The 144179-nt window shown below is 40.3% G+C and overlaps 1 non-coding gene and 3 pseudogenes across 2 annotated transcripts in view; 1 reads left to right on the top strand and 3 right to left on the bottom strand.

Moving 5' to 3' along the window:
- The first annotated feature begins 53955 nt into the window (after positions 1-53955).
- On the top strand, positions 53956-89198 carry LOC148800608 (uncharacterized; annotated as a pseudogene).
- Positions 89199-89513: 315 nt separating this feature from the next.
- Positions 89514-89620, bottom strand: LOC148800607 (small nucleolar RNA R71). The gene has a single exon (XR_016071046.1). It is a non-coding gene; the product is annotated as a small nucleolar RNA R71 (small nucleolar RNA).
- Positions 89621-104081: 14461 nt separating this feature from the next.
- LOC104590852 (L-type lectin-domain containing receptor kinase IX.1 pseudogene) lies at positions 104082-106067 on the bottom strand (annotated as a pseudogene).
- Positions 106068-142374: 36307 nt separating this feature from the next.
- Positions 142375-144179, bottom strand: part of LOC148800606 (L-type lectin-domain containing receptor kinase IX.1 pseudogene) — a 2299-nt pseudogene continuing 494 nt past the window's right edge. Inside the window, exon 1 of the transcript XR_016085891.1 lies at positions 142375-144179. This exon is cut by the window's right edge and continues 494 nt beyond it. The product of XR_016085891.1 is annotated as an L-type lectin-domain containing receptor kinase IX.1 pseudogene (transcript).

Raw genomic sequence — 144179 nt, 5'->3', positions numbered from 1 at the left:
GCATGTAACCATGGATCTCCATCATCCCAACATTATTTGACCAATCAAACTTCACCACAATATTCAAAAACCCAAAAAACCCCTTGTACTTCAAATTTAATAGCCTAATCCATCCATTTAACCGTTAAACTAAATAGATTCCATTTCAATGTATTAGATTAAATCAATATATCTGTTGTCCCAACCTAAGAACTCAAAGAGGTTTGAGGTTGATATCAGCCCATTAATAGACTTATTAAAACAGTTGGACTAATAAAATTAATCCAATTAGGCTTAAAAAACCCAAAGATACCTCCACTTAAAGATAAGAAAAGACAAAATTGTTATTGTTAAATTGTCAAATTTACATTTTATGCTGCTAACTGCCTTAAATACAAAACGACAATGATATACAAGCCCCAAAACCTCAATGGATGTACAAAACATATGAAAATCAACCCCAAATCAAGGAGAATCATTTCACCAAAGAGGAAAGCTTGATTGAGCACCTTTTTCTAACAAAATCTTTGGCCATTTTCATGAAAAAACTCTCTTAAAGCTTACACTTTGTGATTGGGTGAGAGTTAGGGGTGTAAATAGATTGAATTCGAAATGAATAAAGAAATATACGAATTTGAATCAGATTAGAAAATTTGATATTTGAATTTGATTTGATATACGATAGATATTGAAAATTAATATGCGAATTTGATTTGATTTTAACTGGACCATTTAATTATTTTAGGTAATTAATAAAAATTTTATTTATATAAAGTATATACATATATAAATTATTTATATAATTTAATTATATATAAATTATATAAAATAATTAAACGTTTTATATATAATATATAAGAATTAATTAATTGGTCTAATTCAGATATTTATTGAATCGAATCAGGTCATATCCGAATTCGAATATGATTAGTTATTCGGTATGAATAGGATACTTGAATTCGACCAATTAGATATTCAAATTATCCGAATTCAATTTGATTATGTCAAATCTTGAATTTGAAACCGGATTTTCGAATACTGTTGACACCCCTAGCAAGAGTAAGACGTATTTTCCTTCATTTTCTATATAAATAAAGACCCAACTCGAGCCTTAAATTTTAAATTTGCTTCCCCGGTTTCTTGATTGAAGATTAGCAACCAGAAGCACTCCCAACTCAACATTTCATCCAAGCTCCACTCCAACTTATTCTAATTGTTGAAACCTCAGTAACAAGATTACACATGAGAGGTAAGCCTCTCATTGCATCTTTAGCTCAAATTTGTAATTTTTAGGTGATGATTGCTAAAAGTTTTAGGATCTTGGAGAACTAGTGTTCACAACTTCTTTTGGACTAAGATAAATGGACAAAGAGGCGAGAGTCCTAGGGAAATTAGTACAAAAGACCTAATAACATCACCCCAAAATCAATTTTAGGAGAAGGTGGGAATGCTTTTCTCCAGATTTAAAATATTCTAATAATAATCATTTTGTCAGTTATTTTGTCATAAATTGAGCCTAAATAACTCCTGTATTGGGTTGATACAATAGCTTAGAGAGGGGTGTCTAACACCTTCCCTCTCCCAATCCTTAAAATTTAAAATTTCTTAGTTAAATGCTTTTCCCATAGAGAATGGAGTCACTATCAAAGAAACAAAATAAACTTCCAAAGCTGAAAATAATGGCCCATTTCCTCTAAAAAATGGGTGGCGACTCTTTTTGTTTGAGGTGGCCATGATCTTCTCGGAGCACACACTGGTCTACAACAATGAGTGTTGTGAGCTCTGGGAAGCTCATGGCTAGCTCAAAAAGATGGAGTTGCCACATATTTTTAGAGTAAATGGGCCTTCATTTTCAGATTTGAAAAAAATTGATTTGCCTTCAATAGTGATTCCGTTCTCCATGGGAAAAGGCACAAAATTGAGAGATTTCGGGTCCCCAAGAATTGGGAGAGGGAAAGTATTAGGCACCCCTCTCTCCAAACTGCTGTAGCAACCCAATATGAGAGTTGTTTAAGCTCAATTTTAAATGAAGAAAAAGAAAAAAAGAAATGGTTGTAGGAATTTCTTAGATATGGGGGAACATGCTTTCAACTTCTCCTAAGACCGATTTTGAGGAGATGTTATCGGGTCTTAGGCACTGATTTCCCTAAGGCCCTCGCCTCCCTGCCTCTATTCTTAGTCAGGAAGAAATTGCAAATGATAGTTTTCCAACATTTTAAAACCTCAAGCAATCTAGAAAAGCTAAAAAAGAAATAGAGATATGAAATCATGTTTAAAAGCTAAAATGAAAGACTTACCTTTCATATGTACCTTGACTAGAGTTTTCTAGCAATGAGAACAAGTTCAAAGAATCCTGAATGAGATACTTGGATGGATGGTACGCTTTTCAGTTTCAAGTCTTGTAGTTAAAAGCAAATGGATGGATTTGAAGTTTGATCTTCCAAGGACTTTGGGAATATAGAGGTTGGGAAAAATGCTCTTTTCTCATTTTCTTCTCTTTTAGATCTCTTTCTTTCTAGTTTCTCTCCCTTCTCTTTCTTTCTCTCTCTCTCTCTCTCTTTCTCTCTCTAGGGGTCTCCCTTCGGTTTCCTCCTTTCTCAAAGCTTGAGTTGGGTTTGTATTTATAGAGGAAATGAGTGGAAGAGGTCTAAAATTCATCCAATCACAAAGCTTGGGCTTCAAGAAAACTTTTACAAGAGAATATGCAAGGATTTTTCAAAGAAAATGGTGATCAGTAAACTTTTCCTCTTTGGTGAAAGATTGTCTTTGATTTGGGGGTGGTTTTTATAGGTTTTGTGCATCCAATGGGAGCTTGGGGCGTACCTATCACGACAATCTCGTATTTGGGGCTGTCAGTGGTAGAAAATGTAAATTTGATAAACTTTTTAATGTGATTTTGTCTTTTTTATTTTTGTTTTAAGTGGGGGTATCTTTGGGTTTTTTGGCATTTTTGGCATTTTTGGGTCTATTAGGCTCAAATTCATTGGTCCAGGTGTTCTAATGAGTCAAGAATGGGTCTGACATCAGATCACCCTTTTGAGGCTTTAAGTTGGAACGAATAGCGCGGCAATTTAATTTGGTATGTCAAAATGGTATCTTTATAGTTTAATGGTCAAACTGATGAATCTGATTAGACCTGTTCATGGGTCGGGTTGGTCCGGGCTTTCAATCTGCATTAACAGATTTTTTTAAGGCCCGAGCTCGAGCCCAGCCCGACCATCGGGCCTATAACTTGGGCCCAAGCCCGGCCCTCATAAAAAGCCTAAAGCCCGGGCTTGGGCCCAAGCTCGAAGTATATAGCTCATGCCACTACTAAAGCGGCTGAATAGGTTGGGCTTTTTTGACAAATCCCAAGCCTGGCTCGACATATAATCATGATTGGTGTTTTGGGCTTGTGGTCAGGCCCGCGGGCCTAATTACATGTTCAAGCCCGACTGGGGTGCGGACTGGGCTGGGTCAGGCCGCCAGGCTACCTAGTCCATGAACATGTCTAAATCTGATCATGAAACTTGGCATGTTGGATTTTTTTGCATCTCTAAACACAATGGTGAGGTCTAAATGGACAAATAGGGTCATGATGATTAAGATCTATGGTTGACAAGTTCGGATCAACAATATTTATTGAAATAGAATCTTTATTTGATGAAGGGTCAAACTGAAGGGATGAGAGATCCATCCTATGGACGCCCAAAAGATTGCGGAATAAGGGGCGAATTTCAAAAATTTTTCTCTCCCTTCAACTGGGAATCGTATTCCCCATTTAGAAAATCATATTTTCAAGGATCAATTCTGAACCATAAACTGAACCAGATCTGAACCAAAAAGGAGTGGGAAGGATTATACCTGATACGGAGAAGTAATATCTCCCAACGAAGGTGTTCACGCCCAAGGAAGGATCCAAAGACTGCTCCCACTGAAGATGGCGCAGTGCAGGTGGAGCAGAATCAGCAGTGTTCTTCTCCAAGAACTCTGTCCTTCGCAAGAATCAGCAAGATGGTACGTGAGCACAGCTTCCTTTCAATCCTTTCTCAAAGGACTGATGTCAAGATCCAATCTTGACTTCTCCCACAAGTGGAGATCAAACTGGCAAACAAGGCGGCAAGAACAGGGAGGCGGCAAGAGAGTATTTGCAGGGAGCAGAATTCTCTCTTCTTGATTTCAGCACTAAAGAAAACCTAATGATCTGTGTGTGTTTTAGGCTGCCGCCCCCCTTCTTCTTTTATAATCTTAAAGGGATCAGCTCCTAATCAGATTAGGAGTTGCTAATCCAAATCACATTTGGGTTAGAAGTCCCTTTAAGTGATAAGGGATAATCCTTATCTTATCTGGAGATCAGATCAGCCATCTCCTAATCTGATTAGGAGGTTTCCAGATCTAAATCTTATTTAGATCTTGGACTCTCTAAGTGGATAGGGTCTAAGCCCAATCCTATTAGCTGATCCACTTCAGATTTCGCCCCTTTATTAACTAAATAAACAGCCCAGTTCGAAATGGGCTTTAGGCCCATTAAGCTTATGTGCTCACTTAACCCTCTTAACTGCTACCCCAGTTGGATTTCCTTGTATGGCGTGGGACCCAAGCATTGATCTACACATCAGCCACATGGGTTCGGCCCAGCCTTTGTTACAAGGCCTGGCCGAATACACTATTAAAGACAGTGCACCCCCTGAAACCCATCAAATGGGCTCTACGGGCCCAACACTTACCCTAAGAGGTCCCTGGGCCAAGCCACCTTGTAACACCCAGGGACTGTGGGCAGATGCAAGATTAGCTCATCAGGTATTATCCTCAATGGTCTTACACTTAACCTCTCAGCCCATAATGATCATACACTGCCCGACAAGAGAGGACCTCTCCCTCGGCTGCAAGGAACAGTGTTGCACTCTCCACTCATATGGATCCCGGGAATTAAAACCTTCTTGCAAACATTTTAGAAACCATATATATTCTTTTATATCTTATATAAAATATATTTTGCAAAACAAATCTCAATGGTTGAAATCGGCTGCCGGCAGTCTTGGTTTCCATCAGTGAGAGTGCATCCCCGATCATTACCTTTGTCCGACAAAGGGGCTGATCCTGTCACTATGATCACCCACTCAGATGAATTCTCGGACTGTCCCAACATACCCAGGTTTTGACCCCCGCTAAGGATCTCACTGATTGGTACATCAAAGATAGCCCAATCCGACACCTAGTGCAGTATCATAATCGAGTCTAGGGGTCGGGTGTAACTTTCCAGTTTTGCCCATCAATCTCCAAGGTCCAGGGCAATACTGGAAATCTGGTCCAGTTCAAAGATTCAATTAATCCTACACTGTATGTGCCTAGGGTTTCACCCTGGTAGCTGAGACAGGCCACCCCAACCGACTTGGTGGCACTACAGTGTCAGCCTTGTCAGGATAGGTCTCCCCAGACCGACCCACTGGCTGTGAACATTCTAAACTAACACGAGTCTCATTAAGTGTCCAGTTTAAGGGTATTACACAGAAACATACCAAGGGGACATGAATCAAATATGTATCTTTATTCATTTACAATAAACTCATAAAGTACATCATTCTGATTGAAGCTAAGGGCATACAAAACTGTCTAACACAAACGGGGGAATTTTGGGATGAAATTTGGTGGGTAGGCAATTTTTATCATCTTGAATTCGATGAAAGTGATGAATCTTTGAATAGAGGTGTATATTGATTAATTTAGTTCAGATTATGGTTTTAACTTACGGTTTTCCAATTAACGAGAGAGCCCAAAATGAAATCTTATTTTCTCAAGAGTCAAATGGAGGTGTTTGGTCCTGAAATTTGATGTGTTGGGGTTTTATTGGTCTTTGAATAAGGTCTGATTAATCATGAAATTGGGATGACGGATGGTAAGTTCTAATTAATGAGATTTGCTAAAATAGAATCTTGGAATGGATTAGGGTGAGGAGTCAAGTGGATAGTTCTGATTTGAGAAAGATATGGTCGATCTTAGAAATCATTTAGGGCCATCAAAATGGGATGTTGGTGTTTTTATGGTTGATCTTCGTAGATTTGTGGTGGGATTTGTTGGTTGATTGATTCCTGGTGATCTTGAGATGATGGGTGTATTGGATTTGATTTTGAGGAGTTGGAGTTTGAATATCGCATAGATCGGGGACATTAGAAAGGAAGTTGGTGTAATGAACGGTAGATCTTTGCAGTTTAGTCATGAAAGCAAATGTGTAACTAAGTTATAGGTTTCCAAGTCTATGGATGATGTCTGATCGGATGTTGATATTTATCTCAAGATTATTTTGAGTTTTGAAAAGTCTCAAGTTGATCTGATTATGTTTCCAAGTTTCTGGGGTCTAAGAGGAAGGTACGAAAAAGGTAAGGTAAAAGGACCGAGAAAAATTGGTGCTGATAAATGTGATAGGATTGTTTATTGTTGATTACATTAGGGAGTTAGCTAAATATACAAGTGTTGGTTTCATGGAGCCATTATCGGCACATTGGTACCATAGAACTTATATGTTTTCTAGTGCCTTTGGTGAATATAGGGTTTTGGTCGAGGATGTTTCTTCTTTGCTCTCTCTAAGGGTAAAAGGGACTTTTAGCCCTTCAAATCTAATGAATATTAATTGTTTGTGACTAGAAAATGAGTAATATTGCATAATCCAACTGGACAGAAATCATTTACCACTTCCGGAGCTTCTTTCTTATGAATTAAAGAAATATATATAGCATTGACAACATAAGACATCTTCTTCTATTTGAACACAGGTTGGATAAAATCCACCAACTCATTACCAATTACCTCCTAAGATTTTTGGTAAAAAGTAGCTAATAAGCCAGTCTTGGGGCTTTTAATGGAACTAGATTAAATATGCTCTTTTTTTTTTTTTACTTCCTTGTAGCCTGGAACCATTGAAACTAATTTATTTTCCCCCTGTGTAACCACATGGGAAAGGAAAAAGGTTATCCATATCTGAAGTAACAAGATAATAAGAGGATAATATGATCTCTTTATAAAATTCACCAGTGAATTCTGGATCACCAAGGGATCTAAGCTCCACTCTCCATCTTTACACCTAAGCCAGTTAATTTTGGGCACCCTTCGGTCTCTGTCTCCAATAAAGTTTCGCATTGGGTAAACAATCTTTATATTTAGCTACCAATCTTCTCTCTTCTTCAAAGGTATTCTTAGTAGGAGAATTAAGGACTAACTATTCAACTCTTTCAGTATTGGTTTTCAATTTCTACACCCAATTTCCTGTGGTGGATCTCCCCCAATTTGTGAACTGAAACTTGCATTCCTTGTTGCACTTGGAATGTAAAGGACCCTAAGGAATAGAGCCCTAGTTGTGTTCTATTTCTTTGAGAAAACTTTCTTTCAACTAATAAACTTCTAGGTGAAGAAGTTTTAAGTCCTCTTGATAATTCTTGCCAAAATTAATAAGATGGGAGTGTGTTTTCTCCCCACAGAGGGGAGATGTTTCATCATAACATTTGGGAAAGAAAAACTCTCCAATAGTTTGAAGCCAAGGCTCTATTTAGTCTTTCTCTGATGAGCTAGGGTGGTTTCCTCTTGTTAGACCAAGTTTAGGCTGGTCTAACATAGTTAATTAACAATATCCATGAGTAGTCTAGTCTAGTGTATTCCAAAGAGCAAGTGACAACTTCATCTTTATATCTTTTGCAGTGCAAATGACATTTGAGTTCTCTGACCAAACAAACACCAAGGGGAAGAGATCGAGCTAGCAATCATTTTAAGATGTTTTCAAAAGTATTCTTTATTCATCATAGAAGGTTCATTATCTACACAAACAATATGCCAGACCTCTGTTAGAGGAAAAGAAGAAATTGAAGTTACGATGACATTATTAGAGGACAAGATGATCTCCAAGTTGACGAAAGGGCATCAAATTAGCCAAAGGTCACCAGATTTTCCATCTATGGGAATCACATCGCTTTTAACTAGACCCAATGATTCTATAATCTTGATAGATTTTGACTCTGAAGCCTTAGTCTTAGAGATAAAAGGTGATATTTGGACTGGAGACCCCATTGATGGCTTTTAGATGTTGAACTACCAAGTCTCCTCCTGGCAGTTCTACGATATGATGATCTTCATGATGAGGGGTGGGGTAGGGCTCCTCACCTTAAACCCTTTCAGAAAATTTTGGACAGTCCACAGGAGTATCGTTTTCATTAATAGGCACCAACAATGGTCGTTGTCTCAAATTATTAACATATAAATAATTTAGTATTTTTCTATAGTTTTTATGAAGGTTATATTATAAAAATTTAAGATTTGTTATTATTTAAATAAACAAATTATTAAAGTTTTTTTAATCTTATCAAATAAAATATAAAATCTCTTTCTTCATTACAAGGACTAAAGAAGAAAATTGACTAGAAATAGAAACCTAATGTCTCAAATTGCAGCCCTAAGTGTTGACAATTGTGACCAGGAATCATCAATGATAGTGCTAGAGGGAATAAAATTATCAAAAATAAAATGGGAAGTGATTTTTCCCTAAAAATTTCAAATCATGCATCGCAAAGGAAAATCTCCCATAATTGTTTTTTAAACATTATTTTTCTTTGTGTAAATTAGCTATTTCTAATTGATCTAACTCAATCCAACTTGGGATTGAATCAACAATTTTCTTCACTACTAAGTTATTGAAAGGGGGTGTTTGCCAAAAAGAACACTGTAGATATCTGAATTTTTAAGCCAAATAAATGGGTTTAATTTACATGACAACCTCTGAATTAATATGGGCCTCCTTGGGCCCAATGCCCAAGGCTACATAAATATGTCTTGGTGGCCTAAGGATCCAAGTATATTAAGTCCAATTTGGCCCATCTCCTATTGTACTAGGGTGGTCCCATTGGCAATACCACTAACTCCTACATCATGGTGCATGTATGAGAGTTAACCCTAACCCAACACCCCACTCACATGAGATTGGTTAGCAAAATGGGTTAAGGTGGCAGTCCTAACCCTTGGTTGTAAATAGCCTTAACTAAGAAGAGAAAGGGTCTTTTTCCTTTTTTCCAAAAACACACTGCAAGAAGCTCTCAGACATCAACATTGAAGATTGCAAACAACCACAAGTTCCTGCAAACTCCAACAACTACAAGATCAAGAGAGAAGAAAGAAGGAAAAAGCTTTTTTCATTCTCTACAACACATTTGGATTCATGCTCTCCCAAGAAGATCAAGCCACCACAAAAGGGCCCTTCTTAAAAAGCATCCTTCACAACCGATCAAGCGCGAAGCCCGAAGTGAAATCTACATCAAATCTCTAAAAACACCAAAATTAAGGAAATCCACATCAACACTTCAAGAAGTACGAAAAACATGCCAACGACCCTTGTGTTCACCAAATTCGACCGTGTTAATCAGAGGTTGCTCACATTATCGAACAGAAATCAAAGAGAGTTCATATCCATTGTATTTTCCTTTATTAGAAAATTTGTTTTTGTAATTAGACTCCATATTTTGTGTTAATTGAAAAACATAAAATTTGTGTCAAGAAATTTATGGCATGCCTGGTGGAACTCTCTCTTCCTCCCATCTTTTGAGTCAACAATTGCAACAACCATCCAATGGCGCTTTCGGTTCTTCCTACAACCATCCCGTCACATGTGCCATGGCAAAATCCAACAAAGTGCAGCTATCATCTCTAGTGGAGATCCCAACACGTAAAATCACCAAGTTGGCTACTCTGTAGAAGCAAAGCCTCTTCAACTCTTCACACTTTGATTTGAAGGGAAAAAACACCTTCTCTCAGATGACCAATCCAGCACTACGTCGAGGACAGAGTCATACTCTTCTCCATCATACAACTCCTACTCTACTTCTAGTAGCATCGTACCAGTGATGATGACAAAAGCTGCGATGATGGAAAAGCGACTCGAGAAGATGACTGTAGCCATTAAAAACCGCAAGAGCTCCAACACTAATAAAGATCTCCAGATTTCCTTCTTGATGAACAAAATGGAGATGCAAAACCGCCAAGCAGAGCCCAGTCAAGGACCTTCTCACCCTCTAGGATTCATTCCTTAATGACTCTTCACCTCCAAAAGTAGCAAAAGCAACAACAATAAGAGCATGATCATGTTACCGTGTAGAACATGATGCAAGACACCACCCAAGTTTCTATTGCTTTTCTAACAGTGCAACAATTCTAGTACATGATCGCTGACACCATAAGGACTCAGTATGGAGTTCCACAGACCTCTATATTGTATGCCAAACCATACACTCGCTGCATTGACGAGATGCACATGCCAGTTGGCTACCAACCTCCTAAGTTCCAATAGTTCAATGGCAAGGGTAATCTAAAGCAGCACATAGTCCACTTCATTGTGAGACTTACAACAATGCGGGAACCTACGACAACCAAATGCCAAAGAAATTTGTTCGCTCCCTCAAGTCTACAGCATTTGATTGGTATACGACCTCCAGCGAAGCTCCATTGACAGTTGGAACCAGCTTAAGAGAGAATTCCCCACTCGCTTCTACTGTATACGTCAAGCGGTTGGACTTCCAGAACTTTCTATTACAAGGCAAAGAAAGGATGAGTCTGTCATCGACTACATTGAGCGGCGGAGAAACCTCTTCCTTTAGTGCAAGGAACAAACCAGTCAATCCTCTGCCATAGACACATGCATCCAAGGGATGCATTAGGGACTACTCTACAGTCTTAAAGGGAACATGCCTACCACCTTTGAAGAATTAGCTACTCGAGCTCATGACTTGGAGATCAAGATAACCAAGCATGGAAATCCCCAACTAAGTGATCCTCGTGATAAGAAAGAAGGTAAGAAGGGAGTTAAGAAGGACCTTAAGACCTCCTCCTCTTCCAAAGAAGAAAGTTAAGAAGGACCTTAAGAAGGAAGTTAAGATCTCTGACAAGAAGATGAAGATGGAGTTTAAAATGAAATCTTTTGCAAACCAAGGGCAAGAGAAGTCTAGGCCTGCTATGAAGGATCTAGAAGAGAAGTAGTATCCATTCCTTGACTCTAACATTCCAGAAATGCTCAGCCAGCTGCTCCAATCAAAGTTGATTGAGCATCCATCGCCCAAGCGACCTGAAGAGCAAGGACGTGTGACCGACCCCAAGTATTACCAGTACCATCGGATGATAAATCATCCAACTAAAAAGGTTTTGTCTTGAAGGACAAAATACTCCTTGATCAAGAGGTGGCCACAGTTTATGCCTATCCTGACATGCCAAAGTTCAGGAATCCCAACATCTCAACTCTCTATAAGCTGATGACTGATGACTTGGACTATTGGGAAGAGCCATCTATTTCAGAAGATGAGATAGAAGATGGGTGGTCCACTTTCACCAGTAAGAAACCCAAGAAGAAGGTATGACACCAACCCAAAGGAATCATTTCAAATGGGGGCAAGACTATCTCCATCTACTCTAGTGACTCAGAGACATCTCCTCAAGATGAGATCGGATAGAACGTCCTCTCTCGGTGTAAGAACAAGGTTCCTCGTCCCGTTGTACCTGCATCAACCAGACCAAAGTAGATTAGAAGGCAACGAGTACACAATGCCTCCAAAAAAAAGAAAGTGCCAAAGAAGAAAGCACCTCGGGTACCACCAGCTAGTAAGGAGGAAATGCTTCAACAGCCTCATCCAACTCCAATAATCCTTTGGGAATTCATGCCTAGAGAACTTTTCCCAGAGGAGTGTGTAGCAGCATACTTGGTGATAGTTGACGAAGAGGAAACATTACCATCAACAGAAGAAGCTTTTCATCCGATGAGGACGAAGACATGACAAGGCTTCTTCAAGAGCACCCCATGTGTTATGAAGAAGTAACAAAGCAGTTGAGGGATGTGCCATCCCACTTAAGCCTCACCCAAGCACTTCAGTTACTGTAGAAGGTTTGTTTTGAAATGGTGAGGACCTTGATTTTCCCCAACAAGTACCAAAGCAAAGTACTTTCTTTATCACAATTTGAGGTTTATATGATGATCGGGCATAGACTTGGGCTTGAATAAGTTCTGTTGATATAAAGGCAAAGCCCGACCCGAACATGGCCCAACCAAAGAAATGGTTCCCTAAATATTAGGCTCGGGAGAGAGAGAGATAACTTATTAGTTAAATATTTCTCGAATAACATAGTAAATTTGGGTTGAATCAAATAAAAAAAAATTATACATAATAGTATATCAAATGTATTAAAATATATAAATTAATAATTAGTAAATTAAATAAATTAAATTTGATTTATTATTGGGACAGAACAGGTACATGCTTTTCCCACACCTGACTAAAATTAATTAATTAATTAATCAAAGAATTCAGTAAATTATGTAATTAGAAATCTATGGATAATACTTTTGTCAAGCAAGAGGCCATGAATGCGGGGGGGGGGGGGGGGGGGGGGTTACTTATTATTGGTGCAAGATTGGTCCAAGAATTCCGAAAGCAAACCCGAACCATTGACAACCATAAATATTGGTCACAGGTCGAATTAAATAAATAAAAATAATTTATTTATTATTGGGACAAGACAATCTGACACCAGAATTGTTCCATTGATAGCTTTAAAAAGGGAGAGAGAGAGAGAGAAATAATTTGTTCATAAATTAAATCATTAGTTTAGTTAAGTAAATAAATAAAATCTATGGATAATAATTTACTTTGACAAGAAAATAACACAAAATAGTTAGCGGTTTATTAATGGCATCATTATAAATAGTTACATGTTCAGCAACAAATATGTAGGAGAGATTACTAGAAAATGAGAGAGAAACAATTTCCTTATCACAATACGAGCTTTATATTATGGTCGGGCACAGGCTAAAAAATCTGGGCTTGATGGTTGGCCCGGGCTTAGACTTGGGCTTGAATAAGTTCTGTTGATATAAAGGCAAAGCCCAGCCCAAACGCGACCCGACCAATGGAAAGGTTTAATCCCAACCGATACCTATTCTATTGATAGCCCCATATAATGTAAAATAACATGTATACAGTATACACAAAATGTGTATGATTAAATATATGCGGGTCGGGCCAGGCTTGAAGTATTAAGCCCAAGCCCGACCCTAAAATTTGCGGGGCTGATGTGGGCCCGGTCTCGGGCCGAGCCTGAACACAAAACCCAGGCCCAAGCCTGGAATTTCTAGGCCAGGCTAGGCTGAAAATTGACAACCCTAAATATCTAACTTGAGCAAGGGGAGAGAGAGAGAGAGAGAGAGAGAGAGATTATAAAAGTAAATAAATTAGTAAATTCAATAATTTCTTTTTAACTTAATAACATAAAAATGGGAAAGAAACAAAGATCATGGATAATAATTTACTTAATTTTGTCATAAATAAATGAATAATTATCCAAGCTACCCCACCCGTTGAAAACCCTAAATATTGGACATGAAGTGGTAAGAAAGAGAAGGAGATAATTAAATAATCTAGTAAATTAAATCAACAAAATCTTATAACTTATTAAAATATGTATATAATTAGGCAACAAAATAAGAGAGAATTTATTAATGGTATCATTGTAAATATTTACATGTTTATTAAAAAGAGATTACTAGAAAATGGATCATTCTCTTGCGCTTCTTTCTTTAAATCAATTACCCAATCTAATCCCACTCGGCCTTACCCTTTTAAGGAAATCTGGTGTAGGCCTATTACCCCTAAGGTTATGGCTTTTTGTTGGGAAGTGCATTATGGGAAAATAAACACCTTAGACATTCTACAAAAGAGAAGACCTTATCTTTATCTTTCACCTTCTTGGTGTATCCTTTGCAAGTCATTTACTACAGAGTTATGGGAGTGGCTCTTCTCATTGTTTGGGTGCAGGTTGGTCAGGCCAGCGGATGCAAGCTTGATTTTTTATCCGGTTTTTCTTCCTTGGCAACACAGAAGAGGAAGAATTATGTGGAGTTGTGCAAGAGTAATGCTGCTCTGGTCCGTGTGGGAAGAAAGGAATACTGGAACTTTCTAAGAGAACGAGAGAAACTTAGAAGAGATGGAGTGCATACTAAATAGGGTGATCTTATGGCTAAAATCACTAGACTTATTTCATCATTTCTCATTTAGTGATATTTGGAGGAATTGGTTAGCAGTGGCTAATTGTTCATCTAGAAAGACTGAAGTGAGTCTGACTTGGGAACCCTCTCCTGAGAACTTTTTGAAGCTGAATTTCGATGGAAGTAGTCTTGGTAACCCAGGTCCGTCAAGGGTGAGAGGGGTATTGAGGAATGAGGCTAGGAATGTGGTTCTTATCTACTCGGGGCCCATAGGAGATGGAAACTCTGTTAGGGCAGAACTCGTAGCTGCTATCCAAGGAGTACAACTAGCTGTGCAGATAGGTGTGGAACATCTAATAATGGAAGGGGACTCCAAGGTGGTATTGGGATGGATACAAAACCCGGACTCTATAGTGTGGTGCTTTAAGAATGAAATTAAAAAATTCAACTGCCTGACAAGAAGTTTGACAGTGAGAATACAATGGGTGGGGAGATCTGCTCTATGGCTGATGACCTTGCAAAGCAAGGGATAAACAGGGAAAGCTTATATTGGGCTCAATTGTAGATTGAATCTGTTTCCCGTTTTCAGTTTTTTGGTTTCTGTTTTCTGTTATCTGTTCCCCTTTGTCTTTCTTCCTGCTATTTGGAGAGGACACAACTCGTGCCTCTCCATGGGAAGCTTGTAATTGCTTTAATTCTCTATTAATGAATCTTATCTCTTTACTCATAAAAAAAATAAAAAACTCTAGAAGGGCTTTACATTTTTCAAAGGGGGTTAACTTCAACAATTCAGCAATTCTTCTTGTAATCTTGCGGTGGTACTATCAAACTTACAATAAATTTCTCCTCCCAATCATTCTTGAGCATATTGCATATCATTCTCCAATCCTTTGCTGCTTTAGCCATAATTTTCATTTCTATTTCCTTCTGCTTTCCCACTTCAGAGTCTCCAGTAACCCCTGTGTTTCTTCTACATGTTCAGAGTTTCCACTTTTCTATCAAATTAAATAAATAAAATTTTTAACTTACTAAATTAAATATATAAATTAACTGGTGAGGAAATGAGAGAGTACTAAAGAATAACAAATTCCTTGCTGGGCTCGACTCAAGAGATAGACCTGATGGTTGGGTTGGGCTTGAAGTTGGGCTTCAATATATTCTATTGATATAAAGACAAAGCCCTTCCCGAACATGCCACTACCTGTGAATAGGTTTAATCCCAACTCAAACCCTAACCTGTTCATAAATTTTTAATTGATGGAATAAATTAGTAAATTAAATAAATAGAAATCTATGGATAATAATTTACATAATTATTAATTTAATAAAATAAATAAAATATCCAAGCTACGTAGAACAAACCCGGCCCATTGACAACTTTTAAATGTTGGACACAGAGCGGTAATAAAGGGAGAAATAATTAAATAATCTAGTAAATTAAATCAACAAAATCTTTTAACTTTTTAAAATAAGTATATAAATAATTAGGCAAGAAAATAAGAGAGAATAGTTAGCTCTTCATTAATGGATTCATTGTAAATAGTTACAAGTTAGCAACAAATATGGAAGAGAGATTTCTAGGAAATGAGAGAAACAAAGAATAAAACTTTCCTTATCGCAATCCGAGCATTATATGATCAGGCACACTCAAAATCCCATCTTGATGGTTGGCCTAGGCTTAGACTTGGGCTTTAATAAGTTATGTTATAAAGGCAGAGCCCAAACTAAACATGGCCCGACCAACCGAGATACCTATCCTATTGATAAACCTAAATATTAGGCTCACGTTGGGGGGAGAGAGAGAGAGAGAGAGAGAAAGAGAGAAATAACTTATTAGTTCAATGAATTATTAATTACTTGAATAGTTTAATAAATTAAATAAATAGGAATCTATGGATAACAATTTACTTAATTTTGTACAAAATTTAATGATTAATTTGTTTTAGTAAAATAAATTAATAAAATTTCATTTATTATTGGGATAGGACAGGTACAACCTATCACACACCTAACCAAAGATATTGATTGCCCTAAAAATAGGCTCCGGGATGAGAGAAAAATAAATTGTTAGGAAAATAATTCATTAATTAAGAATTTAGTAAATTAAGTAAATAGAAATCTATGGATATTAATTTACTTAATTTTGTAAAATAGATAAATCAATAATTAACTTTAGCAAAAGATAAATAAATATTCACTTGTGATTGGTGCAAGACTGGTCCAAGCTATCCAAATCCAAACCAGCACCATTGACAACCGTAAATATTGGTCACAGATTGAATTAAATAAAAAAATTTTGGAGATAAATTTATTTAATCTATTAAAACAAATAATGAATAATTTAACTTATTAAAATAAATAAATAAAATTTCAGTTATTATTGGGACAAGACATGTATAGCCTATCCGACACAAGAACTAATCCGTTGATAGTCTTAAAAAGGGAGAGAGAAAGAAAAATACTTTGTTCATAAATTTAATCATTAATTAGTTTAATAATTTATTTAAGTAAATAAATAAAATCTATGGATAATAATTTACTAACTTTTGGTAAAACAAAAAAAATATCCCAACTATCTAGATCTAAACCCAATCCATTGACAACCCTAAATATGTAACTCACAAAGGGAGAGAGAGAGAGAGAGAGAGGGAGAGAGAATTTGTTTATAAAGTAAATAATTTAGTAAATTCAATAAATAATTTTTTTAACTTAATAGAATAACAATATAAATAATTAGGTGACAAAATGAGAGAGAAACAAAGAATTTCCTCGCCGTGCTTTGGGCTCTATATGAACGTCGGGCTCATGCTCAAGATCTAGGCCCGAAGTTCGATCCGGACTCAAACTTGGATATAAATATGTTATATTGATATAAACACAAATCCCAATCCAACCCTAGCCCGACCAGTTAATAATTTTAATCCCAAATGAGACCTAACCTATTGAGAGCCCTAAATATTTGGCTTAGGGAGAGAGATTGAAATAACTTCATAGTTAAATAAATTATTAATTACATGAATAATTTGGTAAATTCAATAAATATAAATATATGGATAATACCTTACTTAATTTTGTAAAATAAACAAATCAATAATTGAATTTAATAAAATAACTAAATATTCATTTATTATTGGTGTCGGGTTGAATCAAATAAATAAAGTTTATACATAATAGTGTATCTAATGTATTAAAATATATAAATGAATAATTTGGTTTTGTAAAATAAATAAATAAATAAAAGTTCATTAATTATTGGGACGAGACAGGTACATGCTATACCACACTAGACCTAACTCGTTGATAACCCAAAAAATAAGGATCAAGAGAGAGAAAAATAAATTATTAATTATATTATTAAACTAAATAATAAAATCTATATATAATGACTCAATTCATTTAGTAAAATAATAAATAAATATCCAATCTATCTAAAACCACTTAACTTACGATTTTCCAATCAACGAGAGAGCCTAAAATGGAATCTTATTTTCTCAAGAGTCAAATGGAAGTGTTTGGTCATGAAATTTGATGTGTTGGGGTTTTATTGGTCTTTGAATAAGGTTTGATTAATCATGAAATTGGGATGACAGATGGTAAGCTCTAATTAATGAGATTTGCTAAAATAGAATCTAGGCTTGATGGGGGGGGGGGGTCAAACGGGGGAATTTTGAGCAACAATTTGGTGGTAGGCATGGATTAAGAGGGTGAGGAGTCAAGTGGATTGTTCTTATTTGAGAAAGATATGGTCGATCTTGGAAATACTGCTGTAATGGAACAATTACCTTTACATGGCAACAATTAATTAGAGGACTGTGCGAATTGCATGGCAACAATTACCTTTACAAATGAGGATTTACAACTTGGGTCACATCCACACAACAGACCCTTGTATGTTGCTAGATATGTTCGTGAACAGAAGATGTTACACATCCTCATTGATTCTGGATCTACCGTCAACATCATGCTAGTCTCCATTATGGAACGATTTGGGATTGACAAGACATCCTATCAACTACTTTTGGAATGTCCTTGGTTGCATGAAACAGGGGTAGTTCCTTCAACATGGCACTATTGCTTCAAATACTGCCGTAATGGAACACAAAGGAAATTAGTCATCGAGATAGAGCCTTTCAACAAAGCCGAAACATATTTTGTCAATGCTAATTTCTATGCTAACAATGTCATATCAGAAGTCTTCCGTTCTTTGTGCTGAAACCTTCTGCAATGAAGGTCTGGAAGGAAAGGAAGACACGGTCCACTAAGAAGAAAATACATCTTCAAGTAGTAACAAGAAGCCTCTACAAAACCAATATGCATCTACTACCTTGCCAACATCTCCATCATTGACTTCCTCTCTTTATAACCAATCATCCCCCATCCTTCATTACACACCAAAGTCGAGGAGAAGGGAAGGGCAACATCCTTTTGAGGTAATGGCTTCATCAATCACTACACCAATATCAAGGAGTGAAATTGAAATTCTTGAGAAGGATCTTGTGCTTCCAATCTCCATAGAATCAAAGTCGCTGGTCTTTAAACCACCTCTAAAGGGATTTGTTGGAGCTTCATCAACTAGTAAAGTAGGGCAACATCAACAAGGGTGTTGAGAAGCTCTTTAAGAAGGTAGAGTACAGAGAAAGTGAAAATCATCAGTTAAGGGACCTTGAGCCAGTATTTACAAAGTTGAGGCTCTCACATCACTTAGAAAAATGTTGCCTTAGGATACATCGTTAGGATATAGCTATGGAGAATCAAACACATTCATTCAAATCCCATGAAACTGAGTCTAGCCAAACCTAGGTTGAAGCAACTACAAATTATGCAAAACTCACCATGCCGTGGCAAACCAATCAACCATCAATCAAATCCATACCCACTAACAAAGCTTATTAGAACAATTAGCTCACCTAAATAATATAAACAAACTTGGCATACCTAGATAAAGTAGGAAATCAACTCAACTCTTTTATAAAATAAAACCTGACCTACTCACAGGAATATAAAACCAATAAGCATAAATCAATCCAAACAGACACGTCTAAACAATCTAAAATAAATCAAAACTGAAAATTGATTTAATCAGTTTAACCTACAAGAACTGATCCTAGTACAACTCCAATCAAACTATTCAATCTTAAACCAACCCATTATAACTTATATCACAAGCTGGATAATCTCATTGTTCTAATTTAAGCAAAACCAAGATATTTAGAGAAGTTGGGAAATCAACTCAACTCCATCAAAGCGTTAAAATTGACCTACACAAATCAAAACAAAGGCAATAAACAATGACGAATCCAAACAAACCCATATAAACAACCTATAAAAACTCAGGGAGATAACTTGACATAATAACATCAACTGACAAGAACCAAGTGTATTACACACATAATGTCTCTATTTTAAATTATTCGAACCCATTATATCAATCTCCATAAGCTAAAAGCCCTCACTTTAGACATATAAGTAACAAACTGAATCTACAGTAACAGATTCAAACTAATCCCCTAGTAAAAGATTCAAACTAATCCCCTAGTAAAAGATTCAAACTAATCCCCTCTGGCTACGTAAACATCCTTGTGCCAAACGAACTCATCTAGATTTGTCAAGATTAAAGAAGAGGTTTTCGAATTTCAAAGCCACAAATATTCATAGCACATTTCATAATCAGAAAAGTCTTCAAAAACCCTAACGAATAAAACATTATTAGTGCCAAACTATGAATTGTTATCACACTCAACATCTTAAAACAATCCACCCAATAGAATCTATTACTACAGAGCATTAACCAAACCCAACATGGCCAACCCAAATTCGAAACAACATAACAATGCAATGTCGGTCGAATCTGTCAATCCGTAACTGATATAACAGAAGCCTAGGACGAAATAATCTACTTTATTTAACAAATCCAATAAAATCTATCGAGACCTTTCCAGAAGGAAGCCATCATAGAAAAACGTAGCTGAAATCAGTCCAAACTATCCAAAATTATCCAGACCGAAATGAAATTAAAAAATTCAACTGCCTGACAAGAAGTTTGACAGTGAGAATACAATGGGTGGGGATTTCTGCTAACTCTATGGCTGATGGCCTTGCAAAGCAAGGGGTAAACAGGGAAAGCATATATTGGGCTCAATTATAGATTGAATCTGTTTCCCGTTTTCAGTTTTTTGGTTTATGTTTTCTGTTATCTGTCTCCCTTTGTCTTTCTCCCTGCTATTTTGGAGAGGACGCAACTCGTGCCTCTCCATGGGAAGCTTGTTGCTTTAATTCTCTATTAATGAATCTTATCTCTTTACTCGTCAAAAAAAAAAAAAAAAACTCTAGAAGGGCTTTACATTTTTCAAAGGGGGTTAACTTCAACAATTCAGCAATTCTTCTTGCAATCTTGCGGTGGTACTATCAAACTTACAATAAATTTCTACCATTCTGCAATCCTTTGCTGCTTTAGCCAAAATTTTCATTTCTATTTCTTTTTTGGGTTTCTCCTGCTTTCCCACTTCAGAGTCTCCAGTAACCCCCTGTGTTTCTTCTACAAGTTCAGAGTCTCCACTCTTCTATCTTCTCTAGTTTCCTCCTTCAAGCTTTTTCCTTCCCCAAAATACTCCCCTTCTTTCCACTACATACCTCCTCCCAGGAAATTCAAATGATTCTTAACATACAAGTTTCCTATCCTCCATGAAAGTCTGAAACCACCCCATAGCTTCTTCTCCAATCAGAAACACCTTCGCCATGTTGGCTTCCCTACTTTCAAACAGAAATCCTTTCACCCATAATAACTCCACTTCCCCTCCCTTGTTTATATTTTTTTATAAATAACAATTCAATATTTGATATTTCTTTAAACCTGACCCAAGAGGGTTGATATGATTCATTCTTCCTTAAAAGGGTAACAAATAGTCAATGACATTCTCAACATTACACTTATCATGCATTTCTAGAATAAGCCAAAAGTAACACTCCATCTCTCCCCCTTTACCTCACTTTTATTTTCTTATTTTTTCTTTACTTTCCATTTTTTCCTTTCCTTTTTTGATCTTTTTTCCTTTTGTTTTTTTTTGCCCAAGTAAATTCCAAACCTCTAGGACTCAAAATGAGTAATTGAGCACCCTTGCCCTAGTTTGGAAGGAAATGTCTTCATGCCCCTAGTGTACACACCTCCGGGAGGTCTTAGGTCAGGTTTCATCAAAGAAGGATAAATGGCACAAAACCCAAATAAATTGACCGCACCTGAATCACCTCCTCAAGCTAAGCCCCAAGAATCAGGCCATATGTAGTTCAAATGGACAACAACACTTGGGTTCCCCTACTTCAAGAGTCGTCAAATTCCATCGTCGCCAATTCGAAGAGTCTAGCCATGTTTTGGCCTCAAGAGGACTTTTATAGGTTATAAAGAAGTTCTTAGGTTTATGGATTCCAAAGAAAAGAATATTTGACTCAAAGCACATGTCTTGCCTTACTTAGGAAACTACTCTCCCAAAACGAAACTCTTGCCCTTGCTTGAAATTCTTTGTGGCTCTTTGCGTCAACCCCTTGTTGGCGGTGCTTTTTCATTTCTCCCCTTTGCTTGACATTATTCATCATTATTTTACTTTTTTTCTACCCCCTTGATTGTTGTGCATTTTGATTTTTCTACTGCTTGTCACTTTTCATTTTTATATCTTTTCTCTGCCCCTTGACTGTGATTTCTTTTGAATTTTTCCTTGCTAGGAACTCTTTATTTTTTTTTTTGCTTTTGCTTCTGCTTCTGTTTTTTTTTGCTCCTTGCTTGAAATCAGATAGCATTTCCTTCTAAACATTTAAATGACCAATGAAAATAAGAACCGATGAGAAAAAAATCCAAGCATCTAACAAGTCCTTAAACTATCTCAAACCTCTATTAATTATTGCAAAATACAAGCAACAACTGTTCTTTGTCTAACTAAGACAAAAAAAGACTTGGGAAAAGCACATCAATGTGAACCAACACAGACTAAAATCACTAATCTCTAAAACAATTGCAGCATTACCTGGTTACCTGATTCCATCATCACCAACAATATAGGTTGCCATTCCCGCAGAAAGCCCAGCATTGTAAGATTAAAGTTGTACATAATCATCAAAAAGGTATGGACCCAATACTGGCTCACTGTTGTTATATACACATTTGGGGTATTTTGGGGAGTTTGGGGTATCAACAGAGGATGTGGGGCACCACCAGCCAAGCATAGTTAGCCAATGCAGAGTGTCTTCCATAAAGCGATGGTGCCCTTGTATGATGAGATGAAGGTAGGCATTGCAACCTTCAGTAAAACATTGGCAGGGACTGGGCATAGGGGAAAGGTACCCCTTCACAAGTGGATTAAGTTCTGGTACTCAAAAAACAAAAATAACAAGCACTTCACCCGATGAGAGAGAGGAGAGAGATTGCACGATTGAACCACAACTCTAAAGGAAAATAGAATAAAAACCACAAAATCCAAGCATTTAACAAGTCCCTAAAACTATCTTAAACCTCTATAATTTATTGCAAACTACCACAAACAATTGTTCTTAGTGTAACTAGGTAAAAAGACTAAAAATTGTATTATAAATGAGTTAGAAAACTTAGGCAAAGCACATCATTCTGAACCAACTCGGACTAAAATCACTAATCTCTAGAACAACCGAAAAATAAAGAAAGAGAGTACTTGCCTATCACATTTTTTGGGCCTTTTGAGGAGTTTTGGATATCAGCAGAGGATGTGTCCTCTCTGTTTCATAGGAGTTGGAAGAATAGGTTTCATTAATCTTAGCTATATTCGATTCCTAACAGATGGTTTTCTCTATGTTGAGTTTGATTCATTTGCATCAAAGTTGGTTGGTTAGAAAGGAAATAATTTAAAATTGTTCGCATCTTATTTCGTGTGGGTTGACTCTATTTTAGTTTTTAACTTGATAAATTAGGTCGGTTTGGATAGTATTGGATTGTTTGGACCGATTTTAGCAACGATTTTCTTGGATGGCATCATTCTGGGATGCTATCGATAGCTTTGGTTGGATTTTTTAAATAAAGTGGATAATTTTTCCTATGCTTTTGCTTTATCAGTTACGGAATGATCGTTTTGGCCGACATGAAATGGTTGTGTGGGTTCCAATTTGGGTTGGCGAGGTTGGATTTTGTTAGAGCTCTGTTCTAACAAACTCCATTGGGCGGATTGTTGTAAGATTCTGAGAGTGATCGTTGTTTGTAGTTTGGCCCTAATAGTTTAATGCGTTATTCGTTAGGGTTTTCGAAGTCTTTTCTGGCTATGAAATTGTTAGTGTTTTGAAATTTTTGGCAATGAAATACCAAAACATCTTTTTTGATCCTTAGAAGCCCAAGTTAGTTGGTTTAACCCAAGGATGTTTACATCGCCAGAGTGGATTAGCTTGAATCGGATTCTATAGGTTCTGTTTTGCACTTATAAGTCTGAGTGAGTGGATTTAGCTTATTTCGGAGATATATAGGATATAAGAGAAAATGATGCCTTTAGGGGGTAATGAGCTCGGTACTTGTTGGTTGATGTGATATATGTCAAGTTATATCTCTATGTTTTTTTACGTTGTTTAAATGGGGTTTTGGGTTGGTCGTTGTTTATTTGCATTGTTTTGATTTTAGTAGGTAAGGTTTCAACTTTTGATGGAGTGCAGTTAATTTCCCAACTTCTCTAAATATGTTGGTTTTGTTTAATTTAGATTTGGGAGATTATGCAGCATGTGGTATAAGTTATAATGGGTTTGTTTAATTAAGAATAGTATGATTAGAGTTGTAACATATAATCATGCTTGGTATTTTTGGGCCGTGGTCAGGTCCGCGGGCCTAATTACATGTCCAAGCCCGACTGGGGTGTGAACTGGGCTGGGTCGGGCCGCTAGGCTACCCAGTACATGAACTGGTCTAAATCTGATCATGAAACTTGGCATGTTGAATTTTTTTGCATCTCTAAACACAGTGGTGAAGTCTAAGCGGACAAATAGGGTCATGATGATTAAGATCTATGGTTGACAAGTTCGGATCAACAATATTTGTTGAAGTAGAATCTTTATTTGATGAAGGGTCAAACGGGGGAATTTTGGGATGAAATTTGGTGGGTAGGCAATTTTTATCGTCTTGAATTTGATGAAAGTGATGAATCTTTGAATAGAGGTGTATATTGATTGATTTAGTTCAGATGGGATTGCAATGAAGGGGATGAGAGATCCATCCTATGGACGCCCAAAGATTGCGGAATAAGGGAGCGAATTTCAAAAATTTTTCTCTCCCATCAACTGGGAATCGCATTCCCTATTTAGAAAATCATATTTTCAAGGATCATTCTTGAACCTTAAACTGAATCAGACCTGAACCAAAAGGAGTAGGAGAGAATTATACCTGATACGGAGAAGTAGTATCTCTCAACGGAGGTGTTCATGCCCAAGGAAGGATCCAAAAGCTGCTCCCACTGAAGATGGCCCAGTGCAGGATGGAGCAGAATCAGCAGTGTTCTTCTCCAAGAACTCTGTCCTTCGCAAGAATCAGCAAGATGGTACGTGAGCACAACTTCCTTTCAATCATTTCTTGAAGAACTGATGTCAAGATCCAATCTTGACTTCTCCCACAACTGGAGATCGAACTGGCAAACAGGGCAGCAAGAACAGGAAGGCGGCAAGAGAGTATTCGCAGGGTGCAAAATTCTCTCTTCTTGTTTTCAGCACTAAAGAAAATCTGATGTGTGTCTCTTAGGCTGCTGCCCCTTCTTTTGTTAACCTAAAAGATCAGCTCCTAATCCAATTAGGAGCAGTTTATCCAAATATTTGGATAAGACTTCTCTTTAGGTGATAGGGTTAAACCCTTATCTTATCTGCAGATTAGATTAGCTTTCCCCTAATCTCATTAGGAGGTTTTTAGATCTGAATAATTCAGATCTGGACTCTCTGATGGATAGGATTAAGACCCTATCCTATCTGCTAATCCATCTTAGAATTCGCCCCTTTAATTAACTAAATTAATAGCCCAGTTCGAAATGGGCTTTAGGCCCATTAAGCTTATGTGCTCACTTATCCTTCCTAACTGCTGCCCAGTTGGGCATCCTTGTATGGCGTAGGACCCAAGCATTGATCTACACATCAGCCACATGGGTTCGGCCCGGCCTTTGTTACAAGGCCTGGTTGAATACACTGTTAAAGACAGTGCACCCCCTGAAACCCATCGAATGGGTCTATGGGCCTAACACTTACCCTAAGTGGTCCCTGGGTCAAGTCACCTTGTAACACCCAGGGACTGTCGGCAGATGCAAGATTAGCCCATCAGATATTATCCTCAATGGTCTTACACTTAACCTCTCAGCCCATAATGATCATACACTGCCCGACAAGAGAGGACCTCTCCCTTGGCTGCAAGGAACAGTGTTGCACTCTCTGCTTATATGGATCCCGGGAATTAAAACCTTCTTGCAAACATTTTAGAAACCATAATATATATACTTTTATATCTCATATAAAATATACTTTGCAAAACAAATCTCAACGGTTGAAATCGGCTGCCGACAGTCTTGGATTCCATCAGTGAGAGTGCATCCCCGATCACTACCTTTGTCTGACAAAGGGGCTGATCCTATCACTATGATCACCCACTCAGATGAATTCTCGGACTGTCCCAACATACCTAGGTTTTGACCCCCGCTAAGGATCTCACTGATTGGTACATCAAAGACAGCCCGATCCGACACCTAGTGCAGCATCATAATCGAGTCTAGGGGTCGGGTGTAACTTTTGAGTTTTGCCCATCAATCTCCAAGGTCCAGGGCAATACTGAAAATCTAGTCCAGTTCAAAGATTCAATTAATCCTACACTGTATGTGCCTAGGGTCTCACCCTGGCAGCTGAGACAGGCCACCCCAACCGACTTGGTGGCACCATAGTGTCAGCCTTGTCAGGATAGATCTCCCCAGACTAACCCACTGGCTGTGAACATTCTAAACTAACACGAGTCTCATTAAGTGTCCAGGTTAAGGGTATTACACAGAAATATACCAAAGGAACATGAATCAAATATGCAATTTTATTCATTTACAATAAACTCATAAAGTACATCATTCTGATTGAAGCTAAGGGCATACAAAACTGTCTAACATGCAATCAATGAATTCACATTCTTTCAATCGGAATCCTCTTTGCATAAACACATGCTGTTAATACACCTACAAGGAAATCCTACCAACGAATGATATCTCTACCTAATTATTGGTCGAATAAGGGTTATTAGTTCCACCTCAATTATCATCTCCCAATGAATAATCTTGATTAAAGAACAAATCATTGGTGATCAATCAATGATAAGTAATAAGCACAAATAACACAATATAACAAGAACCTCATCGATTTTATTAATGAATGAAAATCAATGCATGATCAGGTATTAATCCCTAACAATAGAAACTTAGCCCCTCATGATGTAGTTAAGAACAAGCAACATGCCAATATCAAGAGTAAACATGATGTTCCAAGAGAAAAAGAAAGTATCTTGCAACTGACCTCTTAATCTTGGCTCAAGAATCTTCAATCTTGTCTCCATCCTTGTTCTCTTGTGTTTTCCCTTTTTTCTTCTCTTCGAATTGAGTGTGCTCCGTCCCCCAAGAAGATCTTCTCCTCCTCTCTTCTTCTCCTGTTTGTTCTTCAAGGGTCCGAACTCTAATTCTTTCTTTTTCTTTTCTTTTTATACCTTTTCTCTTCAGCCCCCCTTCCTTCTCTAAAGCTAGCCGCCTTTGGAGGCTCCCCTAGGCTGCAGACTGGGCTGCTGCTCCTAGTGGGCCGAACTGTAGTTGGGCTGTTTTCCTTGATGGGCCGAACTGCTATTCGGCCATTAGGTTTCAGTTGGGCTGCAGTTTGGTGTGGAGCTTTGCACTTTAGTCCCTGATCTTTATCAGCTTGTCCCAAATTGGCCCAAAACTTTCATCTTTGATGATTAGTTACCTGAAAAGTGACAAAACATCCTAATGCATTAAATTGACTCATAAATACCCAAATTAACCATAGAATCTCAACGATTAAACCTAAAAACACCCCAAATTATTATGAATAACTTAAGTTTATCACTTCAGCAACAGTCCATTGCTAGATTAGAAAGCCAAATAGGACAGCTAGCCAAAGCTAATGCAAGAGAAGTAGGGCAAGTATCGAGTCAATTGGTTGCAAACCCTACGAATCAGCTACCGGGTCTTTTCTCCACAACAAATTTAACCACCTCCTAAGAACCCTCTGTTCGAAAATGCTAAAGCTGTTACAACCTTATGGAGTGGGAGAATTTTCGAAGACCCGTATGAGGAGAAGAAAATTGAAGAAGAAGAAAAAGAATAGGAAGACCCTAAGTTAGGGGGAGAAGAAGGAGGAAAGGAAACTTTAGAAAAGAACCTTTAGTGAACCAACCTATGGTCCCCTTTCGAATTGCACTCACAGCTAGGCCGTTGCGAAAGAAGAAAGAGATTCTTAACGAGAAGATCAGGGAGCTCTTCAAACAAGTCCATATTAACATCCCTCTTCTTGATGCAATTCAACATGTCCCGGCCTATGCCAAGTTTCTGAAAGAGTTGTTCACTCAAAAGAGGCTGCCACAAGTGTCCCCACAAAAACTGATGCTCTCGGCAGACATTAGTGTGGTCCTCTTAAACCAACTGCCCCAGAAGATGAAAGACCCGGGTGCTCCTCTCATAAGCTGTGTCATCTTTTGAATCACCTTTGATCGGGCCCTATTGGATCTTGTGGCTAGTGTAAATCTGCTTCCGTCCATTATCTATGAAAGGTTCAGGATTGGTGAGTTAAAACCTACCCCGATAATTTTGTAACTCCTCGAGGTGTTATCAAGGATGTCATTGTCAAGATAGAGAATTGGTATTTCCCTGTAGACTTTGTTGTCCTCGACATGGCCCCAACCGAGGAACTGAACCATAACCCGATAATCCTAGGACGGCCGTTTCTAGCAATGGATAATGCAAACATTAACTATAAATCGGGAGAAATGGGCATTTCATTTGGGGAGCAGAAGGTCCAGTTAAATGTTTTTAGTGCCACTAAATATCCAAACCTAGGGGAAGATGAGTGCAATGTGGATATAGTGGACGATCTTTTCGATGACTTGTCTACCCCTTGGTTAGCCCAGTCTGAGCCCTGTTTGTATGAAGAAGTGAGTTTGAGAGTCTGGATGGAAGAAGTGAATGAATACGTTTGGCTGAAGACGTTTAACTTTGCGCTGGTTGGGAGGAAACCCAACATAGTTTTCAGTTGCTTTGCTTTTAGGATTAGAGTTTTTGTTTCGTGATTTGAGACCAATCGGCAGACCTGGAACCCCTTAGAAAAACCCTATTGATTGTTCCCTTTGGCCCATGTCCCTTTGCATCAGTCTAGTCATGCCATTGGGGACAATGGCACTTAAGTTGAGGGGTGAGAAAAGAGAGAAAAAAAATGTTAAAAAAAATTGATTGAGAAGCTAAGCCTTTAAATATGTAGAATTAAAATTTCACTAAAAAATAAAAAATTCTTTCCATTAAAAGAGATTCCCAAACAGAAAAAGTTGAGGAAACTGATAAAAAATATTGAATTTTGTAGAAATTGGTAGCAAGTGATAGGAGTAAAAATCGGTCTTATTTGAATATTGTCGTAACCATTTAGAAATTGGAAAATACTCCGAAGTTTGCCCCAGCCAAGATGAGAAAGATGGAGAAATTAAACAAAAATTCTTCAAATTGTTAGAAATAGTGAACTACCTTGAACAATGTTGTAAAAAAAGAAAAAAAATGTTAAAAAAAAAAGAATAAAAGGTCAATGGACACCCTAGACTTAGTAACTGGGTCTCTTCACCTAAGTCAAGTGTCGAGATTTGTGTCAACTGGAAAAAGGAATGCCAAAGACACTTACCTAACACTTAGTAACCAGGTCTCTTCACCTAAGGCAAGTGTCAAGATTCGCGTAAAACGGTGAAAGGTAATAATAAAAATAAGTGTGCATATCAAGTTCAAGGGTAGAAATCCACTATCAAAAATGATAAGAAGAATACCCACCTGATTTCAAAAATCAATCTCATCTTATCAAGACAGTCTGCAAATGGAAGGGTAAACAAGATTTTTAAGCCATGTTTCTGTGATATTCAAAGTAGGACAGTTTTACCCCTTAAACCCAATGATCAATACAAAATTTGAGAATTTTGGAATCAGGATACTTGTCTAATTTTGTGAGAGATGATCTTGCAATGAGAATGATCTCTTTACTCAGTGTAAATAGTAAGGCAGCATTGCTAAGGGACTAGAAATGGTTAAGTTGGAGGGTGTGATAACTCTGTATTTTGATGCCTTAAGGGCATCATTTCAGGGGTATTTTTGGCCTTAGAATAGTCAAAGTGTGCCATTTTCCCAGTGAAATTCAATGTTGTGACCTCTAAGGGTCTCTGTACAACTTCTGTGGAAAACTAGGGAAGTTACATGGCTGAAATGTAGTTTTTGGGAAGTTGGTGTGAATTCCAGATTAGAGAGGGTGTATTTTTTGTTAAAAACTGAGAATAGGAGGGCGCCTCCTATCTACTAAACCTAGAATGGAACCCCTCCTATTGTATTAGCATGCTCCCCTCTCATTTACAAAGCCTAAGGCACCTTCTAGTTCATTCTTTTCATCCTTAGCAAACCCTAGCCGCCCCTAGGTGCTCAATCTCCACCCTCCATCCCTTCTAATCTCCACCTTCCGAAGTGATTATCATCAACAAATTAGTCCATACCAAACCTTGTCATCCTTCTCTTCATGTACCCTTGAACTTCTTCAGATCAGCCTTCCATCTTACCTGGGGATAGAATCTAACCCCTTCTCAGGAGCCCTTGGGTCCTTTTTATAGAGAAGGATGGACACAACTAAGATTCGAGAGAAAGAGGGGGTGGCAGTTGGGTTTTAGCATAGATATGGGCGCACGCCCGAGGGTATGTAATGTGTTAGACAGTGAATGCCCTTAGCTCCAATCAGAATGATGTACCTTATGACATTTAATGTAAATGATAAAGTACATATTTGATTCATGTAATTGTGGTGTGTTTCTATGTAAAACCCTTAAACTGGACACATATGAGACTTGTGTTAATTTAGAATCTTCACAGTCGTTGGATAGATCTAGGGAGATTTATCCTATCAAGGCTGACACTGATGTACCACCAAGTTGGTTGGGGTGGCTTGTCTCAGCTGCCAGGGTGAGGCCTGAGGTACATGTAGTGTGGGTTTTCTTGAAACCCTGAACTGGACTAGAATTCCAGTATTGCCCTGGACCTTGGAGACAGATGGGCAAAACAGGAATGTTACACCTGACCCCTAGACTCAATTATGATACTGCACTAGGTGTTGGATTGGGCTGTCTTTGTATGCCAATCAATGAGATCCTTAGAGGGGGTCAAAACCTAGGTTTGTTGGGATAGTCCGAGAATTCATCTGAGTGGGTGATTATAGTGACAGGATCAGCCCCTTTGTCGGACAAAGTGAATGATTGGGGATACACTCTCTCTGATGGAAACCAAAGCTGCCGGCAGCCAATTTCAATCATTGAAATTTGTTTTGCAAAATATATTTATATGGAGATATACATATATATATTATGGTTTCAAAATTTTTGCAAAAGGTTTTAATTCCCGGGATCCATGTGAGTAGAGAGTGCAACACTATACCTTGCAGTCGAGGGAGAGGTCCTCTCTTGTCGAACAGTGTTTGATCATTATGGGTTGAGAGGTTAAGTGTAAGACCATTGAGGGTAATACCTGATGGGCTAATCTTGCATCTGCCCACATTCCTTGGGTTTTGATAAGGTGGCTTGACCCAAGGACCATTTACTATAAATGTTGGGTCCAATAAGAGAACATGGTGATGGACTCAGGGGTTCACTGTTTCCTACAGTGAATTCAGCCAGGCCTTGTAACAGAGGCTGGGCTGAACCCATGTGGCTGATGTGTAGATCAATGTTTGGGTCCCACGCCATACAAGGATATCCAACTGGGCAGCAGTTTGGAGGATAAGAGAGCACATGGACTTAATGGGCCTAAAGCCTAATTCAAACTGTTTTATTGTGATTAATTAAAGAAGGGGTGGTTCTGGGATTTAGATCAGCAAGTAGGATAAGGAGTTATCCCTATCTACTCATAAAGTCCAGATCCAAATAAAGATTTGGATTAGGAAACTCCTAATAAGATTAGGAGAACTGATCTTTATCTACAGATAAGATAAGGGATTATCCTTATCTCTTAAAGAGAGTCCAGATCCAAATACAAGATTTAGATTAGGAAACTTCTAATGGTATTAGGAGAACCTCTCTTTAAGTCTATAAATAGAGGAGAAGGGCAAACCCCAGTTCATCCCATCAGATTATAGATACAAGAGAGAAGACAGCTACAGTTGGATTGATGTCATCTTCTGCTCTTGCCTTCCCCTGTTGCTGCTGCCATTGCTAGTTCAATCTCCACCTGTAGGAGTGATCAAGAAAGGTTCTTGATATCAATTTTTGGAGAAAAACTGATCTAATGTCATGCTCACTCCCCCTTGATCAAATTCTTGGTGAAGAATCAGGTTCTTGCTGAAGGACCACCCTGCTGATTCTGCTCCACCCTACAGTTTGTCATCTTCAGTGGGAGAAGTCTTTGGAGATCTCCTTGGGCGTTAACACCTTCATTGGGAGTTACTACTACTCTGTATCAGGTATATCCCTCTCCTACCTTTTGGTTTCTGATCTGGTCTGGTTTAGGGTTCCAGATTGATCCTTGGAAATGCAGTTTTCTAAAATAGGAAATGTGATTCCCAGATGTGAGAGAGAGAAATTTTTGAAATTTCGCCCAACCTACTTGCAGGGTTTGGCTATCGATATAATGGATATCTCATCCCTTCAGTGGTATCAGAGCCAAGTTCAAATCTTGAACCAAAATTGATCAGATCTGAAACTGTGCAAATGGGCAGAAGGCATTCTACCCGATTTACGCAGATAAGAGATTTTCTGGGAAATCGGTTCCCAGGTGAAGGGTTATTGATCTGAAATTAAAACTTTATAAATCTGAATTATATTTAGAATGGTTCTTTATATTTTTCTTGCTTTATGGGTTGTTCGTACGGTGGAGATTGGATTCTTTAATGGCACAAGAAATCTGCGCTTTGTAGTTCTTTTACCTTCTGGTCTGTAATTAATCTTTTTTTATTTTCTAGACTGCATGTATAAGAATTCAATTTGATGTAATATTAATAGAAAATTAGGGTTTTTCTATTTTATTTCAATCAAGATCGAAGCTGATTGCGCAGAAGGAAGGATTTTCGTAGATTAGGGTTCGCCCATTTGCAATTTGTAGTTTGAGAAACTACAAGCTGCGAACTAACCTTTGTTTTGTAGGGTAGAAGATCTACGAACAACCCTTATACTGATTCTTGAATGTCTTTTATCAGTAATTTAATTTCAGATCAATTCTTAAATTAAAATCTTGAATTAAAAATCAAACCCTAGACCCATTTGAACCAGATTGGACCAAACTGGTTGGACCAAATCTGTGGTTTGATGGGGGCTGTTCTCAGCCCTAAATTTTCACTCTTGGATCAAGGGATTGATAGTTAATTGCAAGATCTAATTCGGCCCACACCTATAAAGCTCAATTTTAATGTGTTAAAACTGCTTAAGCCCATTAATTGCATAAAAGCTATATGGGCCGAACTGCTCTTTGCTATTCAGCCCATATAGCTAGATAATATTAATCAATAATATTATGGATTATTATGGGCTTTAATAATGGGTTTTATAGATATTAATTAATTGGATCAATTTTATCCCTGCATGTGATGTATGGATGTGTGATGTGCAATGTTCATGGGCCATAAGTACTTGGCCCATGCTGATACGATAGTGGCTCTTGCGCACACCATGGTTGAATGCACATCATTGCCATGGTGTCCTTAAGATCATTGGATGATCCTTCCCTTCATGGTGGGCCCCATACCTCCCCAAGAGGAACCATGTGGAACCCTAGCCATTTAGGGCCCACCGAAATCTGGCTTTATGAAAGTTAGAGGGAGCCACTTTGGTTTGACCTAAATTAAACTAGGGCGTAATAATTTTGTTCCCTCCTGAAATATGGGTGCATGTGATAGGGAGATTAATATGATGAACTCTCTAAATGCCTTCCATCATTAGCATGAAGATGGGTCATTCAGTAATGAGGAAACACACCATAAAATAGGGCTATCCACTTGCTGTTGGATCTGTTGGAATGTTTCATAAGATGATAGGGGCGTCATAAGCCGATGTGGGAGGGGCCTATCCTAAAATGGAAGACTCTCTCATGGTACCTTGGCATTCACGAACATGATGGGTGAGCACTCACTATACAGAAAGGTTTAACCTAAAATGGCAATGAACCTTGTCTGACAGAGGCCAAAGGGAAAGCTCATACGATGAGTGGATATGATCCTTCACAGAAAGGTGATGGGGTTATGCAGCTGAAACAGTTGGCTCCATGCACCCTATGTGATTTTCCACATTTTCAGAGACATAATTCGTAGTCTCCGTCACTGAGATAGGAGGAAAATCTCGTAGATGAATAAATGGAAATGGAACATAGATTAAAAGCCATATCTATCTGGATAACATGAATCAAATTAGGTTGTGGACTAATATTTGTTTTTTATTAGAAATGGCAAACGGAGAATTCACTATACTGTTGGACGACAACAAACTTAAGGGCCAAAACTATGCTGATTGGTATCGTAACCTTATGTTGGTCCTCATTTCAGAGAATTTAGACAAAGTAGCTAAGAATCCTGCCCCGGAGCGTCTGGGTGATAGGGCTTTTGAGGTCCGTAGGAGGGACTATTAGGAATGGGAAGAAAAAAATTCCCTAGCCCACTGCTACATCATAGCCTCCTTGGATAATCTGATACAACGATAGTTTGATCAGATCGAATTGTCCAAGGATATATTGGATAGTCTGAGGATGATGTAGGAAGAGCAGAATCGTTCTACTCGACAGAAGTTCTTGAACCAGTTCATGACCGTGCAGATGTCCAAGAACCAACAGGTTCATGACCATTGCCTCAAGATGATGGGTTACATTGATGAACTTGAGGCTCTTGGATCCGGGCTTCACCACGTCACAAAGTTTGACGCCATCCTAAATTCTTTGCCTTCTTCCTTCAATCAGTTCAAGATGAATTATAACATGAACAAGCTAAATGTTAGCATCCAAGAACTCAGCAATATGTTACAGAGGGTCAAGGAACTGATTAAGAAGGATGAGCCCATTGTCATGCTTGTTGAAGCTGGCAAATCGAGCAAGAAGACGAGGAAGGCAAAGAGAAAGCCTTAGAAGAAAGCTACTAAGTCTAAAAAGCAGAAGAAAGATAGAGCATCAGATGCTTGTCACTCCTGCAAGCAGGCCGACCACTGTAAGAGGAACTGTCCTTAGTACCTGGAATCCAAGAGACAAGGTAATTTCAAATCCTGTGTCATCGAAACCAATTTGTTGGTAACTTCTGGTTCCTGGTGTATTGACTCCGGGGCTTCGACTCATGCGTGTAACTCACTATAGGGGTTCAGGATAAGCAGAAGACTGAGTGACGGAGAAGTAACTCTTTACTTGGAGACTTCTATGGAGAACTTGAGAATGGTCTCTATGTTCTCCATCATTCTCTGGAAACTAACATAACCGAAACTATGTCGGGTGACATCCTCAAGAAAAGAACCCGTGATACAGTTAATCCCACATGCCTGCGGCATTACCGACCTGGCCATATTAACATAGATCGTATCACAAGGTTGGTAAAGGATGGTCCTTTGGATTTTGTAACTATAGAAGATCTTTCGACTTGTGAACGTTGCAATCAGGGTAAGATGACGAAATGACCATTTAACGGTAAGCCTGAAAGATGTACGGGCACGCATGACCTTATACATATTGATGTATGTTGTCCCATGAGTGTTAGGACACGTAACCAGCATGTTTATTTTATTACATTCATCGATGATTATTCTCGGTGTGGTTACATGTACGTAATGTGACACAAGTCTGAATCATCTGAAAAGTTCAAAGAGTTCAGACAAGAGGTCAAGAAGCAGTTAGGGAGAGAAATTAAGTCCCTTCGATCAGATCGAGGTGGCAAGTATCTCTCTGATGAATTCATGGACTACTTAAAGGTCAATGGGATAGTATCACAACTAGGTCCTCCTGCTACACCACAGCTAAGCGGTGTTTCACAGAGGAGGAAGCAGACTTTATTGGATATGGTCCGATCACTTCTCATACACTCAGAGTTACCCACATCCTTTTGGGGTTGTCCAACACATGTTAAAAGAATGAGTGCGGACAAATTGGAATCCAAGACCAATCGTTGCCTATTTGTAGGCTACTCCAAAGGCTCTGTGGGTTACCTATTCTATGATCCAGGAGAACAGAAGGTGCTCTGTAGTCGAAATGCCCATTTCTTGGAAGATGATTACATCTTAAACAATCATCATCAGGAAGTTGTTCTTGATTAGGAGAGCTCAGGGGTAGTGGGAGGTGTCCCACAAGTTACAGGTAATGACCAACCAAAAAGATTTACCCGGGTTTCCAAGCCTCCAGTCCATTTCGGCTATGACCCGGATAGTTACTTGGTGGAAGCGACGACTAGTGAGGAGGATCCTGTAACTTATACGGAAGCTATGTTGGACATAGATTCTTTGAAATAGGTAGATGCCATGAGAGCTGAAATGGACTTAATGGAGACCAATGGAGTCTGGACTCTAGTAGATTCGCCCCCTGGGGTAAAAGCAATTGGTTGCAAATGGATCAGAAGAAGAAGGGCCCCGATGGTAAGGTTGAGACCTACAAGGCTCGTCTTGTGGCGAACGGGTACACTCAGAAAGAGGGAATCGATTATAAGGAAACCTTTTTGTCAGTGGCCATGCTTAAATCTATTAGGATCCTGCTAGCTGTAGCAGCATACCATGATTATGAGATTTGGCAAATGGATGTCAAAACTGCATTCCTAAATGGAGATCTTAGTGAAGATCTCTACATGCAACAACCGTAATCTTTCATAGCTACAGGTCAGGAACACATGGTATGTAAATTAAATAGATCCATATATGGACTTAAGCAAGCTTCTAGGAGTTGGAACATCCGGTTTGACTCTACCATCAAATGGTTTGACTTTGAGCAAAATTCGGATGAACCCTATGTTTACAGGAAATCCAGTGGGGATAAGGTTAATACATTGTGGATGAATACATTGCTGCAAGTGAATCTGCCAAAGAAGCCTTGTGGATGAAAAAGTTCATTCATGAATTAGGAGTAGTTCCATCCTGCACATCACCCATTCCACTGTTGTGTGACAACACTGGAGCTATCGCTCAGGCTAAGGAGCCACGAGCCCACTCGTAGTCGAAGCACATCAAGAGGAAGTACCATGTACTACGGGAGATAGTTGGAAGAGGAAACATCTTAAATCAGAAGGTAGCGTTAGCGGAAAATGTGGCAGACCCATTGACTAAGCCACTGACACAGAAAGTGTTTGAGAAACACGTGGAATGTATGGGACTCCGGCTTATACCAGATTGAACCTAAGTTCAAGTGGGAGCTGTTAGACAGTGTATGGCCTTAGCTCCAATCAACGGCTGTGAAGACATTTAATGTAAATGAATAAAGTACATATTTGATTCATGTTATTGTAGTGTATTTCTGTGTAATACCCTTAAACTGGACACTTATGAGACTCATGTTAGTTTAGAATCTTCACAGCCGTTGGATAGATCTGGGGAGATTTATCCTACCAAGGCTGACACTGATGTGCCGTCAAGTTGGTTGAAGTGGCTTGTCTCAGTTGCCAGGGTGAGACCTGAGGTACATGTAGTGTGGGTTTTCTTGAAACCCTGAACCGGACCAGAATTCAAGTATTGCCCTGGACCTTGAGATAGATGGGAAAAACTGGAATGTTACACCTGACCCCTAGACTCGATTATGATATTGCACTAGGTGTTGGATTGGGCTATCTTTGATATATCAATCAGTGAGATCCTTAGAGGGGGTCAAAACTTGGGTATGTTGGGACAGTCCGAGAATTCATCAGAGTGGGTGATCAAAGTGACAGGATCAGCCCTTTTGTTTGAGAAAGTGAATGATCGGGGATGCACTCTCTCTGACAGAAACCAAATCTGCCGGCAGCCGATTTTCAATCGTTGAAATTTGTTTTGCAAAATATATTTATATAGATATATACATATATATTATGGTTTCAAAATGTTTGCAAAAGGTTTTAATTCCCGGGATCCAAAAGAGAAGACAACTGCAGTTGGACTGATCCCATCTTTTGCTCTTGCCTTCTCCTGTTGTTGCCGCCTTTGCCAGTTCGATCTCCACCTATAGGAGTGATTAAGAAAGGTTCTTGATATCAGTTTTTGGAGAAAAACTGATCTGAAGTCATGCTCACTCGCCCTCCATCAGATTCATGGTGAAGAATCAGGTTCTTGCTGAATGACCACCCTACTGATTCTGCTCCACCCTACAATGTGTCATCTTTAGTGGGAGTAGTCTTTGGAGATCTCCTTGGGCGTGAGCACCTTCATTGGGAGTTACTACTACTCTATATCAGGTATATCCCTCTACTACCTTTTGGTTTCAAATCTGGTCTGGTTTAGGGTTCAAGATTGATCATTGAAAATGCATTTTTCTAAAATAGGGAATGTGATTCCCAGATGGGAGAGAGAAATTTTTGAAATTTCGCCCAACCTACCTGCAGGGTTCGGCTATCCATATGATGGATATCTCATCCCTTCATAATGAAGGGTTATGATGGTTTTGTGTTTATCCTAAGGCAGAGAAGAGAAGGAGAGGGCGCCCAATATTATGTAGGGTTGAGATTTGGGCACCTGGAAATGGAGGGTGGAGATTAAGGTGCCTAGGGTTGAAAGGTGGAGATTAAAAGGAGTGGGTGGTGCCCTAGAGTGGATGGCTGAGATAGAAAATGGAATGGATGGCTGAGATCTAATGACTAGGGGCTGAATGGTGACGATTAGAAGTTAGGTAGCCCCCTAGTGTTAAAAAGCTTAAAAGAGAGTGCCCTAAAATGAATGGTGGAGATTAAAAGCGATGGAAGGTGGTGATTGAGCAGCTAGGGGCGGCAAGGGTTAGATAAGGATGAAAAGAATGAGCTAGAAGGCGTCCTAGGGTTTGTTAATGAGAGGGGAGCATGCTAATATAGTAGGAGGGGCGCCATTCTGGGTTTAGCAGATAGGAGGCGCCCTCAAATTCTCAGTTTTTCACAAAAACACCCCCTCTCTCAGCTGGACTTCACACCAACTTCCCAAAAATTGCATTTCAGCCATGTAACTTTCCTAGTTTTCCACAGAAGTTGCATAGAGACGCACAGAGGTCACAATATTGAATTTAACTGAGAAAAGGGCATACTTTGACTATTCTAAGGCTGAAAATACCCCTGAAATGATGCTCTTAAGGCATCAAAATACAAAGTTATCACCTCCCCAAATCTATCCAATGGCTGTGAAAATTCTAAAGTAACACGAGTCTCATAAGTGTCCAGTTTAAGGGTATTACACAAAAACACACCAGATATAACATGAATTAATTATGTACTTCATTCATTTACAATAAATGTTGAAATATACATCACTCTTATTGAAGCTAATGACACTGTTTCCCAAACTGTTTCTCGACCTCTTGTCTGAACTCTATGAACTTTTTGAAGGATTCAGACTTATGTCTCATTAGGTACACGTAACCATACTGAGAGAAATCATCGGTAAATGTTATAAAATAAACGTGTTGGTTACGTCTCCTATCTTTCATGGGACCACATATATCAGTGTGTAACAGGTCACATGTGCCCATAGATCTTTCAGGCTTTCACATAAATGGTCATTTCGTCATCTTACCCTGAAGGCAAGGTTAATAGATTGGAAGATCTTCTATAGTTAGAAAATACAAAGGACCATCCTTTACCAACCTTGTGATACAATCTATATTAATGTGGCCAAGTCGGTAATGCCATATACACGTTGGATTAATTGTATCACGTGATCTCTTCTTGGGGTTAATTTCTAACGTAGTTTTGGTTATGTTTATTTCCAGAGAATGATGGAGGACAAAGAGATCATTCTTAAGTTTTCCAAAGCAAGGAATTTGTTATTCAGCTTAATAGTAATCGTATTACTAAACAAAATAGAATAACCATCATTGCACAATTTAAAAACAGAAATTAAATTTCTTCTAAAACTTGGTACATAAAAGACAATCTTTAAGTGTAATTGTTCATTCTCTGAAATACAATTCTATAGTTTCTATGGCTATAACTACAACTGTTGCAGAAGTCTCCAAGTAGATTGTCACTCCTCTATCACTCAACATTCTTCTTGTCTTGAACCCCTATAATGTGTTACATGCATGAGTAGAAGCCCTGAAGTCAATACACCAAGATGCAGAAGTGACCAACAAATTGGTTTCTATGACAAGATTCGAAATTACCTTGCTTCTTGGTCTCCAGATACTGAGGACAATTCCTCTTCTAGTGGTCAGTCTGCTTGCAGAAATGATAAGCATCTGATGTCTTATCCTTTTTCTACTTTTTAGGTTTGCCCACTTTCTTTCGAGGCTTCTTCTTAGCCTCCCTCTTTTTCTTGCCCGATTTGCCACCTTCAACAAGCATGGCTATCGGCTTGTCCTTTTTTATCAGTTCTTCATCCCGTTTGCAACATATTGCTGAGTTCTTGAAGGCTAACCTTTAGCTTATTCATATTGTAATTCATGATAAACTGATTAAAGGAGGGAGGCAAAAAGTTTAAGACAACATCAATTTTGGTGTCATCATCTAGCCCAGACCTGAGAGCCTCTAGTTCATTGATGTAGCCCATCATCTTGAGATAATGGTCATGAACCTGTTGGTTCTTAGACATTTGTGTGGTCATAAATAGCTTTAGGACCTTTTGCCGAGTAGAATGATTATACTCTTCATACATTATCCTTAGACTATCCATGATATCCTTGGATACTTCGATCTTATCGAATACTCTGTACAGGTTTGTCTAAAGAGGCTAAGATATAACACCGGGAAAGAGAGTTCTTCTCCTCCCATTCTTGATATTCCTTCTTACTAGCCTCGGAAGCCCTATCACCCGGATGTTCCGGTGAAAGGTTTATGGCTACCTTGTCCAATTTCTTAGATGTTAGCACTAGCATAAGGTTACGGAACCAATCAGCATAATTGGGTCCCTTAAGCTTTTTATCATCCAACAGTTTGGCAAATTGTTCATTTGCCATTTTTGATAAAAGGAAAAATATAGTCCACAACTAAAAATTGATTCATGTTATTTACATAGAATGGGCTTTTATCTATATTCCATTTCCATTTCTTCATCTCTAAAATTTCCCTCCCATCTCAGTGACGGATATATGGTTATGTCTCTAGAAATTTAGGAAATCACATAACTACATGGAGCCAAGTGTTTCAACTATAAAACCACACCACTTTTTGTAAAAGATCATATCCGCTCATTTTATGAGCTTTCCCTTTGGCCTCTGTCAGACAAGGTCCATTGTCATTTAGGTTAAACATTTCTGTCCAATAAGTGCTGACCCGTCATATTCGTGGACCCCAAGGTACTTTGAGAGAGTCTTCCATTTTATGATAGGCCCCTCCCACATCGGTCCATGGTGCCCCTATTATCTTATGAAGCAATCAAACAGATTGGATCAGTAAATGGATAGCCCAATTTTATGGTGCATCTCTTCATTACTAACATAACCCATCTTCATGCTAATGACGAAAGGCCTTTAAAGAATTCATCATATGAATTTTCCTATTACATGCACTTATATATCTGGAGGGAACAAGTTGAAACATCCCTAGATCTGATTTAGGTCAAACCAAAGTGGCTCCCACTAACTTTCGTAAAGTCAGATTCAAATGGGCCCAAAATGGGCTAGGGTTCCGCATGGTTCTTAAGAGATGAGAGATCCATCCTATGGACACCAAAAGATTGCGGAATAAAGGGGCGAATTTCAAAAATTTTTCTCTCCCTTCAACTGGAAATCACATTCCCTATTTAGAAAATCATATTTTCAAGGATCATTCTTGAACCTTGAACTGAATCAGATCTGAACCAAAATGAGTAGGAGAGAATTATACCTGATACGGAGAAGTAGTATCTCCCCACGGAGGTGTTCACGCCCAAGGAAGGATCCAAAAGCTGCTCCCACTAAAGATGGTGCAGTGCAGGATGGAGCAGAATCAGCAGTGTTCTTCTCCAAAAACTCTGTCCTTCGCAAGAATCAACAGAATGGTACATGAGCACAGATTCCTTTCAATCCTTTATTAAAGAACTGATGTCAAGATCCAATCTTGACTTCTTCCACAACTAGAGATCGAACTGGCAAACAAGGCGGCAAGAACAGGAAGGCGGCAAGAGAGTATTCGCAGGGTGCAGAATTCTCTCTTCTTGTTTTCAGCACTAAAGGAAATCTGATGTGTGTCTCTTAGGCTGCCGCCCCTTCTCTTTAGGTGATAGGGATAAACCCTTATCTTTTCTGCAGATCAGATTAGCTTTTCCCTAATCACATTAGGAGGTTTCTAGATCTGAATCATATTTAAGACCCTATCCTATCTACTAATCCATCTCAAAATTCGCCCATTTAATTAACTAAATGAATAGCCCAGTTTGAAATGGGCTTTAGGCCCATTAAGCTTATGTGCTCACTTATCCTTCCTAACTGTTGCCTAATTGGGCTTCCTTGTATGGTGTGGGACCCAAGCATTGATCTACACATCAGCCACATGGGTTCGGCCCAGCCTTTGTTACAAGGCCTGGCCGAATACACTGTTAAAGACAGTGCACCCCTTGAAACCCATCGAATGGGGTCTATTGGCCCAACACTTACCCTAAGTGGTCCCTGGGCCAAGCCACCTTGTAACACCTAGGGACTGTGGGCAGATGCAAGATTAGCCCATCAGGTATAGTCTTACACTTAACCTCTCAGCCCATAATGATCATACACTGCCCGACAACGGCGGCTGGTCTTGGATTCCAACTTGTCTGCACTCGTTCTTTTAACGTGTGCTGGACAACCCCAAATCTTCAAATGTTTGACACGTGGTTTCTTTCCGGTCCAAAGTTCATATGGAGTATTTGGAACTGATTTGGTTGGAACCCGATTTAGCACGTAAATCGCAGTCTCTAATGCGTGACCCCAAAAGGATGTGGGTAACTCTGAGTGTATGAGAAGCGACCGGACCATATCCAATAAGGTCCTATTCCTCCTCTCTGAAACACCGTTTAGTTGTGGTGTAGCAGGAGGAGCTAATTGTGATACTATCCCAATGTCCTTTAAGTAGTCCCTGAATTCGTCAGAGAGATACTCGACACCTCGATCTGATCGAAGGGCTTTAATTTCTCTCCCTAATTGTTTCTCGACCTCTTGTCTAAACTCTTTGAACTTTTCAAAGGATTTAGATTTGTGTCTCATTAGGTACACGTAACCATATCGTGAAAACTCATCTGTGAAGATGATGAAATACACGTATTGATTTCATGTCCTAACACTCAGAGGACCACATACATCAGTATGTATTAGGTCAAGTGTGCCTGTACATCTTTCAGGCTTACCGTTAAATGGCTGTTTCGTCATCTTGCCTTGTAGGCAAGGCTCACAAGTGGGAAGATCTTCTACAGTTAGAAAATCCAAAAGACCATCCTTTACCAATCTTGTGATTCGGTCAACACCGATGTGGCCAAGTCGGTAATGCCATAGACACGTGGGATTAACTGTATCACGGGCTCTCTTCTTGGGGATTTCAGCTGACGTAGTTTCGGTTTTGTTAGTTTATAGAGAAGGATGTAGAACATAGAGACCGTTCTCTAGTTCCACGTATGTGATGAATCTGTTGTTTTCTTTTAATAGTAATCGTATTACTAAAGAAGACAGAATAACCATCTGCACACAGTTTTGAAACAAAAATCAAATTTCTCCTTAAATTTTGTACATAAAGACAATCTTTCAGTACAATTGTTCATTCTCTAAAAAATAACTCCACGGTTCCCATGGCCGCGGCTGCAATAATTGCATTAGTCCCCAAGTACAGTGTGACTTCTCCTTCACTCAGCCTTCTGCTTACCTTGAACCCCTGCAGTGAGTTACACGCATGAGTTGAAGCCCGGAGTCAATACCCCAGGATGCAGAAACTACCAATAAATTTGTTTCTATAACACAAGTTTCGAAGTGACCTTTCTTGGATTCCAGGTAGGCAGGACAATTCCTTTTCCAGTGGCCGGTCTTCTTGCAGAAGTGACAGGCATCCGATGCTTTGTCTTTCTTCTGCTTCTTGCTCTTAGTGGTTTTCTTCTGAGGCTTCTTTGCCTTCCTCTTTCTCTTGCCTGTCTTGCCAGCTTCAACAAGCATGGCTACAGGTTCATCCTTTCTAATCACTTCTTCAGCTCTTTGCAACATATTGCTGAGCTCTTGCAAGTGACATTCAGCTTGTTCATGTTATAGTTCATGATGAACGGATTAAAGGAAGGAGGCAAAGAATTAAGGATAGCATCTATCTGGGTTGTAAGGTCCAACCCAGATCCAAGAGCCTCCAGTTCGTTGATGTATCCCATCATCCGAAGACAATGGTCGTGAACTTGTTGACCCTTGGACATTTGTGCGGTCATGAACTGTTTCAAGACCTTTGTCGAGTACAACCATTCTGCTCTTCATACATTGTCCTGAGACTGTCCAATATGTCTTTGGCAAGTTGGATCTGATCGAATTGCCTCTGTATCGGGTTGTCCAAGGAGGCAATGATGTAACACCGAGCAAGCGAGTTTTTCTCCTCCCATTCTTGATAGTCTCTCCTTCGGGCCTCAGAAGCCCGATCACCTGGACGCTCCGGGGTAGGATTCTTTGCCACTTTGTCCAGCTTTTCAGAAGCTAGGACCAGCATCAGGTTCCTGTACCAGTCAACATAGTTTGGCCCTTCAACTTGTTGTCATCAAGCAGTTTTGCAAATGATCCATTTGCCATTTTCTGATAAAAGAGCAAACATCAGTCCACAACCTAATTTGATTCATGTTCATTTCATAGATATGGATTTTAATCTACGTTCCATTTCCATTTATTCGTCTCTGAGATTTCCCTCCTTTCTCAGTGACGGAGACCACAGGTTGTCTCTGGAAATGTGGGAAACCACATAGGGTGCATGGAGCCAACTGTTTCAGCTACATAACCCCACCACCTTTCTGTGAAGGATCATATCCACTCATCATATGAGTTTTCCCTTTGGCCTTTGTCAGACAAGGTTCAGAGCCATTTTCGGGTAAACCTTTCTGTCCAGTGAGTGCTTACCCATCATATTCGTGAACGCCAATGTACCGTGAGAGAGTTCCCATTTTCTGGTGAAGCCTCTCCCACATCGGTCTATAACGCCCCTATCATCTTATGAAACACTCAGATAAGCCCAACAGCAAATGGATAGCCCATTTTCTGGTGCATTTCCTCATTATTGAAGGACCCATCCTCATGCTAATGATGGAAGGCCTTTAGAGAGTTCATGATATGAATCTCCCTATCACATGCACTTATATTAGCTGGAGGGAATAGTTAATTACGCCCTAGTTCTCATTTTAGGTCAAACCAAAGTGGCTCCCACTGACTTTCATAAAGCCAGATTTCGGGGGGGCCCAACACAAAAGGGGCTGATCCTGTCACTATGATCACCCACTCAGATGAATTCTTGGACTGTCCCAACATACCCAGGTTTTGATTGGTACATCAAAGACAGCCCAATCCAACACCTAGTGTAGTATCATAATCGAGTGTAGGACAAATCTCCCCAGACTTACCCAATGGCTGTGAACATTCTAAACTAACACAAGTCTCATTAAGTGTCCAGTTTAAGGGTATTACACAGAAATACACCATAGGAACATGAATCAAATGTGCAAGTTTGATAATCAAAACAGCAAGAAAAAATAATCATGGGGCTATAGTGTGATGATCTTGCACAATTTGCAAACCTACAAGAAAAATATTAATCTAAGATTCGATTTTTGCAAATCGCGGATTGCAGATCTTGTATATGCAAAAATTCATCTTCTCCTCTACGTGTTCCAGCACTTCTTTCAATTTAAAAACATAGAAAACCATAATTTTTCTATTAATTACAGAAGCATAAGATCAAATCCTATACATTTTGTCTAGAAAATAAAAAAAAAATATTTATAGACCAAATTGCATAGAATAAAAGCAGGGTGCGCAAATCTTGGCGCGATAAAAAGATTTTGATCTCCATCACACATATAGCCCAAAAATTCAAGAAACAATCACAAAACCATTCCATAATTATAACAGAATAACAAAGAATTAATTTTCAGATCATACACCCAAAAACTGAGAACAAAATTCCCAAAAAACTGTCAGTTTGTGCAAATCGAGTAGAACAATTTCTGCCCATTTGCGTAGATTTGAATCTGGTCTAAATTTAGTTCAAGACTTGAACCTGGCTCTGATACAACTAAAGGGAAGGGAGATCCATCATATGGATGGCCGAACCATGCAAGGTGGCTGGGCAAAATTTTAAAAATTTTCTTCCTCCCTTTCGGGAATCGTATTTCCTATTTTAGAAAAACTACATTTTTCAAGGTTAGTTCTTAAAACAAATCAGACCAAATCTGTAACCAAAGGAGGGAGGGATATACCTGATACAAAATCCACAAAGTAGCTCCCAACTTAGGTGTTCACACCCAAAGAGGTCACCAAATCCTGCCTTCACTAAATATGACACAGCTTAGGACGAAACAGGATCAGCAAAGTAGTTCTTCAGCAAGAACTGCAATCCTTCAACAAGGATCACGCAAGGGAGTGTGAGCACAACTTCAGATCCGATTTTTCTAGCAAAAATCAGAATCAAGATAGAATCTTGATCAGTCCAAGACTACAGTGATCGAACAGGGAAGGGTGGCAAGGGTTCTTTGATCCAAATCTATATTTGGATCTGAACTCTTAAGTGGATAAGACTTATCTTATCCTCTTGCCGATCCATATCTAGATCTAAGCCCAAATTCGCCCACTTTTAATTAATATCATCAACCCAGTTCGCAAAGGGCTTTAGTCCCATTAAGCTATCAGGCTCTCTTTGTATGGTGTAGGATCCTAACATTCATCTCCACAAAAGCCATATGCGTTCAGCCTAACCTCTGTTACAAGGCCTGGCCGAATTCATTGTTGAACACAGTGAACGCCTGAGCCCATCAGTATGGACTCTTAGCAGGCCCAACATTTAAACTAAATGGTCCTTGGGTGTAGCCACCTTATGAAGGTCCAAGGACTACGGACTTAAGTGAAATTAGCCCATCAGGTAAAAGCCCTAAATGGTTTTACACTTAACCTCTCAGCCCATAATGATCAAACACTGCTCGACAAGAAAGGACCTCTCCCTTGGCTGCAAGGTACAGTGTCGCACTATCTACTCAGGATGGATCCCAGGAATTAAAATCATGGCAAACATTTTTCATAAATCATAATATATATATATATATATAAATATATTTTGCAAAACAAATCTCAAACACGTTTGAAATCCACTACCGGCAGTTTAGGTTTCCATCAAAGAGAGTATTGTCCCCAATCATTCACTTTGTCCGACAAAGGGGCTGATTCTGTCACTATGATCACCCACTCAGATGAATTCTCAAACTACCCCAACATATGCAGGTTTTGACCCCCGCTAAGGATCTCATTGATTGGCATATTTGAAGGGATGAGGGATCCATCGTATGGACGCCCAAATCTTGCGGAATATAGGGGCGAATTTCAAAAATTTTTCTCTCCCTTCAACTGGGAATCGCATTCCCTATTTAGAGGATCAATCCTGAACCATAAACTGAACCAAATCTGAACCAAAATAAGTAGGAGAGGATTATACCTGATACGGAGAAATAATATCTCCCAACAAATGTGTTCACGCCCAAGGAAGGATCCAAAGACTGCTCCCACTGAATATGGCGCAGTGTAGGATGGAGCAGAATTAACAATGTTCTTCTCCAAGAACTCTGTCCTTCGCAAGAAACAACAGGATGGCACGTGAGCACAACTTCCAATCAATTCTTTCACAAAGAACTGATATCAAGATCGAATCATGACTTCTCCCACAGAGTTGGAGATCAAACTGGATGTCTGGCGGTTTTTGGAAGGAGGCGGCAAGAAAGATTTTCGCAGGGATTGTAGAAATCTTTCTTCTATGATTTCAGCTTTGAAGAGAATGTGAGTATCTGTTTCTAAAGGATGCCACCCCCTCCTTCTTTTGTAATCCCAAAAGATCAGCTCCTAATCCAATTTAGGAGCTTCTGATCCAAATCATTGATTTGGATCAAACATCCTTTTAGATGATAAGGATAAACCCTTATCTTATCTGCAGATTAGATCAGCCCTCTCCTAATCTCATTAGGAGGTTTCTAGATCTGAATCATATTCAGATCTGGACTCTCTGAGTGGATAGGGTTAATACCCTATCCTATCTGTTAATCCATCTCAGAATTCACCCATATTTAACTTATTAAATAAATCCAGTTCGAAATGGGATTTAGGCCCATTATGCTTGTGTGCTCACTTATCCTTCATAACTGCTGCCCAGTTGGGCTTCCTTGTATGGCGTGGGACCCAAGCATTGATCTACACATCAGCCGCATGGGTTCAGCCCAGCCTTTGTTACAAGGCCTGGCCGAATACACTGTTATGGACAGTGCACCCCATGAAACCCATCAAATGGGCTCTATGGTACCAACACTTACCCTAAGTGGTCCCTGGGCCAAGCCACCTTGTAACACCCAGGGACTGTGGGCAGATGCAAGATTAACCCATCAGTTATTACCCTCAATGGTCTTACACTTAACCTCCCAGCCCATAATGATCAAACACTGCCTGACAAGAGGGGACCTCTCCCTCGGCTGCAAGGAACAGTGTTGCACTCTCTATTTATATGGATCCCAGAAATTAAAACCTTTTGCAAACATTTTAGAAACGATAATATATATACTTTTATATCTCATATAAAATATACTATGCAAAACAAATCTCAACGATTGAAATCGGCTGCCAGCAGTCTTGGTTTCCATCAGTGAGAGTGCATCCCCGATCATTACCTTTGTCCGACAAAAGGGCTGATCCTGTCACTATGATCACCCACTTAGATGAATTCTCAGACTGTCCCATCAAAGACAGCCCAATCCGACACCGAGTGCAGTATCATAATCGAGTCTAGAGGTCGGGTGTAACTTTCTAGTTTTGCCCATCAATCTCCACGGTTCAGGGCAATATTGGAAATCTGGTCCAGTTCAAAGATTCAATTAATCCTACACTGTATGTGCCTAGAGTCTCACCCTGGCAGCTGAGACAGGCCACCCCAACTGACTTTGTGGCACAACAATGTCAACCTTATTAGGATAGGTCTCCTCAGACCGACCCACTGACTGTGAACATTCTAAACTAACACGAGTCTCATTAAGTGTCCAATTTAAGGGTATTACAGAGAAACATACCAAGGGAACATGAATCAAATATGCACTTTTATTCATTTACAATAAACTCATAAAGTACATCATTCTGATTGAAGCTGAGGGCATACAAAACTGTCCAACAACTCCCACTTGCACTTATGTTCAATCAGGTACAAGCCGGAGTCCCATGCTTTCCACGTGTTTCTCAAACACTTTCTGTGATAGTAGCTTCGTTAATGGGACTGCTACAGTTTCCACTGACACTACCTTTTGAATCAGGACATCCCCTCTACCAACAATCTCCCATAGTACATGGTACTTCCTCTCAATGTGCTTCGACTTCGAGTGGGCTCGTGGCTCCTTAGCCTGAGCAATGGCTCCATTGTTGTCACACAACAACGGGATGGGTAATGTGCTGGATGGAAATACTCCCAACACGTGAACGAACTTCTTCTTCCACACGGCTTCTTTGGCAGCCTCACTTGTGGCAATGTACTCGGCCTCGGTCGTGGAGTCTGCAGTGGACCCCTGTTTGTTGCTTTAGGCCCATTAAGCTATCAGGCTCTCTTCCCTTTTAATTTCCTGGCTGTTTGGCTCTCTTTGTATTGTGTGGGACTGATGAAACCAAAAAGAACCCTATTTTTATCCCCTAATATTCACACTTTTACACTTATTTAGCACTTAAATGGACTCATTACTCTTGTATTTTGATTCAGGGCAATAAAGAAGGCAGTTGGAAGGAAACAGGCCAATTCGGATGATTTTGTACAGTTTCAGCGACAGTCAGTGATCTGGGCCTAACTCACAATTCCGGACTCCGAATTGGGCAATTCAAGAAGCGAGAAAAGCCCACAACTTTTATGTTTAGGGTTTTGACTGATTCGGTCCGCATCGAGTACGAAACCAGGCCCAAAGTCAGAGCAAGTTCGCAGCCAGGCCCATTTAACAGCTGAAGCCCAACTCGCAGAAGAACCTGGAAGCAGCCCAAGTAGCAGAGAAGCCCAACTCAGATACAAGAGTCTAGAGTTTTAATTTGAATGTAATCTCCCAAGAGGGAGAGAGTCTTATTAGATCTAAACTTTGAATGTAATCCTATAAGGATAAGAAGGTTGGGGATTAGATAAGAGATAGGATAGGATTAGTTTAAAGAAGATCAAGACTCCCTAAAGATAAGATGATCTCCTAGAAGGAGTTGGAAAATAGCCCTCTCCTTTGGCTATATAAAGAGCGGGGCGAACCAGCTCTAACATCACTCTCAGATCCAAGAGATCATCAAGGAGACCAAGAAGCTCAAGAAGGTAGTTCGGCTATGGAGAAGCAAAGCATGGAGATTGCGCAGATCATGAGTAGCTAAGCTTCTTTTTCTATTTCAAGGGGGGAGGTTCGATTATGTCATTGTGAGGTTCTGTAGTTAATTTATTTTCTTTCTTTTTAATTCAAGTATTCATTGATTCTTGTGCATATCTTTATTAGATGTTGATGTTAGTTAGTTTGACAAACTGAATTAATGTTGATTTTCTTACTGCTATCCATGATTTCGGTGAACCGTAATTGTCACGAATAATGGTACAAGTAGCAATTAGGTTGATATCTTTTCGGGTCAATTGTTCGTGACAGCCTTTGACCAATGTTTTAACATGGTTCAACCTAAAGAAATCAATGGAACAAGATTCAGTAATTGCAACTATCTCAATTATTGTCATTTTGGTTTAACTATTTTCACAAATCTTAATGCTATCACTGTTTAACATGGAACGCTATCGTACCCACTTGAGTGGTGATAAGGGTTGATCGAATGCTGGGTTTGGTCAACTGAATTAGGAAAACACAAGGTTTATTATGGCTATCCTAATAAATCTAAGGTTAAATGCTTGAATGGCAAGAATGCTGAAATTTACCTAGGATCGATGGCCAATCGATTCAACCCGAACCCTTGAACCAGAATTCGGTAAGACTGATTTTCTCTTGTTTGTTTAGTTTGTTATTGCTTTCTTATTCTTTTAATTTTAGTTATTAAGTTTTCCCACTCAATTATATTATCCATTCGGCTAAGAGATGTTTAGCTCCCTATGGGATTCGACCTAGTACCACTTTTACTACAAATATTTTATTGTGGGACTAGTATTAATTTTGAGGGCTTCGACAACCCATCAAAATTTTGGCATCGTTGCCGGGGAGCAACGTTAATTTCTTAGGTATTACCTTCTTTTGTTAATCTTCTTGTTTATGACTCACGCTTCTCAACGAGGTGAACTTCAGTACAAACCCCGAAATTGAGAGGACCACCCATCGTTTAAGAAAGGAGGCGTAGCAAAGGAATGATCGTTCACCTAAAAGGGTGAACTCAGATTTCGATCTACCCACTTATGATTTTCCCATCTTCGAAGAAGTAGAAAGAATGGCTGACAGAGAGATGACATTAAGGGAGTTGGCTGCACCAATTATGAACCAACATCCCTTATGCATCATGTACCCCATTCTTGAGGTAGCCTTTGAACTCAAATCTGGTTTGATTCAATTATTGCCTCTATTTCATGGTTTCCCAGGTGAGGACCCTCACAAACATCTAAAGGAATTTCATGTCGTATGTTCAAGCTTGAAACCCCACGGTATGACCGAGGACTAGGTAAAACTCATAGCCTTTCCATTTACTTTAAGAGATAAAGTAAAGGATTGGTTGTATATTCTCCCTCTCGGTTCTGTACGCACATCGGATGAAATGAATAGGATATTTTTAGATAAATATTTTCCTGCGTCCTGGGCTGCGAATATAAGAAAAAAAATATGTGGAGTTCGACAGTTTGGTTGTGAGACATTATATGAATATTGGGAAAGGTTTAAGCAACTTGTTGCTAGTTGTCCCCACCACCAAATTCCTGAACAATTGTTAATCCAATACTTCTATGAAGGGCTTCAGCCCATGGATAGAAGTATGGTCGATGCAGCCAGTGGAGGAGCTCTAGTTAACAAGACACCTGAAGCGGCCAGGGAATTAATCTCCCATATGGCCGAAAATTCTCAGCAATTCGGTACAAGGACATAAGGTACCATTAGAAGGGTTAACGAGGTAAGCCATGCAAATTTAGAAAACCAGATTTTTGATTTAACTCCTTTGGTTAAGCAGCTTGCAGCAGGACAGTTACAAATTGCCAGGGTGTGTGGTATCTGTTCGATCCCTGGACATCCTACGGACATGTGTCCATCATTACAAGATGGCCTGATGTAGCAAGTCAATGCCGTGGGAGGATTCCCGGGCCAGCCCAATGAAAGTTTGATCCTTACTCCAATCATTACAATCCGGGGTGGAGAGATCATCCAAACTTAAGCTACGGGACCCAAGGAGGACAGCAAAAATATCAGCCCCAATTTTTCAATCGACAGCCCTAGCTTTCAACATCCATCACAGCGCAAAGCCAACCCCCGAATTCAGGTATGTCTTTGGATGATGTAGTTAAGGCTCTCGCTACTAATACTCAGCAATTTCAGCAGGAAACGAGAGCTAGCATTCAGAATTTGGGGAACCAAATTAGCCAACTTGCCACTTCCATCAGCAAGTTGGAGGCGTAGAACTCCGAGAAACTACCCTCACAAACGGTAGTTAATCCGAAAGAGAAAGCAAGTGCGGTGGTGTTGAGAAGCGGAAGAGAGTTGCAGTCCCAACCAAGTTCACCATCGAAGGCAGCCAAAGAAGAGGAAGGACAAGGGTCAAACAACAGCCCCATTGAGGTAAAATCAGACCCCCATCTCCCTAAGGTTACTAATGTTGTACCACCTTTTCCTAGTAGGTTGGCAAGTTCAAAGAAAGAGGAATACGAACAAGAAGTGTTAGAAACCTTCAGGAAGGTGGAGATCAACATTCCCTTGCTAGATACAATAAAATAAATCCCTAAATATGCAAAATTTTTGAAAGAGTTATGCACGAACAAGAGGAGGCTGCGAATTGATGAAAAGGTAAAAAAGTGGGAGAGAACGTTTCAGCCGTGATCAAGAGGACCCTACCAGAAAAGCATGCTGATCCAGGTATGTTTACCCTACCCTGTGTGATTGGCAATAAACGAATCGAGCGTGCCATGCTGGACTTAGGTGCATCTATTAATGTCATGCCATACTCGATTTACTGTGCATTAAGACTAGGTCCTTTAAAAGAGACTAGAGTTGTTATTCAATTGGCTGATCGTTCTAATGCATACCCAGAAGGGATTGTTGAGGATGTATTAGTGCAGGTTAACGATTTGATCTTTCCAACTGATTTTTACATCCTGAAGATGGAAGAAGACACAACCACGAGTTCAGCCCCACTTCTATTAGGTCGGCCGTTCATAAAAACGGCCAAGACCAAAATAGATGTGGACGAGTGTACCCTCTCTGTCGAGTTTGACGGAGAGAATGTAAAATTTAATATTTTTGATGCAATGAAATATCCTAGTGAGTGTCATTCAATCTGCTCTATTGATACTATCGATTTGATTGTGCAGGATGTCTTTGGAGAGGAGGACATGGACGATGAGGTGGACTATAAGGCACAATCAGACAGGGAGGAGGAGATTGATGCATCCTATGATACTCTGGAACCTGAGCAGGAGGTAAGTACTTCTGATGTTCAATCGAAGGTTTCTCTCACAAGGCTGCTGCCCTCTGTTTTGCAGGCTCCGGAGCTAGAACTAAAGACCCTACCTGATCACCTATAATATGCCTACTTGGGCGAAAAAGAGACACTGCCTGTGATCATTGCAAAAGGGTTGACTGAGGAGCAAGAGGAGAGGCTCATCAAAGTCCTAAAGGACCATAAGGAGGTGATTGGCTGGACCCTAGCCGACATAAAAGGGGTCAGCCCCTCGATTTGCATGCATAGGATCCTTTTGGAAGATGATGCCAAACCGGTTAGAGAACCACAAAGGAAACTCAACCCGGTAGTGAAAGAGGTAGTAATGAAAGAGGTGCTTAAACTGTTAGATGAAGGGATAATTTATCCAATTTCAGACAGCAAATGGGTAAGTCCTATTCATGTTGTGCCTAAGAAAACTAGGATGACTGTAGTAAAAAATAAAAATAATGAACTAATTCCCATGAGGGTACAAGGTGGATGGCGAATGGTAATAGATTTTCAAAAACTCAACTTGGCCACTCGAAAGGACCATTTTCCCCTACCCTTCATTGATCAGATGTAGAAAGGCTGGCAGGTAAGGCTTTCTTCTGTTTTCTCGATGGATTCTCCGGGTATTATTAGATTGTTATTGCGCAAGAGGACCAAGAGAAAATGACATTCACTTGTCCATTTGGCACCTTCGCCTACAGACAAATGCCCTTTGGTTTGTGTAACGCTCCGGGCACCTTTCAAAGATGCATGATGAGCATGTTTTCTGATTTTATTGAAAAATGCATTGAAGTGTTCATGGATGATTTTACTGGTTATGGTGATTCGTTTAATGACTGCTTGAATAGTTTAAGTAAAATTCTGAATAGGTGTGTGGAAACAAATCTTGTCTTAAACTATGAAAAATGTCATTTTATGGTGACGGAGGGTATTGTGTTGGGACATGTAGTTTCAGCCAGAGGAATAGAAGTCGACAAGGCAAAAATTGATTTAATTGTGAGTTTACCTTACCCTACAAATGTTAGCGAGGTTCGTTCTTTTCTTGGACATGTAGGCTTTTATCGTAGGTTCATCAAAGATTTTTCAAAAATTGCCCTGCCATTGTCCAGTTTGTTGCAAAAAGATGTGCCTTTCAAATTTGATGATAAGTGCAAGGAAGCATTTAACAAGCTTAAAAATTTATTAACCATTGCACCCATCATTCAACCACCCGATTGGAACTTGCCTTTTGAGATCATGACGGATGCAAGCAATTATGCAGTAGGGGTTGTTCTAGGGCAGCGAATAAATGGGAAGAGCCATGTTATTCACTATGCTTCCAAAATGATGAATGTTGCACAGAACAATTACACAACCACTGAAAAAGAGCTATTAGCTATTGTGTTTGCTTTAGACAAATTTAGGTCATATTTGCTTGGCTCTAAAGTGATTGTTTTTTCTGACCATGCAGCTTTGAGATACCTACTAGCAAAGAAGGAGTCGAAACCGAGGCTGATAAGGTGGATACTCTTGCTCCAAGAGTTCGATCTAGAAATCAAGGATCGAAGGGGAGCTGAAATTCGGTGGTTGATCACCTAAGTCGGTTGGTGAAAGACGAGGACTCCTCTCCCATCTGTGAGTTGTTTCCTGATGAGCAGTTGTTCCACATGAGAAGTATGACTCCATGGTATGCTGACATTGTGAATTACTTGGTCATGGGAATTTTGTCTAATGACCTTAGCAGACCCATAAAGAATAAAATCAAGTATGAGACGAAATATTATGTATGGGATGAACCCTACCTATGGAAATTTTGTTCTAACCAAATGATTAGGAGATGTGTCCCTGAGGTGGAGCAGATGTCGATTCTAAGGTTTTGTCATAATTATGCTTGTGGGGGCCATTTTGGGCCAAAGAGGACTGCTCGAAAAGTCTTGGATAGTGGGCTGTATTGGGCTACCCTATTTAGAGATGCCTACTTGTCTTGTAAAAACTGTGAAAGATGTCAACAAACAAGTACACTATCTCGCAGGAATGAGATGCCCCAAACCCCCATTCTTATATGTGAAATATTTGATGTTTGGGGCATTGATTTCATGGGACCCTTTCCCCCCTCTTGTGGTTTTTCTTACATACTTTTGGCAGTCGATTATGTCTCAAAATGGGTGGAAGCCAAAGCCACCAAAACTGATGATTCTAAATGTGTTGCAGGGTTTATAAAGTCTAACATCTTCAGTAGGTTTGGCATTCCTCGAGCCATCATAAGCGATCAAGGGACCCATTTTTGCAATAGAACAGTTGAAGCCTTGTTGAGAAGATATGGGGTGCATCACCAAATTGCCACTGCTTATCACCCCCAGACTAACGGGCAAGCTGAAATTTCCAATAGAGAGGTAAAGTCCATCTTGGAAAAGATGGTGAATCCAGGAATGAAGGATTGGAACCTACGTCTAGATGATGCTCTCTGGGCATATTGGACAGCTTACAAGACCCCAATAGGTATGTCCCCTTACAGGTTAATTTTTGACAAATCTTGCCACTTGCTGGTGGAAATTGAACATAGGGCCTATTGGGCAATCAAGTAATGCAATATGAATATGGAAGAAGCAGGGAAAGAAAGGAAGCTTCAGTTGCAAGAGCTGGAAGAGTTGAGGTTAGAGGCATACGAGAATTCGAAAATCTACAAAGAAAAGGCCAAATCGTTCCATGACAATGCACTCTTAAGAAAACAATTTAAAATTGAACAAAAGGTCTTATCGTATAATTCTCGACTTCAACTCATGCCAAGTAAGCTGCATTCTAGGTGGATGGGTCCGTTTACTGTGACTAATGTTTTTCCCTATGGTGCAGTAGAGATCAAAAGTCTCGACACATGTAAGATCTTCAAGGTGAATGGACACCGATTGAAGTTGTTCCACGAGGATGCAAATGTCCCCTCTACGGTATGTTAGACAGTTTTGTATGCCCTTAGCTTCAATCAATGAAGTACTTGACTGATTCGGTCCGCATCGAGTATGAAACCTGGCCCAAAGTCGGAGCAAGTTCGCAGACAGGCCCATTTAACAGCTGAAGCCCAACTTGCAGAAGAACCTGGAAGCAACCCAAGTAGCAGAGACCCAACTCGGATGCAAGAGTCTAGAGTCCTAATTCGAATGTAATCTCCCAAGAGGAAGAGAGTCTTATTAGATCTAAACTTTGAATGTAATCCTATAAGGATAAGAAGGTTGGGAATTAGATAAGAGATAGGATAGGATTAGTTCAAAGAAGTTCAAGACTCCCTAAAGATAAGATGATCTACTAGAAGGAGTTGGAAAATAGCCCTCTCCTTTGGCTATATAAAGAGGGGGGCGAACCAGCTCTAGCATCACTCTCAGATCCAAGAGATCATCAAGAAGACCAAGAATCTCAAGAAGGCAGTTCGACTATGGAGAAGCAAAGTATGGAGATTGCGTAGATCATGAGTAGCTAAGCTTCTTTTTCTGGTTCAAGGGGGGAGGTTCGATTGTGTCATTGTGAGGTTCTGTAGTTAATTTATTTTCTTGCTTTTTAATTCAAGTATTCATTGATTCTTGTGCATATCTTTATTGGATGTTGATGTTAATTAGTTTGACAAACTGAATTAATGTTGATTTTCCTACTGATATCCATGATTTCAGTGATCCGTAATTGTCACGAATAATGGTACAAGTAGCAATTAAGTTGATATCTTTTTGGGTCAATTGTTCATGACAGCCTTTGACCAATGTTTTAACATGGTTCAACCTAAAGAAATCGATGGAACAAGATTCAGTAATTGCAGCTATCTCAATTATTGTCATTTCGGTTTAACTATTTTCACAAATCTTAATGCTATCACTGTTTAACATGGAACGCTATTGTACCTAGTTGAGTGGTGATAAGGGTTGATCGAATGCTGGGTTTGGTCAACTGAATTAGGAAAACACAAGGTTTATTATGGCTATCCTAATAAATCTACGGTTAAATGCTTGAATGGCAAGAATGCTGAAATTTACCTAGGATCGATGGCCAATCGATTCAACCCAAACCCTTGAACCAGAATTCGGTAAGATTGATTTTCTCTTGTTTGTTTAGTTTGTTATTGCTTTCTTATTCTTTTAATTTTAGTTATTAAATTTTCCCACTCAATTATATTTTCCATTCGGCTAAGAGATTATTGTTTAGCTCCCTGTGGGATTCGACCTAGTACCACTTTTACTACAAATATTTTATTGTGGGACTAGTATTAATTTTGTGGGCTTTTGACAACCCGTCAGGGACCCTAACATTTATCTCCACAAAAGCCACATGGGTTCAGCCTAGCCTCTGTTACAAGGCCTAGCCGAATTGATTGTTGAACACAGTGAACGCTTGAGCTCATCAGTAGGGACTCTTAGCAGGCCCAACATTTAAACTAAATGGTCTTTGGGTGTAGCCACCTTATGAAGGTCCAAGGATTATGGACTTAAGTGAGATTAGCTCATCAGGAAAAAGCCCTAAATGGTCTTACACTTAACCTCTCATCCCATAATGATCAAACACTAATCGACAAGAGAGGACCTCTCCCTCGGCTGCAAGCTACAATGTCACACTATCTACTCAGGACGGATCCCAGGAATTAAAATCTTTGCAAACCTTTTTCATAAAACATAATATATATATATAAATGTATTTTGCAAAACAAATCTCAAACACATTTTAAATCCACTACCGGCAGTTTAGGTTTCCATCAAAGAGAGTGTTGTCCCCGATCATTCACTTTGTCCGACAAAGGGGCTGATTCTGTCACTATGATCACCCACTCAGATGAATTCTCAAACTGCCACAACATATGCAGGTTTTGACCCCCGCTAAGGATCTCATTGATTGGCATATTAAAGAAAGCCCAATACAACACCTAGTGTAGTACCATAATCGAGTCTAGGGGTTAGGTGTAACTTTCCAGTTTTGCCCATCTGTCTTCAAGGTCCAAGGCATAACTAGAAAATGGTCCATTTCAAAGTTTCAAGGAAACCCACACTACATGTGCTTCGGGACTCACCCTGACAACTGTGACAAGCCACCCCAACCGACTTGGCAGCACATTAGTGTCAGCTTTGGCAGGATAAACCTCCCTAAGTCTATCCAACGGCTGTAAAGATTCTAAACTATCAAAAGTCTCATAAGTGTCTAGTTTAAGGGTATTACACAGAAACACACCAAAAATAACATGAATCAATTTTGTACTTTATTCATTGACAATAAATGTCAAAATATACATCAATCTAATTGGAGCTATGGGCAGACACTGTCTAATAGGTTCTTCTTCATTAAATTATGATCATTATCAATTTAATTTGAAAAATATTTATCATGTTCCTGCCCTAACAAAGAGTTTGATCTTTGTTAGGAGATTTACAAGAGATAACAATTATGTTTTTGAATTCACCCGAATTTCTTTTTATTGAAGGATCGTATGGGGAGAATTTTACTCAAAGGACAGTAGAGATGGACTCTATCAGTTCCCAGGAGCCAATGATGATAGAGAAAATTCAGCCGAAGCTCTTGTTGGAGAAAGAACCTCTTTCCAGGATTGGCATCATTGTTTAGGACATGCATCTTTAAAAGTAGTTAAATCAGTAATTTCTAAATTTGGTTTACCTTATTCAGGACATATGATTGATCTTTTTGTTTGTGAGGCTTGCCAATTAGGCAAGGCACATCGTTTAAATTTGCCAATTTCTTCTAGTAATGTCTCTCAAGCTTTAGAGTTAATTTATTCAGATGTAAGGGGACCCGCCCCAGTTTTGTCTACAAAAGGCTATAAGTACTATGTTTTGTTTATGGATGTTTATTCAAAGTTTTCTTGGATTTATCCTCTTGAAAGGAAATCAAATGTTTTTGATGCTTTCGTTAAAATTTAAGAGACATGCTGAAAATCTATTTTCCACTAAAATTAAGATGTTCCAAAGTGATTAGGGAGGAGAGTTTCAAAAATTATCCCCCTTCTTGGATAGTGAAGGAATTTCACACAGGTTGAGTTGTTCTCATACTCATGAGCAGAATGGAAATGTTGAACGGAAACACCAGCATATTATTGAGTCTACTCTCTCTCTACTGGCATCCTCCTCTCTCCCAAAATCCTTCTAGGTTGAAGTAGCAGAAACTGCAGTGTTTCTTATTAACCGATTGCCTACTCTAACACTTGGTAATCTCTCACCTTATGAAAAGTTATTTGGTCGAAAACCTAATTATTCTATATTACAAAGTTTTGGTTGTCTTTGCTATCCTTTTATTCAACCATATAAAAAACACAAGATGGACTATAAATCTGTTAAATGCATTTTTATTGGATTTCTTCTCATAAAGGGTAAGTGCTATAATCCAGTCACTTCACAAGAAATTATTGCAAGACATGTGGTTTTTGATGAGAAACATTTTTCGGGAATCTCTCAAGAGAGAAATCCTTCTGAACCTCTGAATTCGGCTCCAATCACCATGCTACCTGTTCCTTCAGTCACTGATATGTAGGAGAATGATATCTCTTCTCATGACTCTCCATATCTTGAACAAGGTATAACTGCAAGATCGTCTTCAATTGATACTAATGAATCTTTATCTCATGTTGATAATCAGACAGATCAGCCGCGTCAGAAAACACGATTGATTCAAGAGATTCTAGATGCCGCACCTACTATTCCTCTCTAACTATACGGACACATTCTATGACTACTCATTCCATGAGTTCCCACCATGCGTAGATTGCCACAAGGTATCCTTTACCTGAAGGACTACTTGTAGATGGTAGTTAGAGTGATGCAGAAACAACTTTCTACTCAAGCATCCAAGTCTGTTGACTGGCACACTACTACGGCATCTGAATTTCATGCTCTCATAGAGAATGGAACGTGGTAGCTTGTTCCTTATGATCTGTCTATGAATGTTATTGGCTCTAAGTGGGTTTAAAAAATTAAGAGAAAACCTTATGGCTCTGTGGAATAATACAAAGCCAAACTAGTAGCTCAGGGTTTCTCTCACGTTCCTGGTGTCAACTTCACTGACACTTTCAGCCTTGTTGTTAACCCAGCTACTATCCATACAGTTTTATCTTTGGCCACCTCACAAGGATGGGACATTAGGCAGCTAGATGTTCACAATGCCTTCTTGAATGGATGGTGGGTGTCGAATCCAACCAAAGATAAATATTCTTGCTCTTATTTAATAATCTATAGATAGTGATGAGCAAGGTCATCTCCACAGGGATAGGGTGGATTTATTTCCAAGTAACGAAGTAAGGGGGTTTGTATAGTTTAAGGAAAATAAGAAAATAGCAGAAAATAACAGAAAACAAAGATTAAATTGATGGGAGATGGCTTTCGGTTGAAGGGACAAGTTCAACCTTGATTCTTATCATTGTCGGACAAAGGTAATGATCGGGGATGCACTCTCATTGATGGAAACCAAGACTGCCGGCAGCTGATTTCAACCGTTGAGATTTGTTTTGCAAAGTATATTTTATATGAGATATAAAAGTATATATATTATGGTTTCTAAAATGTTTGCAACAAGGTTTTAATTCCTGGGATCCATATAAGTAGAGAGTGCAACATTGTTCCTTGCAGCCGAGGGAGAGGTGCTCTCTTGTCGGGCAGTGTATGATCATTATGGGCTGAGAGGTTAAGTGTAAGACCATTGAGGATAATGCCTATTGGGCTAATCTTGCATCTGCCCACAGTCCCTGGGTGTTACAAGGTAGCTTGGCCCAGGGACCACTTAGGTTAAGTGTTGGGCCCATAGAGCCCATTTGATGGGTTTCAGGGGGTGCACTGTCCATAACAGTGTATTCGGCCAGGCCTTGTAACAAAGGCTGGGCCGAACCCATGTGGCTGATGTGTAGATCAATTCTTTGGGTCCCACGCCAAACAAGGAAGCCCAACTGGGCAGCAGTTAGGAAGGTTAAGTGAGCACATAAGCTTGATGGGCCTAAAGCCCATTTTGAACTGGGCTATTTTATTTGTTAATAATTGGGCGAATTCTAAGATGGATTAGCAGATAGGATAGGGTTTTGACCCTATCCACTCATAGAGTCCAAATCTGAATGTGATTTAGATCTAGAAACCTCCTAATGAGATTAGGAGAAAGCTAATGTAATCTGCAGATAAGATAAGGGTTTTTATCCCTATCACCTAAAAGGGGTGTTATCCAAATTTGATTTGGACAAGCAGCTCCTAATTGGATTTGGAGCTAATCTTTTAGGTTAACAAAAGGAGGGGGCAGCAGCCTTTAGGAGACACACAATCATATTTTGTTGAGTTCTGAAATCACAAGAAGAGAGAATTCTGCACCCTGCGAATTCTTTCTTGCCGCCTCCTTGTTCTTGCCGCCCTGTTTGGCCAGTTCGATCTCCACTAGTGGGAGAAGTCATGATTTGATCATGACATCAGTTCTTGGAGGAAGAATTGATAGGAAGCTGTGCTCACGTGCCATCCTGCTATTTCTTGCGAAGGACAGAGTTCTTGGAGAAGAACATTGCTGATTCTGCTCCATCCTGCACTGCGCCATCTTCAGTGGGAGTAGATTTTGGATCCTTCCTTGGAAGTGAACACCTCCATTGGGAGATACTGTTTCTCCGTATCAGGTATAATCCTCTCCTACTCTTTTTGGTTCAGATCTGGTTCAGTTTATGGTTCAAGAGTGAACCTTGAAAATATGATTTTCTAAATAAGGAATGCGATTCCCAGTTCAAGGGAGAGAAATTTTTGAAATTCGCCCCTTATTCTGCAATCTTTGGGCGTCCATGGGATGGATCTCTCATCCCTTCAGTAAGTGTTGGGCTCATAGAGCCCATTTGATGGGTTTCAGGGGGTGCACTGTCCATAACAGTGTATTCGGCCAGGCCTTGTAACAAAGGCTGCGCCGAACCCATGTGGCTGATGTGTAGATCAATGCTTGGGTTCCACGCCATACACAGAAGCCCAACTGGGCAGCAGTTAGGAAGGTTAAGTGAGCACATAAGCTTAATGGGCCTAAAGCCCATTTCGAACAGGACTTATTTAATAAGTTAAATATGGGCAATTTCTGAGATGAATCAGCAGATAGGATAGGGTCATAACCTTATCCACTCAGATCTTCCAGATCTGAATATGATTCAGATCTACAAACCTCCTAATGAGATTAGGAGATGGTTGATCTAATCTACAGATAAGATAAGGGTTTATCCTTGTCACCTAAAGAGAGGTCTGATCCAAATAAGATTTGGATCAGCAACTCCTAATTGGATTAGGAGCTGATCCTTTGGGGTTACAAAGAAGGAGGGGGCGGAAGCCTTTAGATAAATCATCAGATAATCAGATCCTCTTAAGTGCTGAAATTACAAAAGAAAGATTTCTGCTATCCCAGCAAAGATCTTTTCTTGCCGCTTCCTTCCTCCAGCCGCCAGACATCCAGTTCGATCTCCAGTTGTGGGAGAAGTCAAGATTCAATCTTGACATCAGTTCTTTGAGAAAGATTTGATTGGAAGCTGTGCTCACGTGCCATCCTGCTGTGTCTTGCGAATGACAGAATTCTTGGAGAAGAATACTACTGATTCTACTCCATCCTGCACTGCGCCATCTTCAGTGGGAGTAGTCTTTGATCCTTCCTTGGGCGTGAACACCTTCATTGGGAGATACTTTTTCTCCGTATCAGGTATAATTTTCTCCTACACCTTTTGGTTCAGATCTGGTTCAGTTTATGGTTCAAGATTGATCCTTGAAAATATGATTTTCAAAATAGGGAATGTGATTCCCAGTTGAAGGGAGAGAAAAATTTTTGAAATTCGCCCCTTATTCCGCAATCTTTGGGCGTCCAAATGATGGATCTCTCAACCCTTCAGGGAATACTTAAAGGACAATGGGATAGTATCACAGTTAGATCCTCCTGCCACACCACAACTTAATGGTGTTTCAGAGAGGAGGAATAGGACCTTATTGGATATGGTCCGACCGCTTCTCATACACTCAGAGTTACCCACATCCTTTTGGGGTTATGCATTAGAGACTGCGTTCTATGTGCTGAATCGGGTTCCAACCAAATCGGTTCCGAACACTCCATATGAACTTTGGACAAGAAAGAAACCAAGTGTCAAACACTTGAAGATTTGGGGTTGTCCAGCACATGTTAAAAGAACGAGTGCAGACAAGTTGGAATCCAAGACCAGTCGTTGCCTATTTGTAGGCTATCCAAAAGGCTCTGTAGGTTACCTATTCTATGACCCAAGTGAGCAGAAAGTGTTCTGCAGTCGAAATGCGCAATTCTTGGAAACTGATTACATCCTGGACACCCATCGTTAAGAAATTGTTCTTGATGAGGAGAGCTCAGGAGCAGTGGGAGATGTCCCACAAGTTCTAGGTAGTGACCAACCTATAAGATCCACTCGGGTATCCAGACCACCAGTCCATTATGGTTATGACCAGGATAGTTTCCTGGTGGAAACCTTGACTAGTGAGGAGGATCCCGTGACTTACACGGAAGCTATGTTGGACATAGATTCCCAGAAGTGGGTGGAGGCCATGGGAGCAGAGATGGACTCAATGGAGACCAATGGAGTCTGGACTCTACTAGATCCACCCTCCAGGGTAAAAGCAATCGGTTGCAAATGGATTTACAAGAGGAAGAAGGGCCCCGATGGTAAGGTTGAGAGCTTCAAAGCTCGTCTGGTGGTGAAAGGGTACACTCAGAAAGAGGGCATCGATTATGAGGAAACCTTTTCGCCTGTGGCCATGCTTAAATCCATTAGGATCCTGCTAGCTGTAGCAGCATACCATGATTATGAGATTTGGCTAATGGATGTCAAAACTGCCTTCCTGAATGGAGATCTTACTGAAGATATCTATATGCAGCAGCCGCAAGGCTTCATTGCTGCAGGTCAGAAAAACATGGTATGTACACTTAACAGATCCATTTATGGACTTAAGCAAGCTTCTAGAAGTTGGAACATCCGTTTTGACTCTGCTGTCAAATTGTTTGACTTCAAGCAGAATCCGGATGAACCCTGTGTCTACAGGAAGAACAGTGGGGATAAGGTTACCTTCTTGGTTCTGTATGTAGATGACATTCTACTCATTGGGAATGATTTAGGAATATTAACTACGGTGAAAGTATGGCTATCACAGCAATTCTACATGAAAGATCTTGGAGAAGCCTCATATATACTAGGTCTTCGACTCTATAGAGATAGATCGAAGCGGATAATAGGATTATCCCAATCTGCTTGCTTACATTGACAAAATAGTCAAGAGACACAGCATGGAAAACTCCAAGAAAGGAAATGTTCCTTTCAGGCACGGAGTCACTCTCTCCAAGAAGATGTCTCCCAAGACTTCTGAGGAGATTGATGGCATGAAAGACATTCCCTATGCCTCAGCCATAGGGAGCATCATGTTTGCCATGCTGTGCACCCGTCCTGACATAGCTCAGGCAGTGAGTGTAGTAAGCAGATTTCAGGACAACCCAGGGCAGGAGCATTGGACTGCTGTGAAAAACATACTTAAGTACTTTTGAAGGACAAAAGAGTTTTGTCTAGTATTCGACGATAACTCACTACAGATCCAAGGGTATACAGATGCTGATTTCCAGTCAGACCCAGATGATAGAAAGTCTTCATCTGGATATATTTTCACGATAGGATCGTGTGCTGTTTGCTGGAAAAGCAGCAAATAGGGGTCCACTGCAGACTGCACGACCGAGGCCGAGTACATTGCCGCAAGTGAGGCTGCCAAAGAAGCAGTGTGGATGAAGAAGTTCGTTCACGAGTTGGGAGTTGTTCCGTCTAGCACATCACCCATCCCATTGTTGTGTGACAACAATGGAACCATTGCTCAGGCTAAGGAGCCACGAGCCCACTCGAAGTCGAAGCACATCGAGAGGAAGTACTGCGGGAGATTGTTGGTAGAGGGAACATCCTGATTCAGAAGGTAGCGTCAGCGGAAAATGTAGCAGACCCATTGACGAAGCCACTGTCACAGAAAGTGTTTGAGAAACACGTGGAAAGCATGGGACTTTGGCTAGTACCTGATTGGACATAAGTGCAAGTGGGAGCTGTTAGACAGTTTTGTGTGCCCTTAGCTTCAATAAGAATGATGTACTTTACGAGTTTATTGCAAATGAATAAAAGTGCATATTTGATTCATGTTCCCTTGGTATGTTTCTGTGCAATACCCTTAAACTGGACACTTAATGAGACTCGTGTTAGTTTAGAATGTTCACAGCCAATGGGTCTGACATTGTGGTGCCACCAAATCGGTTGGGGTGGCCTGTCTCAATTGCCAGGGTGAGACCTTAGGCACATACAGTGTAGGATTAATTGAATCTATGAACTGGACCAGATTTCCAGTATTGCCCTGGACCTTGGAGATTGATGGGCAAAATTGGAAAGTTACACCCAACCCCTAGACTCGATTATGAAACTGCACTAGGTGTCGGATTGGGCTGTCTTTGATGTACCAATCAGTGAGATCCTTAGCGGGGGTCAAAACCTGGGTATGTTGGGATAGTCCGAGAATTCATCTGAGTGGGTGATCATACTGATAGGATCAGCCCCTTTGTCGGACAAAGGTAATGATCGGGGATGCACTCTCACTGATGGAAATCAAGACTACCGGCAGCCGATTTCAACCGTTGAGATTTGTTTGGCAAAGTATATTTTATATGAGATATAAAAGTATATATATTATGGTTTCTAAAATGTTTGTAAAAGGGTTTTAATTCCCGGGATCCATATAAGTAGAGAGTCCAACACAGTTCCTTGCAGCCGAGGGAGAGGTCCTCTCTTGTTGGGCAGTGTATGATCATTATGGGCTGAGAGGTTAAGTGTAAGACCATTGAAGATAATACCTGATGGGCTAATCTTGCATCTGCCCAAAGTCCCTAGGTGTTACAAGGTGGCTTGGCCTAAGGACCACTTAGGGTAAGTGTTGGGCCCATAGAGCCCATTTGATGGGCTTCAGGGGGTGCACTGTCTTTAATAGTGTATTTGGTCAGGCCTTGTAACAAAGGCTGGGCCGAACCCATGTGGCTGATGTGTAGATCAATGCTTGGGTCCCACGCTATACAAGGAAGCCCAACTGGGTAGCAGTTAGGAAGGTTAAGTGAGCACATAAGCTTAATGGGCCTAAGGCCCATTTTGAACTGGGCTATTCATTTAGTTAATTAAAGGGGCGAATTCTGAGATGGATTAGCAGATTGGATAGGGTCTTAATCCTATCCACTCAGAGAGTCCAGATCTGAATATGATTTAGATCTAGAATCCTCATAATGAGATTAGGAGAAAACTAATATAATCTACAGATAAGATAAGGGTTTATCCCTATCACCTTAAAGAGAAGTCTTATCTAAATATGATTTGGATAAGCTGCTCCTTATTGGATTAGGATCTGATTTTTTAGGTTAGCAAAAGAAGGGGGCAGCAGCCTAAGAAAAACACGGATCAGATTTCCTTCAGTGCTAAAAACAAGAAGAGAGAATTTTGCACCCTGTGAATACTCTCTTGCCGCCTCCCTGTTATTGCTGCCCTGTTTGCCAGTTCGATCCCCAGTTGTGGGAGAAGTCAAGATTCAATCTTGACATCAGTTCTTTGAGAAAGGATTGAAAGGAAGTTGTGCTCACGTACCATCCTGCTGATTCTAGCGAAGGACCGAGTTCATGGAGAAGAACACTGCTGATTCTGCTCCATTCTGCACTGCGCCATCTTCAGTGGGAGCAGTCTTTGGATCCTTCCTTGGGCGTGAACACCTCCATTGGGAGATACTACTTCTCCGTATCAGATATAATTCCCTCCTACTCCTTTTGGTTCAGATCTGGTTCTGTTTAGGGTTCAAGAATGATCATTGAAAATATGATTTTCTAAATAGGGAATGTGATTCCCAGTTGAAGGGAGAGAAAAATTTTTGAAATTCGCCCCTTATTCCGCAATCTTTGGGCGTTCATACGATGGATCTCTCAACCCTTCAGCAGAAGCCACCAATAAGTTGGTTTCTATGACACAAGATTCCAAATTACATTTCTTGTATTCCAGGTACTGAGGACAGTTCCTCTTCTTGTGGCCGGTTTGTTTGCAAAAGTGACATGCATCTACTGTCCTGTCCTTCTTCTGCTTCTTGGGCTTGGTAGTCTTCTTCTGAGGCTTCTTTGCCTTCCTCTTTTTCTTGCCCGTTTTGTTAGCTTCAACAAGCATCACCACAGGCTCATCCTTCTTAAGTAAGTCCTCGGCCCTTTGCAACATATTGCTGAGTTCTTGGACGCTGACATTCAGCTTGTTCATATTGTAGTTTAATATGAACCCATTGAAGGAAGAGGGCAAAGAGTTCAGAATGGCATCCACTTGAGTGCCAAGATCTAGCCCAGATCCAAGGGCTTCCAGCTCGTTTATGTATCCCATCATCCGAAGACAATGGTCGCGAACTTTTTGCCCCTTGGACATCTGAGCGGTCATGAACATTTTCAAGACCTTCTGCCGAGTAAAACGGTTCTGCTCTTCGTACATTATTTTCAGACTGTCCAATATGTCCTTAATGAGTTCGATCTGAACGAATTGCCTCTGTATTGAGTTGTCCAATGAAGCAATGGCATAGCAGCGGGTAGGGAGTTTTTATCCTCCCTATCTTGGAATTATCTCCTACGGGCTTCAGAAGCCCTATCACCTGGATGCTCCGGGGCAGGAGACTTGACTACCTTGTCCAATTTTTCAGATGTTAAAACCAGCATTAGGTTACGGTACCAGTCGGCATAGTTTGGGCCCATAAGCTTGTTGTCGTCAAGAAGCTTTGCAAATTGTCCGTTTGCCATTTTCTGATAAAACAACAAATATCAGTCCACAACCTTATTTGATTCATGTTCATCTCTGAGTTTTCCCTCCTTCTTTGGGACGGAGACAGCAACTTGTCTCTGGAAATGTGGGAAACCACATAGGGTGCATGGAGCCAACTGTTTCAGCTGCAAAACCCCACCACCTTTCTGTGACGGATCATATCCACTCATCATACGAGTTTTCCCTTTTGCCTCTGTCAGACAAGGTTCAGAGCCGTTTTCAGGTAAACCTTTCTGTCCAGAGAGTGCTCACCCATCATATTCGTGAATGCCAAGGTACCGTGAGAGAGTTCCCATTTTCTGGTGAAGCCCCTCCCACATCGGTCTATGACGCCGCTATCATCTTATGAAACACTCGGACAAGCCCAATAGCAAATGGATAGCCCATTTTCTAGTGCGTTTTCTCATTACTGAAGGACCCATCCTCATGCTAATGATAAAAGGTCTTTAGAGAGTTCATCATATCAATCTCCCTATCACGTGCACTCATATTTACTAGAGGGAACAAGAATTATACCCTAGTTTATTTTAGGTCAAACCAAAGTGGCTCCCACTGATTTTCATAAAGCCAGATTTCGGTGGGCCTAAATCGGCTAGGGCTCCACACGTAACCTCTTCCGGAAGTGTGGGGCCCACCATTGAGGGAGGTCATCCAATGACCAGAAGGGACACCGTGGCAATGATGTGCATTCAGCCATGGTGTGCGCAAGAGCCACTATCGAATCTGCATAGGCCAAGCACTTATGGCCCATGAACGTAGCACATCACACATCCATACATCACATGCAGGGAGGAATTGATCCAATCTTTTAATTATCTGTAAAAACCCATTTGAAGCCCATTTTAATCCATAATATTAACAATTAATATCATCTAGGTATATGGGCTGAATTAGGGTTACCCAGTTCGGCCCATATAGCTTTATCCTTTGAAGTGGACTTTTGGCAGTTTTAACAATTTAAAACTGGGCCTTACAGGTTGGGCTGAATTAAATATCTAATTAATTATCAATCCTTAGGCCCATTAAACAAAAATTAGGGCTGATATTCAGCCTTGATCGAACCCTAGATTCGGTCCAAACAATTTGAACCAATCTTGGTTCGAATGGGTCTAGGGTTTGATCTTTAATTAAATCTTTAATTCAAGAAAAATAATCTGAAACTAAAGAACTGATGAAACAAAACAAGAATCAGTCAATCCAGGGCTGTTCGTACATTCCATCCTGCAAAACAGATGTTAGATCACAGAATGCAGTTTCACAAACTGCAAATCGCATGTAGCGAATGTCCCATATGCGAAATCTCCTTCCTTGCGCCGCCATATTCGATCCAAAAAAAATAAATAGAAATAGAAAACCTAATTTCTATTATTAATACATCAGATCGAATACCTAATACATTGAGTCTAAAAAATAAAAAAAAAAATTATTTACAGACCAAATGTAATAAATAAATCAAGAAACTGCAAATCTTGCAGGTTCCCTGCGCAAACCAAGAATTCGATCTCCTCTTGTACGAACAACCCATAAATCAAGAAAATCATAAAGAACTATTCTAAACAATAATCAGATTTATATAAAATTTAATTTCAAATTATTCACCCATAATTTTGGGAGCAAATTCCCAAAAACACTTATCTGCGCAAATTGGGTAGAACACCTTCTGCCCATTTGCGCAGGTTCAGATCTGAATTAAATTGATTCAAGATTTGAACCATGGCTCTGATACCACTAAAGGGATGGGATATCCATCACATGGATGCCCAAAACCTTTCTGTCCAGTGAGTGTTTACCCATCATGTTCGTGAATGCCAAGGTACTGTGAGAGAATTCCCATTTTCTGGTGAAGCCCCTCCCACAACGGTCTATGACGCCCCTATCATCTTATGAAACATTCAGACAAGCCCAACAGCAAATGGATAACCCATTTTTTGGTGTGTTTCCTCATTACTGAATGACCCATCCTCATGCTAATGATGGAAGGCCTTTAGAGAGTTCATCATATGAATCTCCCTATTACATGCACTCATATTAGCTGGAGGGAACAGTTAATTACGCCTTAGTTTGATCTAGGTCAAACCCAAGTGGCTCCCACTGACTTTCATAAAGCCAGATTTCGGTCGGCCTAAATCGGGTAGGGTTCTGCACGTAACCTCTTGATGGGGTGTGGGGCCCACCACTTAGAGAGGTCATCCAATGACCAAAAGAGACACCATGGCAATGATGTGCATTCAGCCATGGTGTGCGCAAGAGCCACTGTCGAGTGAGCATGGGCCAAGTACTTATGGCCCATGTACGTAGCACATCACACATCCATACATCTCATGTAGAGATAAATTGATCCAATCAATAAATCCATAATATTAACCATTAATATTATCTAGGTATATGGGCCGAATGGTTCAGCACACATAGCTTTATGTGTTAAGTGGGCTTTTTAGCAGTTTTAACTATTTAAAACTGGGCCTTTACAGGTTGGGCCGAATTAACCATTTAATTAAATATCAATCCTCAGGCCCATTAGTGGGAAAATTAGGGCTGACTTTCAGCCTTGATTAAACCCTAGATTCGGTCCAAACAGTTTGAACCAATCTTGGTTCAAATGGGTCGAGGGTTTGATCTTTAATTAAATCTTTAATTCACGAAAATAATCTGAAATTAAATACTGATAAAAGAAAATCAAGAATCAGTCAAACAGGGCTGTTCGCACAATCCCTCCTGCAAAACAGAGGTTAGATCACAGTTTGCAGTTTCATAAAACTGCAAATCGCAGATTGTAATTCTCCCATCTGCGAAATCTCCTTCTCTGCGAAATCTCCCTTTCTGCGCCGCCATCTTCGATCCGAAATAAAATAAATAGAAATCCTATTTCTATTAATAATTACGTCAGATCGAATACCTATACATTCAGTCTAAAAATAAAAAAAATATATTTTACAGACCAAATGTAATAAAGCAATCCAAAAACTGCAAAATCCCATGTTCCCTGCGCAAATCAAGATTTCGATCTCCTCTTGCACGAACAACCCATAAATCAACAAAATCATAAAGAACAGTTCTAAATAATAATCAGATTTATATAAAATTAATTTCAGATTATTCGCCCATTAATTTTGGGAACAAATTTCCCAAAACCCAAATTGGCACAAATCGGGTAGAACGCCTTCTGCCCATTTGCGCAGGTTCAGATCTGAAACAAATTGGTTCAAGATTTGAACCATGGCTCTGATACCATTGAAGGGATGAGAGATCCATCGTATGGACGCCCAAATCTTGCAGAATAAAGGGGTGAATTTCAAAAATTTTTCTCTCTCTTCAACTGGGATTCCGCATTCCCTATTTAGAAAATCATATTTTCAAGGATCATTCTTGAACCATAAACTGAACCAGATCTGAGCCAAAAGGAGTAGGAGAGGATTATACCTGATATGGAGAAATAGTATCCCACAATGAAGGTGTTCATGCCCAAGGAAGGATCCAAAGACTGCTCCCACTGAAGATGGCGCAGTGCAGGATGTAGCAGAATCAGCAGTGTTCTTCTCCAAGAACTCTGTCCTTTGCAAGAAACAGCAGGATGGCACGTGAGCACATCTTCCTATCAATTTTTCCTCAAAGAACTGATGTCAAGATCGAATCTTGACTTCTCCCACAACTGGAGATCGAACTGGCAAATAGGGCGGCAAGAACAGGGAGGTGGCAAGAAAGAATTATGCAGGGTTGCTTAATTCTTTCTTCTATGTCTTTCAGCACTAAAGAGGATGTAAATATCTCTACCTTCTAACGGCTGCCGCCCCCTCTTTCTTTTGTTAACCTAAAAGATCAGCTCCTGATCCAATTAGGAGCTGCTTATCCAAATCATATTTGGATCAGCCCTCTCTTTAGGTGATAAGGATAAACCCTTATCTTATCTGTAGATTAGATTAGCTTTCTCCTAATGAGATTAGGAGATTTCTAGATCTGAATCACATTCAGATTTGGACTCTCTGAGTGGATAGGGTCAATACCCTATCCTATCTGCTAATCCATCTCAGAATTCGCCCCATAATTAACTAATTAAATATCCCAATTCGAAATGGGCTTTAGGCCCATTAAGTTTATGTGCTCACTTAACCTTCCTAACTGCTGCCCAGTTGGGCATCCTTGTATGGCATGGGACCCAAGCATTGATCTACACATCAGCCACATGGGTTCGGCCCAGCCTTTGTTACAAGGCCTGGCCGAATACACTATTATGGACAGTGCACTCCCTAAAACCCATCAAATGGGCTCTATGGACCCAACACTTACCCTAAGTGGTCCTTGAGCCAAGCCACCTTGTAACACCCAGGGACTGTAGGCAGATGCAAGATTAGCCCATTAGGTATTATCCTCAATGGTCTTACACTTAACCTCTCAGCCCATAAAGATCATACACTACCCGACAAGAGAGGACCTCTCCCTCGGCTACAAGGAACAGTGTTGCACTCTCTACTTATATGCATCCCGGGAATTAAAACCTTTTGCAAACATTTTAGAAACCATAATATATATATACTTTCATATCTCATATAAAATATATTTTGCAAAACAAATCTCAACGTTTTAAATCGGCTGCCGGCAGTCTTGGTTTCCATCAGTGAGAGTGCATCCCCGATCATTACCTTTGTCCGACAAAGGGGCAGATCCCGTCAATATGATCACCCACTCAGATGAATTCTCAGACTGTCCCAACATACCCAAGTTTTGACCCCCGCTAAGGATCTCACTGATTGGTACATCGAAGACAGCCCAATCCGACACCTAGTGCAGTATCATAATCGAGTCTAGGGGTCGGGTGTAACTGTCCAGTTTTGCCCATCAATCTCCAAGGTCCAGGGCAATACTGGAAATCTGATCCAGTTCATAGATTCAATTAATCCTACACTGTATGTGCCTTGGGTCTCACCCTGGCAGCTGAGACAGACCACCCCAACTGACTTGGTGGCACCACAGTGTCAGCCTTATCAGGGTCTCCCAGACTGACCCACTAGCTATGAACATTCTAAACTAACATGAGTCTCATTAAGTGTCCAGTTTAAGGGTATTACACAGAACCATACCAAGGAAACATGAATCAAACATGCACTTTTATTCATTTACAATAAACTCATAAAGTACATCATTCTGGTTGAAGCAAAGGGCATACAAAACTGTCCAACACACTGCTGGTTCGGCTCCAGCATCACTGTATCATCTTCAGTGGGAGCTGATCTTGGGATCTTCTTTGGGCGTGAACACCAACGTTGGGAGATACTGCTTCTCTGGATCAGGTATAATCCCTCCCTTCTCTTTTGGTTCAAATCTGGTTTGGTTTGGTTCATGTAGGATCCTTGAATTTTGATTCTAAAATCAGGGAATACGATTCCCAGTTGGAAGAAAGGTAGGAAATTTTTGAAATTCGCCCACCCATTCCACAACCTTTTTGGTGTCCATACCATGGATCTCTCCCTCCTTTCAGTGGTATCAGAGCCAGGTTCGCTTCTTGAACGAAAAGATCATATCTGAACCTACGCATTTCAGTATCAGAGCCAGGTTTGTTTCAAGAAATTGTTTCTGGATGTGGGCGATTGATCTGAAATTAATTTTGTTAAATCTGAAATTCATTTTGAAATGTTCTTAATTTTTTTCTTGATTTAAATGGGCTGTTCATACATGGAGATCAAAAGTGCAGATTTGGCGCAGATAGTCTCTGCAATCTTTTTGTAGTTTCTATTCAATTCAGTCTGTAAAATAATTTTTTTTTATTTTTCTAGACTGAATGTATAGGATTCAATCAAGAATGTAATTATTTAATAGAAATAGGATTTCTGTTTTTTATTTTCTTGATTGGAGAAGGCGGCGGCACTGGTGATTTGCAGATTGTGATATCGCCTTATGCGTTTTGCAGATGATGACTTCGCACTCTGTGTTTTGCAGTTTGTGAAACTGCAACCCTGGTTTCTCACATCTGTTTTGCAGGTGGTGCGAACAGTCCATAACTGATTTGTGTTTGTCTAAAATCAGAATATTAATTTCAGATCTTTCTTGAATTAAATATTGGTTTTTGGACCATTTCGGACCAGATTGGACAAAAGCTGTTTGGACCGAATCTAGGGTTCGAAAGGGGCTGTTCTCAGCCCTGTTTTTCCCACTTTCAAGTCTGAAATAAATTTTTAATTGGAAGAACCAATTCGGCCCAACCTGTAAAGCCCAGTTTTAAGGGGTTAAAACTACAAAAGCCCAGTTTACATAAAAGCTATATGGGCCGAACTGCTAACTGCGATTCAGCCCATATACCTAGATGATGTTACTTGTTAATGTTGTGGTTTTTAAATGGGCTATTTAATGGGCTTTACAGTGAGTAATTGATTGGATCAATTCTTCCATATCATGCGATGTGTGGATGTTTGATGTGCTACGACCGTGGGCCATAAGCACTTGGCCCATGATGATTCGTTAACTACAGAACCTCACAATGACACAATCGAACCTCCTCCCTTGAACCAGAAAAAGAAGCTTAGCTACTCATGATCTGCGCAATCTCCATGCTTTTCTTCTCCATAGCCGAACTACCTTCTTGAGCTTCTTGGTCTTCTTGATGATCTCTTGGATCTGAGAGTGAGTGATGCTAGAGCTGGTTTGCCCCCCTCTTTATATAGCCAAAGGAGAAGGCTATTTTCCAACTCCTTCTACGAGATCATCTTATCTTTAGGGAGTCTTGATCTTCTTTGAACTAATCCTATCCTATCTCTTATCTAATGATCTAATCTCAATCTTCTTATCTCTCTAGGATTACATTCAAGACTTTAGATTTGATAAGACTTTATCCTTGGAGATTACATTCGAAATTCAGACTCTTAACTCTTGAATTCGAAATTTGATAAGACTTTGTGTTCTGGGTTTTGATAGATTCAGCTCGCATCGAGTACGAAAACGAGCCCAAAGTCGGAGCAAGTTCGCAGCCAGGCCCATTTCACAACTTAAGCCCAACTCGCAGAAGTACCTTGAAGCAGCCCAAGTTTTAAAGCAGCCCAACTCGAATTCAAGAGTTAAGAGTCTGAATTTCGAATGTAATCTCCAAGGATAAAGTCTTATCAAATCTAAAGTCTTGAATGTAATCCTAGAGAGATAAGAAGATTGAGATTAGATCATTAGATAAGAGATAGGATAGGATTAGTTCAAAGAAGATCAAGACTCCCTAAAGATAAGATGATCTCCTAGAAGGAGTTGGAAAACAGCCTTCTCCTTTGGCTATATAAAGAGGGGGGCAAACCAGCTCTAGCATCACTCACTCTCAGATCCAAGAGATCATCAAGAAGACCAAGAAGCTCAAGAAGGTAGTTCGGCTATGGAGAAGAAAAGCATGGAGATTGCGCAGATCATGAGCAGCTAAGCTTCTTTGTCTGGTTCAAGGGGGGAGGTTCGATTGTGTCATTGTGAGGTTCAGTAGTTAATTTATTTTCTTGCTTTTTAATTCAAGTATTCATTGATTCTTGTGCATATCTTTATTGGATGTTGATGTTAATTCACAAATCTTAATGCTATCACTGTTTAACATGGAACACTATCGTACCCAGTTGAGTGGTGATAAGGGTTGATCGAATGCTGGGTTTGGTCAACTGAATTAGGAAAACACAAGGTTTATTATGGCTATTCTAATAAATCTAAGGTTAAATGCTTGAATGGCAAGAATGCTGAAATTTACGTAGGATCGATGGCCAATCGATTCAACCCGAACCCTTGAACCAGAATTCGGTAAGACTGATTTTCTCTTGTTTGTTTAGTTTGTTATTGCTTTCTTATTCTTTTAATTTTAGTTATTAAATTCTCTCACTCAATTACATTACCCATTCGGCTAAGAGATTATTGATTTGCTCCCTGTGGGATTCGACCTAGAATCACTTTTACTACAAATATTTTATTGTGGGACTAGTATTAATTTTGAGGGCTTCGACAACCCGTCAAAATTTTGGCGCCGTTGCCGGGGAGCAACTTTAATTTCTTAGCTATTACCTTCTCTTTGTTAATAACCTCTTTTGTTTTATGACTCGTGTTTCTCAACGAGGTGAACTCGAGTACAACTCCGAAATTGAGAGGACCACCCATCGTTTAAGGAAGGTTCCAGGCCAACCCAGGGCAGGAGCATTGGACTGCTGTGAAGAACATACTCAAATACCTTCGAAGGACAAAAGAGTTTTGCCTGGTATTCGATGGTAGTTCACTACAAATTTTGGGGTATACTGATGCCGATTTTCAGTCGGATCTAGATGATAGAAAGTCTACATCAGGGTATGTTTTCATGATAGGATCGTGTGCTGTTTGCTAGAAAAGTAGCAAACAGGGATCCGCAGCAGATTCCACAACCGAGGCCGAGTACATTGCCGTAAGTGAAGCTGCCAAAGAAGCCGTGTGGATGAGAAAGTTCATTCACGAATTAGGAGTAGTTCCATCCAGCACATCACCCATCCCGTTGTTGTGTGACAACAATCGAGTGATCCCCCAGGCTAAGAAGCCTCGAGCCTACTTGAAGTCGAAGCACATCGAGAGGAAGTACCATATACTGCGAGAGATTGTTAGCAGAGGGGACATCTTTATTCAGAAGGTAGCATCAATGGATAATCTGCCAGACCCATTGACTAAGCCACTCACACAGAAAGTGTTTGAGAAACACGTGGTGATGAGAGTAGAAGCTATCATATTTTTATCCCCAATTATTATGTCTTTTATACCAAATTAACATCTAATTGGACTCATTTCTGTTCAGGGCATGAAAGAAGGCATCAGGAGCAAAGAAAGACAAATCGGATGATTTTTCACAATTTCGACATCGTTCAGTAATCTGGGTGTAACTCGCGTATCCGAACTCCGAATGAGTTGATTCAAGATCCACTGGAAAGATAAGAGAAAAATCCACAACTTTCATTCTTTGGGCATTCCCAGATTCGGCCTACATCAAAGTCAAATCCGGGCCCAAAGTCAGGGAAAATTCATAGGAAGGCCCAATCCGCAGCTGAAGCCCAACTTGCGGAAAAGCCTGGCTGAAGCCCAATTCGCAGAGGAGGTTTAATACGAATCCAAGAACAAGAAACTGTGAAGAGTCCCTCCAGATCTAAATTCTTGATGTAATCTTAGAGAGATAAAAGGATTGAATCATTAGATAAAAAGATAAGATTATAATTAGGATAGAACTTTCTATTCTTGTAAAGATCAACTTCAAGAGGAAGTAGGAGACCACCCCCTCCCCTTTAAGCTATATAAAGGAGGGGGCGGACCAGCTTTAGGCATCACACAATCACTCAATCTTGGGGATTGAATCAAGAAGCAATAAGCAATCAGTCAAGAAAGGAGCAAGAATTCAAGAAATTGCAAGAAGAAGGTGGCGGCAAGAGGAGGAGATCTCAGCATCATGGGCGATTCCAAGAGTTCTTTCTTTCCCTTTGCTTTCTTTAATTTTTCTATCATGAACTGATTTGTTTCTTGTTAGGGCTGAGGAAAGCCTAATCATGTTAATGATTATATTTTTATCTTTATGATTTATTCAAGATTGTGATTTTCATATAGTCTATGAATTATTATGCTTAATGCAATTAAGAGCTTGGCCACCTCTTAATTGATTTGACTTATGTGAATGAATCGAGAGAGGAATTCACATAATCGACTGAATAATTCATAGTGTGAATTGAATGGTATATAGAGATATATATACATGATTCATCTGAATTTCATGGTCTTCTTGGACTTAATTTACTCCTATCTTGACAGTTCTACTCGAGAGATCGAAGGGCTACCTGATGGGCGTAGGTTTAGTATATCTCGAGAGAAAATATTAAATAAAATTGGAAAGACTTCAGCTTATGAGAATGACAACTAATCTTGGTAAATTGAACCCATAAATATTCATTGCATTGGTTAGGTGATCCAAAAGTCCTAGCGATTTCATCATTTGCCTATTCGATTAATGATCACCCTTGTTTTTATTTTCTTTGTTCCAATTTTATTTTCAGTAGTTATTGCTCAATCCTAAATTTCGATTGTCCAAATAATTATGGAAAACTATGATTCTAATACTTATTTTGTTAAATCCCCTTGGAAACAATATTTTTATACCTCTTGATGGTTCGTGGGACAAACACTGCTAGTTCAGCTCCATCATCACTGTGTCATCTTCAGTGGGAGCTGATCTTGGGATCTTCTTTGGGTGTGAACACCAACGTTGGGAGATACTGCTTCTCCAGATCAGGTATAATCCCTCCCTTCTCTTTTGGTTCAAATCTGGTTTGGTTTGGTTCAAGTAGGATCCTTGAATTTTGATTCTAAAATCAGGGAATACGCTTCCTAATTGGAAGAAAGGTAGGAAATTTTTGAAATTCGCCCACCCATTCAACAACCCTTTTGGCGTCCATACCATGGATCTCTCCCTCCTTTCACCTTTAGCCATTAAATCTCAACCTTATATAATATTGAGTGCCTTCTCCTTTTCTTCATAGCCTTAGGATCACCCTAAAACCATCCTAACCCTTCATTCTAAACCCTAGGGCACCCATATTTTTGCTAAAACCTAGCCACCGCCCCCTTCTTTCTCTCTATTCCTAGTTGTGTCCATCATTCTCTATAAAAAGGACCCCACGGGCCCTAGAGAAAGGGTTGGTCAATTCACCCTAGTAAGAAGGAAGGCTGATCTTGAGAAGTTCAAGGGTAGAGGAAGGGGAGGATAACCCGGCAAGAGGAAGGGCTTCTACATGCAGTTCACCAACACCACTACTGCCACCTCTGGATTTGAATATCATCCATTTTTTTTCTTTAGTTTTAGAATTACTTTCTATTCTTTAATTTCCAATTTATTTTTCCTTCAAATTTTACTTTTATTATATTTCATTTCTTTTCTGTAGATCTGAAATTTGGCCAAGTAAGATGGAAGGCCTAGCTCGAGAAGTTTGAGGGTCAAAGGAGAGATTCAGAGACTGCTACCTCTAATTGAATTCTCAAACATTTTTATTTCGTTCTTATTATTTATATGTCTCTGTTATTTATTTATTTTTATGTAGTTATTATTCTCAGTACTGTTCGAATTTGGTTTTAATAAATTCCATTTTTATTAATTAATTAATTTTATATTTTCGCAACTCTCCTTTGTGTTCTCTCTCCCATATCTAAGTACGTAATTATTTTTCCCCTGCTTCCCTATGGATACGACCCGTTCTCATCACTTTACTACATTAGTAGTTGTTTGAGAATCCAAATAAAATTATAAATGTTTAAACTGGTGTTCCGAAGTGTTTAACGACACGCTTCTACACACACTAAGTTTTTGGCGTCCTTCCTAGGGAAGCACGGAGAAAAAATTTTATTTACTTTTTTCGGATCTGTTTCATTATTTTTTCTTTTTCGTTTTATTCCATGATCCATTATCTCAGTTTAGTTCTTGTTTCTCTTTGTTTCTGCAGGACGGAATAGCGAAAGGTGGGGTACCGGAGCGTTGCGGGATTGCAGGACGAAAGAGAAGAGAAATTGGATTGTGTTTCATGTGTAGTCGTTCCATTTTATTTTTAATTTTCTTATTTTTATTTCCAAACTCTTTTTTTTGGTAGAATAGTGATTTTTGAATTTTTTTTATTAACCTTTTTTCTAGATCTATTTTTCTTTTGTTTATTTTATTTTGTTTTATTTTTGGTTTAAATTTTAGATTCATTTTTTTTTCTTTTTCTTTTATTTCAGCTAAAAAAACAAAAAAAGAAAAAAATTATTTTATTTATTTTTGCAGCGTATTTTTCTTTTGTTAATTTTATTTTCATATTAATTTTTAGATTTGTGTTTTTATTTTATTAAAAAAAAAGAAAAAAATATAAATAAAGAAAATTTTTAGCATATTTTTTTTCTTCTTTTGTTTATTTTATTTTCGTAAATATTTTTAGATTTGTATTTTTTTTCTTTTATTTTATCTATTTCTTGCATAATTTTCTTTTTGATCGTTTTATTTTCAGTTTAATATTTGGATTAGAATTATCTTGTTATAATTTATTTATGGTAGTTGTTAATTCTGTTTAGCACAATTAATTTCTTGTTTTATTTTCTGTTTGCAATAATTATTGTTGCTTTTTTTAAATTCTTCTCTTTTAGTTAGTGAAACGAAGCAAGAAGACCCTAAGTTGGGGGGAGATGAAGAAGGAAAGGAAACTTTAGAAGATGAGCCTATAATGAACCAACCCGTAGTTCCCTTTCCAACTACACTCACAGTCGGGCCGGTGCGAAAGAAGAAAGAGACTCGAAATGAGGAGAGCAGGGAAGTCCATATTAACTTCCCTCTCCTTGACACGATCCATCATATCCCAACCTATGCCAAGTTCTTAAAAGAGTTGTGTACTCAAATGATGGAGCCACGATCGGCCAAACAAAAAATGACGCTCTCGGCAGATATTGGTGCAACTTTCCTAAACCAACTTCCCCAAACAATGAAAGACCCTAGTGCTCCTCTCATAAGTTGTGTCATCTCAAGAACCACCTTCAATTGGGCCTTATTGGATCTAGAGGTCAGTACAAATATGCTTCCATCCATTCATGATAGGTTTAGGATCGGTGAGTTAGAACCTACCCCGATAATTCTACAACTCGCTGATTGGTCAGTCAAGACTCCTCGAAGTGTTATTGAGGACGTCATTGTCAGGCTAGAGGGTTGTCACTTCCTAGTGGATTTCATCATCCCAGACGTAACCCTAACTGAGGAACTGAACCACATCCTGATAATTTTAAGATGTCCATTTCTAGCAATGGCCTATACAAATATCAAATGTAAATTGGGAGAAATGGATATTTCATTAGGGGAGCAGAAAGTCCGGTTAAACATTTTTTATTGCCTCCAAGTATCCAAATTTAGGGGAAGATGAGTGCAAGGTGGATATAGTTGATGATCTTTTAGATGCCCTATCTACACCGTGGTTAGCCCAATCTGAATCCTGTTTGTCGAAAGATGAAAGTGAGTCAGGGAGTATAGAAGGGAATACTACGTGAATGTGTCCAACTAAAGACGTTAAACTTAACACTGGTTGGGAGGCAACCCAACGTAGTTTTCAGTTGATTTTTGTCTGTAGTGTTAGAATTGTTATTTCTTTCCTTGATTCGAGACCAGGTGGCAGACCTTGAACCCCTCAGGAAAACCCTATTGATTGTTCCCTTTGGCCCAAGTCCTTGCATCAATCTAGTCATGTCATTGGGGACAATAGCACTTAAGTGGGGGTGAGGAAAAAGAGAGAAGAAAAAATAAAATTTTGAAAAAAAAAATTGAGAAGCTAAGCCTTTAAATATGTAGAATTAAAATTTCACTGAAAATTTTAATTTTTTTTCCATTAAAAGAGATTCCCAAACATAAAAAGTTGGGGAAACTGACAAAAGAATATTGAATTTTGTAGAAATTGGTAGCAAGTGATAGGAGTCAAAATTGATCTTATTTGAATATTGTCAAAACCGTTTAGAAATTGGAAAATACTCCCAAGTTTGCCCCTGCCAAGATAAGAAGAGAAAGAAGGAGAAATTAGACAAAAATTCTTCAAAATTGTTAGAAACAGTGGACTACCCTGAACAATATTGCAAAAAAAATAAGAAAAAAAGGTCAATGGACACCCTAGACTTAGTAACTGGGTCTCTTCACCTAAGTCAAGTGTCGAGATTTGTGTCAAATGGAAAAGGGAATGCCAAAGACACTTACATAACACTTAGTAACCGAGTCTCTTCACTTAAGGCAAGTATTGAGATTCGCGTCAAATGGTGGAAGGTAACAATAGAAATAAGTGTGCAAATCAAGTTTAGGGGTAGAAATCCATTGTCAATAATGATAAGAAGCATACATGTCTAATTTTAAAAATCAATCTCAGTTTATCAAGACAATCTGCAAATGGAAGGGTAAGTAAGATTTTTAAGCCAAGTTTCTAAGATATTCAAAATAAGACAGTCGTACCCCTTAACCTAATACCGATCTATACAGAGTTTGAAAATTCTGGATTCAGGAAGCTTGGCTAATTCTATTAGGGATGACCTTGAGATGGGAAGGTTCTCTATGCTCAGTGTAATTTTAAGGCTGCATTGCTAAGGGACTAGCAATGGTTAAGTTGGGGGGTGTGATAACTCTACATTTTGATACCTTAAGGGCAATTCAAGGGTATTTTCGGCCTTAGAAAAGTCAAAGTGTGCCCTTTCCCTAGTTAATTTCAATAGTGTGACCTCTGAGGGTCCCTGTGCAAATTTTATGCAAAACTTGGAAGTTTTCATGGCTGAAATGCAGTTTTTGGGAAGTTGGTGTAAAGTCCAACTAAGAGAGGGGGTGTTTTTGTGAAAAATTGAAAGAAGGAGGATGCCTCCTAGCTGCTAAACGTAGTCTACTGCCCCTCCTACTGTATTAGCATGTTTCCCACGCCTTAGCAAACCCTAGGGCACCTTTTAACCCATTCTTTTCACTCTTAACAAACTTTAGCCGCCCCTAACTACTAAATCCTCAACTTCCATCCCTTCTAATCTCCATCATCCATTGTAGGGCACTCTCATTTTAGCATTCTAACCTTAGGAGCCACCTAACTTTTAATCTTCACCATTATGCCTTTAGCCATTAAATCTCAACCTTACATAATATTGAGTGCCTTCTCCTTTTCTTCTCAGCCTTAGGATCACCCTAGAACCATCCTAGCCCTTCATTCTAAACCCTAGGGCACCTATATTTTTTCTAAAACCCATCTACTCCCCCCCTCTTTCTCTCTATTCCTAGTTGTTTCCATCCTTCTCAATAAAAATGACCCTAGGGGCCTTGGAGAAAGGGTTGGTCAATTCACCCAAGTAAGAAGGAAGGCTGATCTTGAGAAGTTCTAGGGTAGAGGAAGAGGAGGACGCCCAGGCAAGAGGAGGGGTTCCTATTTGCAGTTCACCAACACTACTACTACCTCTTCTGGATTTGAATCCCAACCATTTTTTTTCTTCAGTTTTAGAATTACTTTCTATTCTTTAATTTCTAGTTTATTTTTCCATCCTTCAAATTTAACTTTTACTAGATTTAATTTGTATTTCATTTCTTTTCTACAGATCTGAAATTCAACCAGGTAAGGCGAAAGGCTTAGCTCAAGAAGTTCGAGGGTCAAATCAGAGATCCGGAGATTGCTACCTTTGATCGAATTCTTAGACATTTTTATTTCGTTCCTGTTATTTATTTGTCTTTATTATTTATTTATTTTTATGCACTTATTATTCTCAGTACTGTTCGAATTTCATTTTAATGAATTCTGTTTTTTTAATTAATTAATTTTATATTTCTGCAACTCGCCTTTGTGTTCTCTCTCCCGGATCTAAGTATGTAAATATTTTTCCCCTACTTCCCTATGGATACGACCCATTCTCATCACTTTACTGCATTAGTAGTTGTTTGAGAATCAAAATAAAATTATAAATTTTTAAACTGGTGTTCCGAAGTGTTTAATGACCCACTTCCGGACAAACCACATCCTTTCTCTAGTTAAAATCAATTATGTGACCTCTGAGCGTCTCTATGCAAATTATGTAGAAAATTGGGAAGTTTTCATGGCTGAAAATTAGTTTTTGGGAAGCTGGTGTGAAGTCCAACTGAGAGAGGGGGTGTTTTTGTAAAGAAATGAGAACAGGAGGGTGCCTCCTATCTGCTAAACCTAGTTGGCGCCCATCCTATTGTATTACCAAGCTCCCCTCTCCTTAGCAAACCCTATGGAGCATTTTTAATCTAAACTTTTCACTCATAGCAAACCCAGGCCGCCCCTAGGTGTTTAATCTCCACCCTCCACCTCTTTTAATCTCAACCACTCATTTTAGGGCTTTCCTTTGTAGCTTCTAAACCCTAGGGTGCCACCTATTCTACTAATCCTCACCATTAAATCTCAGCCACTCCCTCCATCCTATATCCCAATCATTCAATCTGGGGCACCATATATTCTTTTAATCTTAACCCTTCAACCCTAGATGTTCTAATCTACACCCTCCATTTCTGGGCGCCCAAATCTTAGCCCCACATAATATTGGGTGCCCTCTCCTTCCATTTCCAGCCATGGAGTCACCCCAAAACCATCTTAGCCATCCATTAGAAACCCTAGGGCATTCCTAACTTTGCTAAATCCCAACTGCATCTTTCTCCCTATTTCCAGTTGTGTCCACCCTTCTCTATAAAAAGGGTCCCAGGGGCCCTGTAGAAGGGACATCCATTAGAAACCCTAGGGCATCCCTAACTTTTCTAAATCCCAACTGCCTCCCCCCATCTTTCTCCCTATTTCCAGTTGTGTCCACCCTTCTCTATAAAATGGGTCCCACGAGCCCTTTAGAAGGGGTTGGTCAATTCACGCCGGTAAGAAGGAAGGCTAATCTTGAGAAGTTCAAGGGTAGAGGAATAGGAGGATGCCCATGCAAGATGTGGGTTTCCTACTTGTAGTTCGCCAACACCACTACTGCCACCTCTGGATTTGAATCCCAACCATTTTTTCTTCAATTTTAGAATTACTTTCTGTTCTTTAATTTACAGTTTGTTTTTCCTTCCTGTAAATTTATTTTTATTAGATTTAATTTGTGTTTTATTTCTTTCCTGCAGATCTAAAATTCAGCAGGTAAGACGGAAGGCCTACCTCGAGAAGTTCGAGAGGCAAAGGAGAGATCCGGAGACTACTACCTCTAATCGGATTCTCAAACACTTTTATTTTGTTCCCTTTATTTATTTGTTTCTGTTATTTATTTTTATCCACTTGTTATTCTCAGTACTGTTCGAATTTGGTTTTAATGAATGCTATATTTTTCTTTTTAATTAATTAATTTTATATTTCTGCAACACTCCTTCGTGTTCTATCTCTCGGATCTAAGTACGTAATTATTTTTTCCCTGCTTCCATGTGGATACGACCCATTCTCATCACTTTACTGTGTTAGTAGTTTTTGAGAATCAGAATAAAATTATAAATGTTTAAACTGGTGTTCCGAAGTGTTTAACGAAATGCTTCCGGACACACCATGTTTTTGGCGCCATTTCTAGGGAAGCACGGAGAAAAAAATTTATTTACTTTTTCCGGATCTATTTCATTATTTTTTTATTTCATTTTTTTACTTTTATCTATTATCTCATTTTAATTCTTGTTTCTTTTGATTTTGTAGGACGGAATAGCGAAAGGTTGGGTACCGGAGCATTGCGGGACTGCAGGAGAGAAGAGAAGAGAAGAGAAATTGGATTGCGTTTCAGGTGTAGTTGCCCTATTTTATTTTTAATTTTAGAAATCCTCCTTTTTGGTAGAATAGTGATTTTTGAGGTTTTTGAATTAAATTTTTTTCTAGATCTGATTTTTTTTAGTATTATTTTGCTTCCATTTTGTTTCTACATCTATTCTTCTTTCTTTATTTTAATTTCTTGTTCAATTTTTTTTATTAGGATTGTGTTTTTCTTTTATTTCAGATTAAAAAAACAAAAACAAAAAATAATTCGTTTATTTTATTTTATTTTATTTCTTGCAGAATAATTTTCTTTTGTTCATTTTATTCTATTTTATTTTCGGTTTAAATTTTAGATTCATTTTTTTTCTTTTATTTCAGATAAAAAATAGTAAAAAACAAAAAAAAAGAAATAAAAAAAAGTTCGTTTATTTTATTTTATTTATTTTTGCAGCGTATTTTTCTTTCATTAATTTTATTTTCGTATTAATTTTTAGATTTCTGTTTTTCTTTTATTAAAAAAAACAAAAAATATATAAATAAAAAGAATTTCAGCATGTTTTTTCTTTTATTTATTTTATTTTCGGTTTAATTTTTTTAGATTTGTATTTTTTTCTTTTATTTTATCTATTTCTTGCATAATTTTCTTATCTATTTCGGTTTAATTTTTAGATTGGCAATTAGTTTGTTAGAATTTATTTTTGGTAATTGTTAATTCTGTTTAGCACAATTAATTGCTGTTTTATTTTCTGTTTGCAATTATTATTTGTTGCTTTATTTAACTTCTTTGCTTTTAGTTGTTTAATTGAATAATTAATTGCTAAATAGGAAATTGTTGAAATTTTCGAATTTGAGTTTAAATTTCAAATATGAATTTAAATTTAAATTTTAATTCGAATTTGAATTTGAATTTCAAATTTCGAAATTTAAATTTTAAATTTTCGAATTTAAAAAAAAATTGAAAAGGAAAAAAGATAAAAATTAAAAAAAAAATCAAATTTAAATTTTAGGAATTTCAATCTCAAAATCTGAATTTGAATTTAAACTCCCAAAAGTTTAAATTTTGAATTAAAAAATATAAAAAAAAAATTGAATATTTCTCTTGCATTTTCATTCCAATATTTAGGTTTTATTTTCTAGAGCGTGCATCATATAGGTTTATTTAATTGCTGAAATTATTATTGTAAGTTGTTCCTTTTGCTTAGTTGTTTGCTTTATTCTTTTAAGTTTAATTGATGAATTTCATCTTAGAAATAATTGTTCATTCATTGTAGTTAGTTGCATTTTGTTGTGTTTATTTTGTCTTTCCGTTAATTCATTTAAGGGCATCCAACCTAAATAAGATAAGGTGGGGATTTCATCACCCTTCCTTGGTTCAAAAATCACCACCATTCACATGCGGTTCACCCTAACCCTAATTTAAAATTTGGATAGAAAGATCCTTTAGGGAAGCCTCACATTTGTTTCAAAGGTGTGTTGAATTATAGGAGAGATTGAAATTATTTTCTATAATCGGCGGTTGGTGTCTAAGGAAAGAGGTTAAACGGCTAAGCCTAAGTGGGTTTTGTGGTTACTTAATTAGGTCCTTGCGAGAGCAAGGGGAGCCTTCCACATCCCCACCTCTTACCTAGCTAACCAAAGGAAGTGGTGTAATTCCAAGTGAACCTAAAAAGATTAACATTGGTTGAACCACTAGTTTGGGAAACCCTAGCTCAGCCCTAGGTCGTGTGATTGATTTGTTTGCCTTTAAAAAAATAATAAAAAAAGAAAATAAAAGAGAAAACAAAAAAAATTAAAAATTCAAATTTGAATTTAAATTTTAGGAATTTAAATTTCAAAAATTTAAATTTTGAATTAAAAAAAAATAAAAATCAAATTTGAGTTTAAATTTCAGAATTTAAATTTCAAGATCTAAATTTGAAATTAAAATTAAAATTTTAAATTTCAAATTTCAAAAAAAAAAGAAAAAGGGGGTTAAAATAAAATGAATTCAATGGCTGGAGTTTGTGGAATGAGAAATTACTTCTAACCTGAGCCACAAATAGATTGGAACCATGTGTCTCAACAATTGGACAAGATTAATGGTATGACCCAAAGACTTGACCAAGTCCTTGCTCGTCGTCAACAAATTGGCCCATACGCAACCTTGTCATCCTATCCATCATGTTCCATCTGTGCAAGCCCGGCCCATCATGTCAGCCAGTGCCCTGCAGCAGGCCCATGTCAACCAGTCCATCCAAACCATATACATGTGGCCAATAGATTTTTCCGACCCAAGGCTAACCCATTCTCTAGTCCATATAACCCTGGGTGGGAAAATTAGCCCAATTTCAATTATAGGGCCCAAGTCCAAGAAAACCCCCTACTAGATATGCACTCTCAATGGTCTGAAGCACAGATCCACTGGGAGTACAATGATTACCATGGGACTCAACCGGCTCGACTATGTCAAACCTATACACAGTCCCAATACAACCTATCTAACTCCATGGCCCACCAATTTCCAAGGCCACAAATGTAAAGTCAATTCCAATAGATGCATCCTAGAAACCAACCAGCCCAACCTTATCAAGCTTACCCACAACCTCCTCAAGCACGTACAGTAGATGACCAATTCATGCAACTTCAGTATTTGATCTTAAATCAGCAACAATTCATTGATAGATTAGAGAGCCAAATAGGATGATGTGTGTGTCTGCTACACACTTTTTATTGTATCATATATGGTATTTATGGAAAAATTTTAATGGTTCTTGCCCTAATTGACCTTAAGTTTAGGAAAACAAGAGTTTGGAACAGTTTCGGGGTGATAGAGCATGAAGACATGGTGATATTGCTACAAGGAAGCACTTCGGCCTAAGAAAAAAGAGACACAGCCGTATGTTATCTGGGAGGCTCCACTAGGCGATTATTTTTAGCAGAGTTCGAGTAGGAGTAGGACTCTAAAGCTGCAAGAAAGAGTATAAAAGAAAAAGGGAAGGAAGAAAGACTCTCTCGATTTTTTCACAAGAACCAAAGGAGAAGTGCTGGGAGAAAGATCACGAGGATTCCGAAGGAGAATTGGAGAGGAGATCGGGATTTCACACAAGAATTTTTAGGTTGCCTTCTTGTTTAATTCAACAATTTCGGTGACCCATGTTCAACTAGGGCTTTCTTTTGTTTGAATCTTTTATTCTTTCTACAATGCGAACAATGATTGATTTTATTTCAGTTATGTAATTAATCATTTAATTTAATCCAATTGATGGTTATTTAGTTATTGGGATTTCTTGATTAGGGTTTTAATATTAAGAGTAACTTCGGCCGATTTGCTCTTATTTCTTGAGATTACTTATATTGCTTGAGAAAGGGTTAGGTAATCGGTCTAACTGATCAAGGGAACAAATTGAATGTACCTTAGAGATAATTTACATGATTCGTTTGGCATTCATTCAACAAGAACTTCTATCATTCGATTTTCTTGCCATTAATGCATCTACAGTAATTAAACCCTTGATAGAGATATAGGAGCTATTACATGTTAGATAGATTTGCATGTGCTCGAAAGAGACTGTTCATGACAATAGGGAAATCGCCAAACCATAACTGAAATTAACATTAGTTGGATATTTTAATAAGATAATTATGGAACTGATTTTGAGATCAATTGAGTTTTCGTGAAGTGCTTTCTCTATTTAGTTAGGGTGATTTAATTCGAGAGCACCTAGGATAGTTAGCTAATTAGGAGTTAATTAATTAAATTTTGGATTATCAAATAACATAAGGTAGATTAAGTACTAGTAGTTGTTGGATTAGTCCTTGTGGGAACAATACTTCATTTAATCATCAGTATATTACTTGATCAACTAGTGCACTTGCTAGTGCAGTTCTAAGTGCATCAAGTTTTTGGCACCGTTGCCGGGGATTATCATAACACATTAGGAATCATCTACTATTGTTAATCTGGTTTTGTATAATATATCCATGTTGTGTGTGTTATAGTATCTTTACAACTTTGACTTGCTCAGTATATGACATGCAGCAGTGGGAAGGAGAGCATCATCTACGATCCAGAGATTGACCGAACTCTTCATTGTCGCCTTAGAGCCTTGAAGCAAGGCAAGGCTGAAAGAACGAAGATGGCCGAGAAAAGGACTATGATGGACTATGCCAAACCAACCCTCACTGGTGCAGCCTAGAGCATAGCGAGACCAGCTATAGCTGCCAACAACTTTGAAATCAAACCGGCAATCATCCAGATGATTCAGAACATGGGTCAGTTTTGTGGTTTGGCTAATGAGGATCCCAACACTCTGCTAACTTCTTGGAGATATGTGACACATTCAAACACAACAGAGTTAGTGATGATGCTGTGAGACTCAGATTATTTCCTTTTTCTTTGAAGGACGAGGCTAAGACTTGGCTCGACTCTCTACCAGCTGGATCGATCTCAACTTGGGATGAAATGGCCATCCACTTCCTATCCAAGTATTTTCCTCCATCCAAGACTGCAAAAATGCAGAATGACATCACAACTTTCACTCAGCAGAATGGAGAATCATTATATGAGTCATGGGAGAGCTACAAGGAATTATTGAGGAAGGTTCCTCATCATGGACTTCCTGTTTGGCTCCAGGTTCAGACATTCTACAATGGACTAATGAAAGCAAATAAGACCATCATGGACGCTGTAGCTGGAGGGTCCATTAACAACAAGACACCAGAGGTTGCTCCTGCACTTATTGAAGAGATGGCTACAAATAACTATCAGTGGCATTCCGAGAGAGCCCAAGTTAAGAAGCAAGCCGGCATTCACAACGTAGACACTTATATAGCATTATCTGCACAAATTGGAGCTCTCAGCAAGAAGATCAATGACATGCAGTTGACAGCCATGCAAGTTCAAGCAATAGCCTGTGAATGGTGTGGGGGAGGTCATATCAGTACCGAATGCCAAGTTGGAAATCAATTCATGCAGTCCCCTGAGCAAGTGGATTTCATAGCGAATCGTCAAAGGCAGCAAGGTAACCATTATCCTCGTGCCTTTAACCCCGAATGGAGGAATCACCCTAATCTTTCATGGTCAAATCAAAATGTGGTGAAACCTCCTCTTCAAAATTTCGCTCAATTGGAAAAGAAATCCAATTTAGAGGAGCTGATGACTAAGTTCATATCAAGTGCGGAAACAAGATTTCAGAATCAAGAGGCATCGATTAAGAATTTAGATGTTAGATAGTTTTGTATGCCCTTAGCTTCAATCAGAAATATGTACATTATGAATTTATTGTAAATGAATAAAGTACACATTTGATTCATGTTCCTATGGTGTGTTTCTATGTAATACCCTTAAACTGGACATTTAATGAGACTTGTGTTAGTTTAGAATGTTCACAGCCATTGGGTAAGTTTAGAATGTTCACAGTACACATTTGATACTGTGTGCTGCCAACTGTTGGGGTGGCTTGTCTCAGCTACCAGGGTGAGACCCAAAGCACATGCAGTGTAGGATTAATAGAACCTTTGAACCAGACCAGATTTCCAGTATTGCCCTGTACCTTGGAGATAGATGGAAAAAAATGGAAAGTTACACCTGACCCCTAGACTCGATTATGATACTATGCTAGGTGTCGGATTGGGTTGTCTTTGATGTACCAATCAGTGAGATCCTTAGCGGGGGTCAAAACCTGGGTATGTTGGGACAGTCCGAGAATTCATCTGAGTGGGTGATCATAGTGACAGGATTAGCCCCTTTGTCGGACAAAGGTAATGATCAGGGATGCACTCTCTCTGATGGAAACCAAGACAGCCGGCAGTTGATTTCAATTGTTGAGATTTTGTTTTGCAAAATATATTTATATAAAGATATATATATGTTATGGTTTCAAAATGATTTGCAAAATGTTTTAATTCCCGAGATCCATGTAAGCAGAGAGTGCAACACTATTCCTTGCAGTCGAGGGAGAAGTCCTCCCTTGTCGGGCAGTGTTTGATCATTATAGACTGAGAGGTTAAGTGTAAGACCATTGAGGATAATACCTGATGGGCTAATCTTGCATCTGCCCACAGTCCCTGGGTGTTACAATGTGGCTTGGCCTAGGGACCACTTTGGGTAAGTGATTGGGCCCATAGAGCCCATAAGATGGGTTTCAGGGGGTGCACTGTCCATAAACAGTGTATTCGGCCGGGCCTTGTAACAAAGGCTGGGCTGAACCCATGTGGCTGATGTGTAGGTCAATGTTAGGGTCCCACGCCATACTAGGAAGCCCAACTAGGCAGCAGTTTGAAAGGCTAAGTGAGTACATAACCTTAAATGGGCCTTAAGCCCATTTCGAATTGGGCTGATTTGTTAAAGGGGGCGAATTCTAAGATGGATCAGCTAATAGGATTGGGCCTAGAACTTATCCACTTAGAGAGTTCAAGATCTAAATAAGATTTAGATCTGGAAGCCTCCTAACTAGATTAGGAGATGTCTGATCTGATCTGCAGATAAGATAAGGGTTCTCCCTTATCACTTAAAGGGACTTCTAATCCAAATATAATTTGGATCAGCAGCTCCTAATAGGATTAGGAGCTGATCCCTTTAAATCTATAAAAGGAGGGTGCGGCAGCCTTTAGACATGCAACCTAAGACTCTTGTCTTCAGAGCTGAAATCACAAAAGAGAGATTTCTGCAACCTCTGCAAAATCTCTCTTGCCGCCTCCTTCCTGCCGCCGCCAACCTACAGTTCGATCTCCAGTTCTTAGGAGAAATCAAGATCTGATTATTGTTTAGAATAGGTCTTTATGATTTTCTTGATTTATGGCCTGTTCATACAAGAGGAGATTGAATTCAAGGTTTGCGCAGGGAACCTGCAAGATTTGCAGTTTCTTGATTTATTCATTACATTTGGTCTGTAAATAATTTTTTTTTTTTTTATTTTTAGATTCAATGTATTAGGTATTCGATCTGATGTAATTATAATAAAAATTAGGTTTTCTATTTATTTATTTTTTTTGGATCGAAGATGGCGACGCAAGGAAGGAGATTTCGCAGATGGGACATTCGCTACCTGCAATTTACAGTTTGTGAAACTGCATTTGTGATCTAACCTCTGTTTTGCAGGATGGATTGTATGAACAGCCCTGGATTGACTGATTCTTGTTTTGTTTTATCAGTTCTTTAATTTCAGATTATTTTCTTGAATTAAAGATTTAATTAAGGATCAAACCCTAGACCCATTCGAACCATGATTGGTTCTAATTGTTTGGACCGAATCTAGGGTTCGATCAAGAATGAATATCAGCCCTAATTTTTGTCTAATGGGCCTAAGGATTGATAATTAATTGGATATTTAATTTGGCCCAATCTGTAAGGCCCAGTTTTAAATTGTTAAAACTGCCAGAAGCCCACTTCAAAGGATAAAGCTATATGGGCCGAACTGGGTAACCCTAATTCTGCCCATATACCTAGATGATATTAATTGTTAATTTTATGGATTAAAATGGGCTTCAAATGGGTTTTTACAGATAATTAATTGATTGGATCAATTCCTCCCTGCATGTGATGTATGGATGTGTGATGTACTACGTTCATGGGCCATAAGTGCTTGGCCCATGCAGATTCGATAGTGGCTCTTACGCACACCATGGCTGAATGCACATCATTGCCATGGTGTCCCTCCTGGCCATTGGATGACCTTCCTCTATGGTGGGCCCCACACCTCCTGAAGAGGTTACGTGCGGAACCCTAGCCGATTTAGGCCCACCGAAATTTGGCTTTATGAAAGTCAGTGGGAGCCATTTTGGTTTGACCTAAAATAAATTAGGGCGTAATTCTTGTTCCCTCAAGTAAATATGAGTGCATGTGATAGGGAGATTCATGTGATGAACTCTCTAAAGGCCTTTTATCATTAGCATGAGGGTGGGTCCTTCAGTAATGAGGAAACGCACCAGAAAATGGGCTATCCATTTGTTGTTGGGCTTTTCTAAGTGTTTCATAAGATGATAGGGGCGTCATAGACCGATGTGGGAGAGGCTTCACCAGAAAATGGGAACTCTCTCACGGTACCTTGGTGTTCACGAATATGATGGGTGAGCACATACTAGACAGAAAGGTTTACCTGAAAACGGCTCTGAACCTTGTTTGACAGAGGCCAAAGGGAAAGCTCATATGATGAGTGGATATGATCCTTCATAGAAAGGTGGTGGGGATTTGCAGCTGAAACAGTTGGCTCCATGCATTCTATGTGGTTTCCCACATTTCCAGAGACAAGTCGCTGTCTCCGTCCCAAATAGGAGGGAAAACTCAGAGATGAACAAATGGGAATGGAACATAGATTAAAATCCATGTCTGTGATATGAACATGAATCAAATAAGGTTGTGGACTGATATTTGTTGTTTTATCAGAAAATGGCAAAGGGACAATTTGCAAAGCTTCTTGACAACAACAAGCTTAAGGGCCCAAACTATGCCGATTGGTGTCGTAACCTAATGTTGGTTTTAACATCTGAAAAACTGGACAAGGTAGTCAAGTCTCCTGCCCCGGAGCGTCCGGGTGATAGGGCTTCTGAAGCCCGCAGGAGAGAATTCCAAGATTGGGAGGATAAAAACTCCCTAGCCCGCTGCTATGTCGTTGCTTCTTTGGACAACTCAATACAGAGGCAGTTCGATCAGATCAAACTCGCTAAGGACATATTGGACAGTCTGAAAACAATGTACGAAGAGCAGAACCGTTCTACTCAGCAGAAGGTCTTGAAAATGTTCATGACCGCTCAGACGTCCAAGGGGCAAAAAGTTCACGACCATTGTCTTTGGATGATGGGATACATTAACGAGCTGGAAGGCCTTGGATCCGGGCTAGATCTTGGCACTCAAGTGGATGCCATTCTGAACTCCATGCCCTCTTCCTTCAATGGGTTCATATTAAACTACAATATGAACAAGTTGAATGTCAGCGTCCAAGAGCTCAGCAATATGTTGCAAAGGGCCGAGGACTTACTTAAGAAGGATGAGCCTGTGGTGATGCTTGTTGAAGCTAACAAAATGGGCAAGAAAAAGAGGAAGGCAAAGAAGCCTCAGAAGAAGACTACCAAGCCCAAGAAGCAGAAGAACGACAGGACAGCAGATGCATGTCACTTCTGCAAACAAACCGGCCATTGGAAGAGGAACTGTCCTTAGTACCTGGAATTCAAGAAAGGTAATTTCAAATCTTGTGTCATAGAAACCAACTTATTGGTGGCTTCTGTGTCCTGGTGTATTGACTCTGGGGCTTCAACTCATGCGTGTAGCTCACTACAGGGGTTCAAAGTAAGCAGAAGGCTGAATGATGGAGAAGGGATGCTCTACTTGGGGACTTCTGCAAGCGTTGCAACTACGGCAATAGGCACCGTAGAATTAAAATTTAGAGAAGGAAATATTGTACTTAAAGATTGTCTTTTTGTGCAAAATCTAAGAAGAAATTTGATTTCTGTCTCAAAACTGTGTGCGGATGGATATTCTGTCTTTTTCAGTAATACGATTACTATTAAAAGAAACAATAAATTCATCGCATATGGGGAATGGGAGAACGGTCTCTATGTTCTACATCCTTTTCTAGAAACTAACATAGCCGAAACTACATCGGCTGAAATCCCCAGGAAAAGAGCACGTGATACAGTTAATCCCACATGCCTGTGGCATTACCGACTTGGCCATATCGGTATTGACCGAATCACAAGACTGGTAAAGGATGGTCATTTGGATTTTCTAACTGTAGAAGATCTTCCCACTTATGAGCCTTGCCTTCAGGGTAAGATGACAAAGAGGCCATTTAACGGTAAGCCTGAAAGATGTACATGCACGCTTGACCTTATACATACTGATGTATGTTGTCCCCTGAGTGTTAGGACCCGTAACCAACACGTGTATTTCATTACATTCACCGATGACTATTCTTGGTATGGTTATGTGTACCTAATAAGACATAAGTCTGAATCCTTTGAAAAGTACAAAGAGTTCAGACAAGAGGTCGAGAAACAGTTAGGGAGAGAAATTAAGTCCCTTCGATCAGATCGAGGCGGCGAATATTTCTCTGATGAATTTAGGGACTACTTAAAGGTAAATGGGATAGTATCACAGTTAGCTCCTCCTGCTACGCCACAACTTAACGGTGTTTCAGAGAGGAGGAATAGGACCCTATAAGATATGGTCCGGTCACTTCTCATCCATTCAGAGTTACCCACTTCCTTTTGGGGATATGCATTAGAGACTGCGATATATGTGCTGAACTGGGTTCCAACCAAATGGGTTCCTAAGACTCCCTTTGAGCTTTGGACCGGAAAGAAACCAAGTGTACGACACTTGAAGATTTTGGGTTGTCCGGCTCACATTAAAAGAACGAATCCGGACAAATTGAAATCCAAGACTAGCCGTTGCCTATTCGTAGGCTACCCAAAGAGCTCAATGGGCTACCTATTCTATGAACCAAGTGAGCAGAAGGTGTTTTGCAGTCAGAATGCACAATTCTTGGAAAATGACTACATCCTAGACAATCTTCGTCAAGAAATTGTTCTTGATGTGGAGAGCTCAGATGCAGTGGGAGGTGTCCCACAAGTTCCAGGTAGTGACCAACCTAGAAGATCTACCCGGGTGTCCAGGCCACCGGTCCGTTTTGGTTACGATCAGGATATTTACCTGGTCGAAACCTTGACTAGTGAAGAGGATCTCGTGACTTATACGGAAGCTATGTTGGACATAGACTCCCTTAAATGGGTAGATGCCATGAGAGCTGAGATGGACTCAATGGAGACCAATGGAGTCTGGACTCTAGTGGATCCACCCTCCGGGGTAAAAGCAATAGGTTGCAAATGGATCTACAAGAGGAAGAAGGGCCCCGATGGCAGGGTTGAGACCTACAAAGCTCATCTAGTGGCGAAAGGATACACTCAGAAAGAAGGCATCGATTATGAGGAAACCTTTTTGCCCGTGGCCATGCTTAAATCCATTAGGATCCTGCTAGCTGTAGCAGCTTACTATGACTATGAGATTTGGCAGATGGATGTCAAAACTGCGTTCCGGAATGGAGATCTTACTGAAGATATCTATATGCAGCAACTGTAAGGTTTTGTAGCTGCGGGTCAGGAACACATGGTGTGTAAGTTGAATAGATCCATATATGGACTCAAGCAAGCTTCTAGAAGTTGGAACATCCGATTTGACTCTACGGTCAAAAAGTTTGATTTTGAGCAGAATCCGGATGAACCCTGTGTTTACAGGAAGACTAGTGGTGACAAGGTTATGTTTCTGGTTCTGTATGTAGATGACATTCTACTCATTGGGAATAATGTAGGAATGTTAACTATGATAAAAGTATGGCTATCACAGCAATTCTCCAAGAAAGACCTTGGAGAAGCCTCCTATAGACTGGGTCTTCGACTCTATAGAGATAGATCGAAGCGGATAATAGGATTATCCAAATCTGCTTATATTGACAAAATAGTCAAGAGATACAGCATGGAAAATTCCAAGAAAGGAAATGTTCCTTTCAGGCATGGAGCCAATCTCTCCAAGAAGATGTCTCCAAAGACCTCTGAGGAGATCGAGAGCATGAAAGGTGTTCCCTATGCCTCATCAGCCGTAGGGAGCATCATGTATGCCATGCTGTGCACTCGTCCTGACATCGCCCAGGCAGTGAGTGTAGTAAGCAGATTCCAGGCCAACCCAGGGCAGGAGCATTGGACTGCTATGAAATGCATACTTAAGTACCTTCGAAGGACAAAAGAGTTTTGTCTGGTATTCGATGGTAGTTCACTACAAATGCAAGGGTATACAGATGTGGATTTCTAGTTTGATCCAGATGATAGAAAGTCTACATCTGGATATGTTTTCACGATAGGATCGTGTGCTGTTTGCTGGAAAAGCAGCAAACAGGGGTCCACAGCAGACTCCACAACCGAGGTCGAATACATTGCTGCAAGTGAAGCTGCCAAGGAAGCCGTGTGGATGAAGAAGTTCGTTCACGAATTGGGAGTAGTTCCATCCAGCACATCACCCATCCCATTGTTGTGTGACAACAATGGAGTGATTGCTCAGGCTAAGGAGCCACGAGCCCACTCGAAGTCGAAGCACATCGAGAGGAAGTACCACGTACTCCGAGAGATTGTTGGTAGAGGGGACATCTTGATTCAGAAGGTAGCATCAGCGGAGAATGTAGCAGACCCATTGACGAAGCCACTGACACAGAAAGTGTTCGAAAAACACGTGGAAAGAAATCCAATTTAGAGGAGCTGATGATTAAGTTCATATCAAGTGTGGAAACAAGATTTCAGAATCAAGAGGCATCGATTAAGAATTTAGAGACTCAAGTGGCGCAATTGGCACGAATGATATCCGCTAGAGTCCAAGGTGGCTTGCCTAGCAATACGGAGGTGAATCCAAGGGGGCAAGTGCAAGCTATTACCTTGAGGAGTGGTAAGAAGCTGATTTTATGTGTGTGTATTGTTGTACTTGATTGAAGTTTTCATGGACACTCGAGCATTTGGTGAACATCCTGAACTGTCAATGCATGAATAAATTTTGGCAGTTGAGAAAAAGAGGACAATAAGGAAGCAAAATTGTCCTTTGACAAAGTCCGAACTACTCCGCTATCATGAATTGAATAGTAAAACTAGCGGTTCATGATATGTGTTCTATCCCAACTCCACTGTTTCAAGTCGAATAGTAAAACTAGCAGTTCTATCTGCCTCTAGCCTGTGACCCTTGTGAGATGGAGCATAAAATGCACTCACATTCAAAAAAAAATATTTCACAGTGACGACTGAGGTTCAAGGGGAAAATATATATATATATATATATATAGTTGGATATTCAAGTTAGTGCATTGACAAGAGTTAAGATCAAGCTCGATGTGATGGTTATTCATGACAATCAAGGAGCTACTATATACTGAATGGAATTGAGTACTGGAACATGAAGAATCTTATGTTCTTCTCTTCCTTCGTTCTTGTGTATGTGGTAAGAGTGGCTTGTCATGGGGATGAATTAGAATATTTATGTATGATTTCCGATTACTCAACTTATTCTCATCCCAGAATTCATGTAATAGTTAGGAGTAATTTGGGGGAATGGTCAGTTTATGATTATTATCTTTTGCTTGAGGACAAGCAAAAGCTTAAGTGTGGGGATATTTGATGTGTGTGTGCGCTACACACTTTTTATTGTCTCATATATGGTTTTTATGGATAAATTTTAATGGTTCTTGCCCTAATTGAGCTTAATTTTAGGAAAATAGGAGTTTGGAACAATTTCGGGGTGTTAGAGCATGAAGACATGGTGATATTGCTACAAGGAAGCACCTAAGAAAAAAGAGACACAACCGTATGTTATCTGGGAGGCTCCACTAGGCGATTAATTTTAGCAGAGTTCGAGTAGGAGTAGGACTCTAAAGCTGCAAGAAAAAGTATAAAAGAAAAAGGGAAGGAAGAAAGACACTCTCGATTTTTTCACAAGAACCAAAGGAGAAGTGTTGGGAGAAAGATCACGAGGCTTCCGAAGGAGAATTAGAGAGGAGATCGAGATTTCACGCAAGAATTTTTAGGCTGTCTTCTTCTTTTATTCAATGATTTTGGTGACCCATGTTCAACTAGGATTTTCTTTTGTTTGAATCTTTTATTCTTTCTACAATGCGGACAATGATTGATTTTATTTCAGTTATGTAATTAATCTTTTAATTAAATCCGATTGATGGTTATTCAATTATTGGGATTTCTTGATTATGGTTTTAATATTAAGAGTAACTTTGGCCGATTTGCTCTTATTTCTTGAGATTACTTATATTTCTTAAGGAAGGGTTAGGTAATCGGACTAACTGATCAAGGGAACGAATTGAGTGTACCTTAGAGATAATTTACATGATTCGTTTGGCATTCAATAACTGTTATCATTCTATTTTCTTGTCATTAATGCATCTACAGTAATTAAACCCTTGATAGAGATATAGGGGCGATTACATGTTAGATAGATTGGCATGTGCTCGAAAAAGACTATTCATGACAATAGAGAAATCGCCAAACCATAACTGAAATTAACATCAGTTGGATATTTCGATAAGATAATGGAACTGATTTTGAGATCAATTGAGTTTTTGTGAAGTGCTTTCTCTATTTAGTTAGGGTGATTTAATTCGAGAGCACCTAGGATAGTTAGCAAATCAGGAGTTAATTAATTAATTTTCGGATTATCAGATAACATAAGGTAGATTAAGTACTATTAGTTGTTGGATTAATCCTTGTGGGAACGATACTTCATTTACTCATTAGTATATTACTTGATCGACTAGTGCACTTGCTAGTGCAGTTCTAATCGCATCAGAGGGGTTCATACTTGCAGTTCACCAACACCACTACTACCTGTTAGACAATTTTTGTATGCCCTTAGCTTCAATCAGAATGATGTACATTATGAGTTTATTGTAAATGAATAAAGTACATATTTGATTCATGTTCCTTTGATGTGTTTCTGTGTAATCCCCTTAAACTAGACACATAATGATACTCGTGTTAGTTTAGAATGTTCACAGCCAGTGGGTCGGTTTAGGGAGACCTATCCTGATAAGGTTGACACTGATGTGCCACCAAGTCAGTTGGGGTGGCCTATCTCAGCCGCCAGGGTGAGACCCTAGGCACATGCAGTGTACGATTAATTGAATCTTTGAACCGGACCAGATTTCCAGTATTGCCCTGGACCTTGGAGATTAATGGGCAAAACTGGAAAGTTACACCCGACCCCTAGACTCGATTATGAACTACACTAGGTGTCAGATTGAGCTGTCTTTGATGTACCAATTAGTAAGATCCTTAGCGGGGGTCAAAACTTGGGTATGTTGGGACAATCTGAGAATTCATCTGAGTGGGTGATCATAGTGACAGGATCAACCCCTTTGTCGGACAAAGGTAATGATCGGGGATGCACTCTCACTAATGGAAACCAAGACTGCTGGTAGCCGATTTCAATCGTTGAGATTTGTTTTTACAAAATATATTTTATAGGAGATATAAAAGTATATATATATATTATGGTTTCCGAAATGTTTGCAAAAGGATTTAATTCCCAGGATCGATATAAGCAGAGAGTGCAACACTGTTCCTTCCAGCCGAGGGAGAGGTCCTCTCTTGTCGGGCAATGTTTGATCATTATGGGCTGAGAGGTTAAGTGTAAGACCATTGAAGGTAATACCTAATTGGCTAATCTTGCATCTGCCCACAGTCCCAGGGTGCTACAAGGTGGCTTGTCCCAGGGACCACTTAGGGTAAGTGTTGGCCCAATAGAGCCCATATGATGGGTTTCAGGGGGTGCACTGTCCATAACAGTGTATTCGGCCAGGCCTTGTAACATAGGCTGGGCTGAACCCATGTGGCTATGTGTAGATCAATGTTTGGGTCCCACGCCATACAAGGAAGCCCAGCTGGGCAGCAGTTAGGAAGGCTAAGTGAGCACGTAACCTTAATGGGCCTAAAGCCCATTTCGAACTGGGCTAATTTAATTAGTTAAATATGGGGCGAATTCTGGAATGGATTAGTAGATAGGATAGGGTCTTAATCCTATCCACTCAGAGAGTCCACATTCAGATCTGGAAACCCCCTAATAAGATTAGGAGAAGGCTGATCTAATCTGCAGATAAGATAAGGGTTTATCCTTATCACCTAAAGGGATGTCTGATCCAAATATGATTTGGATCAGCAACTCCTAATGGGATTAGGAGTAGATCCTTTAAGGTTACAAAAGAAGGAAGGGGCGGCAGCCTTTAGAAGACACACATTCACATCCTCTTTAGATCTGAAATCACAGAAGGAAGAATTAAGCAACCCTGCGAAATTCATTCTTGCCGCCTCCTTCCTGTTGCCGCCTACCCTGGCAGTTCGATCTCTAGTTCAGTGGGAGAAATCAAAATTCGATCTTGACATGAGTTCCATGTGAAGGGACTGATAGGAAGTTGTGCTCACGTGCCATCCTGCTACTTCTTGCGAAGGATTAGGTTTTTGGAGAGAACACTTTCTGCTCCATCCTACACTGCGCCATATTCAATGGGAGCAGTTTTTGGATCCTTCCTTGGGCGTGAACACCTCCATTGAGAGATAATATTTCTCTGTATCAGGTATAATCTTCTCCTATTGGTTTTATTCAGATCTTGTTCAGTTTATGGTTCAAGATTGGTCTTTGAAAATATGATTTTCTAAAATAGGGAATGCGATTCCCAGTTGAAGGGAGAGAATTTTTTTTTGGAATTCGCCCACCTTATTCTGCAAGATTTAGGCGTCCATACGATGGATCTCTCATCCCTTCACTACCACCTCTGGATTTGAATCCCAACCATTTTTTCTTCAGTTTTAGAATTACTTTCAGTTCTTTAATTTACATTTTATTTTTCTTCCTGCAAATTTATTTTTATTAGATTTAATTTGTATTTTATTTCTTTTCTACAGATCTGAAATTTGGCCAGGTAAGACGGAAGGCCTAGCTCGAGAAGTTTGAGGGTCAATGGAGTGATCCGGAGACTGCTACCTTTGATCGGATTCTCAGACACTTTTATTTCGTTCCCTTTATTTACTTGTTTCTGTTATTTATTTTTATGCAGTTGTTTTTCTGAGTACTATTTGAATTTGGTTTTAATGAATGCTATATTTTTCTTTTTAATTAATTAATTTTATTTTTTTGCAACTCCCCTTCGTGTTCTCTCTCCTGGATCTAAGTACGTAATTATTTCTCCCCTATTTCCCTGTGCATACGACCCATTCTCATCACTTTACTGCGTTAGTAGTTGTTTAAGAATCAGAATAAATTATAAATGTTTAAACTAGTGTTCCGAAGTGTTTAACGACGCGCTTCCGGACACAGCACTCTGCCTATTCTTTACTATGATAATATTGGCGCCACGTATCTGGCAGCTGATTCAGTGTTTCATGCTCGTACCAAGCACATCGAAGTGGACTTTCATTTTTTGCATGATCGTATTCTCCGTAAAAATTTGGACGTCCAATATATTTCTACTGATGATCAGCTAGCCGATATCTTTACCAAACCTCTTGCTCCGACTCGATTTAATTTTCTCCAGTCCAAGCTTCATGTGCTTCCAGCCCAATTTCGCTTAGGGGGGCGTATTAATCTCTCCAAAAGGTAACTCCACAAGTTTGGAAGTTACCAATGGAGGCTCTCAGTCTTGCTTAGCAACTACCAATAAAGGATCTTTAGCAGCTGCCAATGAAAGATCTCCTCCAAGAATAGAAATTACTAATGAAGGCTCTCATACAAATTTGGCAACCACTAAATTAGAAAGAGAATTAATTAGCAATACTTGTACATAGGCAACTGCCTAGTCTATTCTTACTTTCTTTTATTATTTTTTGTTCTTTGTGTATATATACTGTACCCATCTCAGCCTGGTCAACAGGTCAAGCAACACAGAGCAATCTTTTATTTTTAACTTTTCTCTCTTCTACATTCTTATCTGACATAAAGCTCAGAATAAGTCTTTGGGATCTTGAGAAATACAATGTAGTTATCTACGTCATCCTTTAAGAGGAGAGGATTGTCATCTGCAAAGAGAAGCACCAAGACTTGAGGGGCCTGTCTGGCTAATTTCGTTGGTTGGCTATAAGAAAGTTTCTCTACTCTCTTCTTTAAAGACTCGAGAAGCCCTACATAGCCAACACAAATGGATAGGGAGACAAAGGATTCCCTTGTTGGCTGCCATTAGTATTGAAATGAATTTAAGTACTTGATTGATCTAGGTCGTGTGAAATCCCATCTTTGACATTATCATATCAATTAACGACCAAATCTTATGCCCTTTTTCTTCGTCATTTTGAAGATAATAATGAAAGGTTTCGTGGGCAATAAAGGCATTATGGCGGTTGTCAATGATGCAAGGAAAAATAATCTTTTGTGTGATTCACAAACATTTTAGAGAAAATTAACCTTGTAAAGGACATTGTATATAGAGAGCAATTGGCGCCCTAAAATCTGTGATCTTTGAGGGACTTTTGGACGTTTGGATTACATAGTGATGAAGTCTCACTCACCTCACTATGAATTTTCAGAACTTCAAAAATCTAACTAACTAATCTGGTAATGTTTGACCCAACCTCCTTCTGAACGGCTTGCCATACCGGCCTTCTCGCCTAAACATCCGGGCCAAGTGCTTTGAAAGGCCTTATTTGGACCAGGGTATTACTTCCTCAAGGGTTTACAGGTCTGTAAGGAAGTCTTTTTGATCCTTGGTCACATGAGGAAATTCAGTATCATAAAAAAATCCTATCATAAGAGAATAGTGGGTGAGGAATTGTAAGTCTTTGCAAAGTGGAACACAATGTAAAGCTTGATCTCCTTCTAGTTCGACACTCACCTTCCATCTCATTCGTTTATAGTTAAGTGATATGGTTCTGATTCCTGTTGATGATAAAGGATTGGTGAGTTTGGTCCAAATTCTTTCAAATTCCTTTGTCCTCATTTCTCCCTCTACCTAAGGACCTCAATGAAATCTCCTAGAGAACAACCTATGATCCTTGAAATCAGCTTCAATATTGTAGATCATGATGAAGATAGTAAGATTGCTCGACTATGATGTAGGTCATGATCTTGTCCATTGGTGAACACAACTACTAGGGTTAGGGGTTCAATCAAGCCAAGCTGAGATGAACTTTGCATGTCTTGGCTCGGTTCGACTAGAATAATATTAAACTCGTGCTGAGTTTGAGTTCCAAAGAGCTTGAATTTGGGTAGAAAGCTTGTAAATGAATATATTTTTATAATATATATATATATATATATATATTGTTGTGTATTATGCATAGAAAAAATATATTTTATACATAAGACATATTGTCATAATATATATTATAAAGTATATTTTTATATTCTATAATATATGTATGTATGCGAGCTTTTGAGCCAAACATTTTATTTGTCGAGCTGAAGTTCGAATAGCTAATCGAGCTTAGCTCAAGATTTAAACTTGATTAGAATTAAACTTGAATAATTGAGCCACAAACCATTCGATTAGAGCTGGTTCGATTGCAACAATAACTAGGATCACAGTCAAAATGGGATAGAAATAAAAAATGGAAGAAGGATAAAATTCGGAACATTACAACACATTTATCACAAAGAAATTTCATTGAAATAATTTTCAAACAAAGGCCGGTATACCTTTTCAACTTAGCGTGGATATAAGATAGAAGTATTGGGAGAAGCTGCAATGGAGAATAGGGTTAATTTGGAATGATGGTTGTCACCATCAGGTGATGAATTTGGAGGTGCATAATAAGTGGGTACAGGCATCTTTGAAGGGAGAACGGGCAATGGCATTTCAAAATTAAGAGCTTGTATTGCTTGCCGTATGGAAGGCCGGAAGTTGTAGTCTGGGTGAGCACACCATAGCCCAACAACCATCAAGCACTCCACCTGTTTGTCATTAAAACTAGTGGTGAACAGTCTTGAATCAGCTGCTTCCAAAAGCTTTCCTTTCCCATAGAGCTCCCACACCCACTCTACCAGTATTATCTTGTTTTCTTCAGCCTTGGATTCAACAGACCTTCTTCCACAAGCAATTTCCAATGCAACAATTCCAAAGCTATAAACATCTGACTCCTTGCTAGCCTTTCCAGTTGAAATACATTCAGGAGCCATGTATCCCATGGTGCCAGCCAAGGCAGTGGTTCTTGGCCCTTGTCCATGGTCTATAAGCCTTGCCAACCCAAAATCTCCAAGCTTGGCATTGAAGCTAGAATCCAACATCACATTGCTGGAGTTAACATCCCTATGCACAACACACTGTTCCCACAATTCATGCAAATAAAGTATTGCAGAGGCCAACCCTATTGCTGCATTGTATCTCACCTCCCATGTCAACAAGCTACTCTCTCGAAACAGATGGGAATCAAGGCTTCCGTTGGGCATGAACTCATAAACAAGGAGCAGCTCTTTCGTTGGTGGCACCAACCAACAAGTTGAACCAAGTTCTTATGCCGTAGTCGGCTTATGATCTTCACTTCAGATATATACTCCTTTATCCCTTGTTTAGATCCTCTGGAGACCCTCTTGACTGCAACATCCAAGTTGAGATCCTTCAAGAAACCCCGATAGACTGCTCCAAACCCTCCCTGACCAAGCTTCCCTTCTTCATTGAAGTTATTTGTTGCACGAACCAATTCTTTATAGGAGAACCTCTTTATTCCGGCTCCCTTTTCAAATTCTTCATCAATGGCCAGATCAATGGCCCCATCGTCATCATCTTCGTCTCCACCCCTCTTCCTGCACAAAACGAACGAAATAACCATGATCAAGATACCTGCAGCAATCAGAGCACCTCCACCAACAACCAAGCCAACCACCCCAATCCTATGGCCTTGTTCTTCTTGCCTGTTTCCAAGCTTGAACTAAACTCCCAGGAGTAGAATGTATGCAATTCGTTGGACTCTCCCGTGGCAGCAGAAAACCCGACAGTAACTTGTTCTGGTAAGTAGTCTCTCAGGTCTACTACATAAGAAAGGCTTGCCTTGATCCCACTGGATGCTGGATCGTTGGGGTACGTTAAGGAAACACTAAGATTTGATGACGAAGAATTATAGCTGATCCGAGCCTGAGCTAGTCTCCCGTCTTTCATGCTGCCCGGCCCCGGCCATGAAACATTTGTCACAGACACGAGAGAGTTAATATCGACACCTATGTGGTCGTGACTTGGATCAAAATTGTTTTTGAAGGTATCAAACTCCACGGCAACAATGGAGTAGTTCTCTGTTGAGTTGAATTCGAATTTTTTGTCCAAAAGACCAAGAGAGCGACCTGATGAGTTGGGTGGGAGCTTAGAACCTTCGGGAGCAAGAAAGAAGGCAAGGCCATCTGCACCAAAGGTTCTATTTTGAGACAACATGGTGAAGTTGAAATTAGTGGTGAAGTCGGTGAGCTTTCTTGTGGATTTGTTCCAGAGGTGCACCGGTTGCCAGTATTTGGCTCGCCCAACGGCAAAATAAGGGAGACCCTTGTCGAATTGATTTGGGGTCAGTTGGATGAGTTGGTCGGAGACATATGCGGAACCCTCGTACTGTATTTCCCGCATGTTTGGGTTGAAACTGGAGAAGTTGAAGGATACTGGTGTTGCAGAGGGGATAACTAATAATAATAGTAGAATGACAAGTGATGGAGGGTGATTTGGCCCGACCTCATAACGAGAGGACACGTGGACGTGATTCGACATAAGTGATAACTCAGCATAACGAGCTCGCTCAAAATCAGCGTAACGAGCTCGCTATAACCCAGCCTGACAAGTCGCCCTGAATAGCAGCTCGCTACAAGGTAATGCTTTGTTGCCCAGAGCTAAGACTCCCCCAAGTAGGGAGCACCCTGAGCTAAGACTCCCCCAAGTAGGGAGCACCTCGAGCTAAGATTCTCCCAAGTAGGCAGCACCCCGATCTAAGATTCTCCCAAGTAGGGAGCACCCCGAGCTAAGATTCTCCCAAGTAGGGAGAATTCCGAACTGAAGACACTTCGGGTTAAGCTCGTCAGCTCCCTAGCTAGAATAAGCTCGCTCCTGTCCAAACCTAAGTAGGCTACCTCAGAGACCTGCCTCGGGTAGAAGTACCTCGGCGGATCACCAACAGCTCGGTGTAAGGTCACTCACTGCAGAGCAGTTCGGCGTATCGCAAGGGATTTTCTACCTGACAAACGTACCTGCCAAACTTGGAGACTGCACCCATGTCTCTCGTCTGGCGGCGTCGTGCCTGCCAACCTTGGAGGTTGTTTCTTGTCTATCAGGACCATACTCTGCAGTGGTCACCTTTACCCAACAGCTCAACTCTGACAAATAACGGCCAGCCACTCCAAGCCGTTATTTGACAGCAGATCGCCACATTAGAGATTCAGAGGTGGTTGCACCTAACATGTCAGGATGCTAGTATATAAGGACCCCGACCCCCAGAGGCGAGGGTATTACGTGATCATCACTCTAACTCTTTAATTTCCTTGCAACTCTCTCTCTCTCTCTCTCAGCTTTTAATCCAGTTACTAACTTAAGCATCTGAGTGTTCCCGCAGGGTGAGCCCCCTGGGATCTTTCATCTTCTTCCTCACAGGTAACTCTCGTCCATCGCCAACTAGAAGCGCAACCACTTCTAGCTAGGAGTGACCAGGTCGCGCACCATCAACAAGCATATGAAACTGATCAGAAAGGTAATTTGGAGGTGCCGTGAGTTGTAGAGAGCCAAGCTTGAAAGGGTGGATGAGAATGAAAACCAGATTCTGAGTCTGAGTCAAAGGTTGTTAAAGCAATCTTCTTTATATCATTTTTTTTAATTAATAATTAATTTCCTCCCTCCAAGGCACCAACCAATACTTTTTCTATTAAACGTCAAGATACAGGAAGTTTCTGTAGAGCTTCTAATCAATTAAAATTGCAGGTTTGCCTTGTGGAAATTAAGGGACTCTGATCTATGTTCTGTGTTCTGTGGGGGTCTTTCAATCATTTTTGTTTATTGTTTATATGATAACGAATGGGAATCATTTAACAAGAAAAATGATTAAATAATCATTGACATGTGGCCATGCTCACGGCCCATTAGCTGGATGCTAAGAATCAATAGTTAGGTTAAAAGTGGTTTCGTAGTTTGTACGATGGAGCTTAGAGGGGAGTAAGGGACTGTTTATTTCGTGAGAATAGGGGTCTAGAATTGGAAGAATAGAAAATTCCAAATTCGAGCAAGCGACCATTCAAAACTGTATATGGAAAATGATCGTTCCATATACGACAATGGATTTAGCCTAGTCTCAATGACCAATTGACCTGAGTCTTCGACGTTGGGTTAAGGTACACTAATAATTTATGGCCGATGTAGACCGAAATTATTTATAATTCCTAGGTCAATGAGACTTTTTTAACGTACACAATGGATGTGGAGACCAGATCTGTTCCTTACACCTGGCGCCTCACACGACACGTCCAATCATGGATTGGGAACATCTCCCATATTTGTTAGTTTTTATTCACGAGAGATGTTCCCAATGCACGGTGGATGTGCCTATAAGGTGCCCATTTGTGAGGAGCAGATCCCTTCACATGGATGTGGTGGTCCACAAAACCGGATCTGTTCCTCAAACCTCACATGCACATTCTACCATGCATTGGGAACATCTCCCGTACTTCTTACTTATTATGAAGTGAGTTGTTTTCAATGCACGGTGGATGCGCCTGTGAGACGTCCATTTGTGAGCAGCAAATCCTGTCTCGTGGTTCACCAATTTTGCGTCTTCCTACTCACGGTTCCACCCTTCATTTTTTCTATACCAGTTTGAATTAAATTCTTTATATTCAACTTTTCAACTTGTGTATTTTCTTCATGTATGGGAACAAATAAAAAAATATTGTAATTGATTTGCTCTATCAAAAGTCAAAACCATGGTTTTCAAAAGTGGACCAGGCCGAAAAAATTGGGAATCAATTAGGTGATCGGTTCCATTTTACCCCATAATCGTTATTTCGCCAAAAACTGTTGATTTAGTAAAAAAACAACTGACCCAGGAAGTCGAACCGTTCGAACCATCCAACGGTTTTAGTCGTTTTTTATTTTTTTATTTTTTTGTCAAAACGGACCGTCTGTTCGGTTCAAACGGTCAGGCTATTCAACCCAAAAACCGGACCCCTGATAAGAAATGCAAGATCTAGTCTGGTAATAGTAATGTACTAAAGAACTCCCACTAGGCTGTGATAAGAAGTAAGATCCTTGAGTGGGTTTCCTTCTTGCTTGGAGAGCTGGTAACCATTAGGTAGAAGTGAGCCAACTCCCATACAGCTATCCATATTGAAGCGCTTCAACAAATTGTCAACATATTTTGATTGAGAAAAATGAATAACATTAGTGGTAGATCTAAATTCAATGCCCATGAAATAGTGAAGTGAGCCCATATCTTTAACAACGAACTCCTAATTATGAAGTGAAGAGATAACTAAGAAAATAGAGAGCTATCTTGATTTCTAGTGACTAGAATATCATCAACATATATTAAAATGAGTATGAAGCAAAAGCCGAGAATTTAAATCACTAAAGAGAAGTTAAATTGTTTGAGGGAGATCCAAAATTTCAAGAATCTCTCTCCTCCCTCTCTTGTTTTTGAGTTTGTCTTTTCCTCTTCCCACTCTTGAGTGCATGGGAGACTCCTTGTCCCACATTGCTTGGGAAAGGAGTGGAGGTAGAGTATACCTATAGCTTTATTCTCTCTATGGGTAGGGATCCATAAGAGAGAAGCATTATAGATATCCCATCCGTGTGAGGGGGGTTGGGGGTGCTTTTCACTTGCACATGCCGAGCTGGGTTGGGTTGGAGTAAGGGCGCGGGTACATTATGTACTGAATTGGAAATTTGTTTTAACTCGATTAAACTTTTGAATTTTGAATAAAAACATATCTATTCGAATAGGTGTCTCTTCGAAATTCAAATTTAATTTTTTAAAATGTTCTTTCTCTTTTCGTGTCTCTTCCTCCCTATGCCTCTTCGAACAGGTGCACTGTTCTAAAGAGGCTCCTATATGAATTGACACCTTTGTGTCCATTGGGATCTGAGAACACTCTATAAAAGAAGTGTTGGTTCACCCAATTTACACACAATTCATTCGACAGTCTTCTCTTCTTTGTTTTTTCTGAGCATCAAATCTTGTGGTTCACGGAGGTCTGGTAAGCATGGGAAAACATTTCTAGATAGATGAGATGGACCAATTGCTTAGTCATCAACTAAATGCATAGAGGAAGCTAGAGAAAAATCATTGCAGAAGCAAATTAAGTACAAACAACTCATGGCCTCTAACTTCAATAAACACGTAAACCCTAAAAAAATCAACAAGGGTGACAAAGTACGGAAAACAACGCTCCATGTCAAACAAGGTAAATCAACTGGAATGTTTGCACCTAACTAGGTCGGACCTTACATCATCCAAGAAGCTCACCCAACAGGGTATTAGGTACTAAAAGATGTAGCCACAAATGAACAAGATGAAATAGTGAATGGTCACTAGTTGAAGTTGTATAATGAGTAATGATGTAAACATTGTCAAATTTGAATGTGAACTCTTGAATAAAACATGTTATGTTTCTTTTGTACATATCATCAATGTTGAATAAAGCATGTTATGTTTCTTTTCTACATAGCATCAATCTTGAATAAATTGTTCAAAGTTCTCTTTCACAATTGTGTTTATTATCTATGTTATTATCTATTCCCTGGTCCGCCAAGAAGGCCCTTTCAACCTTAGGTGCGATGACATATTCCCTAGTCTGCCAGGAAGGCCCTAACAACCTTAGGTGTGATGACATATTTCCTGGTCCGCTAGGAAGGCCCTGATAACCCCAGGCGCAATGACATATTCCTTGGTCCGCCAAGAAGGCCCTAGTAACCCTAGGTGTGATTACATATTCCTTGGTCTACCAGAAAGGCCCTAGTAACCCTAGGTGCAATGACATATTCCCTAGCCCACCAAGAAGGCCCTGACAACCCCATGCGCAATGACATATTCCCTGGTTCGCCAAGAAGGCCCTAGTAACCTTAGGCGCGACTACATATTCCTTGGTCCGCCAGGAAGGCCCTGGCAAACCCAGGTGCAATGACATATTCCCTAGTCCGCCAAGAAGACCCTGACAACCCCAAGTGTGACGACATATTCCTCGGTCTTCCAGGAAGGCCTTGGCAACCCCAGGCATCATGAAATATTTCTTGGTCCACCAGGAAGGCCTTGGCAACCCCAAGCACGATGACATGTTCCTTGGTCTGCCAGGAAGGCCCTGGCAACCCCAGGCATGATGATACATTCCCTGGTCCGCCCAAGAGGGCCCTGGCAACCCCAGGCGCGATGACATATTCCCTAGTCTTTCAGGAAGGCCTTGGCAACCCCAAGTGCAATGAAATATTCCCTGGTTCACTCAAGAAGGACCTAGCAACCCCAGGCACGATGACATAAACCCTGGCAGCCCCAGAAAGGCCTTGGCAACCCCAAGTGTGATAATATATATACCCTGGCAACCCTAGGGAGGCCCTAGCAACCCCAAGTGGGATGATAGATCCAAACACTGAGCTTCCTAAGAAGTGATGACATATGCCCTATTAACCCTAGGAAGGTCCTAGAAATACTAGGTGCGATGACAAAACACCGACACTTATCTATCTAAAATGCGATGATATATTCCCTGGTTCCCCCAGGAAGGCCCTAGCAACCACAAGTGCAATGACAAACCCTAATATTGAGCTTTCTAAGAAGCTGTGAATTAGCCTAGCAACCCCAGGCGTGGTGACATATTCCTTAGTCCACCCAGGAAGGCCTTGGCAACCCCAAGTGGAATAATATATATACCATGGGAACCCCAGGGAAGCCCATGAAGGCCCTGACCATAGTAGGTGTGATGACAAAATCTCGGCACTTATCTATCTAAAATGCAATGACATATTCTATAGTCCACCCAAGAAGGCCCTAACAACCATAGGTGTGATGACAAGCCCTAATATGGATCTTTCTAGGAAGTGATGAATTACCCTGGCAACCCCAGGCATGATGACATATTCCCTGGGGGGAGAAGAAGAAGGAAAATAAACTTTAGAAGAAGAGCCTATAGTAAACCAACCCATAGTTCCCTTTCCAACTACACTCACAATTGGGCCAGTACTAAAGAACAAAGAAACTCACAATGAGGAGAGCCGGGAAGTCCATATTAACATCCCTCTCCTCAATGCCATCCAACATGTCCCGACCTATGCCAAGTTCTGGAAAGAGTTGTGTACTGAATTGATGGAGCCACAATCGGCCCCACAAAAAATGATGCTCTTGGCAGATGTTAGTGCAACTCTCCTAAATCAACTCCCCCAGAATATGAAAGACCTTAGTGCTCATTTCATAAGCTGTGTCATCACTGGAATCACCTTTGATCGGGCACTAGTGGATTTTAGGGCCAATATAACTCCACTTCCATCCATTTATGATAGGTTCAGGATCGGTGAGTTAAAATCAACCCCGATAATTCTACAACTCGCTAATTGGTCAATCAACACTCCTCAAAGTGTTATTGAGGATGTAATGGTTAGGGTAGAGGGTTGTCACTTCCCATTGGATTTATTCGTAGACATGACCCCAGTCAAGGAGTTGAACCATATCCCGATAATCTTAAGATGTTTATTTCTAGCAACGATCAATACAAACATCAACCTTAAATCGGGAGAAATGAACACTTCATTAGGGAAGCAGAAAATCCAGTTAAACATTTTTAGTGCCCCTAAGTATCCAAACCTAGGGGTAGATGAGTTCAAGATAGATATAGTGGATAACTTTTTAAATGACTTATTTACCCCTTGGTTAACCCAGTTTCAGCCCTGTCAATCAGAAGATGAAAGTGAGTCAGAGAGTATAGATGGAAAAAGTGCTTGAATGTGTTCGACTGAAGACGTTAAACTTAGCACTGGTTGGGAGGCAACCCAACATAGTTTTTAATGTTTTTTCTTTTAGGATTAGAGTTTTTTTTTGTTCTTGATTCAAGACCAGGTGGCATAGCTTGAACCCCTCAAGAAAACCCTATTGATTATTCCCTTGGCCCAAGTCCCATTTGCATCATTCTAGTCATGTCATTAGGGACAATGGCATTTAAGTTGGGGGCTGAGGAAAGAGAGAAAAAAAAATTTGAAAAAATTTTGTGAAGCTAAGCTTTTAAATATGTAGAATTAAAATTTCATTGAAATCTTTAAAATTTTCCATTAAAAGAGATTCCCAAACAGAAAAAAGTTAAGGAAACTGATAAAAGAATATTGAATTCTGTAGAAATTGGTAGCAAGTGATAGGAGTCAAAATTGGCCTTATTTGAATATTATCGAAACCATTTAGAAATTGGAAAAGACTCCCAAGTTTGCCCCTGTCAAAATAAGTAGAGAAAGATTGAGAAATTAGAAAAACAAATTCTTCAAATTGTTAAGATACAATGGACTACCTTTAATAGTTCTGCAAAAAAAAAAAAAAAAAAAAAAAACAGGAATGAAAGGTCAATGAACACCCTAGACTTAGTAACCGGGTCTCTTCACCTAAGTCGAGTGTCAAGATTTGCTTCAAATGGAAAAGGGAATGCCAAAGACACTTACCTAACACTTAGTAACCAGGTCTCTTCTCCTAAGGCAAGTGTTGATATTCGCGTAAAACGATAAAACGTAGCAATAAAAATAAGTATGCATAACAAATTCAGGGGTAGAAATCCGCTATCAAAAATGATAAGAAGAATACTTGTCTGATTTTAAATCAATCTCATTTCTAATTCAAGTTCCTATAATATTCAAAAAAAGACAGTTTTACCCCCTAAAGCCCAACACCGATCTATGCAGAGTTTGAGAATGCTGGAATCAGGATGCTTAACTAATTCTGTGAGGGAGGATTTTGAGATGGGAAAGATCAATATACTCAATGTAATTTTAAGGTTGAATTGCCAAGGGACTAACAATGGTTAAGTTGGGGGTGTAATAACCCTGCATTTTGATGCCTTAAGGGCATCAATTTAGGGGTATTTAAAGCCTTAGAGTAGTCAAAGTGCACCCTTTTTCCAGTTAAAATCAATTATGTGATCTCTGAGGGTCTCTATGCAAATTATGTAGAAAACTGAGAAGTTTTCAGGGCTAAAAAGTAGTTTTTGGGAAGCTGGTGTGAAGTCCAACTAAGAGAGGGGGTGTTTTTGTAAAGAACTGAGAACAGGAGGGAGCCTCTTATCTGCTAAACCTAGTTGGCGCCCATCTTATTGTATTACCATGCTCCCCTCTCCTTAGCAAACCCTAGGGAGCCTTTTCAACCTAATCTTTTCACTCTTAGCAAACCCTAGCCGCCCCTAAGTGTTTAATCTCCACCCTCCACCTCTTTTAGTCTCAACCACTCATTTTAGGGCTCTCCTTTATAGCTTCTAAACCCTAGGGTGCCACCTATTCTGCTAATCCTCACCATTCAGCTCCTCACCATTAAATCTCAGCCACTACTCCCTCCATCTTATATCCCATTTATTAAATTTAGGGCACCACATATTCTTTTAATCTTAACCCTTCAACCCTAAATGTTCTAATCTACACCCTCCATTTCTAGGCGCCCAAATCTTAGCACTACATAATATTAGGTGCCCTCTCCTTCCATTTTCAGCCATAGGATCACCCCAAAACCATCTTAGCCATCCATTAGAAACCCTAGGGCATCCCTAACTTTGCTAAATCCCAGTTGTCGCCCCCCGTCTTTCTCCCTATTTCCAGTTATACCCACCCATCTCTATAAAAAGGGTCCCAAGGGCCCTGTAGAAGGGGTTGGTCAATTCACTCAGGTAAGAATGAAGGCTGATCTTGAGAAGTTCAAGGGTAGAGGAACATTAGGACGCCTAGGCAAGAGGAGGGGTTCCTACTTGCAGTTCACCAACACCACTACTACCACCTCTGGATTTGAATCCCAACCATTTTTTCTTCAGTTTTAGAATTACTTTCAATTCTTTAATTTACAATTTATTTTTCCTTCCGGCAAATTTATTTTTATTAGATTTTATTTGTGTTTTATTTCTTTTCTATAGATCTGTAATTTGGCCAAGTAAAACCGAAGGCCTTGCTCGAGAAGTTCGAGGGTCAATGAAGAGATCCGGAGACTGCTACCTCTGATCGGATTCTCAAACACTTTTATTTTGTTCCCTTTATTTATTTGTTTCTGTTATTTATTTTTATGCACTTGTTTTTCTCAGTACTGTTTGAATTTGGTTTTAATGAATGCTATATTTTTCTTTTTAATTAATTAATTTTATATTTTTGCAACTCTCCTTCGAGTTCTCTCTCCCGGATCTAAGTACGTAATTATTTTTCCCCTGCTTCGGTGTGCATACGACCCGTTCTCTTCACTTTACTGTGTTAGTAGTTGTTTAAGAATCAGAATAAAATTATAAATGTTTAAACTAGTGTTCCGAAGTGTTTAACGACGCGCTTCCGGACACACTACTCTGCCTATTCTTTACTGTGATAATATTGGCGCCACGTATCTGGCAGCGCATTCAGTGTTTCATGCTCGTACCAAGCACATCGAAGTGGACTTTCATTTTTTGTGTGATCATATTCTCCGTAAAAATCTGGACGTCCGATATATTTCTACTGATGATCAGCTAGCCAATATCTTTACCAAACTTCTTGCTCCGACTCGATTTGATTTTCTCCGGTCCAAGCTTCATGTGCTTCCAGCCCAGTTTCGCTTAGGGGGGCGTATTAGTGAAAGCTCTCCATAAGGTAACTCCACAAGTTTGGAAGTTTCCAATATAGGCTCTCAGTCTAGCTTAGCAACTACCAATAAAGGATCTTTAGCAGTTGCCAATGAAAGCTCTTCTCCAAGAATAGAAGTTACTAATGAAGGCTCTCATACAAATTTGGGAACCGCTAAATTAGAAAGAGAATTAATTAGCAATCTTTGTACATAGGCAACTGCCTACTCTATTCTTACTTTCTTTTATCATTTTTTGTTCTTTGTGTATATATACTGTACCCATCTCTGACTAGTCAATAGGTCAAGCAATACAGAGCAATCTTTTATTTTTAACTTTTCTCTCTTCTACATTCTTATCTGACATAAAGCTCAGAATAAGTCTTTGGGATCTTGAGAAATACAATGTAGTTATCTACGTCATCATTTAAGAGGAGAGGATTGTCATCTGCAAAGAGAAGCACCAAGACTTGAGAGGCCTGTTTGGCTAATTTCGTTGGTTAGCTATAAGAAAGTTTCTTTACTCTCTTCTCTAAAGACTCAAGAAGCCCTACATAGCCAACACAAAATGGATAGGGAGACAAAGGATTCCCTTGTTGGTTGCCATTAGTACTGAAATGAATTTAAGTACTTGATTGATGTAAGTTGTGTGAAATCCCATCTTTGACATTATCATATCAATTAACGACCAAATCTTATGCCCTTTTTCTTCTTCATTTTGAAGATAATTAATGAAAGTTTTCATGGGCAAAAAAGGCATTATGGCGGTTGTCAATGATGTAAGGAAAAATAATCTTTTGTGTGATTCACAAACATTTTAGAGAAAATTAACCTTGTAAAGAACATTGTATATAGAGAGCAATTGGCGCCCTAAAATCTGTGATCTTTGAGGGACTTTTGGTCTTTTGGATTACATAGTGATGAAGTCTCACTCACCTCACTATGAATTTTCAGAGCTTCAAACATCTAACTAACTAGTCTGGTTGATGGAGGGTGATTTGACCCGACCACCTAAGTAGGCAACACGTGGACGTGGCACAACATAAGCAACAACTCAGCATGACAGTCTGGCTACAACTGAGTAACAAACTCGTTAAAGTCCTCGCAGGTCAGCTCGCCACGGAACGAGCTCGCTACAACACGAGATCATGGACCACAGTATGCTGAAAGGGAATAATCCAAGATAAGTCTATCCTAGCTCGCGAGTTGAGGGAATCAGCTCGCTCCAATACTTAGGCAAGAAGACTGCCCCAAAGGCAACCTCAGGCAGAATCACCTCGGGATACCTCTAGGAGCTCGCTACAAGGCAGCTCGCTATGGGATAGCTCGCTATTGTGATGAGATGGGATATCCATCACATGGACGCCCAAGTCTTGCGGAATGAATTGAGCGAATTTCAAAAATTTCTCCCATCTTTGCAGGGAATCGAATTCCCTATATTTAGAAAAACATGTTTTTCAAGGATCAATCTTGAATCAAGAATCAAACCAGATCTGAACCAAAAGAAGTAGGAGGGAGGATGTACCTGATACAGAGAAACAATATCTCCCAATGGAGGTGTTCATGCCCAAGGAAGGATCCAAAATCTGCTCCCACTGAAAATGGCACAGTGCAGGATGGAGCAGAATTAGCAATGTTCTTCCAAAAGAACTTGACCCTTCGCAAAAATCAACTGGATGGCTTGTGAGTACAGATCCAACCAATCTTTTCCCAAAAGATTGGAATCAAGATCAGATCTTGATTTCTCCCAAGAACTGGAGATCGAACTGAAGGTGATGGCGACAACAGAAAGGAGGCGGCAAGAGAGAATTCGCAGGTTGCAGAAATCTCTCTTCTTGTGATTTTCAGCTTTGAAGAGAATTGAACATCAACAACTAACAGTTGCCGCCCCCTTCTTCTTTCATAATCTTAAAGGGATCAGCTCCTAATCCCATTAGGAGTTGCTAATCCAAATCATATTTGGATTAGAAGTCCCATTAAGTGATAAGGGATAACCCTTATCTTATTTGTAGATCAGATCAACCATCTCCTAATCTAGTTAGGAGGCTTCCAGATCTAAATCTCATTTAGATCTTGGACTCTCTAAGTGGATAGGGTGTAGGCCCAATCCTATCAGCTGATCCATCTCAGAATTTGCCCCTTTTAATTGACTGATCAAATCAGCCCAGTTCGAAAAGGGCTTAAGGCCCATTTAAGGTTATGTACTCACTTAGCCTTCCAAACTGCTGCCCAGTTGGGCTTCCTTGTATGGCGTGGGACCCAAACATTGCTCTACACATCAGCCACATGGGTTCAGCCCAGCCTTTGTTACAAGGCCTGGCCGAATACACTGTTATGGATAGTGCACCCCCTAAAACCCATCTTATGGGCTCTATGGGCCCAACACTTACCCTAAGTGGTCCCTGGGCCAAGCCACCTTGTAACACCCAGGGACTGTGGGCAGATGCAAGATTAGCCCATCAAGTTATATCCTCAATGGTCTTACACTTAACCTCTCAGCCCATAATGATCAAACACTGCCCGACATGGGAGGACCTCTCCCTCGACTACAAGGAACAGTGTTGCACTCTCCCCTTACATGGATCCCGGGAATTAAAACCTTTTGCAAATCATTTCGAAACCATAACATATATATATATATATATATATATATATATCTTTATATAATATATTTTACAAAACAAAATCTCAACAATTGTAATCGGCTGCCGGCAGTCTTGGTTTCCATCATGGAGAGTGCATCCCCAATCATTACCTTTGTCCGACAAAGGGGCTGATCCTGTCACTATGATCACCCACTCAGATGAATTCTCGGACTATCCCAACATACCCAGGTTTTGACCCCCACTAAGGATCTCACTGATTGGTACATCAAAGACAAGCCCAATCTGACACCTAGTGTAGTATCATAATCGAGTCTAGGGGTTAGGTGTAACTTTCCAGTTTTGCCCATTTATCTCCAAGGTCCAGGGCAATACTGGAAATCTGGTCCGGTTCAAAGGTTCTATTTATCCTACACTGCATGTGCTTCGGGTCTCACCTTGGTAGCTGAGACAAGCCACCCCAACAGTTGGCAGTACACCAGTGTCTGCGTTGGCAGGATAAATCTCCCTAGACTTACCCAATGGCTATGAACATTCTAAACTAACACAAGTCTCATTAAGTGTCCAGTTTAAGGGTATTACACAGAAACACACCACAGGAACATGAATCAAATGTGTACTTTATTAATTTTCAATAAATTCATATTGTACATAATTCTGATTGAAGCTAAGGGCATACAACTGTCTAACAGCTCCCACTTGCACTTAGGTCCAATCTGGTATAAGACGGAGTCCCATACTTTCCATGTGTATTTTGAACACTTTCTATGTCAGTGGCTTAGTCAATGAGTCTGCTACATTCTCCACTAATGCTACCTTCTGAATTAAGATATCCCCTCTACCAACAATCTCCCGGAGTACGTGGTACTTCCTCTCGATGTGCTTCGACTTCGAGCGGGCTCGTGGCTCCTTAGCCTGAGCAATCGCTCCATTGTTGTCACACAACAATGGGATGAGTGATATGCTGGACGGAACTACTCCCAATTCGTGAACGAACTTCTTCATCCACACGGCTTCCTTGGCAGCTTCACTTGCAGCCCAATCTGACGCCTAGTGTAGTATCATAATCGAGTCTAGGGGTTAGGTGTAATTTTCTAGTTTTTCCCATCTATCTCCAAGGTTCAGGGCAATACTGGAAATCTGGTCCGGTTCAAAGGTTCTATTAATCCTACACTGCATGTGCTTCGGGTCTCACCTTGGTAGCTGAGACAAGCCACCCCAACAGTTGGCAGCACACTAGTGTCAGCGTTGGCAGGATAAATCTCCCTAGACTTACCCAATGGCTATGAACATTCTAAACTAACACAAGTCTCATTAAGTGTCCAGTTTAAGGGTATTACACAGAAACACACCACAGGAACATGAATCAAATGTGTACTTTATTCATTTACAATAAATTCATAATGTACATAATTCTGATTGAAGCTAAGGGCATACAACTGTCTAACAGCTCCCACTTGCACTTAGGTCCAATCTGGTATAAGACAGAGTCCTATACTTTCCATGTGTATTTTGAACACTTTCTGTGTCAGTGGCTTAGTCAATGAGTCTGCTACATTCTCCACTAATGCTACCTTCTGAATTAAGTGGGAGCTGCTACCTTCTAAACTAACACAAGTCTCATTGAGTGTCCAGTTTAAGGGTATTACACAGAAACACACCACAGGAACATGAATCAAATGTGTACTTTATTCATTTACAATAAATTCATAATGTACATAATTCTGATTGAAGCTAAGGGCATACAACTGTCTAACAGCTCCCACTTGCACTTAGGTCCAATCTGGTATAAGACGGAGTCCTATACTTTCCATGTGTATTTTGAACACTTTCTGTGTCAGTGGCTTAGTCAATGAGTCTGCTACATTCTCCACTAATGCTACCTTCTGAATTAAGATATCCCCTCTACCAACAATCTCCCGGAGTACGTGGTACTTCCTCTCGATGTGCTTCGACTTCGAGCGGGTTCGTGGCTCCTTAGCCTGAGCAATCACTCCATTGTTGTGTGACAACAATGGAATGGGTGATGTGCTGGACGGAACTACTCCCAATTCGTGAACGAACTTCTTCATCCACACGGCTTCCTTGGCAGCTTCACTTGCAGCAATGTATTCGGCCTCGGTTGTGGAGTCTGTTGCGGACCCCTGTTTGCTGCTTTTCCAGCAAACAGCACACGATCCTATCGTGAAAACATATCCATATGTAGACTTTCTATCATCCGGATCCGACTAGAAATCCGCATCTGTATACCCTTGGATCTGTAGTGAACTACCATCGAATACCAAACAAAACTCTTTTGTCCTTCAAAGGTACTTAAGTATGCATTTCACAGCAGTCCAATGCTCCTGCCCTGGGTTGGCCTGGAATCTGCTTACTACACTCACTGTCTGGGCGAAGTCAGGACGAGTGCACAGCATGGCATACAAGATGCTCCCTACGGCTGAGCCATAGGGAATGTCTTTCATGGTCTCGATCTCCTCAGAGGTCTTCGGAGATATCTTCTTGGAGAGAGTGACTCCATGCCTGAAAGGAACATTTCCTTTTTTGGAGTCGAAGACCCAGTATATAGGAGGCTTGTCCAAGGTCTTTCATGGAGAATTGCTGTGATAGCCATACTTTTATCGTAGTTAACATTACCACATCATTCCCAATGAGCAGAATGTCATCTACATACAGAACCAGAAACATAACCTAGTCACCACTGGTCTTCCTGTAAACACAGGGTTCATCTGGATTTTGCTCAAAATCAAACTTTTTGACCGTAGAGTCAAATCGGATGTTCCAACTTCTAGAAGCTTGCTTGAGTCCATATATGGATCTATTCAACTTACAGACCATGTGTTCCTGACCCGTAGCTACAAAACCTTGCGGTTGCTGCATATAGATATTTTCAGTAAGATCTCCATTCAGGAACACAATTTTGATTTCTATCAGCCAAATCTCATAGTCATAGTAAGTTGCTACAGCTAACAGGATCTTAATGGATTTAAGCATGGCCATGGGCGAAAAGGTTTCCTCATAATCAATGCCTTCTTTCTGAGTGTATCCTTTCGCCACCAGTCCAGACTCCATTGGTCTCCATTATGTCCATCTCAGCTCTTATGGCATCCACCCATTTAAGGGAGTCTATGTCCAACATAGCTTCCATATAAATTACGGCATCCTCTTCACTAGTCAAGGTTGCGACCAGGTAACTATCCTGATCGTAACCAAAACGGACTGGTGGCCTGGACACCCGGGTAGATCTTCTAGGTTGGTCACTACCTAGAACTTGTGGGACACCTCCCACTACATCTGAGCTCTCCTCATCAAGAACAATTTCCTGACGAAGATTGTCCAGGATGTAGTCATTTTCCAAGAATTGTGCATTCCGACTGCAGAACACCTTCTGCTCACTTGGATCATAGAATAGGTAGCCCACTGAGCCCTTTGGGTAGCCTACGAATAGACAACGGCTGGTCTTGGATTCCAATTTGTCCGGATTCGTTCTTTTAATGTGAGCTGGACAACACCAAATCTTCAAGTGTCGTACACTTGGTTTCTTTCCAGTCCAAAGCTCAAAGGGAGTCTTAGGAACCGATTTGGTTGGAACCCGGTTCAGCACGTATATCACAGTCTCTAATGCGTATCCCCAAAAGGATGTGGGTAACTCTGAATGGATGAGAAGTGACCAGACCATATCTAATAGGGTCATATTCCTCCTCTTTGAAACACCGTTAAGTTGTGGTGTAGCAGGAGGAGCTAACTGTGATACTATCCCGTTTACCTTTAAGTAGTCCCTGAATTCGTCAGAGAGATATTCGCCGCCTCGATCTGATCGGAGGGACTTAATTTCTCTTCCTAACTGTTTCTCGACCTCTTGTCTGAACTCTTTGAACTTTTCAAAGGATTCAGACTTATGTCTCATTAGGTACACGTAACCATACCGAGAGTAGTCATCGGTGAATGTAATGAAATACACGTGTTGGTTACGGGTCCTAACACTCAGGGGACCACATACATCAGTATGTATAAGGTCAAGCGTGCCTGTACATCTTTCAGGCTTACTGTTAAATGGCCTCTTTGTCATCTTACCCTGAAGGCAAGGCTCACAAGTGGGAAGATCTTCTACAGTTAGAAAATCCAAAGGACCATCCTTTACCAGTCTTGTGATTCGGTCAATACCGATATGGCCAAGTCGGTAATGCCACAGGCACGTGGGATTAACTGTATCACATGCTCTTTTCTTGGGGATTTTGGCCGACGTAGTTTCGGCTATCTTAGTTTCTAGAGAAGGATCTAGAACATAGAGACCGTTCTCCAGTTCCCCATATGCGATGAATTTATTGTTTCTTTTAATAGTAATCGTATTACTAAAAAGACAGAATATCCATCCACACAGTTTTGAGACAGAAATCAAATTTCTTCTTAGATTTTGCACAAAAAGACAATCTTTAAGTACAATATTTCCTTCTCTAAATTTTAATTCTACGGTGCCTATTGCCGTAACTGCAACGCTTGCAGAAGTCCCCAAGTAGAACTTTACCTCTCCATCATTCAGCTTTCTGGTTACCTTGAACCCCTGTAGTGAGTTACACGCATGAGTTGAAGCCCCGGAGTCAATACACCAAGACGCAGAAGCCACCAATAAGTTAGTTTCTATGACACAAGATTCGAAATTACCTTTCTTGGATTCCAGGTACTGAGGACAGTTCCTCTTCCAATGGCCGGTTTGTTTGTAGAAGTGACATGCATCTGCTGTCTTGTCCTTCTTCTACTTCTTAGGTTTGGTAGTCTTCTTCTGAGGCTTCTTTGCCTTCCTCTTTTTCTTGCCCGTTTTGTTAGTTTCAACAAGCATTACCACAGGCTCATCCTTCTTAAGTAAGTCCTTGGCCCTTGGCAACATATTGCTCAGCTCTTGGACGCTGACATTCAGCTTGTTTATATTGTACTTTAATATGAACCCGTTGAAGGAAGAGGGCATGGAGTTCAGAATGGCATCTACTTGAGTGCCATGATCTAGCCCGGATCCAAGGGCTTCCAGCTCGTTAATGTATCCCATCATCCGAAGACAATGGTCGTGAACTTTATGCCCCTTGGAGATCTGAGTGGTCATGAACATTTTCAAGACCGTCTGCTGAGTAGAACGGTTTTGCTCTTCGTACATTGTTTACAGACTGTCCAATATGTCCTTAGCGAGTTCGATCTGATCGAACTGCCTCTGTATTGAGTTGTCCAAAGAAGCAACGACATAGCAGCGGGCTAGGGAGTTTTTATCCTCCCAATCATGGAATTCTCTCCTACGGGCTTCAGAAGCCCTATCACCCGGACGTTCCGGGGCACCAGTCGGCATAGTTTGGGCCGTTAAGCTTGTTGTCGTCAAGAAGCTTTGCAAATTGTTTGTTTGCCATTTTCTGAAAAAACAACAAATATCAGTCCACAACCTTACTTGATTCATGTTCAAATCATAGACATGGATTTTAATCTATGTTCCATTGCCATTTTTTCATCTCTGAGTTTTCCCTCCTGCTCAGGGACGGAGACAGCGAGTTGTCTCTGGAAATGTGAGAAACCACGTAGGGTGCATGGAGTCAACTGTTTCAGCTGCAAAACCCCACCACCTTTCTGTGAAGGATCATATCCACTCATCATATGAGCTTTCCCTTTGGCCTCTGTCAGACAAGGTTCAGAGCCGTTTTCAGGTAAACCTTTCTATCTAGAGAGTGCTCACCCATCATATTCGTGAACGCCAAGGTGCCGTGAGAGAGTTCCCATTTTTTGGTGAAGCCCCTCCCACATCGGTCTATGACACCCCTATCATCTTATGAAACACTTAGACAAGCCCAACAGCAAATGGATAGCCCATTTTTTGGTGTGTTTCCTCATTACTTTAGGACACATCCTCATGCTAATGATGGAAGGCCTTTAGAGAGTTCATCACATGAATCTCCCTATCACGTGCACTCATATTTACTGGAGGGAACAAGAATTATGCCCTAGTTTATTTTAGGTCAAACCAAAGTGGCTCCCACTGACTTTCATAAAGCCAGATTTCGGTGGGCCTAAATTGGCTAGGGTTCCGCACGTAACCTCTTCAGGAGGTGTGGGGCCCACCATTGAGGGAGGTCATCCCATGACCAGGAGGGACACCATGGCAATGATGTGCATTCAGCCATGGTGTGCGCAAGAGCCACTATTGAATCTACATGGGCCAAGCACTTATGGCCCATGAACGTAGCACATCACACATCCATACATCACATGCAGGGAGGAATTGATCCAACTGTAAAAACCCATTTGAAGCCCATTTTAATCCAGTTCGGCGCATATAACTTGTTGTTTTGAAGTGGGCTTTTGGCAGTTTTAATCAATTTTAAAACTGGGCCTTACAGGTTGGGCCGAATTAAATATCCAATTAATTATCAATCCTTAGGCCCATTAAACAAAATTATGATTGATATACAGCCTTAATCGAATCCCAGATTCGGTCCAAACAATTTGAACCAATCTTGGTTCGAATGGGTCTAGGGTTTGATTTTTAATTAAATCTTTAATCCAAGCAAATAATATGAAATTAAAGAACTGACAAAAGAAAACAAGAATCAGTCAATCCAGGGCTGTTCGTACAATCCATCCTGCAAAACAGAGGTTAGATCACAGGTAGCGAATGTCCCATCTGCGAAATCTCCTTTCTTGCGCCGCCATCTTCGATAAAAAAAAATGAATATAAAACCTAAGTTCTATTATAATTACATAAGATCGAATACCTAATACATTGAGTCTAAAAATAAAAAAAAAATATTTAAGACCAAATGTAATGAATAAATCAAGAAACTGTAAATCTTGCAGGTTCCCTGCGCAAACCAAGAATTCGATCTCCTCTTGTACGAACAGCCCATAAATCAAGAAAATCATAAAGAACTATTCTAAACAATAATCAGATTTATATAGAATTAATTTCAGATTATTCGCCCATTAATTTTGGGAACAAATTTCCCAAAACCCATATCTGCGCAAATCGGGTAGAACACCTTCTGCCCATTTGCGCTGGTTCAGATCTGAATTAAATTGATTCAAGATTTGAACCATGGCTCTGATACCATTGATGGGATGGGATATCCAACACATGGACGCCCAAGTCTTGCGGAATGAATTGGGCGAATTTCAAAAATTTCACCCATCTTTGCAGGGAATCGAATTCCCTATATTTAGAAAAACATGTTTTTCAAGGATCAATCTTGAATCAAGAACCAAACCAGATCTGAACCAAAAGGAGTAGGAGGGAGGATGTACCTGATACAGAGAAGCAATATCTCCCAATGGAGGTGTTCACGCCCAAGGAAGGATCCAAAATCTGCTCCCACTGAAGATGGCGCAGTGCAGGATGGAGCAGAATGAGCAATGTTCTTCCAAAAGAACATGACCCTTCGCAATAATCAATTGGATGGCTTGTGAGTACAGCTCCAACCAATCTTTTCCCAAAAGATTGGAATCAAGATCAGATCTTGATTTCTCCCAAGAACTGGAGATCGAATTGAAGGTGATGGCAGGGGCAGGAAGGAGGCGGCAAGAGAGAATTCGCAGGGTGCAAAAATCTCTCTTCTTGTGATTTTCAGCTCTGAAGAGAATTGAACATCAACCACTAACAGTTGCCACCCCCTTCTTCTTTCATAATCTTAAAGGGATCAGCTCCTAATCCCATTAGGAGTTGCTAATCCAAATATTTGGATTAGAAGTCCCTTTAAGTGATAAGGGATAACCCTTATCTTATCTGCAGATCAGATCAGCCATCTCCTAATCTAATTAGGAGGCTTCCAGATCTAAATCTCATTTAGATCTTGGACTCTCTAAGTGGATAGGTCTAGGCCCAATCCTATCAGCTGATCCATCTCAGAATTCGCCCCTTTAATTGATCGATCAAATCAGCCCAGTTCGAAATGGGCTTAAGGCCCATTTAAGGTTATGTACTCACTTAGCCTTCCAAACTGCTACCCAGTTCGGCTTCTTTGTATGGTGTGGGACCCAAACATGGATCTACACATCAGCCACATGGGTTCAGCCCAGCCTTTGTTACAAGGCCTAGCCGAATACACTGTTATGGATAGTGCACCCCCTGAAACCCATCTTATGGGCTCTATGGGCCCAACACTTACCCTAAGTGGTCCCTGGGCCTAGCCACCTTGTAACACCCAGGGACTGTGGGTAGATGCAAGATTAGCCCATCAGGTATTATCCTCAATGGTCTTACACTTAACCTCTCAACCCATAATGATCAAACACTGCCTGACAAGGGAGGACCTCTCCCTCGACTGCAAGTAACAATGTTGCACAGGAACATGAATCAAATGAGTACTTTATTCATTTACAATAAATTCATAATGTACATAATTCTGATTGAAGCTAAGGGCATACAACTGTATAACATATTGAGCGAAACCGCGATTTCTGGAAGCTTCTTATCTGACGAGACCGTACCCGTCAGACTGCACCACGTCTCCGGACTGACGGCGTAGTCCCTGCCAACCCAGTAGACTGCACCCACGTCTCTCGACTGGTGGTGGCGTGTCTGTCCTTTCCGAGTTGTGTCTCTCATCTGATTGGGCAGTACTCTGCAACGGTTACCTGCGCAGCCCTGGCAAATAACGGCTGCAATAGAGGGCCAGTGGAGGTTACGCCCGATTGGACAAGAACATTTGTATTTGAAGGCCCTGATTTCCAAGGGGTGAGGGTATTTTTTGCACTGATCTAGCGCTATATGCACTCTTAGCTCTCTTTGCATTTCTTACAGTTCTTTCAGTGTTCTAACTTAAGCATCGGAGTATTCCCACCGGGTGAGCTACCCGGGAATCCTTAACCTTCCTCTTCTCAAGTACCGTCCGTCGTCAGCTAGGAGCTAGACGTCTGCCAGCTAGGAGTGCCCGGATCGCACTGCATCATTTGGCGTCGTTTGTGGGAAATCTTCAAAAAGCCTTCCTCTAATCTCTACAACTCTCTCTAAGAACTGAGCATTCATGGCTTCCTCTAGCAATGCCAGAAATGGTACCGACCAGAATGCTTCTGGGGAGCAACCTCAGCTCCCCACTATCTGCATTGGACAGTTCACCGTCCCCCTCTTTGTGGACGGAGTTCCCAGCCTAAATGTGCCTCTGACAGTGGCACCTGTGAACGCTCCACTCCCTTCCTTGGTTGGAACAACCTTCACTGAACCTTTTGTTGTTCCCCCAGTGATCAATCAAAACCAGCTTGAAGACCTGGTGTAGTGCATGCGAGCTATGCAAACTCAAATGCAACTGTTTCAGTAGTTTCAACTCTACCAACAGCAAGTGCTGCATCAAGTTTCTCAGTACTAGTACCAACAACAGTTCCCTTCAATGCCTCAGGCCCAATAGCCACTTCCCCCTCGGCATCCGGCCACAAAGCAAGCCAAGCCCTCCCATCGGAGCAAACGTCCTTGCCGGGGAGAGGCCTCTCAAACCCAGAATCCTTACAAGAGCCAAGCCTTGTCCCACAGTAGGAAGGATAAACCAGTCACCCCCGCCTCGCAGCCTGCAAGCAGATCGGGGGTCTTCCAGTCGGTCAAGCCCGCATCGCCTCAGCACTCTCAGTTCGAGCTCCCGCTCGCTGAAAACTAGTTTGAGGTCCTAGCCGTAGATTACAGGCAAGGCCCTTCGGTTCACAGCTATCATCAGCAGTCCGAGTCCATCGAGCTCGGTAATACTGAAGCGAGCAGCAGCAGAGGCACCAACGAGCTCGCCGAACTGCTACTCGCGTCCTGCCCGAGCTCAGGGGTAAGGAGGAGGTAAGATCAGGTGAAGTAAAAGCTACTCCTCTCCTTTCAGTTCCTTCCCCTCTGTCGCTAGAACTTCTTGTTGTTCCTATGCCAAAGGACTTCAAGCTTCCTCCCCTAGATAAATATGACAGATCCTTGGATCCGAACGACCATGTTGATGCCTTCCAGTCCCAGATGCACCTGGCAAGGGCCAGTGAATCCTGTATGTGCGTGGCTTTCTCCACCACCTTCAAAGGAGTGGCTCGCACATGGTACCAGAATCTCACGTCCGGATCAATAAGAAGTTGGACGCAGTTCGTGCAAGTCTTCACCTCCCATTTTGTCACCAACAAGAGGTGCCCAAGAACTCAGGAGAGCCTCCTTGGCATAATCCAGAAGGAAGGGGAGTCCATTCGGAGTTTTATCAAGCGGTTCAATGACACTTGTTAGCAAAAACCTGACCTAGACCCCGCAGTTTGACTCACCGCGGCCAAGCGAGGCATTACCCATAAAGAATTCAAGTGGCATGTGGTTGTTAATCAGTCCAAGACTGTGACTGAGTTCCTCAAGCTCACAGATCAGTTTATAAGGACGGAGGAGGAGATCAACCAGAAGAACATAAGTGCGTCCAAGAAGAGAAAAAGGGAAGGCGAGTCCTTGATTCAAGGGGATGGTAAGAAGAAAAAAGTGTTGGACAGTTTTGTATGCCCTTAGTTTCAATCAGAATGATGTACTTTATGAGTTTATTGTAAATGAATAAAAGTGCATATTTGATTCATGTTCCCTTGGTATGTTTCTGTGTAATACTCTTAAACTGGACACTTAATGAGACTCGTGTTAGTTTAGAATGTTCACAGCCAATGGGTCGGTCTGGGGAGACCTATCCTGATAAGGCTGACATTGTTGTGCCACCAAGTCGGTTGGGGTGGCCTATCTCAGCTGCCAGGGTGAGACCCTAGGCACATACAGTGTAGGATCAATTGAATCTTTGAACTGGACCAGATTTCAAGTATTGCCCTGGACCATGGAGATTAATGGGCAAAACTGGAAAGTTACACTCGACCCCTAGACTCGATTATGATACTGCACTATGTGTCGGATTGGGCTGTCTTTGATGTACCAATCAGTGAGATCCTTAGCGGGGGTCAAAACATGGGTATGTTGGGACAGTTTGAGAATTCATTTGAGTGGGTGATCATAATGACAGGATCAGCCCCTTTGTCGGACAAAGGTAATGATCGGGGATTTACTCTCACTGATGGAAACCAAGACTGCCAGCAGCCGATTTCAATCGTTGAGATTTGTCTTGCAAAATATATTTTATATGAGATATAAAAGTATATATACATTATGGTTTCTAAAATGTTTGCAAAAGGTTTTAAATCCCGGGATCCATATAAGTAGAGATTGCAATTTTGCATCTTCCATTGAGGGTTAAGTGTAAGGATCATTATGGGCTAAGAGGTTAAGTGTAAGACCATTGAAGGTAATGCTTGATGAGCTAATTTTGCATCTGCCCACAGTCCCTGGGTGTTACAAGGTGGCTTGGCCCAGGGACCACTTAGGGTAAGTGTTGGGCCCATAGAGCCCATTTGATGGGTTTCAGGGGGTGCACTGTCCATGACAGAGTATTCGGCTAGGCCTTATAAGAAAGGTTGGGCCGAACCCATGTGGCTGATGTGTAGATCAATGCTTGGGTCCCACGCCATACAAGGAAGCCCAACTGGGCAGCAGTTAGGAAGGCTTAGTGAGCACATAAGCTTAATGGGCCTAAAGCCCATTTCGAACTAGACTAATTTAATAAGTTAAATATGGGCGAATTCTGAGATGGATCAGCAGATAGGATAGGGTCTTAACCTTATCCACTCAGAGAGTTCAGATCTAAATATGATTCAGATCTACAAACCTCCTAATGAGATTAGGAGATGACTGATCTAATCTGCAGATAAGATAAGGGTTTATCCTTATCATCTAAAAGGGATGTCTAATCCAAATATGATTTGAATAAGCAGCACCTAATTGGATTAGGAGCTGATCTTTTAGGATTACAAAAGAAGGAGGGGGCGGCAGCCTTTAGAGAGACAGATACTCACATTCTCTTAAGAGCTGAAAAATCCCAGAAGAAAGATTTCTGCAATCCCTGTGAAAATCTTTCTTGCTGCCTCCTTCCTGCAGCCGCCAGACATCCAGTTCGATCTCCAACTCTGTGGGAGAAAGCAAAATTCGATCTTGTCATCAGTTCTTTGAGAAAGAATTGATAGGAAGCTATGCTCACGTGCCATCCTGCTGTTTCTTGCGAAGGACAAAGTTCTTGGAGAAGAACACTACTGATTCTGCTCCATCCTACACTGCGCCATCTTCAGTGGGAGCAGTTTTTGGATCCTTCCTTGGGCGTGAACACCTTCATTGAGAGATAATATTTCTCTGTATCAGGTATACCTCCCTCCTACTCCTTTTGGTTCAGATCTGGTTTAGTTTATGGTTCAAGATTGATCCTTGAAAATAAGATTTTCTAAATAGGGAATTCGATTCCCAGTTGAAAAGGGAGAGAAATTTTTTGAAATTCGCCCACCTTATTCCGCAAGATTTGGGTGTTCATACGATGGATCTCTTATCCCTTCAAAAAGACCCAGCTCGGGGGGCAAGGTCGAGTCAGCCTTTCTGAGCTCCAGCAACCGAAAGAGCAGACTACACGACCCTGAATAATATCATGTTTTTCTCCCTCAATAATTAGCCTTTTATGTTTATTTTATGCCCAAATGCACTCATAATTCTTACATTTTGGTTTAAGGCACGAAATGAGGCGTTAGGTGAGAAACAAGGCTAATCTGGTCATTTTACACAATTTCGGCGCCATGTGGTAGATGGAGCACAACTCTCTCATTCGGACTCCGATTGAGATGATTCATGATGCGTTGGAAAGATAAGGAAAAGTTATACAACTTTCCTGTTTTGAGTTTCAATAGATTCGGATTGCATCGATGCCAAAATCGGGCCTGAATTCTCTGCAACTGCACTTGTGACGTGTTGAAGACATTACTTAGCCTTGAAGCTTTCATCCGCGATTTCATCACTCTCCCACTCACACAAGAACATTGTTTTGCCTTATTTTTTAGTCTTTCCTACATTAGTCAGACTTGTAGATTGACTTAGAGGAATTTTAGGAGATTTTGTAGGCTTCTCTTGAGAGCAGCCGAACTTCTCTTCTCTTTGCCCCTCTTTTTCATTCTCTGATTTTCTTGGAGTTTTCACCATGACCATGAATGGCTAAAACTCTTGCACTTGGTCGAAGGAAGCAGAAGCCTCAGAATCCACCAGACTGTGAGATTTAATTTGGTTTTTATTGTTTAATTCACGCTTTGGATATCGAATGTTCTTCTATGTTTATTTTTATGATTGTTTCGTTTGATTGCTCGGAAGGCCTACTAGTTTATTATTTGTTACAATCTATTGTTAGATTAGATATCAAATCCATAATTGTTTGATCTCTCTAATCTGCAAAGCAACTAGGGTTTAATGATTTGTTGCGTCAAAAATTGTTAGATCCTAGGAAGAACAGTCGACTAAATTAAATGCAACCGCTTGTGCTTGTGTTGTTTAGCTTCATCGATCTCTAATGTTTAATGTTATTGCTGGATTAAATCTTTAACACTTGTTAAGGGGTTCTTCAGTAGTAAGGGTTAAGAGGATTACGTGTTTTCCGATTAACTGATAGTAGGAAGATGCAGGAAATTAATTCCTATGATGAATATTCAAAGTCTGAATTGATTTATCTTTGCATCGATGAGCACTAGTGTAATTCTGATGGTGGATGTTAGCCTAGACCAAGATTTGTTCCTTGATTAATTTCAGCACTCGAAGTTACCTTAATTCTCATTTAAATTGCGTTCTTTATTAATTATGATTTTCCTTATTTTAAATCTGATTTTCGTTACATACACCCCCCATCTTTAATTCACGTAGCACATATTTTTGGGTGCCTACGACAACACGCCAGATGCCCCGTATGTAAAGTGGCCACCTCGGCTGAAGGCATATCCTAGTGTAAGAAATAAAAATTTGCATTGTAATTTCCATAAAGACCATGGTCATAGCACCGAAAATTGTAAAAACCTCCGTGACGAGATAGAGAAGTTCATCCGTCATGGATACTTGAGAAATTTTGTATAAAATAATAATAATAATAAAGCTTGGCAGGGGGAGCAGAATAGAGATGCTCCCGAATCCAGCAGGCAGGCAAAGCAACCGCAGAGGCAGCCCCCTAAAGAGAGACCAGTTCGGAGGACTATCCGCATGATCGTCGGAGCTTCGATTGTCGCGGGCTGCACTTCGGCTGCAGCTCGGACATCAGCTCGTGAGGCCATTAGGGAAGAGCAGAATCCCCCGAAGCGGCCAAGGACGGAAGACCCAATCTTCTTCATAGAGGATGATGCACGCGGAGTCCACTACCCCCATGATGATGCACTCGTCATATAGATAAAGATTAATGACTTTGAAGTCAGGCGTGTCCTCGTCAACTCTGGCAGCTCGACAGATATCCTTTTCAAATCAGCATTCGACTAGCTCCAGCTCCAAAAAGCGACCTGAAGCCTGCGAATACTCCCTTGGTAGGCTTCAGCGGAGAGGAAGTCAGGCCCTAGGAAGGATTACAGTACCTTTGGAAGTCTGCACCTGGCCTAGCATAGTGAAGCTCAACCACGACTTCTTAGTGGTCGCAACCCCCACCCCGTACAATGCCATAGTAGGGTGGCCGATCACCAATGCCCTACGTGCTGTGGTCTCCACTTACTATTTGGCAATGAAGTTCCCCACGGACTTTGGAATCGGGATAACGCGAGGTGACCAGCTTGAGTCTCACAAGTGCTACGTCATTGCCCTCAAAGGGAAAGCCAAGGTGGCCGACGACCTCGAGTTGGAGCGACCCACGGAGCAGTGCGAGGAGCGAGTTGCACCCACAAAAGAGACTGTCTCCATCCCGGCATCGACGGAGGACCCAACTCGGACCCTTCAAATCGGTGCTTCCATTGAGGAGCCTCTGCGATCTAAACTGATACGCTTCTTATTTGAAAATTTAGACGTTTTTGCATGGCCCGCGGCAGAGATGCCCGACATAAACCCCAACATCATAACTCACAATCTGAATACTAATCCTGTAGTTAGGCCCTTTAGATGGAAGAAGCGCAACTTAGCCCCAGAGCGATGGAGGGCAGTCGATGAGGAGGTCGGGAAGCTCCTCGCAGCCGACTTTATCAGGGAAGTCCATTACCCGAGTTGGATGGCCAACCCTGTTCTTGTAAAAAAGGCTAACAGTAAATGGTGCATGTGCGTCGACTACACCGACCTGAACCTGGAACTTGTGGGACATCTCCCACTGCTCCTGTGCTCTCCTCATCAAGAACAATTTCTTGATGATGGGTGTCCAGGATGTAATCGGCTTCCAAGAATTGCGCATTTCGACTGCAGAACACTTTTTGCTCACTTGGGTCATAGAATATGTAACCTACAGAGCCTTTTGGGTAGCCTACAAATAGGCAACGACTGGTCTTGGATTCCAACTTGTCTGCACTCGTTCTTTTAACGGCTGGTCTTGGTCTTCAAGTGTCTACACTCGATTTGGTTGGAACCCGATTTAGCACGTAAATCGCAGTCTCTAATGCGTGACCCCAAAAGGATGTGGGTAACTCTGAGTGTATGAGAAGCGACCAGACCATATCCAATAAGGTCCTATTCCTCCTCTCTGAAACACCGTTAAGTTGTGGTGTAGCAGGAGGAGCTAATTGTGATACTATCCCATTGTCCTTTAAGTAGTCCCTGAATTCGTCAGAGAGATACTCGCCACTTCGATCTGATTGAAGGGCTTTAATTTCTCTCCCTAATTGTTTCTCGACCTCTTGTCTAAACTCTTTGAACTTTTCAAAGGATTCAGATTTGTGTTTCATTAGGTACACGTAACCATATCGTGAAAAATCATCTGTGAAGGTGATGAAATACACGTGTTGATTTCGTGTCCTAACACTCAGGGGACCACATACATCAGTATGTATTAGGTCAAGTGTGCCTGTACATCTTTCAGGCTTACCGTTAAATGGCCGTTTCGTCATCTTGCCTTGTAGGCAAGGCTCACAAGTGGGAAGATCTTCTACAGTTAGAAAATCTAAAGGACCATCCTTTACCAATCTTGTGATTCGATCAACACCGATGTGGCCAAGTTGGTAATGCCACAAACGGTAGGATTAACTGTATCACGGGCTCTCTTCTTGGGGATTTCAGCCGACGTAGTTTCGGTTATGTTGGTTTCTTGAGAAGGATGTAGAACATAGAGACCGTTCTCTAGTTCCCCGTATGCAATGAATCTGTTATTCCTTTTAATAGTAATCGTATTACTAAAGAAGACAGAATAACCATCTGCACACAGTTTTGAAACAGAAATCAAATTTCTCCTAAAATTTTGTACATAAAGACAATCTTTCAGTACAATTGTTCCTTCTCTAAAAAATAACTCCACGGTTCCTATGGCCGCGGCTGCAACAGTTGCATTAGTCCCCAAGTAGAGTGTGACTTCTCCTTCACTCAGCCTTCTACTTACCTTGAACCCCTGCAGTGAGTTACACGCATGAGTTGAAGCCCCAGAGTCAATACACCAGAACATAGAAGCTACCAATAAACTGGTTTCTATAACACAAGTTTCGAAGTTACCTTTCTTGTATTCCAGGTAGGCAGGACAATTCCTTTTCCAGTTGTCGGTCTTCTTGCAGATGTGACAGGCATCTGATGCTTTGTCTTTCTTCTGCTTCTTGCTCTTAGTGGTTTTCTTCTAAGGCTTCTTTGCCTTCCTCTTTCTCTTGCCTGTCTTGCCAGCTTCAACAAGCATGGCTACAGGCTCATCCTTTCTAATCAGTTCTTCAGCTCTTTGCAACATATTGCTGAGCTCTTGCAAGCTGACATTCAACTTGTTCATGTTATAGTTCATGATGAATGGATTAAAGGAAGGAGGCAAAGAATTAAGGATAGCATCTATCTGGGTTGCAAGGTCTAGCCCGGATCCAAGAGCCTCCAGTTCGTTGATGTATCCCATCATCCGAAGACAATGGTCGTGAACTTGTTGACCCTTGGACATTTGTGCGGTCATGAACTGTTTCAAGACCTTTTGTCGAGTAGAACGATTCTGCTCTTCATAAATTGTCCTGAGACGGAGGTCCAATATGTCTTTGGCAAGTTCGATCTGATCGAACTGCCTCTGTATCGGATTGTCCAAGGAGGCAATGATGTAACACCGGGCAAGGGAGTTTTTCTCCTCCCATTCTTGATTGTCTCTCCTTCGGGCCTCAGAAGCCCTATCACCCGAACGCTCCGGGGCAGGATTCTTTGCCACTTTGTCCAGCTTTTCAGAAGCTAAGACCAGCATCAAGTTCCTGTACCAGTCAGCATAGTTTGGGCCCTTCAACTTGTTGTCATCAAGCTGTTTTGCAAATGATCCGTTTGCCATTTTCTGATAAATGAGCAAACATCAGTCTACAACCTAATTTGATTCATGTTTATTTCATAGATATGGATTTTAATCTACGTTCCATTTCCATTTATTCGTCTCTGAGATTTCCCTCCTTTCTCAGTGACGGAGACCACGGGTTGTCTCTAGAAATGTGGGAAATCACATAGGGTGCATGGAGCCAACTGTTTCAGCTGCATAACCCCACCACCTTTCTGTGAAGGATCATATCCACTCATCATATAAGTTTTCCCTTTGGCCTCTATCAGACAAGGTTCAGAGCCATTTTCAAGTAAACCTTTCTGTCCAGTGAGTGCTTACCCATCATATTCGTGAACACCAAGGTACCGTGAGAGAGCTCCCATTTTCTGGTGAAGCCTCTCCCACATCAGTCTATGATGCCCCTATCATCTTATGAAACACTCAGACAAGCCCAACAACAAATGGATAGCCCATTTTCTAGTGCGTTTCCTCATTATTGAAGGACTCTTCCTCATGCTAATGATGGAAGGCCTTTAGAGAGTTTATCATATGAATCTCCCTATCACATGCACTTATATTAGCTGGAGGGAATAGTTAATTATGCCCTAGTTCTCATTTTAGGTCAAACCAAAGTGGCTCCCACTGACTTTCATAAAGCCAAATTTCGATGGGCCTGAATCGGCTAGGGTTCCGGACGTAACCTCTTGATGAGGTGTGGGGCCCACCACTAAGGGAGGTCATCCAATGACCAAAAGGGACACCATGGCAATGATGTGCATTCAGCCATGGTGTGCGCAAGAGCCACTGTCGATGGAGCATGGGCCAAGTACTTATGACCCATGTACGTAGCACATCACATGCAGGGATAAATTGATCCAATCAATTAATCATCTGTAAGGCCCATTTGAAGCCCATTTTAAATCCATAATATTAACTATTAATATTATCTAGGTATATGGGCCGAATGGTTCAACCCATATAGCTTTAAATGTCAAGTGGGCTTTTAGCAGTTTTAACCTTTTAAAACTGGGCCTTTACAGGTTGGGCTGAATTAACCATTTAATTAAACACCAATCCTTAGGCCCATTAGTGGGAAAATTAGGGCCGACTTTCTGCCTTGATTAAACCCTAGATTTGGTTCAAACTATTTGAACCAATCTTGGTTCGAATGGGTCTAGGGTTTGATCTTTAATCAAATCTTTAATTCAAGAAAATAATCTGAAATTAAATACTAATAAAAGAAAAATAAGAATCAGTCAATCAGGGCTGTTCGCACAATCCATCCTGCAAAACAGAGGTTAGATCACAGAATGCATTTTCACAAACTACAAATCGCAGATAGCGATTCTCCCATCTGCAAAATCTCCTTCTCTACGAAATCTCCTTTTCTGCGCCGCCATCTTCGATCCAAAATAAAATAAATAGAAATCCTATTTCTATTAATAATTACATCAAATCGAATACTTATACATTGAGTCTAGAAAATAATAAAAAAAATTATTTACAGACCAAAAATAATTCAAGAACTGCAAAATTGCAGGTTCCCTGCGCAAACCAAGAATTTGATCTCCTCTTGTACGAATAACCCATAAATCAAGAAAATCATAAAGAACAATTCTAAATAATAATCAGATTTATGTAAAATTAATTTCAGATTATTCGCCCATTAATTTTGGGAACAGAATTTCCCAAAACCCATATCTGCGGAAATTGGGTAGAACACCTTCTGCCCATTTGCGCAGGTTCAGATCTGAAACAAGATGGTTCAAGATTTGAACCATGGCTCTGATACCACTGAAGGGATGAGAGATCCATCCTATGGACGCCCAAAGATTGCGGAATAAGGGGGCAAATTTCAAAAATTTTTCTCTCCCTTCAACTAGGAATCGCATTCCCTATTTAGAAAATCATATTTTCAAGGATCATTCTTGAACCTTAAACAGAATCAGATCTGAACCAAAAGGAGTATGAGAGAATTATACCTGAAATGGAGAAGTAGTATCTCCCAACGGAGGTGTTCACGCCCAAGGAAGGATCCAAAAACTGCTCCCACTGAAGATTGCGCAGTGCAGGATGGAGCAGAATCAGCAGTGTTCTACACCAAGAACTCTGTCCTTCGCAAGAATCAGCAGGATGGTACGTGAGCACAGCTTCCTTTCAATCATTTCTTAAAGAACTGATGTCGATCAAACTGGCAAACAGGGCGGCAAGAACTGGAAGGCGGCAAGAGAGTATTCGTAGGGTGCAGAATTCTCTCTTCTTGTTTTCAGCACTAAAGGAAATCTGATGTGCGACTTTTAGGCTGCCGCCCTCTTCTTTTGTTAACCTAAAAGATCAGCTCCTAATCCAATTAGTAGCAGCTTATCCAAATATGATTTGGATAAGACTTCTCTTTAGGTGATAGGGATAAATCCTTATCTTATCTGCAGATTATATTAGCTTTCCCCTAATCTAATTAGGAGGTTTCTAGATCTGAATCATATTCAGTGATTCAGATCTGGACTCTCTGAGTGGATAGAATTAAGACCATATCCTATCTACTAATCCATCTCAGAATTCGCCCCTTTAATTTTTACTAAATGAAACACAAGTCTGAATCATTTGAAAAGTTACGTGTACCTAATGAAACACTAATTAAGACCATTTTTCACGATATGGTTACGTGTACCTAATGAGACACAAGTCTGAATCCTTTGAAAAGTTCAAAGAGTTTAGATAAGAGGTCGAGAAACAGTTAGGGAGAGAAATTAAAGCCCTCCGATCAGATCGAGGTGGCGAGTATCTCTCTGACGAATTCAGGGACTATTTAAAGGACAATGGGATAGTATCACAATTAGCTCCTCTTGCTACACCACAACTTAACGGTGTTTCAGAGAGGAGGAATAGGACCTTATTGGATATGGTACGGTCACTTCTCATACACTCAGAGTTACCCACATCCTTTTGGGGTTACGCATTAGAGACTGCGATTTATGTGCTGAATCGGGTTCCAACCAAATCGGTTCCGAATACTCCATATGAACTTTGGACCGGAAAGAAACCATGTGTCAGACACTTGAAGATTTGGGGTTGTCCAGCACACGTTAAAAGAACGAGTGCAGACAAGTTGGAATCCAAGACCAGTCGTTGCCTATTTGTAGGCTACTCAAAAGGCTCTATAGATTATCTGTTCTATGACCCAAGTGAGCAGAAAGTGTTTTGCAATCGAAATGCACAATTCTTGGAAACCGATTATATCCTGGACACCCATCGTCAGGAAGTTGTTCTTGATGATGAGAGCTCAGGAGCAGTGGGAGATGTCCCACAAGTTTCAGGTAGTGACCAACCTAGAAGATCCACTCGGGTATCCAGGCCACCTGTCCGTTATGGTTATGACCAGGATAGTTACCTGGTGGAAACCTTGACTAGTGAGGAGGATCCCGTGACTTACGCGGAAGCTATGTTGGACATAGATTCCCAGAAGTGGGTGGAGGCCATGAGAGCAGAGATGGACTCAATGGAGACCAATGGAGTCTGGACTCTAGTAGATCCGCCCTCCGGGGTAAAAGCAATCGGTTGTAAATGGATTTACAAGAGGAAGAAGGGCCCCGATGGTAAGGTTGAGACCTTCAAAGCTCGTCTGGTAACGAAAGGGTAGACTCAGAAAGAGGGCATCGATTATGAGGAAACCTTTTCGCCTGTGGCCATGCTTAAATCCATTAGGATCCTGATAGCTGTAGCAGCACACCATGATTATGAGATTTGGCAAATGGATGTCAAAACTGCATTCCTGAATGGAGATCTTACTGAAGATATTTATATGCAGTAGCCGTAAGGCTTCATTGTAGCAGGTCAGGAAAACATGGTATGTAAACTTAACAGATCCATTTATGAACTTAAACAAGCTTCTAGAAGTTGGAACATCCGTTTTGACTCTGCTATCAAATCGTTTGACTTCGAGCAGAATCCAGATGAACCCTGTGTCTACCGGAAGTACAGTGGAGATAAGGTTACCTTCTTGGTTCTGTATGTAGATGACATTTTACTGATTGAGAATGATGTAGGAATGTTAACTACGGTGAAAGTATGGCTATTACAGCAATTCTCCATGAAAGATCTTGGAGAAGCCTCCTATATACTGGGTCTTCGACTCTATAGAGATAGATTGAAGCGGATAATAGGATTATCCCAATCTGCTTACATTGACAAAATAGTCAAAAGATACAACATGGAAAACTCCAAGAAGGGAAATGTTCATTTCAAGCACGGAGTCACTCTCTACAAGAAGATGTATCCCAAGAATTCTGAGGAGATTGATGGCATTAAAGATGTTCCCTATGCCTCTACCGTAAAGAGCATCATGTATGCCATGCTGTGCACTCATCCTGACATAGCTCAGGCAGTGAGTGTAGTAAGCAGATTTCAGGCCAACCCAGGGCAGGAGCATTCAACTGCTGTGAAAAACATACTTAAGTACCTTCGAAAGACACAAGAGTTTTGTCTGGTATTCGACGGTAGGTCACTACAGATCCAAGGGTATACAGATGTCGATTTCCAGTCGGGCCCAGATGATAGAAAGTCTACATCTGGATATGTTTTCACGATAGGATCTTGTGCTGTCTGCTGAAAAAGCAGCAAACAGGGGTCCACTGCAGACTCCACGACCGAGGATGAGTACATTGCCGCAAGTGAGGCTGCCAAAGAAGCCGTCTGGATGAAGAAATTCGTTCACGAGTTGGGAGTAGTTCCGTCCAGCACATCACCCATCCCATTGTTGTGTGACAACAATGGAGCCATTGCTCTGGTTAAAGAGCCACGAGCACACTCGAAGTCGAAGCACTTTGAGAGGAAGTGCCACGTACTGCGGGAGATTGTTGGTAGAAGGGACGTCCTGATTCAGAAGGTAGCGTCAGCGGAAAATGTAGTAGACCCATTGACGAAGCCACTATCACAGAAAGTGTTTGAGAAACACGTGGAAAGCATGGGACTCCGGCTAGTACCTGATTGGACCTAAGTGCAAATGGGAGCTGTTAGACAGTTTTGTATGCCCTTAGCTTCAATCAGAATTGTGTACTTTATGAGTTTATTGTAAATGAATAAAAGTACATATTTGATTCATGTTCCCTTGGTATGTTTCTGTGTAATACCCTTAAACTAGACACTTAATGAGACTCGTGTTAGTTTAGAATGTTCACAGCCAGTGGGTCGGTCTGGGGAGACCTATCCTGACAAGGCTGACCCTATGGTGCCACCAAGTCGGTTGGGGTGGCCTGTCTCAGCTGCCAGGGTGAGACACTAGGCACATACAGTGTAGGATTAATTGAATCTTTGAACTGGACCAGATTTCCAGTATTGCCCTGGACCTTGGAGATTGGTGGGCAAAACTGGAAAGTTACACCCGTCCCCTAGACACGATTATGATACTGCACTAGGTGTCGGATTGGGGTGTCTTTGATGTACCATTCAGTGAGATCCTTAGCGGGATCAAAACCTGGGTATGTTGGGACAGTCCGAGAATTCATCTGAGTGGGTGATCATAGTGACAGGATCAGCCCCTTTGTCGGACAAAGGTAATGATCAGGGATGCAATCTCACTGATGGAAACCAAGACTGCCGGCAGCCGATTTCATCCGTTGAGATTTATTTTGCAAACTATATTTTATATGAGATATAAAAGTATATATATTATGGTTTCTAAAATGTTTGCAAGAAAGTTTTAATTCCCGAGATCCATATAAGTAGAGAATGCAACACTATTCCTTGCAGCCGAGGGAGAGGTCATCTCTTGTCGAGTTGTGTATGATCATTATCGGCTGAGAGGTTCAGTGTAAGACCATTGAGGATAATACCTGATGGGCTAATCTTGCATCTGCCCACAGTCCCTGGGTGTTACAAGGTGGCTTGGCCCAAGGACCACTTAGGGTAACTGTTGGGCCCATAGAGCCCATAATATGGGTTTTAGGGGGTGCACTGTCCATAACAGTGTATTCGGCCAGGCCTTGTAACAAAGGCTGGGCTGAACCCATGTGGCTGATGTGTAGATCAATGTTTGGGTCCCACGCCATACAAGGAAGCCCAACTGGGCAGCAGTTAGGAAGGTTAAGTGAGTACATAAGCTTAATGGGCCTAAATCCCATTTCGAACTGGGCCATTTAATTAGTTAATTATGGGGCGAATTCTGAGATAGATTAGCAGATAGGATAGAGTCTTGATTCTATCCACTCAGAGAGTCCAATTCAGATCTAGAAACCTCCTAATCAGATTAGGAGATGGCTGATCTGATCTCCAGATAAGATAAGGATTTAACCTTATCACCTGAAGAGAAGGCTGATCCAAATATGATTTGGATAAACAGCTCCTAATGGGATTAGGAGCTGATCCTTTAGGATTAAGGATGTTTGACCCAACCTCCTTCTGAACGGCTTGCCATACCGGCTTTCTCGCCTAAACATCCGGGCCAAGTGCTTTGAAAGGCCTTATTTGGACCAAGGTATTACTTCCTCAAGGGTTTACAGGTCTGTAAGGAAGTCTTTTTGATCCTTGGTCACATGAGGAAATTTAGTATCATAAAAAAAATCCTATCATAAGAGAATAGTGGGTGAGGAATTGTAAGTCTTTGCAAAGTGGAACACAATGTAAAGCTTGATCTCCTTCTAGTTCGACACTCACCTTCCATCTCATTCGTTTATAGTTAAGTGATATGGTTCTGATTCCTGTTGATGATAAAGGATTGGTGAGTTTGGTCCAAATTCTTTCAAATTCCTTTGTCCTCATTTCTCCCTCTACCTAAGGACCTCAATGAAATCTCCTAGAGAACAACCTATGATCCTTAAAATCAGCTTCAATATTGTAGATCATGATGAAGATAGTAAGATTGCTCGACTATGATGTAGGTCATGATCTTGTCCATTGGTGAACACAACTACTAGGGTTAGGGGTTCAATCAAGCCAAGCTGAGATGAACTCTGGCATGTCTTGGCTCGGTTCGACTAGAATAATATTAAACTCGTGCTGAGTTTGAGTTCCATTTGAACTCTATTTCCTGGTTTGAGCTCGATTTGATTAAAATATCCAAAGAGCTTGAATTTGGGTAGAAAGCTTGTAAATGAATATATTTTTATAATATATATATATATATATATATATATATATGTATATATTGTTGTGTATTATGCATAGAAAAAATGTATTTTATACATAAGACATATTTTCATAGTATATATTATAAAGTATATTTTTATATTCTATAATATATGTATGTATGCGAGCTTTTGAGCCAAACATTTTATTTGTCGAGCTGAAGTTTGAATAGCTAATCGAGCTTAGCTCAAGATTTAAACTTGATTAGAATTAAACTTGAATAATTGAGCCACAAACTATTCGATTAGAGCTGGTTCGATTGCAACAATAACTAGGATCACACTCAAAATGGGATAGAAATAAAAAATGGAAGAAGGATAAAATTCGGAACATTACAACACATTTATCATAAAGAAATTTCATTGAAATAATTTTCAAACAAAGGCCGGTATACCTTTTCAACTTAGCGTGGATATAAGATAGAAGTATTGGGAGAAGCTGCAATGGAGAATAGGGTTAATTTGGAATGATGGTTGTCACCATCAGGTGATGAATTTGGAGGTGCATGATAAGTGGGTACAGGCATCTTTGAAGGGAGAATGGGCAATGGCATTTCAAAATTAAGAGCTTGTATTGCTTGTCGTATGGAAGGCCGGAAGTTGTAGTCTGGGTGAGCACACCATAGCCCAACAACCATCAAGCACTCCACCTGTTTGTCATTAAAACTAGTGGTGAACAGTCTTGAATCAGCTGCTTCCAAAAGCTTTCCTTTCCCATAGAGCTCCCACACCCACTCTACCAGTATTATCTTGTTTTCTTCAGCCTTGGATTCAACAGACCTTCTTCCACAAGCAATTTCCAATGCTACAATTCCAAAGCTATAAACATCTGACTCCTTGCTAGCCTTTCCAGTTGAAATACATTCAGGAGCCATGTATCCCATGGTGCCAGCCAAGGCAGTGGTTCTTGGCCCTTGTCCATGGTCTATAAGCCTTGCCAACCCAAAATCTCCAAGCTTGGCATTGAAGCTAGAATCCAACATCACATTGCTGGATTTGACATCCCTATGCACAACACACTGTTCCCACAATTCATGCAAATAAAGTATTGCAGAGGCCAACCCTATTGCTGCATTGTATCTCACCTCCCATGTCAACAAGCTACTCTCTCGAAACAGATGGGAATCAAGGCTTCCGTTGGGCATGAACTCATAAACAAGGAGCAGCTCTTTTCGTTGGTGGCACCAACCAACAAGTTGAACCAAGTTCTTATGCCGTAGTCGGCTTATGATCTTCACTTCAGATATATACTCCTTTATCCCTTGTTTAGATCCTCTGGAGACCCTCTTGACTGCAACATCCAAGTTGAGATCCTTCAAGAAACCCCGATAGACTGCTCCAAACCCTCCCTGACCAAGCTTCCCTTCTTCATTGAAGTTATTTGTTGCACGAACCAATTCTTTATAGGAGAACCTCTTTGGCCCGGCTCCCTTTTCAAATTCTTCATCAATGGCCAGATCAATGGCCCCATCGTCATCATCTTCGTCTCCACTCCTCTTCCTGCACAAAACGAACGAAATAACCATGATTAAGATACCTGCAGCAATCAGAGCACCTCCACCAACAACCAAGCCAACCACCAATCCTACGGCCTTGTTCTTCTTGCCTGTTTCCAAGCTTGAACTAAACTCCCAGGAGTAGATTGTATGCAATTCGCTGGACTCTCCCGTGGCAGCAGAAAACCCGACAGTAACTTGTTCTGGTAAGTAGTCTCTCAGGTCTACTACATAAGAAAGGCTCGCCTTGATCCCACTGGATGCTGGATCGTTGGGGTACGTTAAGGAAACACTAAGATTTGTTGACGTAGAATTATAGCTGATCCGAGCCTGAGCTAGTCTCCCGTCTTTCATGCTGCCCGGCCCCGGCCATGAAACATTTGTCACAGACACGATAGAGTTAATATCGATACCTATGTGGTCGTGACTTGGATCAAAATTATTTTTGAAGGTATCAAACTCCACGGCAACAATGGAGTAGTTCTCTGTTGAGTTGAATTCGAATTTTTTGTCAAAAAGACCAAGAGA

Source organism: Nelumbo nucifera, chromosome 4 (genome assembly GCF_055504915.1).
Source record: "Nelumbo nucifera cultivar China Antique chromosome 4, China Antique-T2T, whole genome shotgun sequence".
Taxonomy (NCBI): domain Eukaryota; kingdom Viridiplantae; phylum Streptophyta; class Magnoliopsida; order Proteales; family Nelumbonaceae; genus Nelumbo; species Nelumbo nucifera.
This window is presented reverse-complemented; position numbering and strand designations above follow the sequence as displayed.